Below are 144,179 nucleotides of genomic sequence, written 5' to 3'. Positions count from 1 at the left end.
CATGCGTCTCCACACCCACAGCAATGAATTAAAACAAAAATACGCAGCGGATGACAGTGATGCACAATACCCTTGAGGGTATGTATTGCAGATCTATCGAGATATCTAAACCTCATTTTCAAAAGTCCCATGGCCTGTTTGATGGTGGCTCATGTTAACCATATGGCAGCAGTTGTATGCGTGTGTGCTTGTATACAGGAGTCAGAAGCCATGACTTCAGTGGATACCCCTTGTCCCCCAAGATCCAGCCACAAAGGCGTTCAGGTGGTCTGAGGCAACTGGGACTGCCTAAGGATGTAGGAGTCATGGCAGCTTCCTGGAAATCTCACACACTTCTGCATGATCCACTTACGATGGTCACAGATGACTTGAACATTGAGGGAGTGGAACCCTGTCCTGTTCACAAAGGCTGCTCTGAGGGAGCATTGATGGCTGCATGAGTCCAGCCAATGACCCCCTACACCTGGGGAAATCTAGCCATGGCCCCAAAGCCAACTGCCCTCTTGGCCTGACTGGCCTAATCGGTTGTGAATTTGATATACTGGCCAGCCCAACGGTACATGGCATCCGTGGCCTCCTTTATGTAATCGATGCACCACTCATTGGGAAATGCCATGTAAATCTCCAGACAATCCCTGGATTGAAACACAGGCAAAAAAGTTGAATGCCAATGTCATCTTTAAAGCTACAGGCATTGAGTGTACACCATTTCCAATTGGCATCAACTCCTGCTCCGGGATACCGCACAGCTCTGTCACCATTGGTGCTCGATCATCTCAATGAAGCTGAGCCTCTGATGATGCACTCTTTGAGCTGGGTAACATATTCTCCAATAATGAGTCTGCCTTCTTGCCCCATACATCCTCCTTGTCCACATCCAATCACTTCCTCAAGCTGCTGGAGCTTCCTAGGGTGCTGCATAGCCGCTCCATGTGGCTGTATCCCTATCTCTTTGCCACACTCCTCCTCACTGGAGATAGTCAAAGTCTAAAAGCATTGACCCCAGAGCCAGATGAAGGCTCCACTGTGATGAGCCTCTGAAGAACATTGTCCTGCCTCCAGTGGCCGCTGTGAACCTGGAAGACACCTTTCTACTAATGGCACTTCGGTGCCTCCAAACTTGATAGTGTTGCTTCTTGAAGACACAGCCTGCGGACTGCTTCACAGTATGGCTGCCAGTTCCCTCCATAACTAAACTGCCGCTGAAATCTCGCCTTGTTTGAGTAGGCGAGACATTGAGCATCTGTGCATCCTTTGTGTAGTTGGTAAAATCAGAAAAAGGTAGAAAAATACCTGACAATTGGCTGTTTAATGACCTTAATTACCTGCCCACCGCTGATCTGTCAGCCGCTGATCCGTCCCACCGCCCGCATCTGGTAAAACTGGTTGGTGGCAGGAACATGTCAGAGAGCCGGCCCTATGCAGGCCAATGCCATTTTACCAGCCCCATGCCTCCACTCCCACCTCCACGGGGGCCAGTAAGATTCTGCTTTATGTAATTGTACCAAACTGCTCCCGTGCACTTTTACGGGGCCTACTTATTTCAACTAGCCACAGGCTTCAGTTCACCCTAACTGTTGACGGGAAATGTAAGAGAAAACTGTTAGACAGGTCAGGAAGATGAGGTGGAATAGCAAAATCATTGTTCGAGAATTTAATTACCTACTCATTGACTGGAACAGAGTAAAACAAAGGGAATTCCTAAAACGTCTGCTGTATAATGAGGGGCATAGTCATAAGGAAAGGGTAGTACATTGGATTAACAGTTGGTTCGAAGGGAGAAAACAGGCAGTAAGAGTTAAGGATGGTTTGTCAGAGAGGTGATGGTATCAAGGTACAGTGTGTAATGGTTTTTGTTCTGGGACTGTTTCTGCTCACTGTGTATGTCAATGATGAAAGAGTGGAGCTAGAGGGAGCCATGTCCAAATTTGCAGCTGATACTATATAGAGGGCATAGTAAATAATTGTGAGGACTAAAGAAAGTTGCAACTGGCTATAGAAAAGGTGGTGGAATGGTCAGAAAAGTTTCCAGACGGAATTCAATATTAATAAGTATGGGCTGCTGCAGTTTGATTTTTTTTTTAAAGTGTTACTTTGAAAGGGGTAAAGCTCGGTGATTTCTTAGAATATAAAGCACAGAAAGAGACCATTTGACCCAACTACTCTGTGCTGGTGCTTAAACTCCACAAGAGTCTCCTCCCATTTCATCCATCTCATCTCAGCCTTCCAGCAAATCTTTCTGTTACCTTCTCTCTCATGTGCTCATCTAATTTCCTTTTGAAAGCATCTAAGCTACTTGCCTCAACTATTCCCTGTGGTCACAATTTTCACATTCCAGCCATTCCCAGTAAAGAAATTTCTCCTCATTTCCCTATTAGATTTGTTAGTAACTATCTTGTATTTATGTCCCATAGTTTTGGATTTTCACATAAGTTGATACGTTCTCTCCACAACGATCATGTTCAAACTACTCATAATTTTAAAGACCACAATCAGTCTCCTCTTTTCTAATGTTACGACCAGGTGAGGAGGGGTCACAAGGCTCCCCTCTTGTCCTTCCTCTTATTTGACCACAACAGAGTTTATTCCTTTTTAAACAGTGGATGTGCTTACCATTTCAGTGAGTGTTTTACCTTTTACCCTTTGCTATGATCGTAAAAAGAATGAATTGGGCAGGTTTTCTTGAGTGTAAGAAATAAATAGGTGTGTTTATTATACTAAACAATCTAAACCTGATCTAAAGAAAATAATAAAATTACTCTACACATTCACGCACATACTCACACAAGAACCACACACACAAAAATAGATTATAAAGTGAAAAGGAGTAGATTTGTGGCTGGATTAGAGTCCAGAACAAATAAAAATTAATACACAGTCTGTGGGGTTGGGTGATTCCATTGTCTTCCGGCTGAAGTTGTGTTCTTGAAGTCTTTGGCTGATAATAAGTGCACTTTGTGGCTGACTTACCTGGTTCAGGGTTTTCTTGGAGGCAGAATTGTAGGTGGCTTTCTTCCCCTGGTGTCTTTGTCTTGGATCCAGCAACCAGCAGCTAGGCTTCACATGCCCCACCAGACCTTCTGGAGTAAGAGAGAGAGAGAGAGACTTTCTGGCTTCAGCCCAGTCTGAGTCACTGACTTGTCTGCTTTTTCCAAGGGAAATCCCTGGCTTTCACAGTGATTAACAGTCACATGACTGCCTCAGTGTATTTTCTGTAACCTTCTAATGAGATTCAAGTTTAGGAATTTCAATCTCTCAGGCCTCAGGATGCTAATGTTTACACCTTGAAGTGTTGTCCCTTTCAATGTTAATGGCTCAGGTTGGCTTTGAATGTCTTGCTAATGAAAGCAATCTTCAGTAATTCAATAAATAGAGCAAGCCATTGTTTTGGATACAGGCTTATCAGACATGTGTCTCCTCTTTGATGCCTTGGAATGCGCAAGGTGTTCAAATGCAAATTTCAGTGGCCATCCTGGCTGCCAGTTTTTTTTTTAAAGTTAACTGTAGAATTCCAGCTTTTTTTGTTTCATTAAAAGTTTCATGTAGGTTTCCAATTGATGAATTAAAAAAATCCTCCTTTGGCATAGCAGGTATTTTTGACACTAAAGAAAAAGCCCCAGCCTGTTCAATCATTGCCAATAGCTAGAATGTCTCAGTTCCAGTACCATGCTTGTAAATCCTTTTGTACTTTCTCCAGTGCCTCCATACCCTTTTTATGGTATGGAGACCAGCACTGTGCACGGTATTCTAAGTGCAGTCTGACTCGAGTCCTATACAAGTTTAACATAACTTCACTACTTTTGAGTTCTTTTACCACTAGAAATATATCCCAGTGATCACATTTTCATTGCTTTGCTGACTTGTGATGCTGCTTTTAATGACTTATTCAGGTGTACCCCTAGATCTATTTGCTCTTCTACCACATTCAGTTTCTTATTTTCTAAGGTGCAGGTTATATTTCTGTGGAAAAGCAGAAGGATTTTATGGTTCAGTTCTACAGCCATATAAAACTTTATGAAAATCATATCTGAAGTATCGTGTGCAGTTTTGGGTCCAACACTACAGCAAGAATGAGGCAATAAAGAAGGTTCAGTGCACCTTTACTAGGATGCGATGCTGACTGTTACAAAGAAATAAAAAACTGAGGGAGACTTGAAAAGTTGTGGCTGTGTTTGTTAGACAGAGAGGATTACAGGATGATTTTATAGAAGTGTTTGATATGAAGGTATGGAGCATGCACCACACCTGCCAAAAAATGAGGCATATTCATTTTGCCACATGGACATTAAATTTCAAATTGTTGCTGGGAAGAAGAGAAGGCCTGTGACAAGGGGTTGGCCAGGCCTGGGTGGAAAGATATTTTTGCATATTAACAGTGTTTTGAACAAAGGAGCTATCACCTGCTCCAATACAATCTATAAACAGACGTGGTCAAACCAGTTAGTCACATGACTAACCTGTTTGGCAGTCTGGGTTTGTTTCTGAATTGTACGGTTTGAACTGAGAGCCTGCAGAAAGCAGAATGCTCTGGACTGAAGAAGACCTCCTCTCCTGTTTGCCTGCTCCCATCTCTTTCTCATGGAACTCCAAAACCCACTAAAGCCACCTGAGCCCCATGAGAGAAAAGTCTCCGAAGGCAAACAAGGTTTAAGAAGAATATTGGACCCCAACGAAAAGCAAGATTTACCTGCAATCAGGGACTCTACAGTGAGCTCGAAGAAACATAACAGCAAGTCTTCAGATATTGCCTCAAACCTTTCCACTTTATTTTTCTTCTGCTCTTCTCTGTCCCTATCTGCATGTGTGTATTGCTTATGCATGCTAGCATTGGCACGTTAGGTATCTGTAAGCGTCAACCGAATTAGAGTTTAAGTTTAAGATAAATAAATTTCAACTTTTCTTCTTTAAAACTGAGAAAGCCTGTTTGTGCTGGTTTCTTTGTCTTATAATTGGAAAGCAGTGAACAAGGATTCACCAAGGGGGGAGCTAAAAACACAGTGTGTTTAAAATTAAACCCTGTTACAGTAAGACCAGGTGAAGGCTGAAAGGGAACACTGGACCTCTTTCTCACCTGGTCGTAACAGAAATTTAGGTGCAGGCATCCAGAATTGACCTACAGACAAACGAGAGTAATTGGAAGTGGGAAGCCAAATTGTTGCCAATCAAAAAAAAAGAGCTAGTTTTCAATACAGATTTTCTTGTGGTTGTGTGTGATTGAATACTAACATGTCTGCAACTGAAGCTAGTAGCTCTCCAAGCCAGGGTGAAGTAATTTGGGATAAGTTAAAAGCACTGTCTATGGAGGAGTTGAAGAAAATGGCTGAGCAGTGTGGGATCACTGTATGTGGCAAGGCTAGGAAGTCTGAACTCCTAAGACTAGTGGCCAACCATTTTTCCCTTGAATCTGAAGAAGCAGAAACAGGGTTAAAAGCAGACTCCAACAGGGTATTGTTCACAAAAATACAATTGGAACAGAGGAAACTTGAATTTGAGGAGAGAGAAAATAATCTGTAAGGAATGAGGAGAGAGTTGAAGGGGCTTGAGTTAACTAGGGGGCGACAGAGTAACCCCAGGGAAAGCATGGCCAATATGGAAGAGCGTCATTCAGAGCTGGGCACAAAATTGTTAAAACTAGCTCAATTAAATCCAAAATTCAATGAGGAGGATGTTGAAACATTTTTAGTGTCCTTTGAGAAACTGGCAAGACCGCTAAAATGGCCAGCTGAGACCTGCTCTCTTTTACTACAAAGCAAGCTAACTGGAAAAGCCCATGAGGTTTATTCCCTGTTGCCAGATGAGAGTTCATCAAATTATGAACTGACCAAAAATGCTATCCTTGGGGCATATGAATTAGTACCCGAAAGCTATCACCAAAAGTTTAGAAACCTCAAGAAACAAGCTAATCAAACCGGATTTTGAAAGACGTAAGCAGCTGGCTTTTGACCAATGGCCGATGGCTTTTAAAGTACAGCTCAGGTATGAGAATGTATGGGAAGTAATTCTGTTAGAGGAATTTAAACACTCTCTCCCACTTTCCATAAAGACACATGTAGAGGAGCAGCGGGTTCAGGGAGCCTGGCAAGCGGCGGTCCTTGCCGATGAGTTTGCTTTAATTTATAAGTTGGTTTATAAGGGGAGAACCTTTCCTAATCACACCCACAAATCCGAAAAGGACAAAGGGTGGGAAGGTGATAGGGGCCCAAGAAGTGCTGGGAAAGAAAGGAAAGCAGGAGACACAGGGGGCCCTCCTCTAGCCAAAAAGGAAGGTGCTGTGAACAAGAGTGAGACCCGGAGACCTGTGTGCTTCCATTGTAATAAAGCAGGGCATTTAAAAGCTGACTGCTGAAAACTACAGGGAAGACCAGTAGGGTTATTAGGGCACACCCGCTCAGTGAAGAAGTGAACCTGATGGAAAGCACAGCAGAACAAGCTGTGGCTTTAACTGCAGTAAGAGTGAGACCCAGGAAGCTTACGGCTGCAAGTACAGGAAAACTTAATAGGATTCCTGAAGGTTATCAATTTTTTGTGTCTGAAGGGAAAGTAACCCCATACCCGTCGAGTGGGGCAAGCAAGCCCATAGTAATTCTCAGGGACACAGGTGCCACTAGATCCCTTTTACAGGGAAAAGGCCTCACTTTTCCCCCAGAGAGTGCAGTGAACACCAGAATGGTGGTGAATGGTATTGGAGGGCAGTGCACGTCTGTACCTGTACACCGGGTGCACCTGGAGTGCGACCTAGTTTCGGGACTGGTGACCGTAGGGATTGTCTCTAGTTTGCCTGTGGACGGGGTTGACCTGCTCTTAGATAATGATCTGGCAGTGGTGAAGGTGTTAGCCCCCCCTAGTAGTGAAAGGATGACCGCAGGAGGTCAGAGAGACAGGGCAGTGGCAGGAGATGGACCTCTGAAGTTTCTCTGAATGTGTAGTGGATCAGGCCATGATCAAACCAGCTCCCCCAGTGGAGACTGCATTGGCAGGTCTGCTGTCCAAGAATTTCTTTGGAAAGTTAGGAGACCCAGGGAATGAATTCAATAGATTTTCCCTAGCTGGGGCTCAGCGAGCCAACCCAGTATTGCGAGAGGTAGGACAGGCTGCCCAGTCTGAAAGTGAAGCAGAGGGAGTCCCTGATTTAAAGAATGAGGTACCTATGAGAAAATGGAGTTCTCCTCACAGACCTGAGAACAAGGAGTGTGCAGTAGTTCACCAGTTAGTGGTGCTGCAGAGGTTCCGGATCGAAATATTAAGAAGGACCCACGAGACTACAGTGGCTGTACATGTCAGTATAAGAAAGACCAAAGCCTGCATAAGACAGCGGTTTGACTGGCCAAAACTCCGCAAAGATGTGGTGGAGTACTGCAGGAGTTGCCACATGTGCCAGGTTGAGGGGAAACCCCAACCTACAGTGAAACCTGCACCCATAAGTCCTGTACCAGTGTTAGGAGGACCTTCCAGCAGAGGGCTGGTGAACTGTAAGAGACCCCCACTGAGAACAAAATGAACAGGCAGGCACAAAGCTGGCAAAAGGTTAGACAGGGAAGGGGGAAAAGTGACCAAGAGGGCAGGTTATAGGAAGTCCAGGAGGAATTGTGGATGAAAACCCCTACTGTCCGGTCAGCCAATCCTGAAAAATTTGAAAAGTTAGACCCCACATTCTCCTACGTAAATACAGACTCAAGAAGCACCCCACCAGAGTTGCTGACAGCATTTACAGGAACCTGCAGAGACAAAGAGAGATCTCTCGGGGGCAGAGAAACTATGAGGGTGATGCCTCACCTAGTCGACATGCTGCAGGGGAGTGCAGTAGAGTCTGCACAAATATCTGCAGGCAGGAGTGTCCCAGAGAACAAAGGGGAGATTAACAAAGAATCTTTGCCCACAGTCAGAGAAATCCCTGACGTCAAAAGCCTTTGCATGACTCAGCAAAGCACTGAAAGAGAGTTCAGGATAGACCCACCCCCTACTGTCTCTCTTGCAAAGTGCTTGAAGAGGCTAGGAAGAAAGGATAGATTAAATGTAAGAACTTTAAGACTTGAGAGCAGAAGAAACCTTTTCACACAGAGAGTTGTGAGAACGAGGACTGTTAAGCAGGAGTTTGTGATTGAAGCAGAGACAATGACAACATGAAGCAGAGACCATGTCAACACTCCAGAACAGATTAGATAGGTGGTGGATGGAAAGAGGACAGCAGGATATCGCAATCATTAGTAAAGTGATGGAAGGTGTCAGTGACAGTGCTAACAAGTGGCATTTACTCACCAATAACCTGCTGAGTGATGTTCAGTTTGGCTTCTGCCAAGGCCACTCAGCTCCAGACGTCATTACAGACTTGGCCCAAATATAGACAAAAGAGCTGAATTCCAGAGGTGAGGTCAGAGTGACTGCCCTTGACATCAAGGCAGCATTTGACCAAGTGTGGCGACAAGGAGTACTACAACAACAACAACTTATATTTATATAGTGCCTTGGACATAATAAAAAGTCCCCAGGCGCTTCACAGGAGCATTATAAAACAAAATATGGCACTGAGCCACCGATGAGATATTGGGCGGGATTTTTGGGCCCCACCAAGGTCGAGAACGGAGGAATGAATGAGTGAATTAAAAAAGCTGGAATTGAAAGCTAGTCGCATGTAATAGTGCCATGAAACTATTGTAAAAACCCACCTGATTCACTAATGTCCTTTAGGGAAGGAAATCTGTCATCCTTACCTAGTCTGGCCTACATGTGACTCTAGATCCACAACAATATGGTTGACTCTTAACTGCCCTCTGAAATCGCCTAGCAAGCCAATCAGTTCAAGCGTAATTCAGGATGGACAACAAATGCTGGCCGTGCCAGTGACACCCGCATCCTATGAAAAAATGTAAAAAAATGAACAAGTCAGAGGCTGGGACTCCTCAAAGCCTGTCCACCATCTACAAGGCACAAGTCAGGAGTGTGATGGAATACTCTCCACTTGCCTGGATGAGTGAGGCTCCAACAACACTCAGGAAGCTCAACACCATCCAGGAAAAAGCATCCCACTTGATGGGCACCCCATCCATCCACCCTCTATTTGTCAGTGCGTACCATCTACAAAACGCACTGTAGCAACTCGCTAAGACTCCTTCAACAGCATGTTCCAAAGCTTCGACCTCTACCACCTATGGAGCAGATGTATGGGAGCACCACCAGCTGTAAGTTACCTGGTAAGTCACACTAAAGGCCTGTTCGGTCTGGAAAAAAAAACCTTACCCAAACCCGATAGAACCACCCAAGCCCGACCCGGCCCAAGTCCTTCCGATCTGACCCGACCTATGCTCGACCCAACCACCAGAATGTTCACTTTACCTACCTTCCGATTCCGAATCCGTTTTTCACTTTTTCAGTTTGTGCAGATAAGCAACAAAAACTGTAATTGGACTTGAAAGGTTGTTTAAAAAGATGAAGATTGGAGCCACAAAGTCCGTGATTGTTTGGTCACGAGTTAAACAGAAACCCATGGAATTGTGCCCAGACAGGTTGTGCCACACTGTACCAGTATCTGTATTGCTTAAAATAGACACAGCAATTGCCCGAAGGCTCAGAAAATGTCATTATACATTACCTAGACTCCTGCTTTACAGGTTGAAATACTTGCTGAAAGTTTATTCAGTGAGCAGCTGAGATGCAGAGACCAGGGAGGTCCTGAGTGATTAATTATTATAAAATATACAGTATTTATATAAAAAATATAAAATGATCACTGTCAGGACTCTAATCTGCACACATACGTACTTTACTGTGTAAAGCAGGAGTCTAGGTAATGTATAATGATATTTTCTGAGCCTTCGGGCAATTGCTGTGTTTATTTTAAGCAATTAGAGATGGGCAATAAATGCTGGCCTCGATAGTGATGGCCACATCCCACGAATGAGTTCATAAAAATCTACTGCCTGTGTGGAGGATAAACACCAATGTGGATTGGTTAGGCCGAACAGCCTAATTCTGTGCTGTAATTTTTATATTATCTCATTGCGCAGCTCTCTCCCCATTATTGAGGCCTTTATTCCTTTTTTGAAAAAATGGAGTAATAACATTTTCACATCCCCCGCTAACAAAAGTGGTTGTAGCATGGGATTTTTAAATTTTGAGCAATAGGGCTTTGTTAGGAAGAATACAGGAAAATCGTCCTGGAGTCATAGGCCCGATTCTCCTCATCAGGTGCTGTCTTGGAGCAATTAGTACACAGCATACTGAATTGCACCAGAACATGGAGCTCAACAACCAAACCTGGCCTTAGTACTCGGAAAAGAAAGCAGGGTGAAGTCTGGAATGAAAGAACAGATTAAATGTAAGAGATTTAGAAAGAAAGCAGGGAAACCTTTGCAAACAGAGAGTTGTGAGAATGAGGAAAGCTCTACAAAGTGAGAAGGAAGGCTGGGAGTTTCCTGAGACATGTTAGCCGTGGCTCCATGGATGTGGATCTGAAGTTGATGGGTTCACGCCCCATTCCACAGACATAAACCCAAAATCTAGGCTGCAGCACCCCCTCTAATCTGGCTTTGAGGATGTTGAGATGATGCCAAGTGGCAGGTGGAGGAACACAGTGGCGCAGCGGTTAGCACCGCAGCCTCACAGCTCCAGCGACACGGGTTCAATTCTGGGTACCGCCTGTGTGGAGTTTGCAAGTTGTCCCTGTGTCTCTGTGTGTGTCTGTGTGTTTCCGCCGGGTGCTCCGGTTTCCTCCCACAGCCAAAAACCTGCAGGTTGATAGGTAAATTGGCCATTATAAATTGCCCCTAGTATAGGTAGGTGGTAGGGAAATATAGGGGCAGATGGGGATGTGGTAGGAATATGGGATTAGTATAAATGGGTGGTTGATGGTTGGCACAGACTTGGTGGGCTGAAGGGCCTGTTTCAGTGCTGTATCTCTAAATAAGTAAATAAAAAGTGTGCATGTGAAGAATGGTGGTGTAGAAACAGGAGGAGGGAGCAGGTTTGACTATAAAGCTTCTTGTTTCATTCCAGTTGCCATGGGGCTGGTGTGCAGGTGGGTGGGGGTGCATACCTGCTCTGTGGTAAGGAATCAATTGTCACTGGCTTAGCAGAGGCAAAGGTGCATGATTTCAATAGCTGCTGATATACATTACAACAGTGACTCCACTTCAAAAGCACTTCATTGGCTGTCAAGAGGTTTGGGACATCCTGAGGTCATGAAAGGTGCTATATAAATGCAAAACTTTCTCTCTCTGTCTCTATCTCTCCTCTTCTCTCAGGGGGCTTGGTGGGGGCTCATCTGCCTCCACATAATCTTTCTCGCAAATCAGAGGTGGCATATCAACGTGGAAAGAGGATTTCTCTCCTCTTGCCAGATTTATGACTGCACCAAGACCAGCAAACTTGAGCCAAAAGCAAGAGTGCAAATCATAGTTGGTGGTAGGTTCCCTCAGTTGGGAGTTGGCTACAGTTTGTGGTCTACTGCAAACTCCATCTTCTTAGTCGCATTGCCTGAGCGGTAGGTAAGACGACAAATGTCCTCTCGCGCTATTTTTCAATCGACAGTCAAGTGTGACGAGACTGATACGAATCACCAAGGCAGATCATTCGGGCTTCCCTCCACTGTGAAATTGCATTGAAAATAAGAGGAAGCAACTGATTATTCACACTTGAGTAAGGAAGTACGTGGGGTTTATTAACATAATACGCTTCCAGTCATGCATACAGCTCCCGCCAAGCTCACTATCTGGCACATCTCTGACAGAAACTGCATGCTAATTAGACACGCATCTGAGTCGTGTCTTTCCTGTAAGCAGATGTTTCACAAGGGAAGGGAATGACGTTTTTTTGAGATTCTTCCAGGCGGCTGTAAAATGATCTCTAGCCTGTCTGCCAGAGATAGACAGCACATTTAAACCAGGTGCTGGGAACCTGCTATTCCATGTCACAAACCCGAATGGAAGTTCTGTTAAGACTAGCGCTGTTAAAATATTTTGACAGCCTTATCCATATTGATATTAATTTATGTGAAACCTAAAATCTTAACTATGAATTCCATCAAAATGGCATTGAGCATGTGGCACAGACACTTACCTTGACACTGAAATCACCATGTTCTGCTGTAAAGACTGCTAATCGTATTTCCACTAACTACTAAATTCCTCTCCATCAGCTCAGCAGCGACAATGGAGCAGAATGCCTTCAGTCCGCTGTTGCCGGTTCTGAACTAGCCAAGTTGCTTCAGTCGTTTGTCGTCCTTTTCGTAACAAGTCGCTCTTGACACTGACCCTTGCTTAATCTTCCTCAGCTTCATGTACCTCCTAGAAAGAGGATATAGAACCAGTGGTGAAGATGCAAAAAAAAAAGATTTACAAGCATGATACCAGAACTACCAGTATTATAATTGTCAGGAAAGACTGAAGAAGCTGGAGCTCTTTTCTGTGGAAAGGAGAAGATGGCCTGGTGACTAATTAGAGATCTTTAAAATTAGGAAGGGGTTTGATAGAGTAAATGTAGGGAAGTTTCTGCTGTGGGGCAATCCAATACTGGGAGTCATAAATAAGGTAGCTAGGAATAAATAATTTCAGGAATTCAGGAGAAATTTCTTTACCTAGAGTCTGGTTAGAATGTGGAACTTGCTGCTACATGGAGTGGTTGAGATGAATAGCATAGATTCACTTATAGAATCATAACAGTGCAGAAGGTGGCCATTCGGCCCTGCGTGCCCATGTTGGCTCTCTGCAAGAGCAACTCAGCTAGTTCCACTCCATCGCCTTTTCCCTGCAGCCCTGAAAATCTTTTCTCATCAGATAATTATCCAATTCCCTTTTGGAAGCCACGATTGAATCTGCCGCCACCGCACTCTCAGGCAGTGCATTCCAGATCCCAACCACCCGCTGCTTTAAAAATGTTCTTCCTCATGCTGCCGTCGGTTCTTCTGCCAATCGCCTTAAATCGGTGTCCTCTGGTTCTCCATCCTTTCGTCAATAGGAACAGTTTCTCCTTACATACTCATGATTTTGAAAACCTCTATCAAATCTCCTCTCAACCTTCTCTTCTCCAAGGTGAACAACCCCAGCTTCTCAGATCTATCCATGTAACTGAAGTCCCTCACCTTGGACCCATTTTCGTAAATCTTTTCTGTGCCTTCTCTAGTTCCTTTACATCTTCCTGAAGTGTGGGAAGCCAAGTCAGTGTATGAGGGAGGAAGGAACAGACTAATTGTTGATATGGTGAGGTGAAGTAAGATGGGCAGAGGCTCATGTGGAGCATAAACACAGGCATAGACCAGTTGGGCCAAATGCCCTGTTTCTGTACTGTAAATTTTACATTATTCTATGTACCTCTGTAATGCAGGGCCTTGAAGGATATTCAAACTGTTCCCATTCTTGAAACATGCCCGAACTATCATAGTCACCTTTCTTCCATCTTCTGTATATGTGCTGTTTCTTTTCAAGTCGTGTCATTCTTGATTCCTGGGATACTACCAATATTCCTCTCCACCAACTCATCCCTGCTGTTACTATCTGATGTACATCAACTTGTCTCATGCTCCAGATCCATAATAATATTTGGATTATATTCCTCGTCGTTGCTTCGCTGTAATAGATCAGTACAACAACAGGTAGGCAGTAGGAGCTTAAAATCGCAGGGATAGAGGGGGAGAATGGGCTTATTGGATTAACTGATATTTCCATTCAGAACCTCATTTGGAGCCATTTACAACTTGTGTGACGAAGGGGCCAAATCCAGTCTCAAAGGTCAACTGAAGCCAAGTGAATGAATAAGGTAATTAATAACGTCATCTACAACTGGAAGGGGTGAAGATAATTTTAAGAATCTTCTCAGATTGAAGTCGATTCAGTAATTTAAAGAAGAATCAAATAAATAACTGAAGAAAACATATTTGAAAAGGTACGAGGGAAAGAGCAGGGAAATGGGATAAGAATGGGTACTTCCAATATGGGATTCAAACAGGTACAATGAGTAAATGACCTTCCATGTTGATGTTTTTCAACACATCTAATATTTTCCTCTCCTCTCTTGAAGGTGTCTCTTCTCCCAGTACTTCTTCCAAATGAACACCCTTCATGTACGAGCTTGATTGGTGACTGATAAAATGGTTGTTGGCACAGAATGTCTGTTGATGAATACATTGGCATTTTGGACAGGAGCCCTTATGGCCTTGTGGACCATGTCAATCATTTCCAGTCTCGGAATGCCACATCTTTCAAGCAACCTTGTCAAATTCTCCTGCCATGGTTGCTGAATCCTGGTACTAAATGTAATATCATCATCTGTATGTTGGAAGCAGGCATCTGCTACCTGAGCAAAGCACTGGTGTGCAAACTGACTGACCCTTAACCACCATTGCCTGGCAAAAATAAAGTGACCATCATTTCCATTTCACCATTATTATAGTGGTTACAGGACATGAAAATAATTATGAAAGTGTGGTGTGTATTTACCATGATGAACAGATAAGGATATCATTCTGTGCCAACAACCATTTAGTGATAAGGGATTAAGGGTTTAAGTGATTAAGTGATGAGGATATCACTATATGATTCTGAACACCAAATTGTCTATAATTCTCTCCTTGTTCTATATACCATGGTCTCTCTATCCTATTATTCCAATTTCAACAGCCACAATAACTTGCATTTATAAAGTGGTTTTAAAGTGGAAAAACATCCAAAAGCACATCACGTGAACGGAACCAGACAAAATTTGACACTGAGGCACATAAGGAGATATTAGGACAGATATCCAAAAGCTTGGTCAAAGAGATAGGTTTTAGGGCATGTCTTGAAGGAGGAGAGGTTAGGGGATGGAATTCCAGAATTTAGATTTAGGGAGAAATTTCCAGAGCTTAGGGCCTAGGCAGCGGAAGACACAGCCACCAATGGTGGAATGATTAAAATCAGTGATGCGCAAAAGTGCAGAACTGGAGGAGCACAGAGATCTTGGAGGGTTGTAAGGCTGGAGGAGATTACAAAGACAGGGAGAGTTGTAGGCCTGGTGGAGGTTAGGGAGATCTCAGTAGAGACTGAGCTAGCACAGTACCATCAAGAGGGAAATCTTCATACAAAGTTATCCCATTCCATATTATTATGCTGACTCAATCTTGTTCATAGGGAACCCCCTACAACGTGCAGTGTGACATAACTGAGAATTGGTCCTTGTATTGCTCTCCTGATTACTGAGACACACTGAGTGGAGAACCCACAGGAGTGGGTGCAACACATGTTTTCCACCCCAGGAAGTGACGAAGATGATTGATGAAGGAAGGGCATTGGATGTTGTCTATATGGACTTCAATAAAGCCTTTGATAAGGTCCCTTATGGCAGACTGGTACAAAAGGTGAAGTCACACGGGATCAGAGGTGAGCTGGCAAGATGGATACAGAACTGGCTCGGTCATAGAAGACAGAGGATAGCAGTGGAAGGGTGCTTTCATGAATGGAGGGCTGTGACTAGTGGTGTTCCGCAGGGATCAGTACTGGGACCTTTGCTGTTTGTAGTATATATAAATGATTTGGAGAAAAATGTAGCTGGTCTGATTAGTTAGTTTGCGGATGACACAAAGGTTGGTGGAGTTGCGGATAGTGATGAGGATTGTCAGAGGATACAGCAGGATATAGATTGGTTGGAGACTTGGGCGGAGAAATGGCAGATGGAGTTTAATCCGGACAAATGTGAGGTTATGCATTTTGGAAGATCTAATACAGGTGGGAAGTATACGATAAATGGCAGAACCCTTAGGAGTATTGACAGGCAGAGAGATCTGGGCGTACAGGTCCACAGGTCACTGAAAGTGGCAACGCAGGTGGATAAGGTAATCAAGAAGGCATACGGCATGCTTGCCTTCATCGGTCAGGGCATAGAGTATAAAAATTGGCAAGTCATGCTGCAGCTGTACAGATCTTTAGTTAGGCCACACTTAGAATATTGCGTGCAATTCTGGTCGCCACACAACCAAAAGGACGTGAAGGCTTTGGAGAGGGTACAGAAGAGGTTTACCAGGATGTTGCCTGGTCTGGAGGGCATTGGCTATGAGGAGAGGTTGGATAAACTCAGATTCTTTGCACTGGAACGAGGGAGGTGGAGGGGCGACATGATAGGGGTTTACAAAGTTATGAGTGGCATGGACAGAGTGGATAGTCAGAAGCTTTTTTCCGGGTGGAAGAGTCAGTTACTAGGGGACATAGGTTTAAGGTGCAGGCCAAAGTTTAGAGGGTATGTGCGAGGCAAATTCTTTACACAGAGGGTGGTGAGTGCCTGGAACTTGTTGCCGGGGGAGGTGGTGGAAGCAGGTATAATAGCGACGTTTAAGAGGCATCTTGACAAATACATGAATCGGATGGGAATAGAGGGATACGGTCCCCGGAAGTGCAGAAGGTTTTAGTTTAGAAAGGCATCAAGTTCGGCGCAGGCTTGGAGGGCCAAATGGCCTGTTCCTGTGCTGTACTGTTCTTTGTTTACCCAGTATGACTTGCATGGGGAAATAAAATAGGATAGGGGTGTAACATCATTGTGTCACCCAATCCTGTCAGTGTCATGACAGGGGGATTAGATTAAAATTGCCCTCTTGTAGATTCACCTACATTCTGCGGAAATATTAGGAAATAAAGCTCAAAATAGATCCAAGAATTAGAGATGAAATTAGTGATGTTAATCCATTTGGAGCTACGTTAAATCAGATGTGGAAAATCCAGCGTGACTGCAATTGTCCCATTACCACCATGGTAAAGCATTCACTGTGTAGCAGTTGGCAGACTGCAAAACCACCACTCACAGTGACGTTCAAATTATTTCAGTAAGACTTTGTGACTGACATTGACAGTTGAAACAGCAATCCCCCAGTCATGAAGATTTTGGTGTTGAGTCATTGAGGCTTTAGGTTTTCCATTTTAGTAATGTACTGTTAATTTCTGTGCTGATTTTAATGCAGGGATAGCGGATCATACCACCAGCTGTCCTTACTAGACTCTTGGGGCTGGATTTTCACAGGAAACAGGAACTGGGTCTGAAACCTGCCTCTTCTGGGAAGCTGATTCAGATTGCAGTTTTCAAGTGGGAAAGCCCTGAGTTGGTATGAAGACAGGTTTCCCGTTCTCTTAGAGTCAGTGGGATTGAAAATGGCAGTGGATTAGATCAAATGTGGGGTTCATATAGACTTCTGTGACAGCCATCACTGAGGCTGCTGATAGTCCTGAGGGAGCAATCTACCTCCCACAGCACCAGCAGCAAGTAAGATGTCACAGGGGGATGGAGGGCTGGCATGAGGTGCAGGGCAGACCCTCACTTCCTTGATGCCCACCTGAATCTACTGCTGGAGGCTGTGCGGAAGAGGAGGGAGATCCTCTTCCCAGAGGGTGGCAGGAGAAGGCCACCTCATCATGCAACAGGGGCACCTCTTTGTTCAGTGTTATTCCCCCTCTGCCCCTTCCTTCCTCCTCATCTCTTACCTCCTGCTCCTCCCATAATCAGCTGTCTCTTTCTAGGGCCTCACTGTCCTCAAGGTCCACATCTCTCTGGAGGGTCATGTTATGGAGAGCACAGAAGACCATCGGAATAACTGAGACCCTTGCATGAGGGTATTGGAGGGTGCCATCTGACAGGCACCAGAATTGCATCTTCACAAACCCAATGGCCTGCTCAATGGTTGGCCTGCTGAGCACGTGGCATCGGTTGTGTTGCCTGTCTGCCTCTGTCTGGGGCTCCCATAGAGGAATCAATAGCCATCTCTTCAAAGGATTTTCCTTGTCTCTTAGAGCCAGCCATGCACTTTGGGGGGATGGAGTAAAGGACCAAGGTAGCTCGGACTGGCCGAATCATGGTAGCTGCCAGGAAAGTGAACGCACACATGGAGGAAGATCATGTTGTGGTCACGGACTAGTTGGATGTTGAGGGAGTGGAATCCCTTCCTGCTGATGGATCTCACTGGCTAGTCATTGGGTGCCTTGATGGCCACTTGGGAGCAAGTGATGATGCCCTGCACCTGGAGGAATTTAGCAATGGAGGCTGAACACAAAGCCCTCTGTGCCAGTGTAGGCTCATCTTGTCAAAGTGGGTGTAGTCCCTGCCCTCCTGAAAAGGATATCCGTGACCTGCCTGATGGTTGAATGAGATGCTGATTGCAAGATGCCACTTAGAGCCACATCAGATCCCTGGAACGACCTTGTTGCATAGAAATTCAGGGTGATGGAGACCTAGACAGCTGCAGGTAGGGGACTGTCATTGGGGCTGTGAGGCCTCAGGTCAGTGTGGATCCAAGCACACTGAACCGTGACCATCTGCCTGAATAGGTGCAGCCGCCGATGGCATTGGCGCTCTGTCACTTGCAGGTAGCTGACTCTTAGGCTGTGCACCTGATGTCATGGGAAGCCCCTTCTTCCTCTTGCAGCCCCCCAACTTTGCTCCTCTGACCTCCTGTCATCCGGGAAGTTGCATTACTGCAGCTGATCCTGGCTGCTCTGTCCAATGTCAGAGTTGCCCCTGTAATGCCAGCAGGCTCATGTCCCTTTGCGGTGTCCAGCCACTTACCAACCTGAGATTCAGCTCTTCCAGCTGCAGCAATAGCTATGCTGAGGCACATCTGAAACATTGAACTTCATTTGCTGCCTCTGCTTTATTTCAATCAGCCCTTCCCATAGCTCTCATGACCCGCCACACTATTCACGTCTTCACAACTCTGTCATATTCCCCATGGCGTATTCCCCATTCGCAGCCTTCAAAAATTGTGAACTGATACTGACAAACCCGTTAACAAGCTCTTCAATGAGTTCAACATGCACTTAATTGGAGGTATGCACCCGACCTGTTCCCTCGCTGCCGGCATCCCTTTAAAAATGGTGCTGCATTCTGGAGGCGGCAGGTCCCAGTGCCGAACTCCGTGAATGTGATCTTCAAATTGCGATAGCCTCTGTTCCCGCAATCAGTGAGCTTTGAAAATCCGGCCCTTGGCTTATAAGCTTCATTGAAAGGTGACGGGTGCAAATTTGGAGGCAACTTTTCAGCTGTGGATAAATGTATTTCTTTCATTGCAATTGAGACATCAACCTGTAACTTTTTAAAAAAAGAGAAACATATTTGCAGTAAATTCCGCAAGAATCTGCCCAAGTGTTGCTCAAAAGGTGTGTGGATCAGAAAATCAGGTGTCCCCCGATAATTTGGGTCATCCGAAAGTGTTGAGCATTACATGCTGACCCCCAGGAGTGGGGGTTGCATTGGGCAACATTTGTGCAGGTGTCTCTTCTTTTGAAATTTACCCCAGTATTCATTTCAGAGACAGGAATTGAGAGCTATCTCTCTGGATTCGGTGGGTTTAAGTTACATAGAATTACATAGTATTTGCAGCACAGAAACGTGCTATCCAGCCCAATAGCTTCATGCTCCACATGAGCCTCCTCCCATCCTGCTTCACCTCACTCTATCAGCATATCTTTCTGTCCCTTTCACCTTCATGTGGTTATCTTGCTCACTCTTAATAGCATCTATGCAATTCGACTCAATTACTCCACGGATTAGAGTTCCACATTCTCATTAGATGTTTACAGCCTCCATTTTGAAGATTCATGATAATTGGGGGCATTAGTGGTGATTGAGTTTATTAACCTTGTTATTAATTCTGCCAGTGGATAGGAAACCATCTTTTACTGTTTACCCTTTCAAAACCTTTCATAATTTTGACAATCTCTGTTAGATCTTCCCTTAACCTTCTCTGTTGCTGTGCAAAATGCCTCAAATGCTTGAGAATTTTTTTTATAACTATAGCTTTGCCTGTGTGTTATTATTCTAGTTAAACTCATTCTGGATATTTTTGTTGAGTGCTGTTTGGATAATTTTGTTAGCAGTGCAGACATATATCTCTGCAGCTGCTGATTTAGGTGAAAGAAGTTAACGGGAGTATAAGATGGCAAAAACTGTTTAAACTCATGCTGACTACCTGGCAGAAAGCTGGAATCATTGCCTGGGCCGTAAGCTCTGGAATTTCCTAACTACACCTCTCCGCCTCACTACCTTTCTCTCCTTTAAGACACTCCTTAAAATATCATTCTTTGAGCAAGCTTGTCAGATCTGGGTTTGCTTTAATTTAATTGGAAGATTCAAGTCAATTACAATTACAGTCTAGATTGGAAGAGCAGATCTAAAAGGAATTTACAGCTCAGACTAGCTACAAAACCACATGGGGTACGAGGATGCTTTCACAAGGTTCACAGACTTTATTAAGTTTTTCACAGTAAGTACAAAATTGTGATACTTAGCAAATGGCAGTGGTCAGCAGTTGAGTTCACGATGGAACACTGGTCCTCAACCTCTGGTTAACTGCGGCGTCTTGTCTCTTGATTGAAGTTTGTTTTCTGTCTTCTTCTGGATGATGATGATGTGTGCTTTTGGGGTCATACAAGTTCTTACTTTATCCATCTTTCCCAGTTTGGTTCTGTGCCATATCAGGTAAAACCCCATTTCTGTTCAACTGAATGGTTACTTATTACCGAACTGTCCTTCCATGATGGTACTTCGAGCCTGGTTTAGGTCATTGCCATTGTCATTTGGGGGGGGGGCTCCAGATTCCTTGCTGGTTTCCTTGCTGTGCATTCATCAACAATGACCACTTAACGGAATTGATATGTACTTGTCCCGTTTCACAGCAATTTGGCTAGACATGTTTACAGTCTTTACTGGTTAAAAAGCTAAGTCTCCCTGGGGTTATCCACATTCTAACAACTATTAAACAAAGGATCTTTATATGGTCTGTATTAGTCCTTTTTCTCGCTTCTCGACATGTCATGACTTGTACAGAACTCCAGCTAATTCAACTGAGCTTATCCATCATGCTTATGTGGTTATGATACAATTTTAACCAATTAAGGATATGACAACTAAGTTTGAACAGTACTATAATAAAATCCTACAAGCTTTTTGTCACGTCCTAATATCTATTTGGTGTCAAATTTTGTCCAGTAATACTCCTGTGATGCATGGAAGCTCTATAAATGCAAGTTGTTGTTGTGCTTTCTGGCTGCTTGAGCATCCTCGATTTCTTTCATCCCATCATTGGTAGCAGTGCCTTCAGTTGTCTAGGACCCAAGCTCTGTAATTCCACCCCCATCCACCAATAACTCAAAATTTTGATTCGCATCCTCATGGTCAAATCCCTCTATAACCTCACTATCTCTGTAATATCTTCCAGCCCGACAATCCTCTGAGATCTCTGCACTCCTCCAATCTGGCCTCTGGCATATCCCCAGTTTCCTTCTCCCCACCATTGGTGGCCATGCCTTCAGCTTTCTAGGCCCCAAGTTCTAGAATGCTCTCCCAAAACCTCCCCAACATGCTTTTCTCCTTTAACAGAAGAACATAAAAAGTGTGAGTACAACTGTTCCAGTGACGTAGGCCTTTCGGTGGTGGAAAACCATATAAGGAATCTTCAGCAAGGGTTACATCTCCAAAACCAGTGAGTGAAATGGCTTTACATTACTTAAGCAATCTGAGCATTTTACGAGTATTATTAATATTGATCTCATTGAAACATCCAAAATTTTTACAGGGCTCAACAGTGTAGATGCAGGAAGGATATTTCCCCTGGCTGGGGGGAACTAGAAACAGGGGACACCATCTCAGAATAAGGAGTCGGCCATTTAGGACTGAGATAAGGAGAAATTTCTTCATTCAGAAGGTGGTAAATCTTTGGAATTCTCTACCCCAGAGAGCTGTGGAGGCTTAGTCATTGAGTATGTTCAAGACAGAGATTGTTAGATTTCTAGATATAAAAGGCATTAAGGGATATGGGGATAGTGTGGGAAAATGGCATTGAGATAGAAGATCAGCCATGGTCTAGTTGAATGGCAGAGCAGGCTCAAGAGGCCAAATGGCCTAATCCTGCTCCTATTTCCTATGTCCCTAATTATATTTGTTTTTATGGTGCTAAGTAACTTAAAGCTATCCTAGGGCTGGGCACATGCCAGAGATTGCAGCATCCTACCAGGAAGCACTCTACTTCCTAGTGGATTTTGGGGGGACTTACCAGCACCTGGTAGAATTCAAATTTGAGGACATGTAAGTGGCAGCCCAGGTTGGTTCCCTGTATCACTCAGTGCTGCACTGGATGGTTTTTTTCCTGATTTGGCCAGAGGGGGCAGCTGCAGTCATTGGGCATTAATTTGCTGTGGTAGGGTATCTAACTGTTTGCTAGATCCACCTGTTTAGGTTTATGCACTATAGATTGCTGGAAGTTGAGGTGAGATCATCAAAGTGAGGAAAACTGGGCATCTGAGACCTGAGTGAACAGGGCAAGCAATGGCATATCTCCTTAACCAATAAGATTGAAGGATTGAGAAATAAACAGGGTAAGGACTGAGAAGGAAGTGTAAATTGGAGTGAGTGAATCTCAGGTACAGAAAGAGAAATAAAATGAGACAAAGGTAGGAGAGAGAAAAAAAAGGCAGGAAAAGTCAAAAAATGCATTTTTAAATCTCTGGCAACAATTAAAACCAGAAGGAATGAGATTCCACACTTGTAAAAGTTCATTTTCAGTGCCAGAGAGGTTGACTGATAGTGATTTGCACTTAATACTCTGTTAAAAGTATACTTAGACTTGAATGGATAAGACATCCTGAGCTGGTTTAATTCATATCATTTACACAAATACAGTCACTATGCCGCTCGATGCATTTGAAAGGTGAGGCAGCTAGCAAGTTGCTGTTTTTGTAAAGCTAATAACGACACAATTCAGCTACTTTTGGGTATTTGAGTTTAACCTTACATTTTCCCCTCGCCTGAAGTTGCTGTACCATTTACGCATAAATAATGGCAAGCACCATAAGCCTTATCACTATTTTGATAGCAAACCCTAACAGCACTGTGGGTGCACCTATACCAGATGAACTGCAACTGTTCAAGAAGGCAGCTCACTACCACCTTCTCAAGGGTAATTAGGGATGGGCAATAAATATTGGCCTGGCCATTGATGCTCACACCACAATGAAACAATAGAAAAACATTCTGGGTCATTAAAATGAAGGCCCAGAGTGCCTATTCCATGCTTCAGTTGTGGAGGGTGGGTGGGGGTGGTGGCGAGGGGAAGCAGCAAGTAACTGATTAGAATTTGTCTCCCTTTCCTAGCCTGGAATAGTGCCACCTCTGTCAGGAGAATCAGTAATGGCAGGAAACAGGAGCAGGAAAAGAACAAATGAAACACAATCGACAGAAAAGTACTATTAGAGTTATTATTCAGGCACTATTGATTCCACTATACACGGCTAACATTACAGAAGTATAAAGAATGGGACATCTTTTATAGTGTTTATTGAGGAAATGTACGGTGCAAAGTTACATGTAGAATATCATTGTGTAGAACAAATTGACTCCATTTAAAAGAGTTGTTAACACAAATTCCTGCCAGCAGCGCACAGCCTTAAACCAGAAGGGCAAGTTTATGCTAAGTGCGTCCCCAGTTGATCTTCAACCGTGTGATTAACTTCTTATCCAGGCAGCATAGCCCCAATAACGAGGGGCTGACAGAAGATTTCTCAGTCTCACTGGAGATGAAGATGCATTCCATTTCATTCCACCAATCAATGTGAAAAATTAAATTGACAAAGAACATTAATATTTAGTCTTGTGCTTGAGCTGTACCGTGGTTGTGTTGTGTCTAGAATTGCTGCCTGTTAAAAGAAGGAGGACAGATCTATGGGAGGTAATTTTTTTTTTAACTCATTCATTCTCGGAATGTCAGTGCCAGTAGCAAGGCTAGCAGGATCCAAAAGTCAAGCCAAAAAGTAAATCCTAAGGCTGCAAAATGCCGGCAACTCTGAAGCCTCAGCAGCGTCACCGGGAGAGGTGGACAGTGCTTAGGCAGGCAGGAGAGCTCGGGCGTACGGACAGGTAAGTACAAATTAAAATTCTGGGTGTCTGAGGGCAAAAGGCCCACCGATCACAGGGCAAATGCCTCCAGTGGGTTGTTTTTATTTCTTTAGAGATACAGCACTGAAACAGGCCCTTCGGCCCACCGAGTCTGTGCCGACCCATTTATACTAATCCTACACTAATTCCATATTCCTACCACATCCCCACCTGTCCCTCTATTCCCCTACCACGACTAGGGGCAATTTATAATGGCCAATTTACTTATCAACCTGCAAGTCTTTTGGTGGTGGGAAGAAACCGGAGCACCCGGCGGAAACCCACGCAGACACAGGGGGAACTTGCAAACTCCGCACAGGCAGTACCCAGAATTGAACCCGGGTCGCTGAAGCTGTGAGGCTGCGGTGCTAACCACTGCGCCACTGTACCGTTGGGTTGGCAGGGGCTGCCTTTTCTGCCCCCCGGCCCCCTCCGTGGGACATTGAACCTCAGGCTCCAATGGACCCCCTGGACAGCCATAAAATGTCAGCAGCCCAGTAAAATATGCTTGATAGGGCCTTGAGTTGCACAAGTCGCTGCCTGCCACCTTGGAGGAGGCATCCGATCCACCTCTCTGGTGGCGGGACTGCTTCGAGGATCCATTCCAATGTGGCTCCCTGCTATTTTACCAGCCACCCATGGGAGCAGGTAAAATTCATCCCGTAGAGTCACAGGGAAATGGCAAAAGAGTGGGACTAGCTAAATTGCTCTTGCAGAGAGCTGGTATGTGTTAGATGGGCCAAATGGCCTCCTGTTCTGTAACAGTTACGATCAGGTGAGGAGGGGTTGAAGGTCTCCCCTCTTTCCTTCTCCTTGTTTGACCACAACGGGTTTATTTCTTTTTTGAAGTGGATATACTTGCCACTTCAGTGAGTGTTTAACTGCTTATGCACCATGATCATAAAAAGAACCAATTGGACTGGTTTTCTTGAGTTTAACAAAGAAAGAGGTTAGCTTTATTGTACTTAAACTGATATAAGTAAAATAATAAAATACGCTCCAACTTTCACATGCACACACACACACACACACACACACATACTCTCGCAGTTCACACACACACGAATAGGCTATACAGTGGGGGAAGGATAGATCGGTTGAATTAGGGTCCAGAGAAACAAAAGGGGTATACAGTCTGTGGAGGTTGGTGACTTGACTGGCTTCAGGCTGAATTCAGTGGTCACATTACTTTCCTTTGGTGGTCTTGAGGCTTCTGGTTTGAAGATGTGGATAGCTGATTTGGTGGTTCTTCTCGAGACAGCAACACAACTGATTTTCTTCAAGAAGTCTCTGTCTGCAGCAGGAATATGCCTCTGTGGTCATGGTCAGCATGCAGGGTTGAAGCTTCCCAGGTGGATTAGCGAGAGAGAAAGGAAGGAGTGCCCTGACTTACATATTCTCTTGTTGGTGTCTAGCTGCTTGTCTGGCTGCTGCAGAGAAAACATCAGCTTAAGCACATAGATGGTGGGCTTGTCACATGACCGTCACCCAGTGATTTAAGCATGGTGATTACCAGTGTGTATTCCCTCTTGCAACTTAATCAGTCCATGCCTAGGAATTTCCCTCTCACGACCAGGGTCCCATTGTTTAAGTAATTAGGTTTGAGTGGTTCATCTCCACCAGTTGCATATACAGGCCTTGATGCCTTACCAATTGGAGCAGGATCGGTAGTTCATTCAGATTCCCCAGGTCATTGTTCTTGATGGGTCTGTGCCTTCACCTCAGTGCATTGGAATATGGAATACAGTGATGCAAACTGGAGTGGCCATCTTTAGCTGCTAATGTAGCATCACCTTTTAGCTGTTCCTTTTTTAAAAAAATTAATTCCGATTTCCAGCTGGTGGATTAAAAAATCATCATTCGACATAGCATGTTTTTGTGATAGTAACCATTCTGTGATTCTATGATTGCCTAAAGACCAATCTGAAAATAAATTGTGGCATCCAAATTGACACGATGCTTGTGACAGAAAAAGGTGGCAAAAGGTGATTCAGGATGGCACAGCAAAGCTTGAGACGAATCGTATCCAGCTTGGTGAAGAAAGGAAAGTCAAAATAACTCAAGGAACGATCAGCCCTCGGGTCAATTTGACATCCGATCTCCTATGTGGGAAAAAATGAATCGTAGGATATTGTCATCGACAATGATGGACATGGCTATCATCATCAAATGTGTTTTTGATCTGTTAATAGAAAGTGAGTCAGAGACATAGTTGTTGTGCATGTGATCTCAATAATCATATTCGCACCGTATGTGCTTGTGAATTGTTTCTAGCCAGCAGGTGAAACCAAGCTCCAATTTGCTTAGGAGTTGCCAGAGAGATGGACATGGAGCTGGGAGGTGATGTTGAGGAGAAGATGGTTGGGAATGTAGATAGTGGGTGTTCTGAGGTGGGTGGAGATGGTGACATAGGTAGGCAACAGCAACTGAAAATGGCAAACCATTTCTAATGCCAGCTAGCATGGGCACCTGGAAAGAAAGTCAGATGGACAGCAATTTATTGCAAATGGGTTCAAAGCAGCAGAAGGTTGCTCTCATTAGATGAGTTTGATTTGGAGAGGTCGGGGCGAAAGTAAAGACTCGTGAGTTCAGGGCCAGAGTGGTGGAAGTGTTGGGTTGGGGGTTAAATGAAAGCGACTCACATGGTGGAGGAGGTTGAATGCATTGTCTTCATGTTGGTTATGAAGAAATCCAGGAATTCCTTGCGTCTGTTGTAAGAATTGAGGGTGAAGGAGAGATGCCAGGTTCGAACCAGATCTGGCAATATGTGGCTAAGCAATTCGACAACTGCAGAGACATCAAGCCTTCCATAAGAACATAAGAAATAGGAGCAGGAATAGGCAACACAGCCACACAAGCATTTTGTTCTTTTCAAGAAGATTGTGGGCAATCTTCTACTTCAATTTCATTTTCCTTCGGAATTCTCACTTTTTTTGGCTTTTGAGTGGGATGGGGAGTTTATATTTTGTAATGCATGAGTGTGCATAGCTATGTGGGACAGGCTGGATGGATCAGAGTGTCTTTTGCTATTTATCATTGTTCGTATATTGTTGGGGCAAAACAGAGGGAGCTCCACTCTGCATTTAACTGTACAGTACTAAACCTGGGAGTGCTTAGGGCTGACATTGGTGCTTAAAATGGATAATGTTCCATTTCCCAGTACTAACATCCCTTGCTTTGATAAGTGCTATATTTTTCTGAAGAGCACGGGCAAAATATGAACTGGAGAGAAAGAAATCATTCAATGTACAGTGGATATTGCTTTATATTAGAGTTCCCGATCTATGAACATCGCTTTTTCATTGAATGCAAACACCAGCACTTTACAACAGTGAAGTAATCTTATCATAATATTAGAGCAAGCCATTTTTTTTGGATTCAATACATTGACCAGCACAGTGCTTCTTCATGAAGGCGTGAAAGAAAAGTAGCTGAAATATTGGGGTTATTCAAAAAAAGGTAACAGAATGGGAGATTTGAAAAAAGATTCTTGGGATCCGGATATTACAGGGAAGGCTGATTTTTTTTTTTGTCCATCCTCAGTTGTCCTTGAGAAGGTGAGGGCGACCTTGGTTTTGAACCACCGCAGTCTATGTGGTGAAGGAGGTCCCACAATGCCATTAAATAGGGAGATCCAGGGTTCTGATCCAGTGATGATGAATGAATGGCGATATTTGTCCAAGTCAGATTGGTGTGTGACTTGGAGGGGAATCTGGAGCTGGTAATGTTCCTATTCACCTGGTACCCTGGGAGGTGGAGGTCACAAGTTTGGGAGGTGCTGTTGAAACCTGGGTGAGTTACTGCAGTACTTTCTGTAGGCAGTACACGCTGCAGCCTTCTTGAACTACTGCAATCTGTGGTGAAGGTGCTCCCACAGTGCTGTTAGTTGCAGGATTTTGACCCAGTTCAGGCTGAATTTCCCTCTGTGACTGTTTGACTGCTGGAATTGGACTGGAGCTGTCCTTCCACCAATTGGTGTTCAGCCAATGTGAACCTTGGTTACCTATCCATGGCAAGCTCCTGGATCTATTCGTCCTCACTACAGGGAGTCTGACTCGGGTGGGGTGGGGGGGGGGTGCGTTGGTGGTGGGATGGGGTGTTGCAGGAGGAAAATCCAGTGTGGTTAAAGCAACTGAACAGACAAGGCCTCCATGTTGTTTTTCACTTCATTGTTGGAAATCTTCAGGGCATTGAAGTCACCAGGAGTCATCTGAAAGACAGGATCTCTGACTCCAGGGGCTGAATTTTCTCATCCTGCCAGGAGCAGGATCAGGCGGGACCCGAAAATACCGGCACCAGCTGGCATGCCAGTTTCCCGATACCGTTCCCGGCACCAGCCATGTTCACCAGGGCAGGGGGAGGATGGGATTGCATTCCTGCTCGATCCCTGATTAAAGCCAATTAATGTGGTTGGCGAGCTTATTAAAAGCTTGTTAACCGGGCTGGTTGAAATTTTCACAGGGGCAGACTTGGTGAAGGGAAGTGGGTACACAGTGGGGAGCCAGTTATGCACCCCCCCCCCCCCCACAACCCCAGGGAATTGCCACAGCCTCATAAAGGGTGGATGACGCAGATGCCATCAGTGGGGAGAGTGGGCAGTAAGAGCACAGGCAGTGTAGTGATTCATCACCCTCTGGCATCATGAGGTCACAAAAGCAGGGGGAAAGTCTGCCAAGGACAATTGGGCAGCCAGCTGAGCACAAGGAAAGCTGCAGCTCTCACTGGGGGCACGACTTTCAGATTTTGGGCCCTGTGGCGGAGGAACAACACCCTGCTCAGGAAGGGCAGAGCCCAGACATCAGAAGAGCAGGGGAGAGGAGCAAGGGGCAGCAAGGACACATAGGCCATACCCTGAACATAGAATCTACTGCTGAAGATCGAGATAACTTGACATGACTGAGAACCAGTTCCACAGGAGACTGTGACTCTCCAGGCAGATGGTCACAGGCATCTGTGTCCTCGTCACCGAGGACAACGCACTTCACAGCACTCCTCACCAGTCCCTGCCAGTTGCTGTCAAAGTTACTGTGGCCTTGAACTTCTTCACTTCTGGCTCTTTCTGAGGATCAGCTGAGGACCTTGGTGGCATCTCGTAAACAGCTGCACACCCACTCCATCACGCCGGTCGCTTATGCCTTATTTGTCAGAGCTGGACAATACATTTAATTCATGACAGATGAGGCCTCGCATGCACAGAAGGCATTGGGTTTCGACACCATCACTGGATTTCTCCAGGTGTAGGGCATCTTCGATTGCACCCATGTGCCCATCAAGGCACCGAGTGACCACCCAGTGAGATTCATCAACAGGAAGGGCTTCCATTTCCTCAATGTCCACCTGGTCTGTGACCGCAACAAGAGCTTCTTCCATGTGTGTGTCTGGCAGCTGCCAATGTTCCTCTATTCTCTGCCAGTCCAGGCTGCCACAGCTCTTCATTCCACCCCCTAAACTCCATGGATGGATCCTTGGGGACAAGGGATATTCCTTGAAGAGATGGCTTCTCACCCCTCTACGAGAGTCCCAGACAGAGGCACAGAGGAGCTGCAACCGAAGTCATCTGCTCACTCGGAGAACCACTGAGCAGGCCATCAGGCTTCTGAAGATGCGGTTCCACTGCCTGTAGCGGCTGGATGCTGCCCTGCAATACCTTCCTGCAAGGGTCCCGCACATTGTGGTGGTCTGCTGCGCTCTCCATTATATGATCCTCCAGGGAGGTGCGGACCTTGAGGGCGGTGAGGCTGACTGTCTTTGGCACCTCCTCCTGCACACTGGTGCCAAGCTCCTCATCCAGTGCCACCCTATCAAAACTCGCACGATGACCCACCAAGGGTAGAGTTGCTGCGCTGGTGGACGTTGCGCTTGTAAGGTGTGACGGTGCTTCTTCTGTTCCTTGCTGGTCATCTCAGGCCGCAAGGGGGAGAGGGATAAGGTCTCGTGGTGTAGACCATCTGCACCTATTGGCGACACAAGAAGAGGTCATGAAATCTAGCCTTGGAGAGCTATGGACAAAGTAAAAGAACAATTGAAGGAAATTAATAGGGAGGTACTACTGCAAGTTGAGAAGAAATGGAACAATTTTAAAACTACATGCAAAATCAATATGTGCCCATAAAAAAATAAATCAAAGCTGAAGACGCAAGGCTCTGAAATGGAGGAAAAGACCAATTAAAATGGACACTTAAAGCCCACAGGGAAAGGGGAGAGAGAACACATTTTGGCAATACAGTTACTAAAGTAGGTGAAGACAGATAGTAGAGTCATAGAGTGCCCCGATATGAGAATAACTGAAGATATTAATCATAATCCACTGTACCCTTGCTGCATAGAATTAATTGAGAGACATCAAATATGATTGCTCCAGTCAGGTGTGCCTTTTAAGTCTAGTAACTGCATGACAAATCAAGAATGTTAGGAATTGATTTTACATGTAAAGCAAATCAGGAGTATTTGTAGAGATTATCATTTAATCGTTCAAAAAAATGTAATCTTACATTGCTTCTTATCTGATGTTATTCTGGCAGGCTGTGAATGTTTAACATTGACAAAGCTTCAGAGATGTACTGGTGTTGATGGACTGTTCATCCAGACAGTTCAAGTCCAGAAACAGGCTCCGATGGTGAAGGACTGTATGGGGTGGTGATGGAGGGGGTCGGGATGGATGACTGAGGAGTTGATGGTATAGGGGCGTAGGATACATAGTGTCTGACTGGAAGACATGTTGTTGAATGGCTGAAGATCACCATCATCCTCAGTTCCTCAGCTGTCAGAACTTTATATGTCAGTGATAATATCGCTGTGCCATTGGGCCAACCTCTTCTGCCACTCTAACAATCTGTGATCTCTAGCCTTTCTTTGTCATGTTTTGCCTTATGTTTGAAGCCAGTCAGAGCAGCATCACCATGAGCAGGAGCTGAAAGTGGAGAAAATTATGCTGATTTCATTGTCCTTTTCAATTCCACTGATTGAATTTTGTGCTAACTGCTGCTCTGTTAGTGCACATTCAATCAGGGAAATTGAAGGGGATAGTGGAATTAAGCAATTGCAGTCATAGTTAGATGACTGCACCAAAGTCTTTTACAAAATGAAAAGTATTTATTAACCTTAGGAGACATGACCTGAGTGTATTACACTCGAGTCTACAATATATAGATTGCAGTGAGGCTGCGATGTCTATAATCGTTGTTTCTGGTATGAGCAGTTTGTGAGAAATTGAGAACTCTTTTAAAATAAAAAGTGATAGTGAAGTTGTAGAAGGTTAATAAAGTTGTTAATGTTTTAAGAACAATAGTTCCATTGTTATGTAAGCTTGTTACACTGCAATTACAGCCCGTTGCCAGTGATGGGGAGCAGGGAGTGAGGGAAATGGAGAATGGAGGAGGGAAGGAGGGGCATAGGAAGGAAGAAGGAAGAGTAGGAGAATATAGGAAAAGGAGGGAGAAAGGGAAGAGGAAGGGAGAAGACAAAGGGAAGAGATTGGAAGAGAGGGATTGGTGAAAAACAGAATAGAGGAGGGAGAGGGAGCGAAATAAAACAGAGGAGAAAGAGGAGGGAAGGAGAGGGGGAGTGGTGTTCAGTGGACTCCGTCTTTGCTGGGAAAATCTTCCGAATGTGAGGGGTTGGTGGGGAGATTGGTGTGGATGGTCAGAAAATTCAAAGGTTGACATGTTTTATTATGTAAGAGTATCAAGGAAATACGGAGTTGAGGTACAGATCAGCCATGACCTGATTGAACGGTGGAACGGGGGAAGATGCTGAATGGTTTGGGCACTCCTACAAAAATGTAAAATTGCACCTATCTTTTTTGCAAAATCTGGTAACACTGAACCTGAATGTGAACAGGGTCATGTTGGTCCTCACTGTGGGCAGGTGGGAAATTGGTCGTCAGTGGCGGGGGCCTGGAGTCGGTGGGGGGGGTGGGGGTGGGTGTGGGTGTGGGGGGGTGGTGATCAGTGGGGGATAGAAGGCTGCCCTGGGAGCTGGGGTGGGAGCAATAACAAATTTTGTCTTTGGGGTTGTGGGAGGGGTGAGGTGATGGGTGTGGCCTGCTTCCCCTCCATTCCACCCCAAAAATATAGCGTCAGCTGTGGCTCAGTTGGTAGCACTCTCGCCTCTGAGTCAAAAGATTGTGGGACTTGAACATAAAAGTCAAGGCTGACACTCTAGTACAAAATTTTGGGCGTGCTACACTTTTGGATGTTCCGTCATTCAGAAGAGAAGTTAAAATGAGGTCCCGTCTGCCCTCTTAGGTAAAAGATCCCATGGCACTATTGCGAAGAAAAGTAGCAGAGTTGCCCTCAGTGACCTGGCTAATATTTATCCCTCAGTCAACATCATAAAAATGGATCATCTGGTCATTATCATATTGCTGTTTGTGGGAGCTTGCTGTGCACAAATTGCTTACCATGCTTCCTACATTACAACAGTGACTACACTTCAAAAGTAGTTAATTGGCTGTAAAGCATCTTGAGACATCTGATAGTCATGAAAGGCGCTATATAAATGCTAATCTTTCTTTCTTTCCATTCAAGGCCTATGCCATTGGTCAGTTATCCTCTTTTATTTGTTCATGGGATATGGGCATCACTGGCAAGGCCAGCATTTATTTCCCATCCCTAATTCTCCTTGAGAAGGTGGTGGTTGCTAATTGTATATTGATTGTGTTTATTTGTAGACAGGTGGTGGGCATTAACTGGGGGTTCACTCGTGCTCCCATAAATAGACATTAACTTGAACTCTGATTATTGGTTTAGGAGGTGCTTGTTTGTAATCTGCGACTGAGCAAATAAATGCTTATAAAATGTGTAAAGATTGGTTCCACTTATATCCTTCACCAACTGTCTTTCTGGACGAAAACAGTGGTGAGCCACCTCTTGAACCGCTCCAGGCCATCTGGTATAGGTATTTCCACGGCACTGTTAGGGAGGAAGTTCCCTGATTTTAATACTGCAACACTGAAGGAACGGCGATATAGTTCCAAGTCAGGATGGTGTGTGACTTAGTGGGGAGCTTGCAGCCGGTGGTGTTCCCATGCGCCTGCTGCCACTGTTCTTCTAGGTGGTAGAATTTGTGGCTTTGGAAGGTGCTGTTGAAGGAGCCTTAGCGAGTTGCTGCAGTGCGTCTTGTAGATGGTACACATTGTGCGGCGATGGTGGAGGGAGTGGATGTTTAAGGTGGTGAAGAGGTGCCAATTACTGGGTTTGAGTATTGCTGAAAATAGAGATTTGTTGTCGAAGCTTTTCGTCTTGCACTCATCAGGACGATCTGCAAGAATATCAATGTAAGGAAAAACAACTTTATACAGTATGAGAAGAGAATGCTGATTGGTTGGCAAATGAACTCTGATTGGTAGAGGCGTTGCCATGGAGAATGCACCAGTTTATGGTTACTGACAGTTAACTGCCAGCTTTGTTTGAAATTTAAACCAGGCAGCTTGACTCTGATTACTGGGTTTTTTTCTGCCCCTGTAATACCACTCCTGGCATTGTAGAAGCAGTCCTGTTGCCCCATAACTGGGATTCTCCACTCACGCACTGACAATCACTCGTTCACTAGTGGGAATCCCCCCACTGGGATCGGTACTGCACCTATGTAATGTGCCCCAAACCAGAGAAATGGGAAATGGGCTGAGGCTGGTATGAATATGGAGGGGCTTTTGCTGGAATACTGTCATCAAATAGGACAATGCCTTCTTCCTGTCCCCTCCCTTCCCACTCAGGGTCAGCAAGGCTATTCAAATCAGGCCTGTTTAACAGGCTTCTTAACCGAAACTCAGTAAGATGAATCTTTTCTTTCAGGAAGAAGGTCAGCCTGGAAACTTTTTTTTTAAGGTTTTATTATTCATGTAACATATTTGGTCCCTAATGATCTCTGTAGCTCTTGAATCCATTTGCCACATGCCATTAGCTACTGGGTGAAGCTTCTCGGTAACCGCAAGTCACTGAATATTCTCCAGCTCGAGAGAATTTAGCACTGATTGATGGCAGGTCACTTGGAATTGGTTGGCAGATTTTCCAATTTTCCTCGGGAAATTGCTCATTTTTGTAAGTCTGTTCTTATTTTTTTTCAAACTGGACAGAACACTGGCTTTATAAGTTATATCCAGCTGAACAGCAAATGTTGATGGATATTACCCTCTATCTGATGAAGATTAAAAATCCCCTCGACATTTATTTTTTGGTCATAGGCTGCAGAATTATTCTGCTTCAGATTGCCTATCCCCCCCTCACTGTCCCTGCATGACCTCCGCCCCCAACACACACACATCAAATATTACGTTGTTATCTTGTGGCACGTCCACCTGTGGGGAGAGTCAGATTAAAATGGAATATTCTATATTGACTTTGATGTAGTCATTTTTCTCGATTTATTGGGTATTGTGGTCTGGTATTAATACAGATACAGCTATATCTTCTATCTGAAACATTAACTCGGGATTTACTGATCCATTTGCCATGACACAGTGAGATATTGTGCACATGCTTCCCATTTCGGTGTGAAATTGACCTGTTAATCTTGATGCACCATGTACGACTTTATTTTCTGATATGTGACTTGCTTCCCTTTTCTATTTTGTTCTCCTCCTGACCCGACTCCCCCCAGTATTGGGGAACATGGGGGGAGATGTGGTTCTGGTTCCATGGGTGCCAACTACATACCTTTACATCTCCCAAGAGGACATTCTTTAGGTGTGCGTCTTGGAGCAATGAGTTTTGCCTGGCTATTCGACTGCATAGGGCTTCGATGCCAAAAATGATCCTCTCCTCACCCAACAATTTTCTGTGCCCGATTTGGCTGCCATGCTCCTACGTTGTATCAGTGACTACACTTCAGAAATATTTCATTGGTTGCAAAGCGCTCTGGAGCATCCTGAGGTTGTGATAGGCACCGCATAAATGTAAGTTCTTTCTTAACATCCTCACGGGATTAGGAGAGGGAATTTGTATTTGTGAAGCATCAAAAATAAAGTGAAAAATGGGCTCTGCGAGTTTTTCCTGAAGAAGGCAATGCTGGTTATTATTTTGAAGGGATTGCTTATCATATGGTGCATGTGTGATAAATGACACTTCTAACAATGCCCTATTTCAAATTGGAACTTTTGAATTCTGTAATGTATTTTAGATCCTTGCATCATATCTTTATATTTAGTACTCAAAAATAATTATTGTACAGATAAGAAGAAAGAAAGTTCCAGAGCGAATGCACCATAAGTCACCTTTGGAGGGGCTTTGAAATAAAAACCCTGAATGTATAATGTTTTACAATTGCTTTTGCTTCAATATACTAAGTACTGTTGTGAAGATATCTGGTAAGTCTGATAAGAAAAGATTAAGCTAAAGTGTTAAATGTTTGTTAGCCTTTGCTGTAAAATGTCATTTTCTAGGTAAATTTACAGTTAAACAGCTGGTTTCCCCATAGTGCATACAGCGAGCTATTTATTTATGTAAGTGTGGCCTGTGTGGGAACATACTTATTTATCTACCAATTAGGGAGAAAGGAAAATACAATTTAATTATGTTTCCAGCAATCCAAATATATTGGCTGGATTCTATGATGCCACCGCTGAGTATGCCGGTGGCTGTAAAAGATGGCGGTCCACACGCGCGGGTTTTATTCTGCAGAGCCACTGCAATTTTATATGCGGCGGCTCATTAACATGGCTGGAGCAGACCGCACCCCCTCATCCCCCCACTGATGATGCGGAGGGGGAGGGCGAGCCGTCCCCGGCAACGGCGACTGGCGCCGCTACGCAGGCACAGTGCCATTTTTAAAGGGCTTCCAGCCCTTCCATTTACTTTAAATTTTGAAAGAGCCATTTCTTGAAAATTTATTACAAATTATGAAATAAATGTTTCCAGCCCCTCTCCAACCTCCCCAATAAATTTACATTTCATCCCTTGTCCTCTCCCCTCCCAAAATGCTCACCTTCTGTAACTGACCTCCCCCCTCCCCCCACCGCCCAAAGGTCAGAAACTTTAAACTTTACCCTCTCCCATCACCCCCTAGACCAATCAAGGTAGTTTGACTCCGCTCCCCCCTCCCGCACTGACAAACTAGCCTCCTTCTCCCCTCCCCACAGGTGTCGTGGCTCGTTTCCCCGGACAGGGATCGAAGATGCGTCAGTGTCGGCCACCAGGATGAAGATTGTGGCTGTACATCAAGAGGCGACTTGAACGTCGTTAATGCAGGTAAGCTAATTTATTTAAATTGAGGTCCCGTCGCCGAGTGGCGGGATGGGGGGGGTCCACCATGAGGCCTCACCGTCGCCAGCAAGATCAGGACGGACCCTGCCGGCGTTGAGGTCCATGGTGGGCCTCATCCCGGGCAATCTTCATGCCCCCACTGCCATGGATCCCGACGTCGAGGCCCCTATAAAATCCAGCCTATTGTCTTCACTGTCTCCAAATTCTGGCAGTTGAGATATTCTACACTCCATCAGCACTAACCCCTCCACTGACTTACCATGGGGTATGTTATGACAGATCCACTAGTAACAGTAATAGGATGTCTGTACATTAACCAATGGGAGAATGATTCCAATTCCAGGTTTTCATCACTCCACCTTTGGCAGTCATGCCTTCAGCTAACAGCACTGTGGGTGTACCTACTCCACATGGACTGCAGTGGTTCAAGAAGGCAGCTCACCACCACCTTCTCAAGGGCAATTAGGGATGGGCAATAAATGCTGGCCCAGCCAGCGATGTCCACATCCCATGAATGAATAAAAAAAGCTGCCCAACTTAAGCTCTGGAATTCCCTCTTTAACCCTCTCTGCCTCTCTTTCCTCCTTTATTAAGCTCCTTACTGACCTCGAACCAAGCTTTTGGCCGCCTGTCTTAATATTTCCTTAAGTGCCTTAGTGTCAAATATTTTTGGATATTGGGCCTGTGAAATGTTTGGGATGGTTTACTGTGTCAAAGGCATTATACAAATGTTTGCTGCAGTAAAAACAAGTGGAAAGAATTGAGCTATCCATTCTTTTGATGGACACAGATAAAAGTTTAGATTCTTTTACATTGGAAAAGCGTTAGTTTCCTCTTGTGTTTACAATGTGTAACACATATCGTGGAAGTCATGATGTAGAAACATTGTAATTCTCAGAAATAATGAAGCCATTGATGCAAAAAATTCACTTTTGATAAAGGTGGTCCTGGTAGAGTTTCCAGAAAGTTCAAAATACTTCAAGTATAACCAAGAAACTGATTACTTAAGGTACTGAGGTTCAATTACGGTATGTAAGTATTATTGTTCAACGTTGGGTTCATCCACATTAGTACCTTTAGTGAAAAAACAAGGAAAAGAGCCATGGCCCAGAGTGTATGACACCAACAAAGTGGAAAAGAGAAGAAAAGAGATACCACCATACTTTGTTTTTCAAAGCCTGTGCATTGTAGGGGAAAGGAAGATTGAGAGAAGAAGGAATTTGTGCATTAGGGGAGAATGAGTTACAGTAGAAAATTGTGATGCTCCAAATACAATAAGGAAGAAAAGTGTGCAGGGTGGTGTATTTAATGAGTATGATTATACCAAAAGATGTTTTGAGCAATGATGCAATCATTCCATTCGATGGAAGTTTGTATCTTATGGCATGAAATTATATAGAATTTCCAGCATAGAAACAGCTCAGTCACACCAACTAATCTATACCAGTATTTATGCTCCACATGAGTCTCCTCCCATTTATCTTTGCTATTATGCAAATAGCATAGATACATTTAAGGGGAAGCTAGATAAGAACATGAAGGAGAAAGGAATAGAGTTCCCTCAACTACTTGATGTGGTCGCGAGTTCTGCATTGTCACCACTCTGTGGATAAAACAGTTTCTCCTGAATTCCTTATTGGGTTAATTAGTGACTATCTTCTATTTATGGTCTCTACTTTTGTAGCCAAACTACCCCCCTCGCACCCTCGCCCTCCAGTATGCTCTGTAGCCGTTCAGTGATATCCATGACCCTTGCACCAGGTCGGCAACATACCATCCTGGAATCATGCGACCACAGAAACGCCTGTCTGTTCCCCTAACTATAAAATTCCCTACCACTGTTGCTGTCCTGTCTTTTCTCCTCCCTCCTTGCACAGCTGAGTCACCCATGATGCTCTAGTCATGACTGTCGCTACACTCTCCAGTGGAACCCTGTCTCCCACCGATACTGAGAACCGAATACCGGTTAAAAAGTGGGATGCTCTCCAGGGACTCCTGCACTACCTGCCTTGTCCTTCTTGTCTGACTGGCAGCCACCCAGTCCCTCTCCGCTTGCGCTCTCTTAAACTGCGGGGTGACCATCTCCTGAAATGTGTTATCTACGTATCTCTCATCATCTGAATGCACCTCAGTGACACCAGCTACTCCTCAAGTTCCAAGATTTGGTGCTCGAGTTTTGCAGTTGGTGGCACTTTCTGCATATGTAGTTGTCCAGAACATAGGTAGGGCCCTGGGGTCCCCGCATGACACAGGATGTGTATTCAATAGGTGTGAGCAGCCCTGCCATGCCTCTCTGCCTGCATTCTCTTAAACTGCGGGGTGACCACCTCCTGAAACATGTTATCCACGTCTCTCTCATCATCTGAGTGCACCTCAGTGACACCAGCTGCACTTCGAGTTCCAAGATTTGGTGCTCGAGTTTTGCATTTGGTGGCACTTTCTGCATATGTAGTTGTCCAGAACATAGGTAGGATCCTGGAGTCCCCACATGACACAAGATGTGCATTGAACAGATGTGAGCAGCACTGCCATGCCTCGAATTATTTATTTACTGCACTGAAATTGGAAGTTAAATAAACACAATAAAATGGTTATAAATAGAACGAACAAATGAGTAACCACCTACCGACTACTGGTATTTTAGCTTTTACTTAGTAGATAGACTTAAATGTTAGAGAAAAAATAAAACTCAGCAGAAAATTTAAATAAGGAAGTAAGAAATTATCCACCAGATACTCACCGACTAGCTCCCTGTGCCTTGCTGCTCTCTCCATCCCCTCTCGTGCTGTTTGTAGCTCTGAAATCTCACCCAGGCAATCACTTATCTCCTTCCCAGTGATGTCACAGCTTGATTTTTCTTTCTGAATGCCAGCAGACTGGTGGCAGCAACAGTTATTCCCGCTCATCTCTCGCTGATTCCCGGTGAACCCTCACTCTCTCTCTCAATTAAATTAAATTGACTTTTCTTAATTAATTTATACTTCACCTCCTTACCAAACTTATCAAAGTCCCTTCTTCACACTCTGTGCAGACAAGCAGCACTCAGAGACCCCCGAATTTATACTCTCTGAAAACAACAATGAACCAGCTCTGCTAGAGCTCAGAAACCAGTTTAAGCTAGCCATCTAATTAACTAGCGACAGTTACTCTGAGATCTTGTATATCCCTGCTTAAAACTGTAAGAAACTGATGAAAGTTGTTGTTGTTTAAAATATCATAAGATGTCTGCTCACACTTGGCATATTATGTGCCCACCCCGTACTTCAATCTGAAGTTTGGACCTATGGGTCATGTCTCTCCAGATAATGGCATTATTATGCTCTCAATACTTTGGAACTTAGTTGCTCTAGGGTCTTCTTGGCAGGACCTGCTGTGTGATATTGGTGTGGGCACATATCTAAACACTGGAAAATTTCTACTCTAGAAATCCAGTTTGTTCAGCTAAGCAGAGTAACACATATAATTGTTGGAAGTTTGATGGCTTACTATGTGTAATTTTATTTTTTATTCCCCTTTTCATATGGTGAATTTTTTTGGGTTCGTCAAGGACATAATTACATAGTATTACATCGAATTTACAGCATGAAAACAGGCCATTCGGCATAACTGGTCTATGTTGGGGTATATGCTCCATACAAGACTCCTCCCACTGGTCTCTATCTAACCCTATCAGCATATCCTTCTATTCCCTTCTGCCTGACGTGTTTATTTAGCTTCTCCCTTAAATGCATGTATGCTATTCATCTGAACCACTCCATTGATAGTGAGTTCCACATTCTAACCACTCTCGAAATGAAGAAATGTCTGTTTAATTCCCTATTGGATTTATTAGTGACTACCTACCACGCTCACATCAGATATAGCGCAGCTGTTACAGATTAAAGTGCTTTACCTCTTCTTTAAACCCCAAGATCGGAAACACTCCACCGTGATCTTTGTGTATGCCATTTGTGCGGAATTTGAGATGGCTTTGGGTGGCGTGTTCCATAGCCACCAGGGACTGGGAGAGATTGCAAAAGTCATTTCTGAGTATGTTAGTGCAGTCATTATGTTACTGGACTAGTAATCCAGAAACCTGGGGCTGGATTTTACCATCTGGACTGGAAGCGGGAGCCGTTGCCAAGTGGGCTAGGGGGAGCGGGCTAAATAACATCATGGCCGGCCAATTAACTGCCTGGAGGCAGAGGAACCATCCAAGCAGTTGGCACAGGCAGGGTGAAGTCACATCACTGTAAGTGCTGGTGCCTTGTTTAAAAAGCTGTCAACACACTGTCAAATGCTATCAAAAACACAGTCAGCACGGAGAGAAACCTAAAGAACAAGGCATTAATTGGAATGATTGAAGAATGATCCAGGGTGACCTCATGGTTTACTGATGCTTCCTTGCAGGTTCTCCTCCATGGTTGGTGGTGGTTAGGCAAGGAGGGAGATCCTCTTCTCCCGGGATGTGAGGAGGAGATCCGCCCGATTGCAGATCAAGTCAGCAGTCGAGGGGTTATCCCCCAAACCCGGCCTCAGTGCCGCAAGAGAGTCAATCGCTTCCTGAAATCTGCCAAGGTGAGTGCAGCACACATTGTTAACCCGACAGCCTTACATGTGCCTAGGCGTGAATGTGAGACTGGTAGAAAGGTCAGGCCCACTCAGTCACTGGAAATGGCCATGTAGCAGAATTGACTCTCAGAGGCATGTCAGCTTCTCTGTGAACGACCCAGACCAGTCAGAGTTCACCCTTGCACTGCTGTTACTGAGTGGCCTCATGCAGGAGGCATCCCTGTGGCAGTCAGGCTGCCATCCGCACAGGCAATTTTGCGTGTCTTTGGTGGGCCACTAACAATGGACATTTATGTGCTTGCAGGGGAGGAGAGAGCATAGAATAAATAGTCATTTAAGACACAGAAGGAAGCCATTTGTCCCATCAGGTTTATGCCGGCTCTCCATAAATCAATCTAATCAGTCCCATTCCCGTGCTATATCCACATGGCCCTGCAAGTTTATTTCTTTCAAGTGCCCATCCAATTTCCTTTTGAAATCATTGATCATCTCTGCTTCCACCATCCTCGTAGGCAGAGAATTCCTGGTCATTACAACTTGCATGATGCAAGGCAGAGGGCCAAGATGGGCAGTGGTATAGAGAGATACAGCACTGAAACAGGCCCTTCGGCCCACCGAGTCTGTGCCGACCATCAACCACCCATTTATACTAATCCTACATTAATCCCATATTCCCTACCATCTACCTACACTAGGGACAATTTACAATGGTCAATTTACCTATCAACCTGCAAGTTTTTGGTGGTGGGAAGAAACTGGAGCACCCGGCGGAAACCCACGCGGTCACAGGGAGAACTTGCAAACTCCGCACAGGCCGTACCCAGAACCAAACCCGGGTCGCTGGAGCTGTGAGACAGTGGTGCTAACCACTGCACCACTGTGCCACCCAGTGGTTCCCTTTTCCTAGCAATAACGACGCAGGTGGGGGAAGCGGTGCTGAAGCTGGGAGGCCTGGAGCTGAATCGGGTTTGGAGCCCTGAGAGAATGAGTGACCTAATGAATGAGCATAAAAGAGCCTCTGGTGAACATGAGGCATAGTGTTCATGTGTCCACCACTGGTCACATGGAGCTCCACAGTAGGAGTGCTGTGAAGGACTTGATGGAATGCACAGTACTCTCTGATCACACATCTCTCACATGCAGGTCAAAGACAAGTGCAGCCAGCTACATTGACCTGGGGACAGCCGTTCACCTCTGAGGAGGTAGAGGGGACCTCAGAAGGTGCACCGTCACATCATTCCGTCGCACCTTTTACCAGCGCAGCTACTCTCACGTCGGTGGGTATTCATGCAGCTATGTCTCTGGTATGTATGTGCATGGCCTCCTCCATTGTGAGATTGGCAACTCTCATGGAGAGCCACCTCCAGCATACCATCGAATGGATGCTGAAGATGCACATGGAGCTGCATAGCATTGCCACCTCCATGGACTCTGTGGAGCAATGGTTGGTTGAGATTGTTTTGAGGGGAGGGTGGTGGGTAGTGGGGCACCTGGAATCACCATCAGGTCCTTAGAAAACTCAGGTGAACAGGGAGGACAAGTGCACCCTGAAAGGGTAGAGGAGCATCTGCCTACAGCATCTGGGGGCTGCTCTCTGGTTGCCCCCTCTGTCAGCGACACCAGTGCCTCACATTGCTGCAATGACCCTCAATATGCCCGGTCCCTCCCGGCCTCAGGCAGCCTGAGGATGATTGCCAAGATCATTGAAAGCCATAAAGCACAAAGGTCAGCAGCCTGCTTCCACTTCAGCTGACAGCGCAGGGGTAGCACCATGTAGGAGTAGACGTAAATGATTTAAAAAGACCACCCAGCTGTACTTGGGATTCTTTTTTGTTCATGCATGCAGCCTTGCAATGTTTGTGTTTTCAAATAAATGCAGTAAGGTGCAAGGCAAGAGGAATCCTTTAGTGCTTTGCAGACTGCTGTGCCTTTAACAGTGCTCTGGCTCCCTCAATGGTCTGATGGGAAGGACCACAATGCATGAGGTCAGTGCATTCCCCACGCTGCTGTCTAATGTCTTAATGAGTGCAGGTAATAGCAATCAAGGAAATGGCAGCAGGGCTGCAAGAGGCTGTAGCTTTATTGGATTGCATGGATCTGTGAATAAGGACCATCTGAAACGTGCCTATATTAGTGCATAACAAGCCGCTCTTGTACATATCTCATTGCGACTTGCATGCAATTCCTGGTCAGCATCTTCCTCCATATCCTCGTCCTCAGTGGAGGCATCACACTCCAAGACACCCTTATAGTTCAAAGCTTCTCCCCTCTGCAGCATCAGGTTGTGCAGAGCACAGCGCGCCACCACGATATGTGACACCCTTGCTGGGGCATACTGAAGGGCTCTACCAGAACTGAACTGCATCTTCTGTAGCCCTCTGGTCTGCTCAATGGTCACTCGAGTTGTTCCAAAGCGGTGTTGTACCTCTCCTCTGCGTCTGTGTTTGGATGCTGTACAGGGGTCAGTAGCCAGTGGGTAGTCCTTATCACCCAGTATCCATCATTAAAGGTGCACAGGGGGCCTGAAAAGGTCTGGCACTTGGGACTGCCTTCATATGTAGGCATCGTGGTTGCTTCCCAGGAACCTTTCACAAACATGAAGTATTTGTTTGTGGTGGTCACAGGTCAGTTGTACATTTTTTTGGATTCTTTCTTGGGATGTGGTTGTCACTGACAAGGCAGCATTTGTTGCCCATCCCTAATTGCCCTTGACAACTGAATGGCTTGCTCAGCCATTTCAGAGGGCAGTTAAGAGTCAAGCACATTGCTGTGGGTTGAGACCACAGGTAGGCCAGACCAGGTAAGGATGGCAGATTTCCTTCCCAAAAGGACATTAGTGAACCAGATAGGCTTTTATGATAATCGATGATGGTTTCATGGCACCATTACTGAGACTCGCTTTCCGTTCCAAAATTTTACGAATTAGTTGAATTTAAATTCCACTAGCTGCCATAGTGAGATTCGAAACTGTACCCGCAGCACATTAGTCTAGGCCTCTGAATTGCTAGTTCAGTGACATTACTACTATGCCACTATCTCCCCTTTAGGGAGTGGAAATCTTTCCTGTTAATGAAGACTGCAGACTGATCTGTGGGAGCCTTGATGGCCACGTGTGCAGTTGATGATACCCTGCACTAGGGAGCATCCAGCAATGACTCTGAACCCTAAAGCCCTCTTAGCTTGACTGACTGGATCAGTGTGAAAGCACACGTTTTGGGCTGTCCTCTTGAAAATGGCATTGGTGACCATCTCTTGATGCAGTGATGAATTTCAGATTGAGAGGATCCACACATATATCCAGAAGATCCCTGAAATGATTACATGTGGCGTAGAGATTCAGCGCCATGGTGACCTTCATTTGCAGGAAGCTGAGCCTCTGACAGTAGATCCTCTCTGGTGGGTAACGTCTTCTGTGCACAAGAGGCTGGTTGTGTGCTTCCCTGTGCCCTCCTTCTCCCTGCCCCCTCCAAGGCTGATGCTACTGCCAGTTGCTGCTGGCCCGATGTGACTGCAGCACTCTCCCTCTCTGATGTTCATCCTCATTGGAGGCCCCGAAGCTTGAGTGAATGAGGTCCATAGCAATTAGCTGCACTCAGTTCTCAGGGCCTCCGACCCTCCTTGCTCTGTGCATGCAAGTGCCAAGTCCGAGAGGGCACTCAAGCAGCATGCCTGGCAAGTTGCTGGCAACTATACTGGCAAGCTTGTCCCTGTTCCCGACTGCTATTTCCACTACCCACACAGTTCTACCCTACCTGCCAAGCCATGCTACCATTCACAATGGATGCCATCTGGAGCTCACACTGACCTCCCACTAATCCACCACCTCCTTAAACCTAGCGAGGCTCTGATGCCTCGTTGTTCCCCTGCACCTGGTAAAATAGGAGTTAGTTGCCTGTTAAACAGGTTTAATTACCTTCCCGGCGCATTTCAGTGTGAAGTCCTCCCGTTTGCCTGGTCACCTTTTGTAATATCCACTTGCGACATTAAGACATCAGGCTTCCCTCACAGCGCCTCTCATTGTGATATTATGAATCCTCCTGTGTCCCAGGCCATCGCCAGACAGCTGATAAAAACCAGCCCCTGAACTCAAAACGCAGACAACATGAGTTCAAATCCCAGGCTGGTAATTTGAGAATTAGAATTCAGATCTTTTTTTTTAAATCTGGAAGTAAAAGGTTAGTGTCAGTAAATGTGACCATGAAGCTGTTGGATTGTTAGCTTATATGTCTAGTTTCACACTGACGTGTTTGATTCTTAACTGCCCTTAGCCGTATCAATCTTCTCTTGGCAACAAGGGATGGGCAATAAATAGCAGCCTCGCCAGTGATGCCCACATTCCAAGATTGAATAATTAAAAATGTCAGAAGTGCTGTGAATAACAACAACAACATACATTTATATGGCAGCCATAATGTAATAAAATGTTCCAAGGTACTTCACAACAGTGTTATCAAACACAATTGGACATCGAGCCACATAAGGAGATATTAGGACAGGTGACCAAAAGCTTGTTCACACAGGTAGGTTTTAAGGAACGTCATAAAGGAGGAGAGAGAGGTAGAGAGATGGCGAGGTTTAGGGAGGGAATTTCAGAGCTTAGGGCCCAGGCAGCTGATGGCATGGCTGCCAATGGTGGAGTGATGAAAATCAGGGATTTTTGGGGTAACAAAGGCATAGATGAGAATTTCAGTAACAAATGAGCTGAGGCAGGGGTGCAGCTGGGGCACTAATCAAACCAGGGCCTTTGAGGTGAAGTTGCAGTTGCCCAACACACCTTATCCCTCTGGCAGCAACAAAACCCTCTCTGGCCTTTTCCTCTGCTGAAGATGCACAGAGTTCAAATCAGCAACATTAAAATATGCATCTCACGCAGACTACAATTTTTTATTTAAATGGTGTGTGCATATGCGCTGACAGAAAGCAAGGATGAAGTGTACAAAAAAATCAATTTTAAAAATGACAACTTGAAGTGACTATTTAGGATGCTGAGTTCCACAGCTGACTTTCTGCGCATATAAATAATCAATCACCGTATTTAAAATGCTAGTCTGTACAGTGGATAAGAAGTATACTAACAGTGCACTGTCCTGTTGATGCAGAAATAAAATAAAACCGATGCCGGCAATGGGGAAATTTAACATTTGTATACTTCTCTTATGCCAAATATGAGCACCAAGCAACAATGTGCCATAATGCAAAGCTCAAAGCTCAGTGCCTACTGAGCCTGTGGGACAAGACCATTTCTCACTTCATCCAGTCCTGCAGCCTCTGTGGATGAGACAGACAATTTAATGCCGATTGGTTGCTAGATATATGCTTTTGGCTCGCACCTACACAGACATGTGCAAGCATTGGGAGAAAATGTGCAGAAGAGAAAGAACAAACTTGCATTTATATAGCACCTTCCACAACACACAAGATGTACCAAAGTGCTTTACAGCCAATTATGTACTTTTTCTTTAAATGTAGTCACTGTTGTGATGTAGGAAACGCGGCAGCCGATTTGCACACAGCAGGATCCCACAAACAGCAATGAGATAATGACCAGATAATCTGTTCTAGTGATGTTGATTGAGGGATGAATATTGACCAGGACACCAGGAATAATTCCCCTGCTCTTCTTTGAATAGTGCCATGGAATCTTTCTTGTCCACATGAGAGGGCAGCTGGGGCCTTGGTTTAATGTCTCATCTGAACGTCAAAAGGAGAATGATTTCAGGCGGAGGGACAACTTATCGGGAAAGGTTGAAAAGGATCAATTCTTACAGCCTGGGAAGGAACAAGTAATAAGGGACCTCACTGAAGCACATAAATATTAAGTGGCTTATAGACAAGGCAAATCATGGATATCTATTATGTATTAAATTGGATACACGAGAATTTATTAAGAAATTGTACCAGTTTCTCCGGTAGGTGGCACTGTAAAAGCATTTTCAGGAGTAAAGGCGTCACAAGGCATTACATTTTATAATTAGACTATATAACTCAGATTACAAAGGCTGGTCATTTGGTTTCCACAAATCTGTCAAATGGTTTCCTGAAAAAAAGTCCACCATTTTAATCTCAGTAAATCCAAAATGAGAGTTTAACCAATAAAAAAACCAAATACACATTTCACGAAGACATGAGTAAGTTTATCCATTCAGTTGTCCTCTGTAGTATTCCTATCATGTACCTCTCACTAGATCAAACTTCCCACCCAATATTTCTCCTTGCTCACTCAAGTACGCCCCTCAAACCTTTGGGATTTTTAAAACACAGTCAGATTCTAGTCTAATGGAATTTGAAATACCAAAGGGAAGAGTTTTGTTGAGCCAAATGGTCCTTTCATGTCCATTATATTCCTTATGGTTTTTTTTTAATGAAGAAATTGGGTTGGGGTTGCATAAATTGATATCAGTGTTTTACATGGAAGATGGCAGGATCCCCAAAGACACATTGTACAGCGAGCTCGCCACTGGTATCAGACCCACCGGCCGTCCATGTCTCCGTTATAAAGACGTCTGCAAACGCGACATGAAATCGTGTGACATTGATCACAAGTCGTGGGAGTCAGTTGCCAGCATTCGCCAGAGCTGGCGGGCAGCCATAAAGACAGGGCTAAATTGTGGCGAGTCGAAGAGACTTAGTAGTTGGCAGGAAAAAAGACAGAGGCGCAAGGGGAGAGCCAACTGTGCAACAGCCCCAACAAACAAATTTCTCTGCAGCACCTGTGGAAGAGCCTGTCACTCCAGAATTGGCCTTTATAGCCACTCCAGGCGCTGCTTCACAAACCACTGACCACCTCCAGGCGCGTATCCATTGTCTCTCGAGATAAGGAGGCCCAAAAGACATTGCAGAGAATGGTAAATGATTGTGTATTTGGAACATGATTGATATTAACTGTGGTTGATCTTTTGTTTAACTTGGAAAGTCTAGTTGAAGGATCATAAGTGTAGGACACCAATAAGGTTGAAAAGAGTTAGGCAGAAGATGAGGTAAACCAGTAAGTAATACTTCTGTGATAGCGAGCTTTGGTTTTAGAAGCTCAAAGGATATAGCAACAATGGAAGATAGAGGGAAGCTAGAAGTTGCACAGTTTGAAAGCACTGGAAAACAATTGAGATAGAGTAGATGGCAATACAATATGTCTCGACTTCAACACAGTAAGGATTCAAGGAGGAGAAACAATGAGCAAGATTCTATGCTTGGGGCTTAGGAAGAATAAAATTGAAAAGTTTATTGGAGAAATGAATTGTATAAATGAAGTAGAAGGACAAGAAAAGTTATGATAGAGAAAGTGTTGATATTAAGCAGGCTCAATTGTACAGATAATCATGATATTAGAGAAATGACATGGTGTTTTCAACAAATATGAAATGATGAAAATTAATTTCTCTTTAGAAAGTAAAATTTATGAAGGAAATAAAACTGCACTGTTCCAGCAACCAGAATGGTATGTTTTCAATTGGAAGCTTGAATCAGAATGGTTGCCTAAAGCTTTTCTGTAAACATGTTAAGAATGTTGAAGAGTGAAGGAGCAAACTCTCCCGGCGACTGCTAATGTTGGACATCCTAGAGAGTTTTTCTGTTGGACATCTTGAAGAGTTAAGGGCTAACAGGTGAACTTCTTTGTAACTCGGAGCTACAGACTTCCCAAGACAAACAGAATGGCTTTGAAATGTGAAGAGAAGAATGCGTGGCTTGTCTTCTCCTTTTGATGTCTGAGTGAGCTATAGGAAAATGCTTGTACAAAGAAATAAGGTACAGTAATGATGTCAGCTAAGTATGATTAAGATGTAACTTTAGTGGCTAATGTAATAAACATAGGTAGAAGGATCCATTAACTATGGTATAGAAAAATACTAGTTAATAAAGCCTATTCTTCAAAAGGTATAAGAAGTTGTTAGGAAGTCTTGTTCGAGAGAAGTCGTTTTGGAGAAAACAATTTTGTTTACATGAATGTACTGTCTTCAAAAGATTCAGGAATAGATACATCATGAAAGTAAAAAGATAAAATAAAGACTTGCATTTATATTGCACCTTTCATGACCTTATGACATCCCAGAGAGATATACAGCCAATGAAGTACTTTTGAAGTATAGTCACAGTTGTAATGTAATGAGGTCATATCTGTGACATGTACCTTTGATGTAGGCAAAATATGTGTATAAAGGACCGTGGTTTTCAGCAGGACTTCAGAGGGCTTGAAAGAAAGAAATTGAAAATTACTCTCTGTGTGTAGTTGGGACAATCTCAACCTAGATCTCAATGAAGTCTATTCTCTATACTCTACCATCAAGCATATAGTACTTGCTAGAACTGGTTTGTCGTAAACCAAAGAACAATGGAGGTTGACTAACTGTTGGATGTTAACCATTGCCTGCCAGTAGCCCCCATTTCTGTATCTTGTTTTGCATGTCCTTCACAGATTTTCCTATCCTCCCTCAAATTTCTTCCCACTTGATAGTGACAACTTGTGTCAGGACCTTTAGGAGTTCTCAAAAGGGACTTGCACCAGGTCTCAATTGCCTTGAGCTCCACTGAAGGGGGAAATTTCCGGGCAAAGCCTTGGAACTGTCTGATGAGGCATCCCCTCAATGCACAGAGGGCAGGAGTAAGATCCACAGATAGCCACTCTGACTGGGATTTACAGGACAGGTCCAAGTGAGGTAGAGGCTAGGAATCCTGCAGCGAGTAACTCACCTCCTGTGTCCCCAAAGCCTGTCCACCATCTACAAGGTACAAGTCAGGAGTGTGATGGAATACTCTCCACTTGCCTGGATGGGTGCAGCTCCAACAACACTCAAGAAGCTCGACACCATCCAGGACAAAGCAGCCCGCTTTATTGGCACCCCATCCACAAACATTCACTCCCTCCACCACCGACGCACAGTGGCAGCAGTGTGTACCATCTACAAGATGCACTGCAGAAATGCACCAAGGCTCCTTAGACAGCACCTTCCAAACCCGCGACCTTTACCAACTAGAAGGACAAGGGCAGCAAATGCATGGGAACACCACCACCTGCAAGTTCCCCTCCAAGTCACACACCAACCTGACTTGGAAGTAGATCGCCGTTCCTTCACTGTAGCTGGGTAAAAATCCTGGAACTCCCTTCCTAACAGCACTGTGGGTGTACCTTTTTTTTATTCATTCAGGGATGTGGGCGTCGCTGGCCAGGCCAGCATTTATTGCCCATCCCTAATTACCCTTGAGAAGGTGGTGGTGAGTTGCCTTCTTGAACCGCTGCAGTCCATGTGGGGTAGGTACACCCACAGTGCTGTTAGGAAGGGAGTTCCAGGATTTTGACCCAGCGACAGTGAAGGAACGGCGATATCATTCAAAGTCAGGGTGGTGTGTGACTTGGAGGGGAACTTGCAGGTGGTGGTGTTCCCATGTATTTGCTGCCCTTGTCCTTCTAGTTGGTAGAGGTCGTGGGTTTGGAAGGTGCTGTCGAAGGAGCCTTGGTGCATTGCTGCAGTGCATCTTGTAGATGGTACACACTGCTGCCACTGTGCGTCGGTGGTGGAGGGAGTGAATGTTTGTAGATGGGGTGCCAATCAAGCGGGCTGCTTTGTCCTGGATGGTGTCGAGCTTCTTGAGTGTTGTTGGAGCTGCACCCATCCAGGCAAGTGGAGAGTATTCCATCACACTCCTGACTTGTGCCTACCCCACATGGACTGCAGTGGTTCAAGAAGGCAACTCACCACCACCTTCTCAAGGGCAATTAGGGATGGGCAATAAATGCTGGCCTGGCCAGCAGCGTCCACATCCCATGAATGAATAAAAAAAAGAATACTGGAGGAGGCGTGATCTGGTACATATTCTGAATAATTACATCACTAGTCAAACCCCTCACCTCCCCGCCCCCCAATAAATTGCGAGTGTCAACAGGTTAGTCAACTGCAGAGAATATTGACTGAGGCCAATACTGTCCTGGCCCAATGTCCACGTGGGGAATGCTGGAGTCACAGGCTTAAGAATGGGAACATAAGCTAATTTCTCCTATCATGGCCAAGGGTTCTCTTACTGATTTAAATCAGGGAGGCAATAAGGGCATTACAATAGAATGGGGACCAAACCAATCCCTCCGATGAGTTTAGATGCCAGAGAGAAATTTGAATTGGTGAGTCATCTCAATTAACTCCTTCAAAAAGAGCTGGTTAGGAACAGGACTGAAAGTCGATGACTGTGATTTTCAAAATTCTCTTGTCATAGAGCCATAGAGTCATAGAGAGATACAGCACTGAAACAGGCCCTTCGGCACCACCAAATATTTGTGTTCATATATTGACAAACTCTTGGGGCCTCGTGATCCTAACATGAAAGCTACAGTCCAGCTAGTTAAAGGAAGAAGAATGCAGTCATTGCAGAAATGTGTTTTTATCAGTAGCCAGATAAGAAACAAGGAAGCCAACAGATAAAAAGAAATCACGGGGTAGGCTTTGACTTTGTGTGATAGCGTAAAGCAGGAGAAGTCAATGGAAAGAAAAGTCGGGAGAGATGTAAAATGATCTGTTGATTTGTTAGGAACCATTTAACACCATTATGCACATTCAAAAGTGCCCCCTATAAATCTGGTAATAGCTAGATATAAATCTGATGATCTCAGGGACCCCCCCAGTTTGAAATCCTGTGTGCTATTGAGATAAGTGCAGACGTGGACGATTGAATATGGAGCACTGTTAATGTGCCAGCTGTTTGTAAGCTAATAGCTAGTGATTTTTAGAATGTGCTGTAACACATTCCTGCTTTGTGTCAAAGTTGCCAGTGGGTAAAGAAAGCATTACTGACACACAAGTTCTCTATTTTTTCCTAAGCTTCAGGGGGCGGCACAGTGGCGCAGTGGTTAGCACCACAGCCTCACAGATCCAGCGACCCGGGTTCAATTCTGGGTACTGCCTGTGTGGAGTTTGCAAGTTCTCCCTGTGTCTGCGTGGGCTTCCTCCGGGTGCTCCGGTTTCCTCCCACAGCCAAAAGACTTGCAGGTTGATAGGTGAATTGGCCATTATAAATTGCCACTAGTATAGGTAGGTGGTAGGGAAATATAGGGACAGGTAGGGATATGGGATTAGTGTAGGATTAGTATAAATGGTTGGTTGATGGTCGGCACAGACTCGGTGGGCCGAAGGGCCTGTTTCAGTGCTGTATCTCTAAACTAAACTAAACTTATTCATGGCCGTTGCCTAACTAGCACAGTTGCTGTAGTGAGGCCTGCACATAGACTACTTTCAGTTTAAGCTGTCAGCTTCAGTGACTTGCAAAATATTGATCATGGAAATTGGCCCTTGGAATTTCCGCAGTAGTTCTCCTGATCTACTTTGGAGGAGGAAGCCCCATCGAAATGGCATAAATAAGGTCAGCAACCCTCCAGGAGTTCCTTAGCATCTCCAGGAAATAAAGATTTATCTCTAGGACAATGCTGCAAGCAACTCCAAGAAGGAAAATCATAGGGACAAGAAAAGATTTTGCTTCTTAAAAATTTTCATTGAACAATATTGTTTGCTCGTTATAAAATTAATGAACCTCTGGATAAAAGGGTGAATCAAGAATCATTCATTTGGGTAATGAAAAGTTTAGGTAATGTCCGTTTGGTGGAGGAAGGTGGTGCACCATGTGGATGTATCAGGTGACCAATGGCAAGAATGTGGAAGTGGGGCAGTTAGGGCAGGAGAACATGTGATCAACTGTCCAGGAATATGTGCAAGCAGATTTCGCAGCCCTAGGCATAAACGGCAGTCTAATTAATGTATCTAATCATGTCCTATCAAGGCAGAAAAATGGAGTTGAGAAAGGCATCAACCGTGATCTAATTGAATGGTGGAACAGGTTCGAGGGGCTGAATGGCCTCTTCCTGTTCCTATGTTCCTTGGTTTCCACCAATTCTCTGCCAACGTTGCAGAGAGCGATCAAGGAAACCCCCGCAAAAATGTTACACCTCAGTCCTTTTTTCTGCCTTTGGTAGAGGAGGATGAGGAACAGGGGAAGGAAACCGACAACATCAGGGGTTATTCACGGTGCAAATGCCCTCTTACTGGGTATTTAGTGAAGTGGGTACACCAGCTGAGACACAGCTACCTGGAAATATCCAAGCTGTGTCTTAGGAGACTGAAATGAACCCAGAAAGTAGTGTTGGAGCTCTACTGCTTGTTCAATGAGGCCATGCAAACTGTATCTACAGAGTGGCAATGGAAGTCTTTGAGTTGAGCAACCAATGGAAGTTATGAAAGTGTGGCAGACAGTCAGGGGAACTCCCCCCAGAAATTTTACTTGATGAGGTGCAGCGCAGATTCAACAGAAAGATCCCGGGCTGAAAGAGTTAACTTATGAGGACAGGTTGCAAAAACCAAGCTTTTATTCCCTTGAATATAGAAGAGCGAAGGGCGATTTAATTGAAGTGCTGAAGATGATTAAAGGAGTTGATAGGGTAGATAGAAACTATGTCCTCTGGTTGGAGAGTCCTGAACAAGAATCCATAAGCTTAATATTAGAGTGAGGCCATTTAAGGGTGATGTCGGGAACCATTTCATCAAGCAAAGGGTAATAATAATCTGGAGCTCACATCCCTAAAAAGCTGTTGATATTGGGGAACAACTGAAAATGTCAAAACTGAGATTGGTAGATTTTTATTGGGCAAGGGTATCAAACCAAGTGAATGGAGTTGAGATATAGATCAGCCATGATCTAACTGAAAGGCTGATGAGGTTTGAGGGGCTGAATGGCCTTCTCCTGCTCTGACGGTCCCTTAAAATTTATACTTCGGGGTCCTACCAGGACTAAGTGGAGACATCTTCTGAATCGGTTCAGCACCATTCGCGACTCCTCAGATACTGAAGCAGTCCGTGTAGAAATGCAGCAAGACCTGGACAATATCCAGGCTTGGGTTGAGAAGTGTCAAGTAACATTTGTGCCACACAAGTGCCTGGCAATGACCATCTCCAACAAGAGAGAATCTCACCATCTCCCCTTGAAATGGCATTACCATTGCTCAATACCCCACTATCAACATCCTGGGAGTTACCATTGACCAGAAACTGAACTGGAGTAGCCATATAAATACCATGGCTACAAGACCAGGCTAGAGGCTAGGAATCCTGTGGCGAGTAACTCACCTCCTGACTCCCCAAAGCCTGTCCACCATCCACAAGGTACAAGTCAGGAGTGTGATGGAATATACTCCACTGCCTAGATGGGTGCAGCTCCAACAACACTCACAAAGTTCGACACCATCCAGGACAAAGCAGCCCATATGATAGGCACCCCATTCACAAACATTTACTTCCTCCACCACCAACGCACAATGGCAGCAGTGGGTACCATCTACAATATGCGCTGAAGCAACGCACCAAGGCTCCTTATACAGTACCTTCTAAACCTGTGACCTCTACCAACTAGAAGGTCAAGGGTAGCAAACGCATGGGAACACCACCACTATCTGCAAGTTCACCTCCAAGTCACACACCATCCTGACTTGGAACTAGATCGCCGTTCCTTCACTACCGCAGGGTCAAAATCTTGGAACTCCCTTCCTAACAGCAATGTGGATGTACCTACCCCACATGGACTGCAGTGGTTCAAGAAGGCAGCTCACCACCACCCTCTCAAGGGCAATTAGGGATGGGCAATAAATGCTGGCCTAGCCAGTGACGCCCACACTTCCGTGAATGAATAATAAAAAAAAGTTCAGTGTGCTGTGCACCAATCTACGAAGGAGGAGGTAAAATCGTATTCTGCAGGATCTATGATTTTAACAACTTTCCTGTTGTCCAGCAGAGAACATAAGAATGTATAAGTTGGGAGCTGGAGTTGAGCATTTCGAGCCTCATCTGCCATTCAATAGGATCAAAGCTGATCTGGTACCTCAACCCCACCTTTCCGCATTATCCCCATATCCTTAATTCCTTTAGTACCCAAACATCGATTGATCTCTGTCTTGAATATCTTTAATAACTGAGCATCCACAGCTCTCTGGGGAGAAACTTCCAAAGATTCACAATCCTCTGAGTGAAGACATTTCTCCTCTTCTCAGTCCTAAATATTCTGAGACTGTGACCCTGTGTTTTAGATTCCCCAGCCAGGGGAAACATTTTCTCAGCAGTTACCCTGTCAAGCCCCTTAGGAATCTTACATGTTTCAAAGTCTCATTCTTCTAAACTCCAGGAATTTTGGAGAATTCAGAGTCATCAGGCCAGGACAAAACAATTCTATAGGTCCACTGCCTTCCCCAGAGATTAGGTCACAATTAATCAAAAGATCCTCCATTGATTAATGGATGGAAAATCATTGATGACACCTGATATCCACTGCCAATGGGTGAGACTGCATGTCAGGTTAGACAAGCTGTAAGTTTACTCTCATTAGACCAGTGACCCAACTTTCAATGATTAAAATTTTAGAATGAAACCACCTAAAAATTGGACTGGAGGGTGATCTCTGAATTCCATGTAAGAAAAATGGGATTTGGTTAATTCAATCACAATAAACCTGATGCTCCTAATTATTTTAAGGTTCCAGCTTGGCTCAGTTGGTAATGCTTTTGTCTTTAAGCTAGAAGTTTGTGAACTCAAACTCCACTCCTGGGCTTGCCACTCCCAACCTTGGTCAATAGTGCAGTGCAATGCTGCGGGAGCCCTGCATTGTCAACGGTGCCGCCATTCAAATGAGGCTTTAAACCAAGGTCCTGTCTGCCAGTTAGTTCCTGTGGTACAGATGAATGTTAGCAATGCCTTCCTTCTTCCTCTCCCAACCCATTTTTTATTTCATATTTATGCTGTTTCTAGCTGCGCTACTCCACAGATTTCTGTATTCCATAACCGTTTACAGACTTACAGTACCAGTCCTTATCAAGATGTCCCTATGCCCTGCTAAATGTGTTTAGGTTACAAAGGCACACAAAAGAAACTTGAGAGCTAAAAATTCGACAAGGCCCATTATAGCGTGTGGGGATCACAATGCGCGATTATCCTGCATCCTGTCAAGGTGATGCAAAAGTATGCAAGCTTCATGCTGCCTGCTAATCACCATGATTATGGTGTGCACCCCAGCATGAAAGACGCTGCTGACTGGCAGCACGCTCAGCAGGAGATCCAGGTGTGCGAGGCTAGCCCGAATTACAGCTAGCCTGCACTTCTTAAATGGGAGGTGCATTCAGACGGCAGCAGCTGGTGGAACTATTTGGACACTGATGTAAAAGATGCAATGGTGACATGAGGAAAAACATTTTTATGCAGCGAGTGGTTCGGATCTGGAAAGCACTGCCTGAGAGCGTGGTGGAGGCAGATTCAATCGTGGCTTTCAAAAGAGAATTGGATAAACACCCGAAGAAAAAAAATGCTGGTTTACAATGAATGGGCAGGGAGTGGGACTAGCAGAGTTGCTCTCGCAGAGAGTCAACACAGAAACGATGGACTAAATGGGTTTTTTCTGTGCTGCAACCATTCTATGATTCTATTACGAGACCAATGAAACAGCAGGTCAGAGAGAGGGCTCCCAGGTTCTCTGGTGTCGTCTGGAGGCCTTAGTGCCGGAGGTTGAATAAAGGAGAAGGGCCATGTTCCCACAGGAGGTCAGGATGCCCTCCAGACATACACAGCGAAGGAAGTAGGAGCAAGTTCCCTTGGAGGTCAATCTGAGGAATCTGGGGTTGAGGATCTGGCTGCAGTGCAATAAAAAGTTCAATGACCTCACATGGGTGATCAAGACTAGCGAGTGCTACTGCACTGTCAACCTCACACACTGCTTAATGCACCACACCCCCATCACTCACCCATCAGCAATCAGGACTCACAGCTAGCACTCAGATGCTTTATCTCACCCTCACACAATTACCAATCCTGCAAGCCTGACATCCACATCTCACAGCTTCCACATACTTCCAGCTGTTCAGCTATGACATCACCCAAAATAATTGCAGCACACTCACTGAGACTCTTCCCTGGCTGTTGCAGGTCGCATGTAACAGGAGGAAGCAGCAGAGAACCTGCAGGAGACTGGGAGGCACACATCTCCAGAGCTTTTTGGAGGAGACATTGCTTCGAATTTGATAGTGACTGAGTCCATTGGAATTGGCATCACCGTGAATGTCCAGAATGTTATGTCCCAGCCTTAGGTACCTTCTCAATTCCTACTTCACGCACATCCTGCTATCTAGCACAAAGTATAAGCTGCAGATGTTGTGACCACAAACCTCTTGATTTCCACCGCTACAGCACTTCACTCATCCCAACCCTCCCCATCTCCATTTTTGCTTTCAGATACCCAAGAATGACTTCCTGACCAGACAGTGCAGCATCACCCTGAAGAACGTGAGCAAGAGCAGATGTCTGATGAAGAAGCACTGGTACTTGATCTGACACCCACAACCACCAGCTCAGATACTGGCATCGCACAGACTTTAGAGGGAAGATTAGAGCTGGGATTATCACTGGGAATGAGTGGGGAGCAGCCAGACCAAAGAGAAAGGCTAGCGAAGGTTTCAGCCCCCTGGAGGAAGAGGTTTCAGCTGAGTTCTCCTGCAGAGGACTCAAATGAGGAGCTTGCTGGGGTGCCGCACAGGGGAACTCTGATGTGTATGCACACCGAAATGCTGGGTGCTTTGGCACTGTCAAGGAGCATAGAGGAGTCCGGCTCCAACTTGTCACAGGGCTTTGCACAGAGCTTGGAGCCCATCCTTTCCAACATGGAAAGGATGGCCAACTCCTTGTCAGTACTTGCGGACCCGACCATGCTGCTGCAGAGTCTGAATGGTCTATGTTTCAGCTTCCATTGCAGCATAAGCAGAATCCACCCAATGTCTCAGTGCTGCTGTAGAAGCTCAGACTGAGGTCATTAAATCTCAGCATTCTGCCATGCAAACCCAGCATGTTGCCATGCAGGCTCAGACAGCTGCCATCATGGCTCCAGCTACCAGTTCTCAAAGAGCTTGCAGGATCTCACACAGTCCAATAATCAGTACTCCAGCAGATTACTAGGATTGCTAAGATGTCATCCCGGGAGTGGCAGAGGCTCTGTGATTCACAAACCTGCTCTCACAGGAAGAATCACAGAATCACAGAGTCACAGAATTGTTACAGTGCAGAAGGAGGCCATTCGGCCCATCGTGTCTGCACTGGCTCTCTGAAAGAGCAACTCCCTCAGTTCCATTCCCCTGCCTTCTCCCCGTAACTCTGCACATTTTTCCTTTTCAGATAACTGTCTCATTCCCTTTTGAATGCTTCAGTTGAACCTGCCTCCACCACATTCTCAGACAGAGCATTCCAGGCCTTAACCACTCTCTGCGTGAAAAGGTTTTTCCTCATGTCACTTTTGCTTCTCTTACCAAATACTTTAAATTTGTGCCCTCTCGTTCTTGATCCTTTCACGAGTGGGAATGGTTTCTCTCTATCTACTCTGTCCAGACCCCTCATGATCTCTGCTTTCAGGTTCTGCTGTCCTGCTCTCATTCCGCCAGTGCCCTTGCTGTTGCCTCTCAGCCAGCCCGCCCAGACTGCTGCTGCCCATGCTGAGGTGGTGCAGTCCAGAGACAGGCCCTCAAGGCTCAGAGGAGCTCAAGGTCATTCTGCAGAGCCATCTGCAGTCTCTCTCCAGTGAAAGTCAGCAGCCTTCCACCAGCCATGCTGCAGCCACTGAGATGGCGCTGCATAACAGCAATAGGCCAGGCAAAGGCACCCACAAGACAGGCACTAAGGGAATACACAAGAGTGGATAATTCAGTTTCCTATGAATTATTGAAAGGATATTCCTGATGGCTGCATGGCTCTCTTATGTCACTGTCCACATGTTGTCAGATGGCGGAGGGGAATCATGAGCCACGAGTGGAGTTGGTAGGCCTTTTCACCAAGCAGCTGCCCTCTGGTTCATTGTGATGGCTTGAATGTGATGGGAAGGGCTGAATGACGCACAATGAAAGCATCGTGGCTGTTGTCAGGATAGGGAGCATTCACCGTCATGATGTTCTGTGCATGTTAAGTGAGTGGAACCCATTGCTGTTCCGGTACACCTCTCCGTTAATATGCAGTGACCGGCAAGCATTGTGCGCTGCCTGGGCTGTGTAAAAATTAGCCAGAAGTGGCCAGAAGCGAAGTGTCCACCATTTTTGGATTTTCAGGCTTCCAAGGTGACAACACCAACAGCACTACAAAGACAAATTTCACACTGAAATTGCGAATTCACAGTTTGGGGTAATAAAGTAAACCTGAACGTTTTGTGCAGGTACACTATCAGCCATTTTGCAATCTTTCAATTATCGCTTTCCTAACTTTTGAAATAATCTAAAATGGAATTTAGGGTACGAATATAAGTAATTACTTCCTGCTAATGGCTTCCTTTACTATTTCTCAATCTTAAATTTTTAACGTCTGGAACAGTAAGCTTTACCATAGCATACTAGGGGTTAAGCAAATAATAGTACTAGAGAGAGAAAACAATGAGTATTCATATAACATCTTATCACATTTTGGAGAAGCTTCTCAAAGTAATTTCCAAGCAGTAAATTATTCTGAAATACAGGGACTATCATGGAGTACACAATTTACACACAGCAAGATGTAAGAAACAGCAATCAGATGAAAAAGTACAAGTAAATCTGTGATTGGTGCTGGTGTTTGAGGGGGCAATGTTGATGCGAGAGCTCCCTGCTCTTCTTAAAAGTATAAGCTGGTTCAAAATCGTAGTCAGGATTGGGAGATGAAAAAGGAAGATATCTGATGGATGAGCTCATCCGATTGTAACACACAGTGAAGTATCCTTTATAACCTTGGTGTTGCTCATCACTATATATGTGACATTTAACCTTTAATAAATGGCAAGTGTTTGACTTCACGTCGAAGAATTCATCCTTGACCTATAGGTACAGGACTACAGTGTATTTTCTATATTTTACAAATTCCCCATTCCTAACACGGGCGCTGGGCTGGGGTCAGTTTTCAATCTTTCCCACTTGGGTGGAATCCAGTGGTGCAATTGGCTGCCTGTTATTCAGACCCCACTGAATGAGGAGCTGAATATTAAATCTTTGGTGAAATCATTAACCCTTTCAGGGTTAGCTGAAGAGGGCGTGTGAGGAGGCTCGTGTGCAGCATAAACACCAGCGTGGACTAGATAGACCAAATGGCCTATTTTTGAGCTGTACATTCTATGTTTAAAAAGTTAAAGAAACCATCCAATATGCATTATGAAAATCATTGTATTTTATAGTGGACGTGCAGCTAAGTTAGCCACCGCAATTTGCATTGAAATACCTCACATTCCAAGGTATCAAGGTGGAGATGCATGTCTGAATGGCACTCATCCAGAACAATGGCTTGAGCAGTTTAAATGAACTACCTGGTATGGCTTTCATTAGCAATGTTCCAAAGCCTTGGAACATTAACACTGGTGGAGACGAACCTCAAGGGGTAAACATTGAAACAATAAGACATGACAGAGAATGGAATTCTTAGACTTGGATCTCATTAAAGTGCAAGAGAGAATACACTGGGACAATCATGTGACAGTCTCTCAACCTGTGTGAAATTTTGAAGTTTATTTTGGTCACATCAGTCAAGCTTCTGAGTTTTAACCAGTGCAGGACACAAGTGACTTCTCTCTCTCTCTTTCTCTGTCCAGGCACCGCTGTAAGATCAAACCCTATCTGCGGGCTGCAAAACATCCAAGTCTATCATTGCTGTAGACAGAGATTCCGGGGAGAAAACCATCAACATCACTGTCTCCAAGAAAACCCTACCTCTACCAGGTAGAAACTTCAGGACCACGAGTTCAACTAGAAGACGACTAAATTACCAGACTCCACAGACTGTATATTCTTTTATCTGTTCTGGACTCTAATCCAACCATTCTATTCTTCATCACTCTGCAGCCTATGTGTATGTGCGTGATTCTCGTGTATGTGTGTGAAAGTTGGAGCGTAGTCTATTATTTTTACTTAGATTACATTTTGATTTTAAGTACAATAACCTAACCTCTTTCTTGTTTAAATAAAAGAAAACCTGCCCAGTTGGTTCTTTTAGCACCTAAAAGGGTTAAACACTCACTGAAGTGGTAAGCACGCTCACTGTTTAAAAGAAATAAACCCTGTTGCGGTCAAGAGGGGAGCCTTTCGACCCCTCCTCACCTGATCGTCACAATGTATATATAAAATGTGCACTGATCTCTAAAATAGAGGGAGGTGTGAGAAAGGAGAATCAGGGGCCAGTTTGTCTTTGATTGGGTAGGAAAAGAAAAATGGTAAAACCTTTAGGTCATCCATAGATCTAAGGAAACTGCATCCACCAGGTTTCAACCCACGGACTGTGAAGTTTAAAGAAACTCTATTACAACAGTAACAATAGTACAAAGACATCTGAAAATAATAAATATTATTTCTGCTCAACTGGTCATTCCTCTTTCTTCACCATTCTCTTGTTTCTCAGTTAGTCCAATGCTTTTCAAAGGGAATCTCCAACCCCTGATCATCTGGCCTAGGACTGACTGTAGTTCACTCCTTTTGCTTGACTCTTAATGCCCTTTGAGGTAGCAGCTGGACAGGGTGATTAGTGATAGCAATAAGTGTAGCCTTGCCAGCATCAACAACACACAGTTATATAACACCTTTCACAGGAGCACTATCAGACACAAATTGACACCAAGCTACATAAAGAGGCGTAAGGACATATGACCAAAAGCTTAAACAAAGAGGAGGAGATAGAGAGAGAGACAGACAGAAAGGTTTAGGAGGAAATTCCAGAACTTAAGGCCCAGGCAGCTGAAAGAACGGCCACTAAAGGTAGAGCGGGGGAAATCGCGGATGAGGCCAGAATTGGAGTAGCGCAGAGATCTTGGAGGGTTGTCGGGCTAGAGGAGGTCACAGGGTTAGGTAGGGGTGAGGCCAGAAAGGGATTTGAAAACAAGGAGGAAATTGAAAATACAGCTAAAAAAAGTCTGTTACACCATTTCACCAGGGCTTCTGCTGAAGTTACAGAAGGAGATCAGAGGAATGCGCAGATATTCTCTCAAGTTTTCCTTCCTTCTCCCAGTGCAGCAATTTTTCCCTTTCCACTCCTCTATTCCCGCAAGGATTGATTGACTCCCTGCTGTAAGACAGTTTCACAGGTATTAGTCACCTTCTGCTTCTTCCCTTCACGCTTCTTGTATGAACCCAGTCAATGAGTGTCAACAGGCAAATGGTCCGTTGTGATGGTCAGGTGGTGGAGTGGAGGTGGTGTAGTGTCTCGACAGCTGACCATGATCTTGCCCTCAAATAGCTTCCGTGCTTGCACATCTGGCAGGAGATCATTCCTCCAATTCCGGCCTCTTGCACAATTCTCAATTTTCATTGCTTCACCATTGGCAGCCGTGCTTTCAGTTGCCTAGTCCCTATGCTCTGGAATTCCCTCCCTAAACCCCTCCACCTCTCTACCTTTCTCCTCCATTAAGATGTTCCTTGAAACCTACATCTTTGATCAAGGTTTTGTCCTAATATTTCGTTATATTGCTGAAAATAGAGATAATTTGTTGAAGCTTTTTGTCTTGCACTCACCAGGAGATTCGCAAGAATACCAATGTAAGGGAAAGCAACAGATTTATACTGTATGAGAAGAGAGTGCTGATTGGTTGGCACGTGGACTCTGATTGATAGAGGCATTGCCATGGAGAATGCACCAGTTTACAGCGACTGACAGTTAACTGCCAGGCTTGTTTGAAATTTAAACCAGGTAGCTTGACTCTAATTGGTCAAGGCATTGCCCTGAGGAATGAACCAGTGAATGGCTGTCACTTATTTTGTTTAGCTGAAACTGGTGCAATGTACATATTCTTTCTGCCTGCAAAGAACAGAGTCCTGTATATTAATATATATAGCTTCCAGTACGCGCAAATGCGCCACACTGCGAGCCCGACTGACAATCTTAAATTGGTTGTCAGTGTAATTCTTAGCATGCTGACGATTATTTAGCAAATGTTGTTCAATCACGGCATCACATCAAATGTTGGACACTGTATAGGTTTAAATTTCAAGCAAGCCTGGCAGTTAACTGTCAGTCACCATAAACTGGTGCATTCTCCATGTCAATGCCTCTACCAATCAGAGTTCACTTGCCAACTAATCAGCATCTCTTCTCATACAGTATAAATTTGTTGCTTTCCCTTACATTGGTATTCTTGCCAATTGTCCTGATGAGTGCAAGACAAAAATCTTCAACAAAATATCTCTATTTTCAGCAATACTCAAGTGCTGTACTACCAAACGACTATCTCCTTACATGCTTGGTATCAATTTGTTTAATAACGCTCCTGTGAAGAGCCTTGGAACTTTTTTACTTTGTTCTAGGCGTTAATCAAATGTAAGTTGTTGTGGACTGCAAACAAAAGTGGGAATCCTGAGCATGTCCTCAACCTAGCCAGGGGATTCTCAGAACAGTTTCTTCCCTGTTGGGTGATGAATCTGTGAAGTAAGATTCCAGAGGAAAATTGATTCCTTACAGGCCATGAAGAAGACAATAGTTGGATTTGTGGAAAACAAAGTGATCACGCCATTTGGAAATTGGGAGTAAATTATTCTGGAAAAGTAATTAATGGGTCCAGAACTTCTGGGGTTTTCTTGATTGCCCTTGATGAGCTGGTGAGGAATTTCTCGCAGAGGAATTCTGAAATAGTCTCCCCACAGAAGTGAGGGAATGATGGTTGGTGCATTAGGATATCAGCCAAAAGAAGCACTTTATGTTGTTGTCCTGGATACTTAAACATTAACACAATTTCAGCACCATAACCATTGCCCCAGCAGAGTTTGAGAATTGAAACTGGGCCCTTCTTTATCTGTATGGAAAAACCTGCTGAGCCATTGGCGGGGAGGATGCAAACTAGACAAAAAACTTTGACCGACAAATACACCATCTAGAATTTTCTCCCTCGTTAAATATAACAGCGAAAGAGAATTTGAAATCTCCATTCCAATGGGAACTCCTAGCACAAAAAATTGGTTTGCTTCATGATTCATGACCTGCCCATATTGGTTCCAGTGGAGGGAGGCATGTTGTAAATTTGGTGCTGCAACCTCATTTACCTGGTAGTTGCGATGGGCCCAGCAGCTCCCACACATCTGGCTGCCTCTGTGTTCAGCAGGGAACCTAGCAGTGTTATGCACATGATAAAGCCAGCCATCTGTTCTTAAAGGCATTCTGCGCTTCTTAAAGGGAAGCTGTATTGAATGTTATTCCTGCAATTGTAAAGAGGAAAATGGAAGATCAACAACAACTTATATATTTATACGGGGTCTTTAATGGAATAAAACATCCCAAGTCGCTTCACAGGAGCATTATAAAACAAAATGTGACATCGAGCCACATAAGGAGATATTAGGTCAGACGACCACAAGTTTGATTAAAGAGGTAGCTTTAAAGAGTGTCTTTAAAGGAGGGAGTGGTAATGACATGGAACTCGCTGCCCATGAGGGTGGTGGAAGTGGAGACAATCAATTACTTCAAAAGGAAATTGGATGGGCACTTGAAGGAAATAAACTTGCAGGGCTATGTGCAGCGGGGAAGTGGGACTGACTGGATAGCTCCATGGAGAGTGGGTATGGACTCGATGGGCTGAATGGCTTCCTTCTGTGCTGTAAATGACTTTACTACTCTGCGGAACAAGAACAACGCCAGCAAGGACACCTGAATTTCCACTTCCCTATGGAGGAGATGGTTTTCCGCATCATGGGGCCAGCTGTAACAGAGCCTGTTGCATCTGGCAATGCTGACAGCACTCGGGATGATGCTATATTCTTGCTTTATGCCCCCTTCTCAACTCCCAGCTTACTCCCATCCTGATATCCAACATGATGAGCAAGCTGCAGATGGTGTTACCAGAACCCTCTTGCTTCCCAGCCTAATCCCTCTTCCCCTCATTTCACACCCCATTTCCTTCTGATTTTCTGCTTTCAGATACCCAAGAAATGCCACCTGCCAGTCACAGCAGGCTGAAGAGGAGGGAAGAGAGCAACAGCACATCACGAATGAAGAGGCCCCATCTCTTGATCTGACACTTGTAGCCACCAGCTCAGATACTGGCAATGCAGATAAAGTTGGGATCAGCATGTGGTGAGTCACTGGGCATGAGTGGGCTGCAGCCAGGCCGGGGGTGGGGGAAGGATAATTCATTTCTCAGCTCTCCAGAGGGAGAGGTTGCAGACAAATTCTGCTGCAGTGGAAGACCTCGATTGAGTGGCATACAGAAAAATGCTGATGGGCATGCACATTGAGATGCTGGGTGAATTAGCTGGCCTACCTGACAGCCTCCTGTCACTGACAAGGAGCATGGAAGAGTCTGGTTCCAAATTGGCAGTGGGCATCGGACAGAGTTTGCCCTTTCTGTAGGTGGTGTTCCATCTCCCTGTCATCCTACAGATCAAAAGGCATTGCAGCTCCCGCACCAGTTGCAGCCTTTGGACGGACTGGCCACCGGTTCCTCTGCAATTCCTGTGAGAATTTAACAACACTCCCTGCCAAATCAAGGAACTCACCACAATACCTCCAAATACACTCCTACATACGAACATACGAATTAGGAGTAGGAGTAGACTACTCGGCCCCTCAAGCCTGCTCTGCTATTCAATAAGTTCATGGCTGAAATTATTACTCCACATTCCCGCTACGACTGATAAACTTTCACCCCCTTGCTTAGCAGGAAGCTATCTATCTCTGCCTTAAAAATATTCAAAGACTCTGCTTCCACCACCTCTTGAGGAAGAGAATTCCAAAGACTCATGACCCTCTGAGAGAAAAAAATTCTACTAATTTCTGTCTTAAATGGGCAACCCCTAGTTCTATATTCTCCCACACGAGGAAACATCCTTTTCATATCCACCCTATCAAGACCCCTCAGGATCTTAGATGTTTCAATCAAGTCACCTCTTACTCTTCTCAATTCCAGCGGATACAAGCCTAGCCCGTCCAATCTTTCCTCATATAACAGCCCGCCCATTATAGGTATTAGTCTAGTAAACCTTCTCTGAACTGCTTCCAACACATTTACATCCTTCCTTAAATAAGGAGACCAGTACTGTACACAGTACTCCAGATGTGGTCTTACCGATGCCCTGTATAGCTAAAGCATAACCACCCTGCTTTTTTATTCAATTCCCCTTGCAGTAAACAATAACATTCTATTAGCTTTCCTAGTTACATGATGTACCTGCATACTAACCTTTTGCGATTCATGCACTGGGACACCCATATCCCTCTGCATCTCAGAGCTCTGCAATCTCTCACCATTTAGATAATATGCTTCTTTTTTATTCTTCCTGCCAAAATAGATAATTTCATTTTCCCCCATATACTCCATTTGCCAGATCTTTGCCCACTCACTTAACCTATCTATATCCCTTTGTAGCCTCATTATGTCCTCTTCACAATTTATTTTCCTACCTATCTTTGTGTTATTAGCAAATTTAGCAACCATCCCTTCGGTCCCTTCATCCAAGTCATTTATGTAAATTGTAAACAGTTGAGGCCCCAGCACACATCCCTGTGGCACATCAATTACATCTTGCCAACCAGAATATGACCCATTTATGCCTACTCTCTGTATTCTGTTAACAAGCCAATCTTCTATCCATGCCAATATGTTACCCCTTACACCATGAGCTTTTATTTTTTGCAATAACCTTTGATATTGCACCTTATCAAATGACTTCTGGAAATCTAAGTAGAATACATCTATCAGTTCCCCTTCATCCACAGCACATGTAACTCCCTCAAAGAACTCCAGTAAATTGGTTAAACATGATTTCCCTTTCACAAAGCCATGTTGACTCAGCCTGATTACCTTGAATTTTTCTAAGTGCTTTGCTATAACATCTTTAATAATATTTATTTAGAGATACAGCACTGAAACAGGCCCTTCGGCTCACCGACTCTGTGCCGATCATCAACCACCCATTTATACTAATCCTACATTAATCCCATTACCCTCTCACATCCCCACCTTCCATCAATTCCCCTACCACCTACCTATACTAGGGTCAATTTATAATGGCCAATTTACCTATCAACCTGCAAGTCTTTGGCCGTGGGAGGAAACCAGAGCACCCGGCGAAAACCCACGCGGTCACAGGGAGAACTTACAAACTCCGCACAGGCAGTATCCAGAATCAAACCTGGGTTGCTGGAGTTGTGAGGCTGCAGTGCTAACCACTGCGCCACTGTGCCGCCCAAAAAGCTTCTAACATTTTCCCTAAGACAGATGTTAAGCTAACTGGCCTGTAGTTTCCTGCTTTCTGTCTCTCTCCCTTTTTGAATAAAGGAGTTACATTTGCTATTTTCCAATCTAATGGAACCTTCATCGAATCGAGGGAATTTTGGAAAATTAAAACCAACGCATCAACTATCTCACTAGCCACTTCTTTTAAGACCCTAGGTTGAAGTCCATCAGGACCCGGGGACTTGTCAGCCTGCAGGTCCAACAATTTGTTCGGTACCACTCCCTGGTAATTGTAATTTTCTTGAGTTCCTCCTTCCCTTCCATTTCCTGACTTACAGCTAACTCTGGGATGTTACTTGTATCCTCTATAGTGAAGACCGATGCAAAATACCTGTTCATTTCATCTGCCATCTCCTTATTATCCATTATTAATTCCCCAGACTCACTTTCTATAGGACTAATGCTCACTTTGTTAACTCTTTTCTAAATATCTGTAGAAACTCTTACTATCTGTTATTATATTTCTAGCTAGTACTCCCAGAGACTTTGCAACAGCAGAAATTCTTCAAATTTACCTTAATTGCAAGTTGAGTGCCTGGCCCTTTAAATAACATCAGTGCAGGGCCCCATTTGCAGCTGCACACTTGATCTTTGGTGAGTGATGCAAAATTGATTTAATGGACCTGTGTGGTCCAGATTAGGGTAATGGGTGCCATATCAGCCAGTTGGGCAATGTGACATTAGGATAGCACCGGTTCAGCTGCTTCCAGCGTTCACAGGGGCCACCCATGCAAGCACCCTTCTCCCGGGGGTGCTCCAAATTGGGCAGTGCCAGAAGCAACTAGCAGCACAGTGGACACCCTCAGGAGGCAATCGGCTTCCATTTGACTGCCTCCAGCAGTGCTACGGGCATGAATTTTGCTCCCTTAGTACAGACGGTTAGATCCTTCATCAGTGAGGATTTTTTTTGTTATTTGTTTGTGGGATGAGGGCATTGCTGACTTGACCAGCATTTATTGCCCATCCCTAATTGCCCTAGAACTGAGTTGCTTGCTAGGCCATTTCAGAAGGCATTTAAAAGTCAACCACATTGCTGTGCACCTGAAGTCACATGTAGGTCAGACCAGGTAAGGATGGCAGATTTCCTTCCCTGAAGAACATTAGTGAATCAGATGGGTTTTTACAACAATTGTCACTTAGACTAGCTTTTAATTCCAGATTTAGTAATTGAATTCAAATTTCACCATCTGCCATGATTCAAACCTGTGTCTCTGGATTCCTAGTCCAGTGACATTACCACAATGCCACTCCCTCCCCGTTAACTGATTAACCAGTTAACTGGAAAAGCTCCAGTTGAAGGGATGGTAAAAGTTCAGTGGGCCAAATGGCCTCATTCCTTGCTGTAATTCCCACTGTTTCACAGCTGACCCATAGAAAGACATTGGAGTTTCCAAATACAACTCTACCTCTGTCACCTTAAATATTTCTAGTATTTTTAAGAGAGACTTCTGCGGCCGAGTTGAATGAAACGTGATGAGGCAGTGAAGTTTAAAGCTTTGAAGCTCAGACTGGCAGTTTAGACAGTGTCTAATGTATTGAAAGTTGCTCTGACAACCCATGATCTCTCCCTGAAGCTTTCTCATATTATCATCACACTCAAAAGGCAGTCTGGGAAAGTCTCCAGGTGCTTGATATTACAGAGCACCAAGAGCTCAGATCCATCAAAGGGAAATAAATTCACTTGAGTTGTTCTGAGGATGGGAACTGAGTGGAAAATTAGACAAAGTGATTCATCAACACTGAGGGAGAGAAAGCTTGGAAGTAGCCACTTGGACATACTGAGTCAGTCTAAATTGAAAGTGTTGGGCACGTTTGCCAGTGATTGATGCGAATACAGTTGAATTGTGTCATCAGCATGCATAAAATCTTCTGATTCACAGTGCACCTCAGGGAGGTCATTGATGTAAACCAAAAAAATAATAAAGGGCTAAATATGGAGCCCTGGGAACTTTTAGAACAAAGTGAACACTGCCTGATCCACCATCCTGATGAGAACTTTGTGTTTACAGTCATCACAGAAAAAATCTAGTCACACCCAAGAGAGAGAGGATGTGAATCTTATCTAATATCTGTGGTAAACTGTAGCAAAGGCTTTTCTGGGATGCGGTAATGTGGCCCCAATTCTCTGTCTTCATTATTGCAGATCAATACAATCATTATTGACTTGTAAAAGAATAGATTGGGGACCAAACCTGGCTTCGTTCTAATCTAGAGAGCTCAGTACTGCATCACTTAGACACTGAACTATTTTAGAACTGTGCAAAATATTGCTCAATTTTTAAAAAGCCTTTGTCACTCATTGTTATGAACAGGTGAGAAAGGTGTCTAGGGTAAACGCCTGCTCGGGGCTGCAAATGAAACCCGATCCGAGTCCGACAGATTCACATCTGACCCAAGCCCGACCCGGCCTGAGTCCTTTCATTTTTTCCCATGCCTGACCCGATCCCACCCGACGCGACCACCAGTAGGTTGTACTCTACCTTGGATGGAATTGCTCACTGCAGACTAGTGCGGAGTGTTTCCCACCTTGATGTCCTGGCTGTCACTGAGTCCGACCCGGCCCGAGCCCAAATGCCGGACCCGGAAGAGCAATCCAACCTGACCCGAACCCGACACATGTCGTTGGGTCCCGTCGGGTTTGGGTCGGGTAGCCATGCTCTAGTCTGGGGGTTCCCTTTCAGCCTTCACCTGGTCTTACGGTAACAGTGTTTTATATTTAAACACACTGTGTTTTGAGCTCCCCCTTGGTGAATCCTTGTTCACAGCTTTCCAATTGTAAGGTAAAGAAATGAGCACAAACAGACTTTATTAGGTTTAAAGAAGAACGGTGAAATTTATTAATTCTCTAATTCAGTTAATGCCTATGGAGACACGCCATGCCCCACGCTAGCATGCATATGCGATACGCACATGAAAATAGAGACAGAAAAGAGCAGAAGAAAAATAAAGTGGAAAGGTTTGAGGCAATATCTGAAGAGTTATTACAGTTCTTCAAGCTCACTGTAGAGTCCTTGCTTGTAGGTAATTCTTGCTTTTCATTGGGGCCCAGTATTCATCTTAAACCTTGTTTACTGTCGGAGACTTTTCTCTCTTGGGGTTCATGTGTCTTCAATGGATTCTGAAGCTGGTGAGAAAGAGATGGGAGCAGACAGGTCTGCTTCAGTCCAGGAGCCAAGAGCTTTCTGTCTTCAAACACTGTTTCTCCAATTTAAAACTCTCAGTTCAAACTCTGCAACAGCCAGTTAGCCATGTGACAAAACTGCTCTGGCCACGTCTGTTCTGTGTACTGGGAGCAGGGACTGGTTCCTTTGTTCCAACACTGTCTGCTAGTATGCAAAAATGTCTTTCCGGCTAGGGGCCTAGCAATTCCTTGTAACAGGCCCTCTTTTCTTCCCAGCAACAATTTGAAATTTAATGCCCATGTGGCAAAATTAATGTGCCTCATTCTTGGCAGGTGGGGGCCTGCATGACACTCATGATTAGAATTACTTGTCCCATCACCACCCACTTTTGCATTGCTCCATCATTCCTTTTGTCATTTAATCTCTCCTGCCTTCCACTCTATTATAGACCTTTCCTTTTGTTCTTTCCTCCCAACACCGCCTCCCACCCCCCCCCCCCCCACCTATTTCTCTACCTAGGTACTTGCTTAAAACCTGTTACATCTCTAACTTTTTCTAGTTCTGATGAAAACTCATCAATGTGAAATGTTAGCCGGAAATTTACACCAGGTGGATGGGAGCCGGACTCCGAAGTAAATGTCGGTGCCGATTCTGCTCCCACTCAGCCTGGGGATCCGTCCCGTATTTTACGGATCCCCAGGCTTTAATTGGCCTGAGGCAGGATTTCCACCCGCTTGAGGGAGGAGGTCCCGCCTCAGTGAGCTGCCGGCCAATCAGCGGGCCGGCAGCTCTTAGTCTCAGCAGCGCCACCGGGAGCGGTGGCCACTGCTGAGACTGCAGCCCAGCCAACCGAGGAGGATGCAATGGAACCGGGACAGAAGGTAAGTTCGGGCAGCCTCACCAGGGGAATCGGTCATGCCCTGGTGAGGCGTGGGTGGTTGTTTGGCGGGAGGGGGGCGTCTTGGATCCCGGGGTTGGGTTGGGAGGCTGGGCAGCCCACAATCGGACACCCGATTGATAGGCACCTCCCCCACCCCGGGGTGCGGAAAAGCCAGCAGCTATAGCTGGGCGGCCTTTCACGTCCCCGGCACACCCGCTTGCCATGGGTAAAATACCCGTGGAGGCGGGCGAGGGCCCTTAAGTGGCCGTTAAGTGGCCACTTAAGGGTGGTGATTGACCTCAGGTGGCCGGGCCGCTTCTCACCACCCTGCCACCCCCCTGCCGCCAGACCTCCGTAAACTTGGTCGGAGGCGGAATCGGGGCAGTTAGGCCTCCCAGAGCCTGCCGCTCAATTTTACGCCACCCCTACGCCACAATCCAACCCGCTGGGGCGGCGTAAAATTCTGGCCGTTATTCATTGTTTTTCTCTTTCCACAAATGCTGCCTGACCTGCTGAATGTTTCCACCATTTCCTGTTTTGCTTACAATTACTGACAGCTATTGAAAAAGCCTGGTGTGGGTTCCTCTTCTTCAGGATCATTACTTTAGGTTTGAATGATTACTTATTATCTTCCATAATCTGCATGAATTTTTCAATACTGTCTGTTTACATGGCTGTAAAAAGATAAATTGGAGCTTAATTTGCTTTGCTCAAGGTGGATGTGCTTTCTAACAATTTTACACTCTTTTCTCTCACATCTGTTTTTTTCAATAAAATTATCAGAGGAATGGAAATAAGGACCAATCATCCTTGACCACCCTCCTCTACCATTTCAGAAGAGTGACTCCCTGTTGTGACAATGTTTTCTTTCAGTTTCTCATGCCAAGTATTCTTGTGGTCTTTCTGTCAATTAATGCCAGGTTGAATCAATTTTGTGACAGAACATAAGAACAAGGAGCAGAAGTCGGCAATTCAGCCCCTTGAGCCTGCCCCGTCATTCACTACGATCATGGCTGACCTCATCTCGGCCTCAACTCCACTTCCTGCCCATTCTCCATAACCCTTCAACCCATTACTAATTAAAAATCTGTCTATCTCCTCCTTAAATTTACTCAATGTTGCGGCATCCACCGCACTCTGGGGTAGTGAATTCCACAGACTCATGACCCTTTGAGAGAAGTAATTTCTCCTCATCTCTGTTTTAAATCTGCTACCCCTTATCCTAAGACTATGACCTCTCATTCTAGATTTCCCCACAAGAGGAAACATCCTCTCTACGTCTACTTTGTCCGTCCCCTTAATCATCTTATATACCTCAATTAGATCACCTCTCATTCTTCTAAACTCCAGACAGTAAAGGCCTAAACTGCTCAATCTCTCTTCATAAGACAAACCCCTCATCCCTGGAATCAATCTAGTGAACCTCCTTTGGACTGCCTCCAATGCAACTACATCTCTCCTCAAGTAAGAGGACCAAAACTGTTCGGAATACTCCAGCTGCGGTCTCACTAATGCCTTGTACAGTTGCAGCAACACTTCCCTACTTGTATATTCTATTCCTTTAACAATAAATGTCAACATTCCATTTGCCTTCCTTATTACCTGTTGCACCTGCATGTTAGTCTTCTGTGATTCATGCATGAGGACACCCAGATCCCTCTGCACCAAAGCACTCTGAAGTTTCTCTCCATTTGGATAATAATTTGCCTTTCTATTCTTCTGACCTAAATGAATAACCTCACACTTATCCACGTTAAACTCTTTGAGACAAATTGTCGTCATTTTGAACAATTGGTAGCAAGCTCCTCCCATTGATCAATGTCAATGCTTTGAAGGAGTAACATGCGCTGTGGGTAAAGAGGAGCCTGTTGACATACTGTACTTGGATTTCCAGAAGGTATTTGACAAGGTGCCCATAAAAGGCTATTGCGCAAAGTAGGAGCTCATGATGTAGGAGGTAACATATTAGCATGGATAGAAGAATTGGCTGGCTGGCAGAAAACAGAAAGTATGCATAAATGGGTCCTTGTCTGATTGCAGGATGTGACGAGTGGAGTCCCACAGGGGTCTGTGCTGGGGCCACAACTTTTCACAATTTGTATCAATGACTTAGATGAGGGGAGCGATGGCATGGTAACTAAATTTGCAGATGACACAAAGATAGTTGGGAAAGTATGTTGTGAAGTCGACATAAGGAAGTTGCAGACCAATATAGATAGGTTGAGTGAGTGGGCAAAAATCTGGCAGATGGAGTATAATGTGGGGAAAATGTGAAGTTGTTCACTTTGGCAGGAAGAATAAAAAAGCAGAGTTATTACTTGAACAGAGAATGACGGCAGACTTCAGAAGTGCAGAGGGATCTAGGTGTTCTAGTGCATCAGTCACAAAAAGCTAGCATGCAGTACAGCAAGTCATAAAGAACGCGAATGGAATGCTATTCTTTATTATGAGAGGAATTGAAAATAAAAGGATTTTATGTTTCAGTTATACAGGGCATTGGTGAGACCACATCTCGAATACTGTATGCAGTTTTGGTCACCTTATGTTGGAGGCGGTTCAGAGGAGATTTACTAGATTGATACCTGGAATGAGCGGGTTGTCTTATGAGGAAAGGTTGGACAGACTGGGCTTGTTTTCACTGGAGTTTAGAAGAGTGAGAGGAGATTGATTGAAGTATACAAGATCCTGAACAGTCTTGACAAGGTGGATGTGGAAAGGATGTTTCCTCTTGTGGGTGAGTCCAGAATTAGGGGCACTATTTTAAAATTAGCAGTCGCCCTTTTAGGACGGAGACGAGGAGAAATTTTTTTCTCTCAGACGGTTGTGCGACTTTGGAACTCTGTGCCTCAGAAGGTGGTGGAGGTGGTGTCATTGAATATTTTTAAGGCGGGGGTAGATAGATTCTTGTTAGCAAAGGAATCAAAGGTTATCGGGGGTAGATGGGAGTGTGGAATTCGAGACACAAGTAGATCAGCCATGATCTTATTGAACGGCAGAGTAGGCTAGAGGCCGAATGGCTATTTCTGCTCTTAATTCATATGTTCGTGTGTTCATAATGCTGACAAGTTTCAAAGAGAGCTTCAGAGTGTCTTTGAAGCATTTTCTTTGTCCTCCCCTGGAATGCTGGTCATTTGAGAGTTTGAGAAAACAGGACCTGGCAGGGAAGATGGTTTTCGGCCATTGAGACACACAATGTCCAGTTCATCAAAGTTGGTTTTGCAGGAGTTTTACCTGAATGCTTGTGGAGCTGCTTCAAGAAGGACACTAGTGATTTTTCAACAGTCCTCCCATCGAATGTAGAGGTTGCGGCAGAGGTATTGCTAATGGAATTTCTCTAGAGCTCTTATGTGTCGCTGATACACAGTCCAGGTCTCACTGCAGGACAGGAGTGTGGTGACACCAACTGCTCTGTACACTAGGACTTTTGTTGACTTGCGGAGATCTTTGTTGTCAAACACTCGCTGCCGTAGTTTGTAGAAGGCCGAGCTGGCGCAGCTGATCCAGTGTTGGATCTCCTCATCAATGGTAACTCGCTTAAGTGGTGGTCAAATAGTCAATTAGTCAAAGAGCAAAAATTTGGCAGCATCAGTGCAAGTTCAACAACAACAAAAACACCAACAACTTGCATTTATATGGCGCCTTTAACTTAATAAAATATCCCAAAGCACCTCGCAGGAGCATTATCAAACAAAATTTGACACCAAACTACATAAGGAGACGTCGAGAGACCAAATTCTTGGTCAAGGAGGTAGGTTTTAAGAAGTATCTTAAAAGGGGAGAGGGAGGTATAGAGGCGGAGAGCTTTAGAGAGGTAATTCTAGAGCTTAGGGCCTTGAAAGTAAAGGCAGTCAACTATGGCTAACAAAGGAAGTTAAGGATTATATAAGATTAAAAGAAAAGGCCTATAAAGTTGCCAGAAATAGTAATAAAGCTGAAGATTGGGAGGATTTTAGAATACAGGAAAGGAGGACAAAGAAATGAATAAAGAAAAGGAGAATTGAATATGAATGTTATCTAGCAAAAAATATAAAAATGGACTATAAAAGCTTCTATAGGTATGTAAAAAGGAAACGTCTGGCTAAGACAAATGTGGGTCCATTACAGGCAGAGTCAGGAGAATTTACAATGGAGAATAGAGAAATGGCAGAGAAGCGAAATGATTACTTTGTGTCCATCTTCACTAAGGAAGATACAAGAAATCTCCCAGAATTAGAGATCCAAGGAATGAGGGAGAATGAGGAATTGAAGGAAATTAGTATGAATAAGAAGGTTGTATTGGAGAAATTAATGGGGCTGAAAGTTGATAAGTCCCCAGGACCTGATATTCTACATCCCAGAGTGTTGAAAGAGGTAGCTATGGAGATAGTGGATGCATTGGTGATCCATCTTCCAAAACTCTCGATTCTGGAGCAGTTCCTGCAGATTGGAAGGTCGCAAATGTCACCCCATTGTTTAAGAAGGGAGGGAGCGAGAGAACAGGGAATTACAGACCTGTTAGCCTTACAACAGTCATTGGGAAAATGCTAGAATCTATTGTAAAGGATTTGATAAATGGACAGTTGGATAATAATGAACTTATTGGGCATAGTCAACATAGATTTATGAATGGGAAATCATGTTTGACGAACCTGTTGGAGTTTTTTGAGGATGTTATTAACGGAAATGATAAAGGGGAGTCGGTGGACATGGTATACTTGGATTTTCAGAAGGCTTTTGATAAAGTCCACCACAGAAGGTTAACGCAAAATTAACGCTCATGGGATAGGAGGAAATATACTGGCATGTATTAAGGATTGGTTAACAGGCAGCAAGCAGAGAGTAGGAATAAATGGGTCATTCTCGTGTTGACAGGCTGTGACTAGTGGAGTACCTCAAGGATCAGTGCTTGGGCCCCCAGCTGTTCAAAAATATATATCAATGAATTGGATGTGGGGACCAAATGTAATATTTCCAAGTTCACGGATGACACAAAACTAAGTAGGAATGTGTGTTGTGAGGAAGATGCAAAGCAGTTTCAAATGGATTTGGCCAGACTTAGTGAGTTGGCAAGAAGGTGGCAGATGGAATATAATGTGGAAAAATGTGAGGTTATTCACATTTGGGAGGAATAGATGTGCAGAGTATTTCTTAAATGGTAAGAGATTAGAAAGTGTTGATGTGCAAAGGGACCTGGGTGTTGTTGTCAATAAGTCACTGAAAGCTAACATGCAGGTGCAGCAAGCAATTAAGAAGGCTAATGGCATGTTAACCTTCATCGCAAGAGGATTTGAGTACAGGAGTAGTGAAATCTTGCTTCAATTGTGTGGAACCTTGTTTAGACCGCACCTGGAGTACTGTGTGCAGTTTTGGTCCCCTTACCTTAGCAAGGATATTATTGCTATAGAGGGAATGGAACGAAGGTTTACCAGACTTGTTACCGGGATGGTGGGACTGTCCTATAAAGAGAGATTGGGGAAACTGGGTCTGTATTCTCTAGAGTTTCGAAGAATGTGAGGTGATTTCATTGAAACTTACAAAATACTTAAAGGGGTAGACAGGGTAGATGCAGGTATGATGGTTCCCCTGGTTGGGGAGTCTAGAACCAGGGGACACAATTTCAAAATAAGGGGGATGCCACTTCGGACAGAGATGAGGAGAAATGTATTTACTCAGAGAGTTGTGAATCTTTGGAATTCTCTACCCCAGAAGGCTGTGGAAGCTCAGTCGTTGAGTATATTTAAAACAGAGATTGACAGATTTCTAAATACAAATGACATAAAGGGATATGGGGATAATGTGTGAAAAAGGCATTGAAGTGGAAGATCTGCCATAATCATGCTGAGTGGCGGGGCCGGCTTAATGGGCTGAATGGCCTACTCCTGCTCCTATGCTCCGATGTTCCTATGTTAACAACTGAAGGTCTGGCTGCCATTGATGGAGTGAAGGAAATTGGGTGTGCACAGGAGGCTAGAATTGGTGGAATGCTGATACCTCGGAGAATTATCACGCTGGAGGTGGCTTCAGAGATAGGAAGGGACAAATCAACGGAGGCCAAATAGTCTTAAGATACAAGACTATTTACCAGTCTAATTAGTATGGCACCAATTTCAAAGCAGAAGGGATATAAATAAATATTTGATATTTGCTGATCATTATGCTAACTCATTTTAATTTTATGGGATAATAGTTTCAGTAAATTATACCCAGTGCATATGGAGCGAAAGCTGTTGTACTTTGGAAAAGAAGCAATGATGGGTGTGTGTTATATCAATCCTGCACAAGATGGCTCTGTATGGGAAGAGTTAAAACATGTCTTTTCATTATGAAGCTGGAATCAATCCAAGCATTGCAACCCAGCCATCTGGCTGAAGTTCAATTTATACACAAACAATAATCAAACACACTTAGGATTCTTTACTGTATACTGAGTGACCTTGGGATCGAAAACTTCCCCATGTGTTCTGAGGAGGAATGTTTGGAACATCTGGAAAAGTTAAAGTTAAGACAGCTGGTATTTACACATAAATTAGACTTCATTCATTGCACCGGAAACCTGGGAGTAAACATGGAGTTAATTACAGATTATCCACCCCTGAGTGCCGACTTCTGAGATTTGTCCTTTTCCATTCTCTTCGGCCAGAACACAAGATTGCAAAGTGAGGGAACATTGAGAGAGGCATTTGGAACATCTAGATGTGCCTCCCATAGTAATCTATCGGCCCAGCTTCAGTGCATCTATCAGCCTCTTGAATGATGCCAGAGTTTTTGCATCTATTATGCTACCTGAGTGATCATTTCTGTTTGAACCACTCTCGTGGGAAGAAGACTTCCCTTACATTTTCTTGCATTGCAGTCATGGTTTAACTTTGACTGCTATTTTGGATTGGACTAATTAGTATTTTATGTATCTCTATAAATTCCCTTTCATTCAGGTCCTTTCAAGACTGAAGTGTCTGAGCTTTCCTAACTTTTCTTGATAAATCTGTTGTCATGCAGCCCCCCACCTGCCAAGAATGAGGCACATTAATTTCGCCACATGGACATTAAATGTCAAATTGTTGCTGGGAAGAAGAGAAGGCCTGTTACAAGGAATTGCTAGGCCCCTGGCCAGAAAGACATTTTTGCATTTAGCAGACAGTGTAGGAATAAAGGAGCTAGCCCCTGCTCCCCTATAATACACAGAACAGACCTGGTCAAACCAGTCGGTCACGTAACCACCCTGCTGTCCAACCTGGGGAGTTTTAATTTGTGGAGACAGTGTTTGAACTGGTAGAAGGCAGTTTTGCTCCTGGACTGAGAACATCTCTCTCCTGTCTGCTCCCATCACTTTTTCACCATCTTCGGAATCCCAAGAGAGAAAAGTCTCCTACAGTGAACAAGGTTTAAGAAGAATACTGGGCTCCAACAAAAAGCAAGATCCACCTACGATCAAGGACTATACAGTGAGCTCAAAGACCTATAACCAAAAATTCTTCAAAGATTTCCTCAAACCTTTCCACTTTATTTTTCTTCTGCCCTTTTAACTCTCTATTTGCATGTGAGTATCGCGTATGCATGCTAGCATGGGCATTTCGTGTATCCATAGGCGTCAACCGAATTAGAGTTGAAGTATAAGTTTGAATAAAATTTCACCTTTCTTCTTTAAACCTAAGAAAGCTTGTTTGTGCTCATTTGTTTGCCTTATAGTTGGAAAGCAGTGAACAAGGATTCACCAAGGAGGAGCTAAAACACAGTGTGTTTAAAAAATGAAACCCTGTTACAGAAAGACCAGGTGAAGGCTGAAAGGAACCCCTAGACCTCTTTCTCACCTAGTTGTAACAGAAATTTGGGTGCTAGCATCTGGAATTGACCCACAGACAAACTAGAGAAATTGGAAGTGGGAAGTCAAATTGTTCTCACTCAAAAGACAGCAAGATTAATATAGGTTTTCATGTGGTTGTGTGTGATTGAATGCTAACATGTCTGCAACTGAAAATAGTATCTCTCCAAACCAGGGTGAAGTAACTTGGGATAAGTTAAAAGCACTGTCCATGGAGGAGTTGAGGAAAATGTCTGAGCAGTGTGGGATCACTGTACGTGGCAAGGCTAGGAAGTCTGAACTCTCGTAGTCCACCATTTTTCCCTTGAATCTGAAAAAAAACAGAAGCAGTGTTAGAAACTGAATCTCAAAAGGTATTGTTAGCAAAGATACAATTGGAACAAAGGGAATTTGAATTTGAGGAGAGGGAGAGAGAAAGAATATTCCGGAAGGAATGTGAAGAGAGTTGAAGCGGCTTGAGTTAACTAGAGGTCGACATAGTAACCCCAGTGAAAGCATGGACAATATGGAGGAGTGTAATTCAGGGCTGGGTACAAAGTTGTTAAAACTAGCTGAACTAATTCAAAAATTCAATGAGGAGGATGTAGAAGGATGTTTTGTGTCCTTTGAGAAACGGGCAAGACAACTAAAATGGCCAGATCTGAGACCTGGTCTCTTTTACTACAAAGCAAGCTAACTGGAAAAGCCCATGAGGTTTATTCCCTGTTGCCAGATGAGAGTTCATCGAATTATGGACTGACCAAAAATGCTGTCCTCGGGGCATATGAATTCATACCCGAAGCCTATCGGCAAAAGTTTAGAACCCTCAAGAAGCAAGCTAATCAAACTTATCAGGAGTTTGAAAGAAGCAAGTAGCTGACTTTTGACCAGTGGCTGTGGGCTCTTAAAGTACAGCTCAGCTATGAGAATCTCAGAGAAGTAATTCTGTTAGAGGAATTTAAACACTCCCACTTTCCAAAAAGACACATGTAGAGGAGCAGTGGGTCCAGAGAGCCTGGCAAGTGGCCGTTCTGGCTGATGTGTTTGCTTTGATTTATAAGTTGGATTCCCAGGGGAGAACCTTTCCTAGTCACCCCCACAAATCCGGAAGTAGACAAAGTGTGGGAAGGTGATATCCACCCAGGCAGTCCTGGGAGAGAAAGGAAAGCAGGAGACACAGGGGGCCCTCCTCCAGCCAAAAAGGAAGGTGCTGTGAGCAAGATTGAGACCCAGAGATCTGTGTGCTGCCATTGTAATAAAGCAGGGCATTTAAAAGCTGACTGCTGGAAACTAAAGGGAAAACTGATAGGGTTAATCAGGGCACACCCACTCAATGACGGAAAGCACAGCAGAACAATCTGTGGCTTTAACTGCAATAAGAGTGAGACCCAGGAAATTTACAGCTGCAAGTACAGGAAAATTTTATAGGATTCCTGAGGGTTATCGAAGTTTGTGTCTGAAGGTAAAGTAACCCCATACCCCTCGAGTAGAGCAAACAAGCCCATAGCAATTCTCAGGGACACAAGGGCCACCAGATCCTTTTTACTGGGAAAAGGCCTGACCTTTCCCCCAGAGAGTGCAGTGAACACCAAAATGGTGGTGAATGGTATTGGAGGGCAGTGTATGTCTGTACCTGTACACCGGGTGCACTTGGAGTGTGACCTTGTTTCAGGACCGGTGACCATAAGGATTGTCTCTAGTTTGCCTGTGAATGAGGTTGACCTGCTCCTAGGTAATGATCTGGCAGGGGTGAAGGTGGTAGCACCCCCAGTAGTGAAAGAAAGACTGCAGGAGGTCAGAGAGACAGGGCCGCGGCAGGAGACAGACCCCTGCAGTTTCCCTGAATGTGTAGTGGATCAGGCCATGATCAAACCAGCTCCCCCAGAGGAGACTGAATTGGCACTGCAGGCAGATGACCAGGTCTGTCTGTCTGAGACTTTCTTTGGAAAGTTAGGAGTCCCAGGGAATGAATTAAATGGATTTTCCCTAGCTGAGGCTCAGCGAGCTGACCCAGTATTGCGAGAGTTAGCACAGGCTGCCCAGTCTGGAAGTGAAGCAGAGGGAGTCTCTGATTGCTACTATTTAAAGAATGAGGTATTGATGAGGAAATGGAGTTCTCCCCTCAGACCTGAGAGCACAGAGTTGACAGCAGTTCACCAGTTAGTGGTGCCGCAAAGGTACTGGAGAGAAATATTAAGAGGGGCCCACGAGACTACAGTGTCTGTACATGCCGGTATACGAAACACCAAAGCCTGCATCAGACAGCAGTTTGACTGGACAGAACTCCACAAAGATGTGGTGGAGTATTGCAGGAGCTGCCACATGTGCCAGGTTGAGGGGGAATCCCAACCTACAGTGAAACCTGCACCCCTAAGTCATGTACCAGTGTTAGGAGAACCCTCCAGCAGAGGGCTGGTGAACTCTAGGGACCCCCACCGAGAACAAAAGGGGACAGGTAGGCACAAGACTGGCAAAAGTTTAGAAAGGGAAGCGTAAAAGTGACCAAGAGGTCAGGTTATAGGAAGTTCGGGAGGAATCCTGGATGAAAACCCCCACTGTCCAGTTAGCCAGCCTCGAAAAATTTGAAATGTTAGAACCAACATCCTTCTACGTAAATGCAGACTCTAGAACCACCCCACCAGAGTTGCTAACAGCATTTACAGGAACCTGCAGAGACAAAAAATGCTTCTAGTCAGGGTGATGCTGCACCTAGTCAACATGCCCCAGGGGAGTGCAGCAGTCTGCACAAATACTGGCAGGCAGGAGTGTCCCAGAGAATAAAGGGGAGATTAACAAAGAATCCACCCCCACAGTCATAGAAAAAGGTAACCACCCATCCCCTGAAGTCAAAAGCCTTTGCATGACTCAACAAAGCACTAAAAGAGAGTTCAGGATAGACTCGCCCACTACTGACTCTCCTGAAAAAAAAATTACCTCAGCAGGAACAAAGACACTGATAGTCATGACAATGGGCAAACTGAAGAAAAACTTCCCCAAAACAGAATCACATAGTTACTGGGATGCTAAAAAGGGTAAATGAAAGCAGGAGAACGCAGAAAAGACAATTTTTCATAAGTTTCAGGATTCATGAATAAATGGGAATGAATGAGAGAAATGTATGGTTTTCTGTATCTTGTATATATTCTCTCAACCCTTTTAATGAAATGCGATTTTTTTTTTAAATTGCATTTCGTTCCCCTGGATATGGAGGTGTCATGCAGGCCCCCACCTGCCAAGAATGAGGGACATTAATTTTGCCACATGGACATTAAAATTCAAATTGTTGCTGGGAAGAAGAGAACAACTGGCCCCTGGCCAGAAAGACAGTTTGCATTTAGCAGACAGTGTTTGGCCAAAGGAGCTATCCCTGCTCCCTTACAATACACAGAATAGACTTGGTCAAACCAGTCAGTCATGTGACCACCCTGCTGGCCAACCTGGGGAGTTTTAAGTTGTAGAGACAGTGTTTGCAGTTTTGCTCCTGGACTGAGAACATCTCTCTCCTGTCTGCTCCCATCACTTTCTCACCAGCTTCGGAATCCATTGAAGACACATGAACCCCAAGAGAGAAAAGTCTCCGAAAGTGAACAAGGTTTAAGAAGAATATTGGGCTCCACCAAAAAGCAAGATCTACCTGCAAGCAAGGACTATACAGTGAGCTCGAAGACCCGGAACCAAAAATTCTTCAGATATCACCTCAAACCTTTCCACTTTACTTTTCTTCTGCTCTTTTCTGTCTCTATTTGCATGTGTGTTTCTTGTATGCATGCTAGGGTGGGTGCGTCGTGTATCCATAGGCATCAGCCGAATTAGAGTTTAAGTATAAGTTTTAATAAAATTTCACCTTTCTTCTTTAAACTAACAAAGCCTGTTTGTGCTCGTTTGTTTGCCTTTTAATTGGAAAGTGGTGATCAAGGATTCACCAAGGGGGAGCTAAAAACACAGTGTGTTTAAAAAATAAAACCCTGTTACAGTAAGACCAGGTGAAGGCTGAAAGGGACCCCTAGATCTCTTTCTCACCTGGTCATAACACTGTCCTTCTGATACTAGGGAGCAACACCTGTGGTCCTTCTCCTCATCATTTCTGGGGCTTGAATATTTCCCTTGTGGTTTGATGACCAGAGCTGAATGTATGGCTTGACCTTATGGGTAATTCAAGCTTCATCATATCTTTCTAAGCCATAAGATTCTGGTTTCAAACCTCCCTCCAGGGCTTGAGCATAAAAATCAGTGCTGTTACTTCAGTGTAGTAGTGCAGAGGTGTTGTCTTTCAGATGAGATGTGAAACTGAGGTCCTATCTTTTCTTTCAAGTGGACGTAAAACGTCCCCTGGCATGTTCCTAAGAAGAATGGAGAGTTATCCCCTGTTTCCTCATCAATATTTATCCCTCATTCAGCATTGCATAAAAAGTTATCAGGTCATTAGCACATTGTTGTTTGTGGGATCTTACTGTGCACACATTGGCTGCTGTGTTTCCTGTATCATAACAGTGAATACATTTCAAAAGTACTTCATTGTAAAATGATTTGAGACGCCCAGTGATTGTGAGAAGTGCTGTACAATTGCAATTTTCTTTTGCATTTTAATCTGAAAATATAGCTCAGCGTTCTGAAGTCACTGGAAATGCACCGCATGTCATAAGGATTTGTAAAGTCAAATGACAGATCTAAGTTTCAGGTGTAGAGCCTTCAATAAACCAGGAAATTGGGAGTTAGGTTGATCACCTTGCTAAAAGAGAGGAGAAGTAAAGGGCAGGTAGAAAAAAAGAGAAGACAAATATTCTGATCATCCAAACAAAGTTAATGGGCTTAGGCCTTTCATTCTGCTATCGTAACCAGAACATCTTCAGCAATTGCTTGTCTTCAGTGCAGTACTGAGGGAGTGCTGCATTGTTGGAGGTGCCATCTTTTACATGAGGCCTCAAACCAAGATCCTGTCTGCCTTTTGTTGGTTTCTGTTTAAAAGGTGCAAAAGTTTATTTTCTGCTTCAATGTGAATGTTAATTACAGCAATGGATTGTGGGAAGTGCTCCTCATTCTCCATGTCACAACAGGAGTGCCAAAGAAAGGATGCATCTCTGTGAGACAGTTCAACAATATAAAATAGAGGTAACTGAGGGATCCTCGTGAGTATCCCTATTGATATAATTTGGGGGAAATTCAGTCATTCCACTTCCCCTTTAAGCTGCATGTCCTCATTGAGCATCTTCCAGCTGTTACCCTAATTATACCCAATTATTTAGCTTTGTCATTTCCCTTTAAGTGGGATGCCTTTAATAATAAAGATTAAAACGACTGATAAACAATCTCAGTGCGTCAGGGATGTGCTTAAGGATCTAAGTCAGCAGATCCATTTAGTGCTTTTCTCTAAAACTCATTGATTTGTGTGTAATAGATTCAGTGACAGGTGTGTCAAAGCTGTATTGTACAGGGTTGAACAAAAAGCTGCTTTGATGTTCCCAAGCGATCTCCATTTATCCATTACAGCGTTAATAGTGTCTCTTTTTGATGTTCTCACCTTGAAGTGTCTGTAGAAATCACACAGAACCTGGAGCAGTGACTGTCACTAACATACACAGTCTTTAGCCTGTTATGAGTGGTGCATTGATTCACTTTACTAAGTTCAATAACATGAACTCCCAATTTTACTGTAACATGTAACGACCAGGTGAGAAAGGTATCTAGAAGTCCCTCTCAGCCTTCACCTGGTCTTACTGAACAGGGTTTAATTTTAAACACACCGTGTTTTTAGCTCCCCTTTGGTGATTCCTTGTTCACTGCTTTCCAATTATAAGGCAAAGAAACCAGCAGAAACAGGCTTTCTTAGGTTTAAAGAAGAAAAGTTGAAATTTAATAGACTTAAACTTAAACTCTAATTCTGTTAACGCCTACGGATACACGGCATGCCTGACGCTAGCAGAAGAAAAAATAAAGTGTAAAAGTTTGAGGCAATATCTGAAGAGTTTTTGTTACGGTTCTTCAAGCTCAGGTAGATCATGCTTTTCGTTGGGGCCCAATATTTTTCTTAAACCTTGTTCGCTGTAGGAGACTTCTCTGTCTTGGGGTTCATGTGCCTTCAGTAGATTCAGAGGCTTGTGAGAAAGAGATGGGAGCAGGCAGACAGGAGAGGCTGTGACGAGCCAGCCAGGAGAGATCTTCTCAGTCTAGGAGCATTCTGCTTTCTGCCCAAATTGTTTGTAAAAATTAAAAAAACTCAGGTTGCCCAGCAGGTTAGTCATGTGACTAACTGGTTTGACCATGTCCTTTTGTGTATTCGGCCATCTTAGCAGTCAATCTGGAATGCGAGCACCCCCACCTTCAACGTCTGGTGATCAAAAGTCCATTGTGGATTGAACCTGTCAGGGAATGATCCTTTGTCCTTTCCAGCCAAGGGTCCATTGTGGGTTGAATGTGTCAGGGAATGGCTGCTTTGTCCTTCCAAACACTGTCTGTTAATATGCAGATGTCTGTCCAGCCAAGATCTAGCAATTTTTTAAAGCAAGTCCTTTCTTCACTTCAACAACAGTTTGAAATTTAATGTCCATGTGGTGAAATTAATATGCCTCATGCTTGGCAGGTGGGGTCTGCATGACAAATATAAATTGCATTCAACGACATATAAATTGCACTCTGTCATACAGATGAGGCTTCTTTAAATTTGTGAATTATATAGAATTAAAATCACAGAAACAGGCCATTTGGCCCCACTAGTCTGTGCTGCTGTTTATGCTCCAGTTTTCCCACTCTACTTCATTTAATCCTATCTGCATATCCTTCTATTCCTCCCCCCACTATCATCCCATGCTCTCCCCGCCTCCAAACCTCCCATGGGGAAGAGCATAAAATTCCAATCGGTGTGTTCAAGTGAAATCCAGGACAGCCCGCATTGGGTGCTTTTAGCAGCTTCCGATCCCAGTCCGGTGATGCTGTGCACTGAAAACTGCCTCCGAAGTCATCTGGCTTGAGGAAACAACTATTGCTGCATGAGATCTCTGCACTCCTCCAATTCTGGCCTCTTGCGCATCCCAGATTTCCTTCGCTCCACCATTGGTGGCTGTACTTTCAGGTGTTGAGGCCCTATGCACTGGAATTCACTTCCTCGCGCTCTCTGTCTCTCCACCTCTCTCTCTCTCCTCTTTTAAGCTGCTCCTTAAAAGCAACCTCTTGTCTACTTTGGCTGAGCTTTTGGTTCCCTGTTCTAATATCTCTTTATATGTCTTGGTGTCAAGTTTTGTCTGATAACACTCCTGTGAAGTGCCTTCTGATATTTTACTACTTTAAAGATGCCATGTAAATGCAAGTTGTTGTTGTTGAAGTTTTCACTCTGCTTCCCTGAATAAAACAGGAAACATGCCAAGTGAAAGCAGGAATATTGTCTTAAAAGGAGAATTATTGTTGCAAAATAAGTCAGAAAATGTGGATATCCCAGATAAATGTACAAGACCCTCTCTGTTTTTGTGTAGTCACCTTGTATCCATGTCCTTGGCTCATTCAGTTTTGCAGAGATCACTGAATGCTTTTGTGTTGTATAGCTTTGTGCTTGCTAAAATTCTCTATACTGTAGTTCATTCGTAACAATGTCAGAGCAATGGAGGATTCAAAAGGATTGTTCTTTACAGTTGAAAGATTTACCAATTCTTGGATAGTTCTGATGAAAGGTCACAGACCTGAAATGTTAATTCTGTTTCTCTCTCCACTGATGCTGCCAGACCTGCTGAGTATTTCCAGCATTTTCTGTTTTTATTGCAGATTTCCAGCAGCCACAGTATTTTGCTTATGTCCTTGTTGCCTGATTGGATGATTCTTGACTATCAGTCAAACAGCCTTTTTTCTCCATCTTCAAAATGTTTTATGTCTGGGGCCTATTCGATTGCAGGAGATTCCAGCCTACGAGGTCGAGAGGGGGGTGCAGATGCTAGGGAAGTCTGCACCTCCTAAACCCATGCCTAGGCTATGCAGCAAACAAAGAAAGGTAACCTTTCAGTTTGAAAGCTGGAATGTGAGGACTATGTGTCCTGGAATGAACAGCGACCCACAATCCACAGCTAATATATGCAAGACAGCCTTGATTGACCGTGAGCTACACAAACATGGTATCGACATTGCCACTCTAAAAGACATTAGATTAGCCAACACAGGCTCTATTCAATAGGCTAATTACATCTTCTACTGGCATGAAAAGAGTGCTGAAGATCGCCATGAGCATGGTAGTAATCTCTGGATTACCCCAAAGGCCATGTGCTAGTGATTATAGAAATAGAAGAAAAATAGATGAATGCGTGGCTGGAGAGATGGTTCAGGAGGGAGGACTTCAGATTTCTGGGGCATTGGGACCTGGTCTGAGGGAGGTGGAACCTGTACAAGCCGGATGGTCTATACCTGAACAGGACCAGGAGGAATATTCCTGCAGGAAGGTTTGCTTGTGCTGTTAGAACCACAGAAAATTCATGGCACAGAAAGAGGCCATTCAGCCCATTGTGTCTGCACTGGCTGAAGAAACTAGCCACCTAATCAAATCCCACCTTCCAGCACCTGGTCCGTAGCCTTGCAGATTACAGCACTTCAGGTGCAGGCCCAGGTACCTTTTAAATGAGTTGAGGGTTTCTGCCCCCACCAGTGATCCAGGCAGTGAATTCCAGACACCCATCATCCTCTGGGTGAAAAAGTTTTTCTTCATGTCCCCTCTAATCCTTCTACCAATCATCTTAAATCTGTGTCCCTGGTAATTGACCTCTTCACCAGGGGAAACAGGTCCTTCCTGTCTATCTAGGCCCCTCATAATTTGTACACCTCAATTAAGTCACCTCTCAGCCTCCTCTGTTCTAAGGAAAACAACCCTAGCCTATCCGATCTTTCTTCATAGCTGCAATTTTCAAGCCCTGGCAATATTCTTGTAAATCTCTGTACTCTCTCCAGAGCACTTATGTCCTTCCTGTAATGTGGTGACCAGAACTGTATGCAATACTCCAGCTGTGGCCTAACCAGCGTTCTATATAGCACCAGCATTACATCCCTGCTTTTATATTATTTTCCTCAGCCAATAAAGGAAGGCATTCCATATGCCTTTTTCACCACTTTATCTACCTGTCCTGCCACCTTCAGGGACATGTGGACACGCACTCCAAAGTCTCTCACTTCTTCTACCCCTCTCAATATCCTTCCATTTATTGTGAATCCCCTTGCTTTGTTTTCCCTCCCCAAATGTATTACCTCACACTTCTCCAGACTGAATTCCATTTGCCACTTTTCGGCCCACTCAACCAAACCATTGATTACATTCTGGAGTCTACGGCTATCCTCTTCACTATCAACTACGCGGCCAAATTTTGTGGCACCAACTAGATCTAGTCATCACGAGGGGATGCAGTCTGCCCGGTGTTCTTCACACCCACACCTACTGTAGTGCAGATTGCAATACTGACCACTCTCTTATCAGCAGCAGAGTGAATGCGCGCCCTCGAATGTTCCACAGCTCCAAACACGATGGTCCGCCATGCATCAACATCCCTTGCACAAGCAATGATGCCAAATACCAGCACTTTGCACTCTTGTGAGAACACTTACTATCCACCAGAGCTGTAACTGCAAACACCGATGCTGGCATCGATGAACGTAGGAACATAGGAGCAGGAGTAAGCCATTCTGCCCATCGAGCCTGCCCCGCCATTCAATATTATCATGGCTGATCTTCCACCACAATGCCTTTTCCCCCACACTATTCTCATATCCCTTTATGTCATTTGTATTTAGAAATCTGTCAATCTCTGCTTTAAATATACTCAATGACTAAGCGTCCACAGCCTTCTGGGACAGAGAATTCCAAAGATTCACAACCCTCTGAGTAAAGAAATTTCTCCTAATCTCTGTCCTAAGTGGCTTCCCCCTTATTTTGAAATTATGTCCCCTGGTTTTAGACTCCCCAACCAGGGCAAACATCTTACCTGCATCTACCCTGTCTATCACTTAAAGTAGTTTGTAGGTTTCAATGAGATCACCTCTCATTCTTCGAAACTCTGGAGAATACGGGCCCAGTTTCCCAACTCTTTCTTCTTCTTGCCATCCCGGGAACAAGTCTGGTGAACCTTACTTGCACTCCCTCTATGGCAATAATATCCTTGCTAAGGTAAGGGGACCAAAACTGCACACAGTACTCCAGGTGCGGTCTAAACAAGGTTCTATATAATTGAAGCAAGACTTCGCTATTCCTGTACTCACATCCTCTTGTGATAAAGGCTAACATACTATTAACCTTCTTAATTGCTTGCTGCACCTGCATGTTAGCTTTCAGTGACTTATTGACAAGGACACCCAGGTCCCTTTGTATAGCTACACTTTCTAATCTCTGACCATTGAATATATACTCTGCACATCTATTCCTCCTACCAAAGTGGATAACCTCACATTTTTCCACATAATATTCCATCTGCCACATTCTTCCCCACTCACTAAGTCTGTCCAAATCCCCTTGAAGCCGCTTTGCATCTTCATCACAACATACATTCCCACCTAGTTTTGTGTCATTCGCGAACTTGGAAATACTACATTTGGTCCCCACCTCCAAATCATTGATATATATTGTGAAAAGCTGGGGCCCAAGCACACTTCCCTGCAGTATCCCACTAGTCACAGCCTGCTAATGCGAGAATGACCCACTTATTCCGAATCTCTGCTTTCTGACTCTTAACCAATCCTTATTCCATGCCGGTACATTACCTCCTATCCCATGTGCTTTAATTTTGCAAGCCAACGTCCTGTGGAGGATTTCATCAAAATCCTTCTGAAAATTCCGAGTATACCACATCCACCAACTCTCCTTTATCAATTCTGTTCGTAACATCCTCTAAAAACAAAGTTCGTCAAACATGATTTCCCATTCATAAATCCATGTTGACTATGCCTAATCAGATCATTACTATCCAAGTATCCATTTATCACATCCTTTAGAATAGACTCTAGCATTTTCCCAATGACTGATGTAAGGCTAACAGGTCTGTAATTCCCTGTTTTGTCTCTTCCTCCCTTCTTAAACAATGGGGTGACATTTGCGACCTTCCAATCTGCAGGAACTGCTCCAAAATCTGTAGAATTTTGGAAGATGATCACCAATACATCCACTATCTCCATAGCTACCTCTTTCAACACTCTGGGATGTAGAATATCAGGTCCCGGGTACTTATCAACCTTCAGCCCCATTAATTTCGCCAATACAAAATTCTTATCAATACTAATTTCCTTCAATTCCTCAATCCACCTAATCCCTTGGATCTCTAATTCTGGGAGATTTCTTGTTTCTTAATCAGTGAAGAAAGAAACAAAGTAATTTAGCTTCTCTGCCATTTCTCTATTCCCATTATAAAATCTCCTGACTCTGCCTGTAATGGACCCAAGCGTTTCCTTTTTACGTACCAGGAGAAGCTTTTACAGTCCGTTTTTATATTTTTTACAAGCTTGCATTCATATTCTATTCTCCCTTTCTTTATCAGTTTCTTTGTCTTCCTTTGCTGTATTCTAAAATCCTCCCAATCCTCAGGTTTACTACTATGTCTGGCAACTTTTTAGGCCTTTTATTTTAATCTTATACAATCCTTAACTTCCTTTGTTATCCACGGTTGACTGTCTTTACTTTTGGGGTTTTTGTGCCTTGAAGGAATGTATTGTTGCTGTAAACTATGTAATATTTCTTTAAAGACTATCCATTGTCTATGTGCTGTCATACTTTTCAATGTATTTTCCCAATCCACCTCAGCCAATTTGCCCCTCATGCCTTCATAATTTCCTTTGTTCAAATTTAACACCCTGGCTTCAGATTGAACTACCTCACTTTCAAACATAATGTAAAATTCTATCATATAATGGTCACTCATCCCTAAAGATTCTTTTACAACAAGCTTATTAATTAGCCCTTTCTCATAACATAATACTAGATCTAAAATATTCTGTTCTCTGGTCGGTTCCCCAACATACTGCTCTAGAAAACCATCCCTAACACACTCCAGAAACTCACATTAGTGTTCATTAGGTTTATCCAGTCCATGTGCAGATTGAAGTCACCCATGATTACTGTATTACCCATGCCGCATGCTTCTCTAATCTATTGATTAATGCCATGCCCCACACTACCACTATTGTTTGATGGTCTCTAAACAACTCTTACCAATGTTTGCTGCCCCTTGCTGCTTCTTAGTTCCACCCAAACAGATTCCACATTTTGTTCTTCCGATCTGAGATCCTCGCTTACTAATGTACTGATCCCATCCCTTATTATCATCACAACACCACCTCCTTTTCCTTTTTGCCTGTCCTTCCTAAATGTTTAATATTCTTGAATATTCAGTTCCTAGTCTTGGTCACCTTGTAGCCATGTTTCCGTTATGGCAATTAGATCATACCCATTTACCTCTATTTGGACCTTTAAATCATCTACTTTGTTGTGAATGCTACATGCATTCAGTTGAGTGCCCTTAACTTTGTCTTCTTGACATTCTGCATTCTAAGCCTAGTTGATGTTCCTTTGCCTGCCTTCTAATACCTGATGAAGCTTGGAAGTCACTAAGTTCATTCATCTATGAAAAAGCAGAAGTATCATTTGGTAAAGACGAAACCCACAACAAGGGCTGGTTTGAGACCTACTTAGCTGAGATGATATTTGTCATTGATGCACAAAACAAAGCCTAAATGATGCATAACACAAACCCAACAGCTAAGACACTGCATGACCTGAAAGTAGCCAAGACAGCCACGCCAAGGAGAGGGAGATACTGCGCAAATACACACTGGATTAACTTATGTCAGGTAATCCAAACTGCATGTGACAAAGGGAATCTATGAGCTATGTATGAAGCGATCAAGAGGGCACTTAGCCCTGCCATCACCATAGTTGCTCCCCTAAGTACTCACCAACAGAAGTAAACAGATGTCCCACTGGCCTGAACACTACTATAAGCTGTATTCCTGTGAGTCGGACATCTCCCAGTCTGCACTCGATGCTGTCTTGCGACTTCCTGCCATGGACGAGTTAGATGAAGAACCCTCATCACTGGAGCTCAGGAAGGCCAGAGACTGCCTAGAGAACAGAAGCGCAACTGGGCATGGACGGTATCCCAGCTGAAATGCTCAAGCATGGAAAGTTTCATCTATTGCCACATCTTCTAGACCTTCTTCTTCTCTGCTGGAAAGTTGGCTTTGTTCCACAGGAGATGCGTGATGCCAAGATCATCACACGATACAAAAACAAAGGCGACAGAGGAGACTGCAACAACTATAAGAGAAGGCTTTTGCTAGAGTCATGCTTAAAAGACTATTTATTTGCAGACCGAGTGTACCCGGAAGCACAGTGTGGTTTCTGTGCCAGCAGATCTACTATGGATATGATCTTCTCCATACTACAAGAGAAGCGTAGGGAAGAGAGATACCCCTTTACCTTACTTTTATAGATCTCACTAAGGCATTCAACACCATCAGCAGAGCAGGGCTCTCCGGGATTTTGGGGAAAATTGGCTGTCCGCCGAAGCTCCTTAGTCTCATCCACGCCTTCCATGACAACATGCACTGCACTGTACAGTTTGATGGCTCCACTACCAATATTTTCAGAGTGAAGAATGGAGTGAAACAGGGTTGTGTCCTAGCCCCCATTTTGTTTGGCATCTTCTTCTCCATGCTCCTGACCTTCGTTTTCCCTGTAGATATGGAAGGAGTCTACTTGCACACTAGGTCAGATGGCAAGCTCTACAATCTATCAAGGCTGAAAGCAAAGACAGAAGCACAACACATCTGATCAGAGAACTCCTCCACACTGATGATGCTGCGCCAGTTGCTCACATGGAAACTCAGCTACAAAGACTGTGTCTCCCGTGCCTGTAAATTGTTCTCCTTGACGATAAGCATCGAGATAACCTTGGTCATGGGACAAGGTGTTGCATCTCTGCCCCTGATCACACTAAATAACACTCCACTGGAAGTGATTAGCAATTTCTGCTACCTTGGGTCTATGGTGACAGAAAATCTGTCCCTTGGCGCAGAGCTCGGTACATGCATTTGAAAAGCTAACACCTTTGGCCAACCTGCGAAACGTGGATGGAATAGCACCAAGCTGACCCTTAGGGCCAAACTGATGGTTTATAAGGCCTATGTTCTCAGCATCTTGCAATGTGGCTGTGAAACATGAGCAACTCAATAATTTCCATCTTCTCTGTCTGCGGCGCATTATGGGTATATCCTGGCAGAACAAAATCACAACTGGGGCAGTCCTCTCAAAGGCAGAGCTCCCATGTGTGTTGGAACTAATCAAACAGAGGCAGCTTCTGTGGATTTGACACTTCCGCAGGATGAAAGACAGTCGCATACCTAAGGATCTTCTGTATGGTGAGGTAGCCGGGGCCAGATGACCAATGGGGCACCCTATGCTCTGCTTTAATGATGCTTGCAAGCCTGACATGACAGCCCTAAATGTTGATTATTGCATTTGGGAGTCACTAGCTGGTGAAAGAGAGAAGTGGCGACACATCCTGTGGACTGGAATGCACTACCACAACAACCAGTTGCTACAGCAGCTTGGCAACGGGTGCCAACATCAAAATCAACAACTCACAGTGTCATTTGGCAGCTTCACATATGGCACTTGTGGCAGAACCTGCCTCTCAAGGATTGGTCTTCACGGTCATCAACAAAGGTGCACCAAGAGAAGACACCCCACTTAAATGGATTGTTTGCTGCGTGTCCATCATCTTTCATGGATGGTAGGATGTTAGCCAATATGTTTTATAACCAATTACTATAAGGGATCAAAGAAAATGAAAGAAAAACATTTTTTTTTAACACCTGAATGATTTTATTCCTGGGTTGCTTGTATCAGTGTCCTGGAGATTAGCCTTTAATTCCTTGTATGGACAGGTGGGAAATGATAGGGGTGGTTTCCCTTTTCCACCTCTCAACTGACCAAAGACTGCATTTTTATTAGAATTGTGTTTGAACCCCTGAACGTTTTAATAAGAACATAAGAATGGAGCAGGAGTAGGCAATTCAGCCCCTCGAGCTTGCTCCACCATTCAATGCGATCATGGCTGATCTCATCTCGGCCTCAACTCCAATTTCAATAAAATTATCAAAGGAATGGAAATAAAGACCAATCATCCTTGACCACCCTCCTCTACCATTTCAGAAGAGTGACTCCCTGTTGTGACAATGTTTTCTTTCAGTTTCTTATGCCAAGTATTCTTGTGGTCTTTCTGTCAATTAATGCCAGGTTGAATCAATTTTGTGACAGAACATAAGAACAAGGAGCAGGAGTAGGCAATTCAGCCCCTCGAGCCTGCCCCGTCATTCACTACAATCATGGCTGATCTCATCTCGGCCTCAACTCCACTTTCCTGCCCGTTCTCCATAACCCTTCAACCCATTACTAATTAAAAATCTGTCTATCTCCTCCTTAAATTTACTCAATGTCCCAACATCCACCGTGCTGTGGGGTAGTGAATTCCACAGACTCACGACCCTTTGAGAGAAATAATTTCTCCTTATCTCTGTTTTAAATCTGCTACCCCTTATCCTAAAACTATGACCTCTTGTTCTAGATTGCCCCACAAGAGGAAGCATCCTCTCTACATGTACTTTGTCAATCCACTTAATCATCTGATATACCTCAATTAGATCTCCTCTCATTCTTCTAAACTCTAGGGAGTAAAGGCCTAAACTGCTCAATCTTTCATTATGAGACAAACCTCTCATCTCTGGAATCAATCTAGTGAACCTCCTCTGAACTGCCTCCAATGCAACGACCTCCCTCATTTTCCACTGACCTCATAAATGGTGTCCGATGGTGGGGCCATTGTTAGATAATTGGGTCTGGGTGCTACCCATTTTCATTCCAATTTGATAAGGTGGAGTTTTTCACACCCATTCATTTAGTTTGAATTTGGAGACACCATGTCTGTCATGCCATTGTTAACCCAATTTGTTGAAGCGAGGTGACCATTCATGCAGAATGGGCCATTTACATTTTAATGCTTTCTCCAAGGCTGGTCTAGACATAAAGATTGACTCAATGTTCTTGTAGTTACCATGTGTATTGGCAGTACAGGATGAGGTCACCTGACCTCTTGCCCCCATCTTGTTTTTTCAGGAAAAGTGTCCCCTTTTATGTTTGTTTTATAAGTTCATTAAGTTTGTAATTTCTCCATGCATTAGCATGACATCCTGGAGACTCCAGGTCAGTCCTTGAGGGTTGGAAAACTTAGTCAGAGAGCTTCACTGCCAGTGACACAGGTTGGATTTTAGGATGTATGGCCACCCATGTCTTTCTGACCATTCAAGTCAAGAGGAATAAAGAGAATTATAAGACAAGTTAATTATTTGCAAATTTTGTCTTAGAGTCATAGAGTTATACAGCACAGAAACAGGCCCTTCGGTCCATCGTGTCTGTGCTGGCCATCAAGCACCTAACTATTCTAATCCCATTTTTCAGCACTTGGCTCATAGCCTTGTATGCTATGGCATTTCAAGTGCTCATCTAAATACTTCTTAAATGTTGTGAGGGTTCCTGCCTCTACCATCTCTTCAGCATTGTGTTCCAGATTCCAACCACCCTCTGGGTGAATTTTCTTTCCCCTCAAATCCCCTCTAAACCTCCTGCCCCTTACCTTAAATCTATGCCCCATGGTTATTGACTCCTCCACTAAGGGAAAAAGTTTCTTCCTATCTAACCTATCAATGCCCCTCATAATTTTGTATACCTCAATCTTGTCCCCCCTCAGCCTTCTCTGCTCTAAGGAAAACAACCCGAGCCTTTTCAGTCTCTCTTCATAACTGAAATGCTCCAGCCCAGGCAACATCCTGGTGAATCTCCTCTGCACCCTTTCCAGTGCAATCACATCCTTCCTATAGTGTGGTGCCCAGAACTGTATACAGTACTCCAGTTGTGGCCTAACTAGCGTTTTATACAGCTCCATCATAACCTCCCTGCTCTTATATTCCACGCCTCGGCTAATAAAGGCAAGTATCCCATATGCCTTCCTAACCAACTTATCTACCTGTGCTCCAGCCTTCAGTGATCTATGGACAAGTACACCAAGGTCCCTCTGACTCTTTGTACTTCCTAGGTCCCACAATCCATTGTATATTCTCCTAGGGTCCCACAATCCATTGTATATTCTTGCTGAGAATACACCTGTTCAGTAATTGTGGTGTGGTCTGGCATTGAAGAAAATGTTTCTCCAGCAAGTAGAAGTTACTTTTAACCACATCTGGCTGACCTTCATGTCCAATTGAGAGAGAGTGTGATGTTTGTGTATTCAAAGCACCTGAAAGGAAGATAATTGCATAGCTTCATGGAAAGGACATGAGAGTAGGACTAGCTAAATTGCTCTTGCAGAGAGCCATCATGGGCTTGACAGGCTTCCTTCTGTGGTGGAACCTTTCTATGAATCTATAACAATGAAGTATCCACGTGGAACCAGCAAGCTTTGTAGTGGAAAGTCAAAGAGTTCTGTGTTATGGGTATGCATGAGATGCAATGAGAGAACTGTGAGGCTTTCACACAGGATAGCGGTAACTTTGGGGTGGGTTGGCAGCCAACACTTTGTATATTGGATTCTGAACCCTATCGTCCTGGCCAATGACACTATTGTTTCGTTTTACCTTGCCAGATTACTTAAGGTGTGCCAAGCTCCCTGTTCGCAGGTCCTGCAGGTACATGTAGATGCGGTCTTGCCTGGTTGTCACCTCTTTCTGGAAATTCTGTACCAGCATCGTCTGGGAGTGGCAAATCGGGTAAACCCAGAGAGTGCCACAACAACTTTACCAAAAATCAAAGCTGTTTGGGTGCAGGACCCCTCTGTTACTTGCCCACATGGTCCACTTTGTTCCACAAAATTGGCTTTTCTTTTAGTCTTGTCCATCACTTCTTCCTCCTGCACCCTGGCAACCCCACTCCTACCACATATGCCCTTTGCAAAGACTGTCAGCTTTTCCCAATAATTCTTACTTCGTCATCAGATGCAACCATTTTAATGGCTATATTTTCTTTAAATTGCAGCTCGCAGCCTCACTCGAGTACTTACACGACCAGCCTTCAGTATAAGTGGTCGGGGAGTATGTTTCAATTGTACAATGAGCTGGGTTTGTCGTACCAATCCCCCATCTGTATCGGAACTTGCAGCAGTCCACACAGCCTGGGCTTTGCAGTACTAAGTCCGCATTGCATTTAGGACACTTGCCATTGCCTTCTTTTGTTCAAGAGGAGTCAAAATCAAAAGCTCTTTTTGGAAAGAGCAATGGCTTGGAATATTTAAGAATTCGCAGACTTGTGGGCAAAAGTCCAGGTACCAGCTGTGGCAAACTCCTGGACCTGCCAAACAAAAATGTGTTCAAGTTCAGTCATTATTCAGCTGAGCCACCTATCGGGACATCCTGCTCTGGGGAAAGATACAAAAGCCATCTGTCTTCCTTTCTCTCTGATGCACAGTGTGCAGCAAGGCAGTCCTTTGAAATAAAAGTCAGAGAATGTTGATTCTATAGAATCATGGAATTATAAAGCACAGAAAGAGGTCATTCAGTCCATTGTGTCTCTGCTAACTCTTTGAACAATCTATCCACTTCCCTGTTCTTTCCCCATGGTCTTGCAATTTTATCCAATTCCTTTCTGAAATTTACAATGAATCTGATTCCATTCCCCTTTCAGGCAACACATGCCAAAACACAATAATTGGCTATGTAAAAATATTTCTTTTGATCTCGTTTCTGGTATTTGCCAATTAACTTAAATTTGTGTCCTTCATTTTTCACATCTTTTGGAAACTGTTACGCTCGTATTCACTCAATCACAACCCTTCATGATTTTCAACGCCTCTATCAAATCTTCCCTTAATCTTCTCTACTCTAAGGAGAACATTAAACAGGAAATTAGAGATGCATGCGATAAAGGAACATCTGTAATTATGGGTGACTTTAATCTGCATATAGATTGGGCAAATCAAATTAGTCACAATACCGTAGAGGAGGAATTCTTGGAGTGTATACGGGATGGTTTTCTGGACAAGTACATTGAGGAACCAACTAGAGAACAGGCCATTCGAGACTGGGTATTGTGTACTGAGAGAGGAATAATTGACAACCTAGTGGTGCAAGACCCCTTGGGGACGAGCAACCATAATATGAAAGAATTCTTCAGCAAGATGGAGAGTGACGTAGTTGATTCTGAGACAAGGGTTCTGAATCTTAGTAAAGGAAACTACGAAGGTATGAGACGCGAGTTGGCCATGACAGATTGGGAAACATTACTTAAAGGGATGATGCTGGATAGGCAGTGGCAAACATTTAAAGAGCGCATGGATGAACTGCAACAATTGTTTATCCCTGTCTGGAGCAAAAGTAAAACAGGAAAGGTCGCCAAACTATGGCTTTCAAGGGAAATTAGGGATAGCATTAGATCCAAGGAAGAGGCATATAAATTTGCCAGGAAAAACAACAGACCTGAGGAATGGGATCAGTTTAGAATTCAGCAAAGGAGGACCAAGGGATTGATTAAGAAGGGGAAAATAGAGTATGAGAGCAAGCTTGCGAGGAGCATAAAAACTGACTGTAAAAGTTTCTATAGGTATGTGAAGAGAAGAAGATTGGTGAAGACAAATATAGGTCCCTTACAGTCAGAAACAGGGGAATTTATTATGAGGAATAAAGAAGTGGCTGACCAATTAAATGCATACTTTGGTTCTGTCTTCACAAAGGAGGACATAAATATCATACCAGAACTGTTGGGGAACACAGGGCTTAGTGAGAGAGAGGAACTGAAAGAAATCAGTATTAGTAGAGAAATGGTGTTGGGGAAATTGATGGGGCTGAAGGCCGATAAATCCCCAGGACCTGATGGTATGCATCCCAGAGTACTTAAGGAAGTGGCCCTAGAACATTGGTGGTTAGCTTCCAAGATTCTATAGACTCTGGAACAGTTCCTACAGATTGGAGGGTAGCTAATGTAACCCCACTATTTAAAAAGGGAGGTAGAGAGAAAGCAGGGAATTATAGACCAGTCAGCCTGACATTGGTAGTGGGGAAAATTCTAGAGTCCATTATCAAAGAATTTATAGCAGAGCACTTAGAGAACAGTGATAGAATCGGACAGAGTCAGCATGGATTTACAAAAGAGAAATCATCCTTAACAAATCTACTAGAATTCTTTGAGGATGTAACTAGTAGAGTTGATGAGGGACAGCCAGTGGATGTGGTTTATTTGGACTTTCGGAAGGCTTTCGACAAAGTCCCACATAAGAGATTAGCATGTAAAATTAAAGTGCATGGGATTGGGGGCAGTGCATTGCGATGGATAGAAAATTGGTTGGCAGACAGGAAACAAAGAGTAGGGATAAATGGGTCTTTTTCCGAATGGCAGGCAGTGACTAGTGGGGTACTGCAGGGATTGGTGCTAGGACCCCAGCTATTCACAATATACATTAATGATTTAGATGAGGGAACTAAATGTAATATCTCCAAATTTGCAGATGACACAAAACTGGGTGGGAGGGTGAGTTGTGAGGAGGATGCAGAGAGGCTTCAGGGTGATTTGGACAAATTGAGTGAGTGGGCTAATGCATGGCAGCATAATGTGGATAAATGTGAGGTTATCCACTTTGGTAGCAAAAACAGGAAGGCAGATTATTATCTGAATGGCTATAAACTGAGAGAGGGGAATATGTTCTCGTACACCAGTCGCTGAAGGTAAGCATGCAGGTGCAACAGGCAGTAAAAAAGGCTAATGGTATGTTGGCCTTCATAGTGAGAGGATTCGAGTACAGGAGCAGGGATGTCTTGCTGCAATTATACAGGGCCTTGGTGAGGCCACACCTGGAATATTATGTGCAGTTTTGGTCTCCTTATCTGAGGAAGGATGTTCTTGCTATAGAGGGAGTGCAGCGAAGGTTTACCAGACTGATTCCTGGGATGTTGGGACTGACATATGAGGAGAGATTGAGTGGGTTAGGATTATATTCGCTGGAGTTCAGAAGAAGGAGGGGGGATCTCATAGAAAACTATAAAATTCGAACAGGACTTGACAGGGTAGATGCAGGGAGGATGTCCCCGATGGTGGGGGAGTCCAGAACCAGGGGTCATAGTCTAAGGATACGGGGTAAACCTTTCAGGACTGAGATGAGGAGAAATTTCTTCACCCAGAGAGTGGTGAGCCTGTGAAATTCGCTACCACAGAAAGCAGTTGAGGCCAAAGCATTGTATGTTTTCAAGAAGAAGTTAGATATAGCTCTTGGGTCTAATGGGATTAAAGCGTATGGGGCGAAAGCGGGAACAGGTTACTCAGTTGGATGATCAGCCATGATCATAATGAATGGCGGAGCAGGCTCAAAGGGTCGAATGGCCTACTCCTGCTCCTATTTTCTATGTTTCTATGTTTCTATCCCGGTTTCTCTAGTCTCTCCACATAAATCATCCTTTGTACCATTCTTGTAAATCTCACAGAATTACAGAATTGTTACAGTGCAGAAGGAGGCCATTCAGCCCATCGTGTCTGCACCAGCTTTCCGTATGAGAAATTCACTTTGTGCCATTCCCCCACCTTCTCCCTGTAACCCTGCACATTCTTCCTTTTCATATTACAGTCTAATTCCTTTTTGAATGCCTCAATTGAACCTGCCTCCACCACACTCTCAGGCAGCGCATTCTAGACCTTAACCACTCGCTGTGTGAAAAAGCTTTACCTCATGTTGCTTTTGCTTCTTTTACCAATTAGTTTAAATCTTTTTCATCTTGTTCTCGATCCTTTCATGAGTGGGAACAGTTTCTCTTTATCTACTCTGTCCAGACCCCTCATGATTTTGAATACCTTGATCAAGTCTCCTCTCCAAGGTGTTGACATCCTTCCTAAAGTGTAGTTCCAAAATATAAATAAAGATGTGAGCAATTTGATTTAGCTCTGGTGATAATACAATGCCCAATATGGAGCTGAGTTTATATCAACCAGGAAAATTCCAGCTCAACCAGATACCTATGCTCAATTAACTGATCTCAGCTGGACACATTGAAGAGGTTTCCTTCACCCAACTCTTGCTGGCTGTGCCTTCACCTCTTTACCCTCCTCCCCTCTTTCAAGACCCTTCTGAGGACTCAACTCTTAGACAAATGCTTTTCGTCACGCATTCTGATATCTCATTTTATGGCTTGGCACCTTTTTTTGTGCTTACGCTATTGTGAAGCACTTGAAGCTAGATAATTATAAATAGTTATTACTATTATTATTGCTTAGGGCTACCAAGTATCCTAACCTTCGAATGAGGCAGAAAAGGCACCAATGTCACAGCTGGGTCAGGTTTCCCTGCTTGTTAGTGTAGCTGCAAGCGTGATGCATTTCATTTGGAGGAATCCTTTCCCTTTCTCACCACTCATTTCAGATCGTCCTTCTCTATTGCCAATTTTCTCACCACATTGTCTTCTCTGTTTGCTCCGCTCAGCTTCCATACTGACTGATTTCTCATCCTAGGTGCTTTCAACCTCCATCCTTATTCATCCTGTTCTCCTCTGAGTTCTCTGCCCGCCTATCCTCCCATAATCTCTCCCTCAATGTAAACTCCTCAACCCATATTCACAGTCACCCCCTTGACCTTGCCATCAAACGTGGCCTCACTGCTCCAATAGTACCAATCATAGATAAGGCCATCTATGATCACTTGCTTGTTGCCCTCCACCCACATCTCGCTTCCTCTTCCAAACCCAACTGCCTCTGTGTTCACCCCTCATCTCTGCTCCCTTAAGTCCAAGGGACACAGACTTGAATGTATATGTCAGACACAGGTTTAGCCATTCACCACCAGATCTGGCTGGACCACATAAAGCACTATGGGTCTTGCTCTAGTCTGCCAAAACTGTTTACTACTCCAAGATTATCCTGGAAGGCAAAGATAACCCCTGGCTTCTTTTCTCTACTGCAAGTTGTATTCTTAAACCCATCTCCCCTGTCTCTTCCACCCTCACCTTTAATAACAAGTGCGAGAACATCTTTGTCACCAATCAGCTGCCTCTGCCACCTATCTCCCTTCCACTGGCCAACCTTCTTCTAAAGCTCTCCCCATGTCCTAGCCCTGAACTTGCATCTTTCTCTAGTTTCTCTCCTATCTCCCCTCATGCCCTCTCCAAGCTCATCTTTTCCATGAGGCCCACCTCCTGCTCTCTCGAGCCTATTCCCACTAAATTACTGACCGCCCAACTGCCCAACCTGGTCCCCATGCTAACCAGTATTGTTAATGGTTCTCTCTTTGGGTTCTGACCCCATCTCCTACAAATCTGCTATCATCACCCATCTCCTGAAAAAAAACAACCCTTGAGCCCGCCATCCTTGCAAACTACTGTTTCCACCTTCAATCTCCCTTTCCAATCCAAGGTCCTTGAATGAGTTGTCACTTCCCAAATCTGTTCCCATCTTTCCCAGAACTCCATGTTTGAATCCCTGCAATCAGATTTCTGTCCCTACCACAGTACCGAAATGGCTGTTATCAAAGTCACAAATGACATCCTGTGTGACTATGACAAAGGTAAACTTTCCCTCCTTGTCCTTCATGACCTGTGCATGGTCATTTGACATGGTCACACCATCCTCCTCAAACACCTCTCTACCAATGTCTGGCTGGGTGAGACAGCACTCGGCTGGTTCCATTCTTATCTGTCTAATTGTAGCCAGAGAATCACTTGCAATGGCTTCTCTTCCCACTCCCACACCATTACATCTGGCGTCCCCCAAGGATCTATTCTTGGCCCCTTCCTATTTCTGATTTATATGCCACCCCTTGGCGACTTCAACTGAAAATACATAGATTTCCATAGATAGGCTAATGACAGCCAGGTCTACCTCATTACCGCCTCTCAGGACCCCTCCACTGTCTCTAATGTTTGCCTGATATCCCGTCCTGGAAGAGTAGAAATTTCCTCCAACTAAATATTGCGCAGACCAAAACCATTGATTTCAGGCCCCATTGCAAACTCTGTTATCTAGTTAAGGACTCCATTTCTCTCCCTGGCAAATGCCTGAGGCTGAACTAGACTGTTCTCAAACTTGGTGCCATATTTGACCCCAAGATGACCTTCCAACCGCATATCCATGCCATCACTAAGACCACCTATTTCCACTTCCATTACAGAACCTGACTCTTCCCCTGGCTCAGCTCATCTGCTGCTGAAGCCAACATCCATGCTTTTGTTACCTCCAGACTTGACTCCCACATTCTACCCTTCATAAACTTAAAGCTATACAAATATCTGCAGCCCAATTCCTAACCCAGATCCTGAGGGGTCTTGACAGGGTGGATGTGGAAAGGATGTTTCCTTTTGTGGGAGAATCTGGAACTAGGGGTCACTGTTTAAAAGTAAGGGGTCACCCATTTAAAACAGAGATGAGGAGAATTTGTTTCTCTCAGAGGGTCATGAGCCTTTGGATTTCTCTTCCTCAAAAGGCAGTGGAAGCAGAGTCTTTGAATATTTGTAAGACAGAGATAGATAGATTATTGATAAGCAAGGGGTGGAAGGTTATCGGGGGTAGATGGAAATGTGGAGTAATCAGTTCAGCCATGAACTTATTGAATGGCGGAGCACACTCGAAGGGCCAAGTGGCCTACTCCTGCTCCTAATTCGTATGTCTGTTCCTACATATGTTCGTATGTAACTCACATCAAATACTGTTCACCCATCACCCTGTGCTCGCCAACCTGTACTAACTCTCAGTTAAGCAACGTCTTGATTTTAACATGACCTCACCCCTCCCTATCTCTGTAATTTCCTCCAGCTCCACAATCCTCCAAGGTACCTGTGCTGTTCTAATTCTTGCCTCCTGAGCATCCTCAATTTAATCGTTACACTACTGGTGGCCATGCCTTCAGCTACCTGGACCCTAAGCTCTACAATTTCCTCCCTACAACTCTCCACCTCTTTAAATCACTTTCCTCCTTTAAGGCACTCCTTAAAACCTACCTCTTTGACCAAGCTTTTGGCCATTTGCCTTAATACCTCTTTATGAGGCTCAGTGTCATACTTTATTTTATTATGCCCCTACGAAGTGCCTTGGGTCATTTTCTTACATTAACAATGCAATATAAATACAAGTTGTTGGAACATTCAGATCTGATGTCCATAAAATCAATCAGATTACAGTGTTTGAGAAAATGGGATTGTTCTCCTCAGAGCAGAGAAGGTTAAGGGAAGATTTAATAGAGGTGTTGAGAACCACAAAGGGTTTTCATAGAGTAAATATGGAGAAACTGCATCCATTGTCAGAGGGGTCAGTAACCAGAGGACACAAATTTAAGGTAATAGGCAAAAGAACCGGGGAGGGTGGCAGTGATGGTGGTGAAGATGAGGAGTTATTTTTAAGCAGCAAGTTGTTATGATCTAGAATGCACTGCCTGAAAGGGTATTGGAAGCAAATTCAATAGTAATTTTCTAAAGGAAATTGGATAGAGACTTAATAAGAAAAAAAAATTACAGGGGAAAGAGCAGAGGGGTGAGACTAATTGGATAGCTCTTTCAAAGAGCCAACACAAGCATAATGGGCCGAATGGCCTCGATCTATGTTGCACGCTTCTATGAATTACCTTTCTAAAAATTGCTCTTCCTCCATTCCAAATAGAGAGCTCAGTAGTAATGCAAACCCTGTGGATTGCAAAGTTCAATTTCATATAGTAGTGATGCAAATTCTTATTGGAACTGATGGGATATCTGGCTGACAACAATACAGAGGATTGTAAATATAAAAAGCGTAAGGATAAGTGAATGATTTGTGTGATATAAAGGTTCCTGAAATTTTGTTTTATGGGAGTGTCCAAACAAGGAAGGCAGCTGATCCAAAGCGTCTTGTGTAAGTTATAAGCCAAGGCAGGCTTTTTAAATATTGTTTGTTTGATCTTGAGATTCAGAAATTTCCTTCAGGGGGTTGAATGGATTGGCTATATCTGACTGAGTGCCTAAGAAGCTTTAAGAACAGAGAGGATATTAGGCCCAACAAGTCCATCCTTTTAACAGGCAAGTTGTAGATGGCCTGTTTAAGGAACAGGCTGGACAGGTAAAATGGCCTTTTATCTCAATCGATGCTTACGATGTTTTTAAAGCCTTTTCCCACTGTACACCAAGAAGGACCAAAACTCTAACCGCAAGTTAAAAGACACAGGTTTGTGTCTGTGATGGCAAGTTTAGACAGGTACTGGCAATTATTTCTTTAGCCTAAAGGGGAAGCAGGGATTAACCACTATAAGAGTGGTTTGGGTTAGCGCACTGGACATATTTGAGAAATGGCTAGATGCTATAATGGCAAGATGATTGGGTTTGTATTTTGGAATCAAATTGGCTGAAGCGCCTTCTTCATTCCAAGTTACCACATTATATTGTATCAGTTCTTTTCAGATTGTTTTGACATGAAATATTGATGAATAGCCACATATATTTCAAATATCTCTATTACAAAGAACACTGCTTCAGGGAGAGTGTCTGAAGATACTATTATCCAACAGATATCAAAACTTCAACAAGTTTATTTCTACATCACTGTAGAGTTTTCCCTGGCAACAGCAGAGCTGGATGCTGTTCGGTTCACTTGCTTTCTTTGTAGTTGTGATTTTAAAACAATAAATCCGAGTTTAATTCCCTTCATCTCCTGAAGTTTGTGACTTCTTATGGGGTATGATTATGTGGGTGTAATGTACTGTCACTCTGATGCAGATCACTTTGTGTATTGCTGGCCATTTTCCATGTTGGTTGACTCAAGGGGTGTTTTAAGGTTGCTTTTAAATTCCAGCTAGCCCATAATAAGTCCCATGGCCATGTTGATGATGAAATACCAGGCTGTGCTTACTTATTATACAATACTTTAACTAGAGTATCTATTCACACCATTATGTCAGCCAATGACTCTTACCGTAACAGCCAATGAGTTGGTGATTGGGTCGGACTTCTGGCAGGACTCACAGCAAACAAAGTCTATTTGCTCAACATACAGAGTCTGTTTATACCGCACATTACTACAGTTTACAGAGTCTATTTAAAAAGGAACCAGAACTCATGACTGAAACTGTAGCAACGTCTCCTGATAAAAGTGGAACGATTTCACCTGCAAAATGCAGTGAGTGTGAAGGATAGTTACATAATACAAATTAGTAGCATAAAATTAATCACTTTCTCTTAACGGCACTGATTGACATGGAATTACCCAATAATCTCTATTCTGGCCAGGAATCGTGCTGTCACTTTACACAGTCTACTTTAACCTCCCATTTCCTCCAGCTAAGCTATTTGAAATTCGATGAGTCGTTCCCTCATAATGGGCACAGCCCATTTTCTACTAGGCAGCTGACAGGAATCCTGTAAATTATTTGAATTTGAAAGCTTTACTGAGAAGTTTGTGCTAGGCTGTTATTTATTGCCATTGATTAAGTTTCCAATGATCTATTGAAGCAGTTAGGAGGCCTAATTATAGACACGCAGACAAGACAAATGAACACGCAGTTAGAATGGTGAGGCCTTGCTAAAAGGAAAAAATTAGCCCACACTGCAAAATATCCCCAAGGCCTTTCCTACATCTGAAGGCACAAGTCTAGATGGATACTCTCCACTTACCTGGATGAGTGCAGCTGCACCAACATTCAAGAAGCTCAGAACCATCCAGGACAAAGCAGTTTGCTTGATCGACACTCCATGCATCGCCTTAAACATTCAGTCCCTCCACCACCCAAGCACAGTGACTGTAGTATGCACTATCTACAGGATGCACTGCAGCAACTCCCTAAGGATTCATCAGCAGCACCTCCCAAATCCATGACCTCTACTACCTAGGAGGACAAGGGTAGCAGGCGCATGTGAAAATCACCACTTACTATTTAGCTCCAAGTCACTCAGCAACCTAATTTGGAAACATATCATCATTCCTTCATTCTCACTGGGTCAAAGTCCTGGAACCCCCATCTCTAACAGCACTGTGGATATACCTTCACCACATGAACTGCAGCAGTTCAAGAAGAAGGCTCACCACCACCTTCTCAAGGGCAACTAGAGATGGGCAATAAATACGAGCATTGGCATTGACGTTGATATCCCAAGAATGAATAATAAATAAAATAGATGAGATTAGCAAACTCAGCAGCTGTCTGTACTTGTGCCAATTTTAATCTCTCTTGAAGAAGTTTAGACAATTTTATTTTTTTCAATATCATAGCTTAGCATCGAAGACATTAGCAAATTGTATTTTCTAGCTTTGCTGTGCTTCCTGCTGATTTTTTGAGCTTTCTTGTATTTATTATTAATAGACCATCTTCCCTGAATAATTTATGCTTCGGTGCACAGTCTCTAACTGCTTGAATTGTTGTGAAGTAAAAAGAACAAAATGGTTTACTAGTTGTTAAATTTGTGCCCTGGCCTTCCGGGTGAGTTTAATATATTTTTAAAGGCATTGTTCATTTTGTATTCAAAAGAAAATAATATTCTGTCATATTTCTCCCAGTGGCAAGAGGAACTGTTTAGACGCAGGATTTGTCATTGTTAAAATAACGGATTGCTTTGTGTTTGTATTAGCCTTCACTCGTCAGATACAAAAATGCCCGCATCTATGCCTCATCTATTTTCTTTTGACAGCTTTATAAGAGAAGGTTTTATATAGATCAAAGATTCAAAGGAAGATAGAGGGGCAGCATAAGTGCTTTGGGAAGATGGAGCAAAAAGTGGGCTCATCACACAGTTAAACAAGTATCGTGTAAAATTCTGCTTCCTGCCCTAAAATGTACATAAGACATGGTACAAGTCAATGTAGACATAGAATTAACAGCACAAAAATAGGCCATTTGGCCCAACTGATCTATGTTGGCGTTTATGCTCCACATTAGCCTCTTCATCCCATTCTATTCCTTTCTCCCTCACGTTCTTATCTAGTTTCCCCGTAAATGCATCGCTGCTATTGTCTGTAAGGCCTTACTGTGACAGTAGTATAGTGGTTATGTTACTGGACTAGTGATCCAGAGAATGAGCTTGAATCCCACTATGGCAGTTTGGAAAAAAAGCTGCTCTCAGTCAAAGTGACCAATCAGCTCTCAGATTGTCGTACAAACCGAACTGGAACTGTAGTCCAGGATGGCTTTGAGAAAGAATGAAAAACCTCAACTGATATGTTTACCCTCAACTGAGGATTCCTCTCCACCATGGCTGACAGAGCCCTCAACTGTGTCCATTCCATTTCCTACACTTTGGCTCATCTCTTCCCCCACTCCACAGCAACACGATAGGGTTCCTCTTTGTCCTTGTCTTCACCCCAAAAGCCTCCATATTCAAAAGACCATCCTTTGCTATGTCTGTCACCTCCAGTGTGATGCCATCACTAAACACATCTTTCCCTTCCCTCCTCTTTCAGCATTTCAAAGGGACTATTCCATCTGCAACATCCTGGTCCACTCCTTAATCTCACCCAACACCCTCTCTCCTTTTGCATCAGTCTTCACTTTAGAGGATACAAGTAACATCCCAGAATTAGTTGTTAGTCAGGAAATGGAAGGGAGGAACTCATGAAAATTACAATTACCAGAGAAGTGGTACTGCGGGCTAACAAGTCGTCGGGTTCTGATGGACTTCATCCTACTGTCTTAAAAGAAGTGGCTAGTAAGATAGTTGATGCATTGGTTTTAATTTTCCAGAATTCCATAGTTTTGGGGAAGGTTCCATTAGATTGGAAAAGAGCGAAAGCAACTCCTTTATTGAAAAAGGGAGCAAGACAGAAGACAGGAAACTATAGATCAGTTAGCTTAACATCTATCATAGGGAAGATGTTACAATCTATTATTAAAGACATTATAGCAGGGCACTTAGAAAAGTTCAAGGTAATCAGGCCGAATCAACATGGTCTTGTGAAAGGGCAATCATGTTTTACCAATCTGTTGGAGTTCTTTGAGGGAGTAACATGTACTGTGGTTAAAGGTGGATGCATTGTACTTAGATTTCCAGAAGACATTTGATAAGGTGCCACATCAAAGGTTACTACGCAAAATAAAAATTCATGGTGTAGGGGGTAACATTTGGCACGGATAGAAGATTGAATAGCCGACAGGAAACAGAGAGTAGGCATAAATGGATCATTTTCTGGTTGGAAAAATGTAATGAATGGTGTGCCACAGGGATCAGTGTTGGGGCATCAACTTTTTACAATTTATATAAATGACTTAGATGAAGGGACTGAAGGTATGATTGCTAAATTTGTAATGATACAAAGATAAGTAAAAAAATAAGTTGTGAAGAGGACATAAGGAGGCTACAAAGGGATATAGATAGGTTAAGTGAGTGGGAAAAGCTCTCACAAATTGAGTATAATGTGGCAAAATATGAAATTGTGCATTTTGGCATGAAGGATAAAAAAGAAGCATAGTATCTAAATGGTGAGAGATGGTAGAGATCTAAGATGCAGAGGGATCTGGGTGTCCTGGTGCATGAATTGCTAAAGGTTAGTATGCAGGTACATCACGTAATTAGGAAAGCTAATAGAATGTTATCGTTTATTGCTAGGGAAATTGAATACAAAAGTAGGGAGGTTATGCTTCAGTTATAGAGGTCATTGGTGAGACCTCATCTGGAGTACTGTGTACAGTATTGGTCTCCTTATTTAAGGAACGATGTAAATGCATTGGAAGTAGTTCAGAGAAGGTTTACTAGACTAATACCTGGAATGCACGAGTTGTCTTATGAGCAAAGATTGGACAGGCTAGGCTTGTATCTGCTGGAGTTTTGAAGAGTAAGAGGCGACTTGATTGAAACATATAAGATCTTGAGGGATCTTGACAGGGTGAATGTGGAAAGGATGTTTCCTCTTGTGGGAGAATCTAGAACTAGGGGTCACTGTTTAAAAATAAGGGGTCACCTTTTAAAACAGAGATGAGCAGAATCTTTTTCTCACAAAGGGTCATGAGTCTTTGGAACTCTCTTCCTCAAAAGGTAGTGGAAGCAGAGTCTTTGAATATTTTTAAGGCAAAGGTAGAAAGATTCTTGATAAGAAAGGGGATGAAAGGTTATCGGGGATAGGCAAGAATGTGGAGTAATCAGTTCAGCCATGATCTTATTGATTGGTGGAGCAGGCTCGAGGGGCAGAGTGGCCTACTCCTGCTCCTGATTCATATGTTTGGATGTTCATATTTCCTTCCTATGTTAGCACACACCTAACCTTTTACCTCCTCCCTTCTCACCGTCCAGGGTCCCAAACTCTCCATCCAGGTGAAACAGCGATTTGCTTGTACTTACTCAATTTAGTATACTGTATTAGCTGCTTATGATACAGTCTGCTCCACTCTGGGGAGACCAAACACAGTTTGGTTGACCACTTTGTAGAACACCTCTGCTCAGTCTGCAAGCGTGACCCTAAGCTTCCGGTCGTCAGTACCAGTGGTTGCAGTGCCAACGTAAATGGGGTGGTAAGCGACCCAACACCTTTTTCAGGTTGCTAGCACCACATTCAGATCAAGTGCAGTGAGTTAAAATTTGTTCAATATTCTTTTATTATTTTATCTAAATAGAATTTTGCTGCAAATGTATATTTTTATATATCATTTTAGATTAAGCCCTTGTTTATTATTCGTGGAATATGTTAGCTTCATATTTCGACATTTAAGTGAAGTCTGCTGTGATACTTTACTCCTTTCAAAATACCCAAGTGAAATCTTTTTGAGATATTAAGTAATCCTGTAAGTAAAACCAGGCACATTATTGAATGCCAAGCTGTTCTTAAGGGCAGGGATAGAGTCCCTTGCAAATCTGAATGGCTGAAACTCATCCATGATCTAAGGTATGAAAGTTTAAGGTAAGAAGGACTTTAAAACATTTGCACTCAATATGGTGAGTGTCAAGTAAGGCACAGCAGCTTTGAAACAAATGTGCACACAAAGAATAAGTGTCCATTAGCAAATGTAGGAAAGTGAATCGATTTGAGTGTGATTATTGGCAACTCGCTGAAAGCATCCATTCAATGTGAGTCTGCTGCAAACAAGACTAATCAAGTACTTGGATGCATCTTGAGGATAGTTGATTCAAAGATCAAAAAGGTCACTTTGGCTCTGTATGACCTGCTTGTATGAGTACGTTGGTACGGTTTTGGACAAGTTGGCTCCGATACTGCTATCCACAACTCCTTGCAAATGCTCACTTCCTAAATGCTATGGAGAGGAAAAGGTGTTGGGGAGCAGTTATGTTGGGGCAGTGCCAATACAGCTACAACACTGGCATCTACCCGGCAATGTGGAAAATTTCCCAGATATGTCCTATACACAAAAAGCAGGACAAAACTAACCCGGTCAATTACCACCCCATCGACTACTCTCGATCATCATTAAAGTGATGGAAGGTGTCGTTGACAGTGCTATCAAGCAGCACTTACTTAGCAATAACCTGCTCAGTGACGCTCAGTTTGGGTTCCACCAGGGCCGATTAGCTCCTGACCTCATTGCAGCCTTTGTCCAAACATAGACAAAAGATTTGAACTCCAGAGGTGAGGTGAGAACGACTATCCTTGACATCAAGGCAGCATTTGACTGGGTATGGCAGCAAGCAGCCCTAGCAAAACTATTCAGTGCTGTATCTCTAAATAAAAATAATCCCAGCCCATCCTCGCCTCATTTTCTGCTCAGTCCTGTGGAAGATCATCCATTTTCAGAGGCCCCTGAAGAAACTAATGTTAGGCCTATTGCTGAGGACCGCCTGAGATCAGATGGTCAGAGGTGCCAGGTAGCAGGCTAAGGGAAGCCAGTGAAGGTATGGCCTATCTCTTCCCACCTCTCCATCAGTCCTCACTGCTGGATGTCTTATGAGCGCTGATCTCCAAAAGCAGGCAGAAAGCCCTGAGATTGGTGGCCAATCCCAAAGATGCAGGATTATCAGAGCTGCAGCTGCCCCCATGTCCCGGACACGCTTTCCCAGCAACAGATTGGGATTGTGGGGTAAACCTGCACGGGCCTTGCAACTGGGTTTTGCCGATAACCCTGACAATCAATTTTCGGTTTATAGAACACAAAATATTCGAGTGGTTAGTTTTGTTCCAAGACTCATTTCATGTTCTACGTATTTTTATTGAAACATTGAGACTCATTCTGTCATTGAGAAGCCGACAAGCTCATTAATGGACAGCCATCAGGACAAGGGGGTCAAATCTAAAGGCAGATAAAATGATAATAAATAAATAAAAGAGGCAAAATAATAATAGAGGGTGTCATCTTCAGCTTAGGAGATAGCACTTTTTTTTTTGGTTTTTCAGTAGATTTGTTGGCAATTTAGAACAGTGGGAATAGAGGTTAAATCAGTTGTATGTTCCTCCTGCAGAATGTGGGAGGTAAGGGTCGCCAAGAGTGTCCCTGCTGACTGCATCTGCGGGAAGTGCACCTAACTCCAGCTCCTTGAGAACCGCGTTAGGGAACTGGAGCTGGAGCTGGATGAACTTCGGATCATTCGGGAGGCGGAGGGGGTTATTGAGAGGAGTTATGGGGAGGTAGTCACACCTCAGGTAAAAGAAGTAGGTAGATGGGTTACCGTCAGGGGAAGGAGAGGGAACCAGCAGGCAGTGCAGGGATCCCCTGTGGCCGTTTCCCTCAACAACAGGTATACCGTTTTGGATACTGTTGCGGGGGACGACTTACCAGGGGTAAGCAATGGGGTACAGGTCTCTGGCACAGAGTCTGTCCCTATTGCTCAGAAGGGAAGGGGGAAGAGGAGCAGAGCATTAGTCATTGGGGACTCCATAGTTAGGGGAACAGATAGGAGGTTCTGTGGGAACGAGAGAGACTCACGGTTGGTGTGTTGCCTCCCAGGTGCCAGGGTTCGTGATGTCTCGGATCGTGTTTCTGGGATCCTTAAGGGGGAGGGGGAGCAGCCCCAAGTCGTGGTCCACATAGGCACCAACGACATAGGAAGGAAGAGAGATGGGGATTTAAGGCAGAAATTCAGGGAGCGAGGGTGGAAGCTTAGAGCGAGAACAAACAGAGTTGTTATCTCTGGGTTGTTGCCCGTGCCACGTGATAGCGAAGCGAGGAATAGGGAGAGAGAGGAGTTGAACACGTGGCTGCAGGGATGGTGCAGGAGGGAGGGTTTTGGTTTCCTGGACAATTGGGGCTCTTTCTGGGGTAGGTGGGACCTCTACAAACAGGATGGTCTTCACCTGAACCAGAGGGGTACCACTATCCTGGGGGGCAGATTTGCTAGTGCTCTTCGGGGAGGTTTAAACTAATTCAGCAGGGGAATGGGAACCTAAATTGTAGTTCCAGTGTACAGGATGTTGAGAGTAGTGAGGTCAGGGATAAGGTTACAAGGACGCAAGAGGGCACTGGCAAGCAAGAACTTGGTTTAAAGTGTGTCTACTTCAACGCCAGGAGCATCCGGAATAAGGTGGGTGAGCTTGCAGCATGGGTTGGTACCTGGGATCTCGATGTAGTGGCCATTTCAGAGACATGGGTAGAGCAGGGGCAGGAATGGATGTTGCAGGTTCCGGGATTTAGATGTTTCAGTAAGAACAGAGAAGATGGGAAAAGAGGGGGGGGGTGTGGCATTGTTAATCAAGGAGAGTATTACAGCGGCAGAAAGGACGTTTGAGGACTCGTCTACTGAGGTAGTATGGGCCGAGGTTAGAAACAAGAGAGGAGAGGTCACCCTGTTGGGAGTCTTCTATAGACCTCCGAATAGTTCCAGAGATGTAGAGGAAAGGATAGCGAAGAAGATTCTCGACAGGGGCGAGAGTAACAGGGTAGTTGTTATGGGGGACTTTAACTTTCCAAATATTGACTGGAAATACTATAGTTCGAGTACTTTAGATGGGTCAGTTTTTGTCCAGTGTGTGCAGGAGGGTTTTCTGACACAGTATGTTGACAGGCCAACCAGGGGCGATGCCACGTTGGATTTTGTACTGGGTAATGAACCCGGCCAGGTGTTAGATTTAGATGTAGGTGAGCACTTTGGTGATAGTAATCACAATTCGGTTAGGTTTACCTTAGCAATGGGCAGGGACAGGTATATACCGCAGGGCAAGAATTATAGATGGGGGAAAGGAAATTATGATGCGATTAGGCAAGATTTAGGATGCGTAGGATGGGGAAGGAAACTGCAGGGGATGGGCACAATCGAAATGTGGAGCTTATTCAAGGAGCAGCTACTGCGTGTCCTTGATAAGTATGTACCTGTCAGGCAGGGAGGAAGTTGTCGAGCGAGGGAGCCGTGGTTTACTAAAGAAGTTGAAGCGCTTGTCAAGAGGAAGAAGAAGGCTTATGTTAGGATGAGACGTGAAGGCTCAGTTAGGGCGCTTGAGAGTTACAAGCTAGCCAGGAAGGATCTAAAGGCAGAGCTAAGAAGAGCAAGGAGAGGACACGAGAAGTCATTGGCGGATAGGATCAAGGAAAACCCTAAGGCTTTCTATAGGTATATCAGGAATAAAAGAATGACTAGAGTTAGATTAGGGCCAATCAAGGATAGTCGTGGGAAGTTGTGTGTGGAATCAGAGGAGATAGGGGAAGCGTTAAATGAATATCTTTCGTCAGTATTTACAGTAGAGAAAGAAAATGTTGTCGAGGAGAATACTGAGATTCAGACTACTAGGCTAGATGGGATTGAGGTTCACAAGGAGGAGGTGTTAGCAATTTTGGAAAGTGTGAAAATAGATAAATCCCCTGGGCCAGATGGGATTTATCCTAGGATTCTCTGGGAAGCCAGGGAGGAGATTGCAGAGCCTTTGTCCTTGATCTTTATGTCGTCATTGTCGACAGGAATAGTGCCGGAAGACTGGAGGAAAGCAAATGTTGTCCCCTTGTTCAAGAAGGGGAGTAGAGACAGCCCTGGTAATTATAGACCTGTGAGCCTTACTTCGGTTGTGGGTAAAATGTTGGAAAAGGTTATAAGAGACAGGATTTATAATCATCTTGAAAAGAATAAGTTCATTAGCGATAGTCAGCATGGTTTTGTGAAGGGTAGGTTGTGCCTCACAAACCTTATTGAGTTTTTCGAGAAGGTGACCAAACAGGTGGATGAGGGTAAAGCAGTGGATGTGGTGAGATGGATTTCAGTAAGGCGTTTGATAAGCTTCCCCACGGTAGGCTATTGCAGAAAATACGGAAGTATGGGGTTGAAGGTGATTTAGAGCTTTGGATCAGAAATTGGCTAGCTGAAAGAAGACAGAGGGTGGTGGTTGATGGCAAATGTTCATCCTGGAGTTTAGTTACTAGTGGTGGACCGCAAGGATCTGCTTTGGGGCCACTGCTGTTTGTCATTTTTATAAATGACCTGGGAGAGAGTGTCGAAGGGAGGGTTAGTAAATTTGCGGATGACACGAAGGTCGGTGGAGTTGTGGATAGTGCCGAAGGATGTTGTAGGGTACAGAGGGACATAGATAGGCTGCAGAGCTGGGCTGAGAGATGGAAAATGGAGTTTACTGCGGAAAAGTGTGAGGTGATTCACTTTGGAAGGAGTAACAGGAATGCAGAGTACTAGGCTAATGGGAAGATTCTTGGTAGTGTAGATGAACAGAGTACCTTGGTGTCCAGGTACATAAATCCCTGAAAGTTGCTACCCAGGTTAATAGGGCTGTTAAGAAGGCATATGGTGTGTTAGCTTTTATTAGTAGGGGGATCGAGTTTCGGAGCCACGAGGTCATGCTGCAGCTGTACAAAACTCTGGTGAGACCGCACCTGGAGTATTGCGTGCAGTTCTGGTCACCGCATTATAGGAAGGATGTGGAAGCTTTGGAAAGGGTGCAGAGGAGATTTACTAGGATGTTGCCTGGTATGGAGGGAAGGTCTTACGAGGAAAGGCTGAGGGACTTGAGGTTGTTTTCCTTGGAGAGAAGGAGGAGGAGAGCTGACTTAATAGAGACATATAAGATAATCAGAGGTTTAGATAGGGTGGATAGTGAGAGTCTTTTTCCTCGGATGGTGATGGCAAACACGAGGGGACATAGCTTTAAGTTGTGGGGTGATAGATATAGGACAGATGTTCGAGGTAGTTTCTTTACTCAGAGAGTAGTAGGGGCGTGGAACGCCCTGCCTGCAACAGTAGTAGATTCGCCAACTTTAAGGGCATTTAAGTGGTCATTGGATAGACATATGGATGAAAATGGAATAGTGTAGGTCAGATGGTTTCACAGGTCGGCGCAACATCAAGGGCCGAAGGACCTGTCCTGCGCTGTAATGTTCTAATTCTAATTCTAATTCTAATTCACTCTTGTTTCTGAGGTAGAAGATCATGGGTTCAAAGTCCCATTCCAAGGACTGCAGTACTAAAAGAGTGCTGTTGGAGGTGCCATCTTTGGAATGGGACATTAAACCGAACCCCTGTCAGGTGGATCCAATGGCAGTATTTTGAAGAACACAGGGGAGTTCACCCAGGTGTTCGAACCAACAATTATCCCTCAACCAACATTACAAAAACAGACAATCTGCTCATTTATCTCTTTGCTCTTTCTGGCAGTTATGTGTCGGATGCGGTTCAGTGGGTAGTAATCTCAGATTTGAGTCAGAGATTGGGAGCTGAAATTTAAACCCTCCCCCCCCCACCCCCCACCACCATTGTCGGGGGTCGTGGTGGGGAGGGGGCAGAAAATGCCTCCGGGAGAGGACCTTGACGCCGTGAGGGCCCAGCCTGATATTGCCAGTGGCGGTGAGGCCTCGTGAAGGCACACCCCCACCGCCGCTCAGCGACGGGACCTCTATTAACATGATTAATTCATTTACATAAATGTATTAATTACCTTTGTGCTCCTGCCGTCTGTCCCGGTGCGATATTCGTGCCGCTGGCTCATACTCCCGCGCCTTCGGATCGCCATCCGGGGAACCGATGCGGAACACTGGTGGGGATGGGGGAGCAGTTAAGTTTCTCTGTGCAGGAGGGCGGGGAGCGGGGTCAAACTAATATCATTGGTGTCGGGGATGATGGGAAGGGTTATAGTGTAAACTTTATGTACTGGGGGGAAGTCAGGTGGACAAACTAAGTGTTTTTCAGGTGGGAGAGGGCAAGTAATTAGTTCTATGATTATCGGGGGGTGGGAGAGGGGAAAATTAGATGCATTTAGATTTTTTTATTATCCGTTTCTTTAAAAATTTTAATTGATTTGTCGGGCTCGCAGTCCTGTAAAAATGGCATCAGGCAGCTGACGCCATTGCCAGGGATGGACAGCCCTCTTCCTCCACGTCATCACAGGGATGGTGGTCTGCCCTAGCTATTTAAATGAGCCGATGAGCCCGCACAGGTGGACCACTATTGTTTTCGTCTGCGGAAGTATAAATTTCAGCCCTGTGGATTCAAGTTCCACTCCATACTTGAGCACAAAATTCTAGACTGACACTCCACTGCAATGCTGTGCTGTCTGAGGTGCTGCCTTTCAGAGAAGATGTTAAACTGAGGCTCTATCTGCTCTCTCAGGTAGATGTAAAAGATCCCATAGCAGTATTTTGAAGAAGAGCAGGGATGTTATCTCCGCTGTCTTGGTCAATATTTATCCCTAAATTAAAATTACAAATACAGATTATCTGCTCATTATCACATTGAAACATACAAGATTGTGAAGGGGCTGGCGAGGGTAGACACTAAGAGATTGTTTCCGCTGGCCGAGGAATCTAAAACACGGAGGCACATATGGGGCCGATCATTTTGGACTGAGATGAGGAGAAATTACTTTATTCAACGGGTTATGAATCTTTGGAAATCTCTAACCCAGAAGGTTGTGGGTTCTGCATTGTTGAATACATTTAAGGCTGGGATAGACCGATTTTTGGTCTCTCAGGGAATCAAGGGATATATGGTGAGCAGGCAGGAAAGTGGAGTTGAAGCCCAAGATCAGCCACGATCGTATTGAGTGGCAGAGCAGGCTCGAAGGGCCATATGGTCCACTCCTGCTCCTATTTCTTGTATTCTTGTGATCATATCGCTGTTTGTGGAGGCTTGTTGTGTGCAAATTGGCTGCTGCATTTCCTACATTACATCAGTTACGACTCTTCAAAAGTATTTCAAAGACAATGAAGTACTTTGGAATGTCCTGAAGCCGTGGAAGGTGTTTTATGAATGTGAGTTTTTCTTTCTTTTCTGATTGCTTAGCTACGAAGTGTGAATGACAGAGTCAAATTGAGCTGCACAGCTGGAAGTGCAAATTGTCAAGCACTGCAAGTTTTTATTTTTGTCTTTTCACAGAGAATAGTAAACCTGACTGTTTTGAATGGCATGGAGGCAGTTTCAGAAACTTATCAAAAACATTCTTATCAGATTGCGATGTATAAAAAAAGAAACAGTTCGTGTTCATACTGTGCTTTTACAGCTTGACTACATCACAACAGTGGCCACACTTCAAAAAGTACTTTGTTGGCTGTAAAACACTTTAGGGATGTCCTGAGGACATGAAAGGTGCTTTATAAATGAAAATCCTTCTTTTCTTTATTTTAGGATGCCCTAATGTGCTTCATAGTCAATAAATTACTTTGGAACTGTTGTTGTATAGGCTAATCATGCAGCCAATCTGTGCATAACAAAGTCCATAAGCAGCACATATGAAAAATAACCAGTTAATTGTGACAATTCCATCAGTTATATTAGGATTACACCCGCTGGTGCCCTTCAGGGAATGTACTGAGTCTGTCCAATGGGAATATGTCTCACTTCCATGGTAGCGACTGATGCTCATATCACCATAGAATCATAGATTAGAATTATAGAATAGTACAACACAGAAGGAGGCTCCTTGGTCCAGCGAGTCTGTGCTGGGTCTGTCAAAAAGCATTTCATTTAGTCCCACTCATCTGCTCATTCACCATAATCCTGCATTTTTTTCTACTTCAAGTATTTATCCAATCCCGTGCAGTGCATTCCAGATCCTAACTATTTGTTGTGTAAAAAGGTTTTCCTAATATCGCCTCTGGATCTTTTGCCAATCACCTTCATTCTGTCCTCTGGTTATTGGCCCTTCAGCTATTGCAAACAGTTTCTCTTCATTTACTCTATCAAAATCCTTCATGATTTTAAACAAATCTCCTCTTAGCCTTAAATGAAAGCAAAATACTGTGGATGCTGGAAATCTGAAATAAAAACATAAAGTGCTGGAAATACTCAGCAGGTCTGACAGCATCTGTAGGGAGAGAAACAGAGTTAACGTTTCAGGTCGATAACCTTTCATCAGTTCTGCCAAAGTGTTTTAATATTTAGTTAATTAAAGAAAGCCTGCAGAGATTTGTTCAAGGCAAATCGTGTTTCACCAACCTGGCTGAATGATTTAATGAGATAAAAGAGAGGGTTGAGGAGGGTAATGAGGTTGATGTGGTAAATATGGGCTGCTGAAAGGGATTTGTCAAAATGCCACAAAATAGGCTTGCCAGCAAAGTTGAATCCCATGGAATAACAGGGACAATGGTGGCAGGTATATGAAGTTAGCTGAAGATAGGAAACAAAATGTAGTGGGTGAATGGCTGTTTTTTAGACTACATGAAGATATAATGTGAGATTCCCCATGGGTCAGTGCTAGGACCACTGCTTTTCTTGATGTATATTGCCATGCTAGGCCCCCACCTGCCAAGAATGAGGCACATAAATTTTGTCATGAACATTGATTTTAAACTGTTACTGGAGTGAAGAAAGGACTTGTAAAACAGATCAGCCGTGGCTGGAAAACACATTTGCATATTAACAGACAGTGTTTGGAATGATAAAGCAGCCACTCCCTGACACATTCAACCCACAATGGACTTTTAATCACCAAATGCTGAAGATGAGGGAGCTCCACATTCCAGGTTGACTGCTAAGATGGCCGAATACACAAATGGACATGGTCAAATCAGTTAGTCACATGACTAACCTGCTGGGCAACCTGGGTTTTTTGAATTTGTACAAACAGTTTGGGTAGAAAGCTGTTTGCTCCTGGACTGAGAAGATCTCTCCTGTCTGCTCCCATCTCTTTCTCACAAGCCTCTGAATCCATTGAAGACACTTGAAGACACAAGAGAGAAAAGTCTCCTACAGCGAACAAGGTTTAAGAAGAATACTGGGCCCCAACGAAAAGCAAGATCTATGTACAATCAAGGACTCTAAAGTGAGCTCGAAGAACTGTAACAAAAACTCTTCAGATATTGCCTCAAACATTTACACTTTATTTTTCTTCTGCTCTTTTCTGTCTCTATTTGCATGTGTGTATTGCGTATGCATGCTAGAGTCGGGCACGGCATGTATCCATTGGCGTTAAGCGAATTCTAGTTTAAGTGCAATAACTTTCAACTTTTCTTTAAACCTAAGAAAGCCTGTTTGTGCTGGTTTCTTTGCATTATAATTGGAAAGGGGTGAACAAGGATTTACTAAGGGGGAACGAAAAACACAGAGTGTTTAAAATAAATCCCTGTCACAGTAAGACCAGGTGAAGGCTGAAAGGGACCCTAGACACCTTTCTCACCTGGTCGTAACAGAAATTTGGGTGCTAGCATCCAGAATTGACCCACAGACAAACTAGAGAAATTGGAAGTTGGAAGCCAAATTGTTTCCAATCAAAAAAGAGCAAGATTTCAATACGGGTTTTCAATTGGTTGTGTGAGTTTGAATACTAACAGGTCTGCGACTGAAGCTAGTAGCTCCCCAAGCCAGGGTGAAGTAACTTAGGATAAATTAAAAGCACTGTCTATGGAGGAGTTGAGAAAAATGGCTGAGCAACATGGGATCACTGTACGTGGCAAGGCTACGAAGTCTGAACTCCTAAGGTTAGTGGCCAACCATTTTTCCCTTGAATGTGAAGAAGCAAAAACAGGGTTAGAAGTAAACACAGTGGCGCAGTGATTAGCATTGCAGCCTCTCAGCTTCAGTGACCTGGGTTCAGTTCTGGGTACTGCCTGTATGGAGTTTGCAAGTTCTCCCTGTGACCACGTGAGTTTCTGCCGGGTGCTCTGGTTTCCTCCCAAAGCCAAAGACTTGCAAGTTGATAGATAAATTGGCCATTGTAAATTGCTCCTAGCGTAGGTAGGTGGTGGGGATGTGGTAGGGAATATGGGATTAATGTAGGATTAACATAAATGGGTGGCTGTTGGTCAGCACAGACTTGGTGGGCTGAAGGGCCTGTTTCAGTGCTGTATCTATCTATGACTAGACCCCAACAGGGCATTGTTAGCAAAGATACAATTGGAACAAAGGAATCATGAATTAGAAGACAGGGAAAGAAAGAGAGAACCTTCCAGAGAGAGAGTTGAATTGGCTTGAGTTAACTAGGGGGTGACAGAGTAACCCCAGTGAAAGCATGGCCAATATGAAGGAGCATAATTCAGGGTTGGTACAGAATTGTTAAAACTAGCTCAACTAATTCAAAAATTCAATGAGGAGGATGTAGAAACATTTTTAGTGTCCTTTGAGAAACTGGCAAGGCAGCTAAAATGGCCAGCAGAGACCTGGTCTGTTTTGCTACAAAGCAAGCTAACTGGAAAAGCCCATGAGGTTTATCTCCTGTTGCCAGATGAGAGTTCATCAAATTACGAACTGACAAAAAATGCTATCCTCGGGACATATGTATTCGTACCCGAAACCTATTGGCAAAAGTTTAGAACCCTCAAGAAACAAGCAAATCAAACTTATCTGGAGTTTGAAAGAAGTAAGCAGCCGGCTTTTGAGCAGTGGCTGAGGGCTGTTAAAATACAGCTCAGCTATGAGAATGAGAAGTATTTCTGTTAGAGGAATTTAAACACTCTCTCCCACACTCCATCAAGACCCATGTTGAGGAGCAGCAGGTCCAGAGAGCCTGGAAAGTGGCCATTCTGGCCGATGAATTGGCTTTAATTTATAAGTCAGTTTTCCAGGGGAGAACCTTTCCTCATCACCCCCACAAATCTGAAAAGGACAAAGGGTGGGAAGGTGATAGGAGCCCAAGCAGTCCTGGGAGATAAAGGAAAGCAGGAGACACAGGGGGCCCTCCTCCAGCCAAAAAGGAAGGTGCTGTGAACAAGAGTGAGACCTGGAGACCTGTGTGCTTCCATTGTAATAAAGCAAGGCATTTAAAAGCTAACTGCTGAAAACTACAGGGAAAACCGGTAGGGTTATTAGGGCACACCCGCTCAGTGAAGATGTGAACCTGATGGAAAGCACAACAGAACAAGCTGTGGCTTTAACTGCAATAAGAGTGAGACCCAGGAAGCTTACAGCTGCAAGTACAGGAAAATTCAATAGGATTCCCTAAGGTTATCAGGGTTTTGTGTTTGAAGGGAAAGTAACCCCATACCTCTCGAGTGGGGCAAGCAAGCCCATAGTGATTCTCAAGGAAAAAGGGGCTACAAGATCCCTTTTACTGGGAAAAGCCCTGATCATCCCCCAGAGAGTGCAGTGAACATAAGAATGGCGGTGAATGTTATTGCAGGGCAGCGTATGCCTCTATCTGTACCTGGAGTGTGACCTAGTTTCAGGACCGGTGACCGTAAGGATTGTCCCTAGTTTGCCTGTGGACGAGGTTGACCTGCTCCTAGGTAATGATCTGGCAGGGGTGAAGGTGGCAGCCCCCCCAGTAGTGAAAGAAAGACTGCAGGAGGTCAGTGAGACAGGGCCGCGGCAGGAGACAGACCCCTGCAGTTTCCCTGAATGTGTGGTGGATCAGGCCATGATCAAACCAGCTCCCCCAGAGGAGACTGAATTGGCACTGCAGGCAGATGACCAGGTCTGTCGTCTGAGACTTTCTTTGGAACGTTAGGAGACCCAGGGAATGAATTAAATGAATTTTCTCTAGCTGAGGCTCAGAGAGCTGCCCCAGTATTGCAAGAGTTCGCACAGGCTGCCCAGTCTGAAAGTGAAGCGGAGGGAGTCCCTGATTGCTATTATTTAAAGAATGAGGTACTGATGAAATGGAGTTCTCCAATAAGACATGAGAACAAGGAGTGGACTGTAGTTCACCAGTTAGTGGTGCTGCAGAGGTACCGGAGAGAAATATTAAGAAGGGCCCACGAGATTACAGTGGCTGTACATGCCAGTGCACAAAAGATCAAAGCCCGTTGACTGGCCAACACGCCACAAAGATGAGGTGGAGTACTGCAGGAGTTGCCACATGTGCCAGGTTGAGGGGAAACCCCAACCTACAGTGAAACCTGCACCCCTAAGTCCCGTACCCGTGCTAGGAGGACCCTCCAGCAGAGCGCTCGTGAACTGTAAGTGACCCCTGCCAAGAACAAAAGGGGACAGGCAGGCACAAGGCTGGCAAAAGTTTAGAATGGGAAGGGGAACAAGTGACCAAAAGGGCAGGTTAAAGTAAGTCCAGGAGGAATCCTGGATGAAAACCCTTACTGTCCGGTAAGCCAATCCCAAAAATTGAAAAGTTAGACCCCACATCGTCCTACGTAAATGCCGACACTATTAGAACCGCACCAGAGTTGCTAATAGCCTTTACTGCAACCTGCAGAGACAAAGAAAGACCTCTCGGGGGCAGAGAAACAGAGAGGGTGATGCCTCACCTAGTCAAATTGCCATAGGGGAGTGCAGTAAGGTCTGCACAAGCACCTGCAGGCAGGAGTGTCTTCTGGGACAAAGAGGAGATTAACAAAGATTCCTTCCCTGCAGTCAGAAAAAAAAGCGAACCACCCATCCCCCAAAGTCAAAAGCCTTTGCATGACTCAGCAAAGCACTGAAAGAGAGTTCAGGATAGACTCGCCCACTACTGACTGTCCTGAAAAAAAATTACCTCAGCAGGAACAAAGACGTTAGGTAGCCACAGAAATGGGAAAATGGAAGAGAAACTGCCCCAAAAACGAACCACATGTTTATTGGGATGCCAAAAAAGGGACGATTTTAATAAATTTTAGGATCTGTGAATGAATGAGAGAAATGCATGTGTCTTTTCCGTATCTTATGTTTTCTCTTGACTCTTTTATTGCAATGCACTTTTCTCAAATTGCATTTCATGCCGTTGGGTGTGGAGGTGTTATGTTAGGCCCCCACCTGCCAAGAATGAGGCACATTAATTTTGTCCTGAACAGCTACTCATAATCAATTGCAATGGGTGAATAAGCATGCATTATCAGTGCTAATCAATGCAATGATTGATCAATTCCAATGAATGAGTTATTATGCACTGTCTCTGTTCTTCAGTATAATGATGAGTAAACTACGGTGAATCAATAGCAAACTTTCTCTACAAAATAAGATGCGAAGTTTTGAAATGAGTTGTCAGCTCTGCAAATGGGTCTATACCTGAAATGGTAACCTACCTTTTTCTCTTCACAGATATGGATAGACTTGCAGTATATTAGCAACGCGCCATTTGAAGTGTAAATACTTCCTGTTAAAAGCTGAAAATGTTTGGCCCATTGGCTCCTGATTTTAACTGCCCCCATCTGACAGAAACCAGGGTGAGGGGGTGGGCATTTCAAACAATAGGGGCCGGGGGACAATTACCCCTATTGAGATTGTCCCATCCCTGTAAATGTCCTGCTTGACTGCTTCAAAGAGCAGGTTACAATAACAACAGCAGCTTGTATTTATATAGCAGATTTAATGTAGTAAAATGCCCCAAGCTGCTTCATAAGTGTGTTTTCAAACATAATTTGACACCAAATCACATTAGGAAATATTAGGACAGATAACCAAAAGCTTGGTGAAAGAGGTCGGTTGTAAGGAACTTCTTAAAAGAGTACTGAGAGGTACAGAAGTGGAAAGATTCAGGGAGGGAATTCCAGAGCTTAGGGCCTAGGCATCTGAAGGCATGGATGCGAATGGAGGAGCAATTAAAATAGAGGATGCATTGGAGGCCAGAATTGGAGGAGCGCAGAGATCTTAAATGTTTGTAGGACTGTAGGAGGTTGCAGAGTTAAGGAGCAGCAAGGTCATGAAGAGATATGTAAACAAGGATGAGAATTTTAAAATTGAGGCATTGCTGAACCGGGAGCCAATGTGGGTTGTCATGGAACTGTACTTATTTTCTCCTCGGATTAAAACAGTGTGCCTTTAAAAACTAAGAGGCGCAGTGTGCCAGCTACATTTGTTACCTAGGCAACTGCAGGAGAGTGAGGAGCTCACATGGTATAATGATATAATGTTTCAATTTAACTGTGTGTAAAATCTGGCTGAAATCAGTTTTGAGAGACGCCAGTGAAGCATGCTTACTGAAGAAAGGAGCTGTCTATTTCTCTCAGCAGAAATTCTACAATGAGCCACAGGCCATGTTAATTGCCTAAGGAGGAAAAAACCCTTTGAAGAGGTCATTTGTACTGCTGTAAGTAGCAAAATTCTTTTTCTTTACTTCCAGTCTAAGAGTCTTTGCTTCAAGCTTGACTCTCTCTTGAATGATTGTGTTTTCTGGAATTCACAGTATTGTTTCTACTGAGAGACTGCCAATTTTTAAAAATTCAAGTAGACCGAATGCTGTGCTCATCTACTAAGAGAGTGTTTCATCAAATCTGCGTGGCGACTTCGACTGGCATTTGATTATTTTTACACTAGGATACCTCACCCAACAGGAACGTAACCCACAAAGACTAACAACCCAGTTATTTATTTATTCTTAAGGAACAGCTGATTTTTAAAACTTTTTTAAACCGGTTAACCATTAGTTTTTGAATGTATATGTGTGAATGGGGGAGTTAGGTTAAAATAAGAAGTTATAAGATTTTTAGACAGAGGTTTATCTTAATAGTGTTTAAGATTTAGCTTTAATAAATAGTTAATTTGTTGTTGTTGTCAGGCAAATCCCCCCACCTGCCAAGGCTGAGGCACACATTATTTCACCAGATGAACATTAAAACTTAAAATTGCAAGCCCCTGACTGAAAAGACATTTGCATAGTAACAGACAGTGTTGGAACAATGGGGACCCAGTCATTGCTTCCCCAATACACAGAAGAAGTGGTCAGACCAGTTTTAGTCACATGACTAACTGGCAGTTGCAGAGGTTTGAACTGAGAGTTTTAAATAGGAGAAAACAGTGTTTAAAATCAGAAAGCTGCTGGCTCTTGGTTTGAGAACATCTCTCTCCTGTCTACTCTCATCTCGCTCACACCAGCTTCGGAAACCATTGAAGACACAAGAACCTCAAAGGGAGAAAAGTCTCCTGCATTGAACAAGGTCCACAAGGGAATTAGACTGTTATATGAAAAGGAAGAATGTGCAGGGTTACAGGGAGAAGGCGGAGGAATGGCACTACGTGAATTGTTCTATCGGAGAGCTGGTGCAGACCCGATGGACCGAATGTCCTCCTTCTGCGCTGTAACAATTCTGTGATTCTGTGATTTCTCAGCTAATGAAGGAGTCCGTGCCCGCATGCAGCAAGACCTGGACAACATTCAGGCTTGGGCTGATAAGTGGCAAGTAACATTCCCGCCACACAAGTGCTAGGCAATAATCATCTGCAAAAATAGACAGTCTATGACCTCGCCTTGACATTCAGTGACATTACCATCATTTAATCCCCTGCAGCAACCTCCTGGGAGTCACCATTAACCAGAAACTGGCTACAAGAGCAGGTCAGAGGCTGGGAATTCTGCAGTGAGTAACTCACCTCCTGAGTCCCCAAAAGCTGTACATCCTCCAGAAAGCACAAGTCAGGGGTATGATGGAATACCCTTCACTTATCTGGAGGAGTGCTGCTCCAAAAACACTCAAAACAATCAACACCATCCAGTTAAAGCAGTCTGTTTGATTGGCACGCTGTCCACTACTTTAAACATCCACTTCCTCAGTACTAGTGCACAGTGACATCTGCAAGATGGACGGCTGCAACTTCCAAAACCGCCACCTCTATGGGGTCTGCAAGCTACAGTTCTGGAGGTGTATGCAGTTCATTAAGGACTTGGCTCCTGGCCTTGATTGAGCATTTTTACCATTTTGATGGTAGTTAAATCGCTTGTTTCATTTTTAAAAACATTGTACTTGTGAGAAAGTATCATTCACATTCAATTAACAGCTTTTTACATAAACGTTTCGTCATAGTCGTTTTCGGTTGTCCGTCGGTTCGAGGATGACGTCTACTCAAGGTTGTGAATTTCTGCCGTGGGTCTTCAGGTGACTGAACAAGCCAATTCTTGATCCGCAGATCTTTGTCACATGGGGCAGGATGTCCCACGAGGTAGTGGGATCCAGAGTTCAGGATTTGTTTCCTTTTCTTTCCTTCTCTGCTGCTGCTCTACCTCATCATTAAGGTGTTTGGACTCAAAGCATGATGCAGCTTGATGGACAAGTTGTTGCCATTTTGAAAGGTTGGTAGAAAGTTCTTCTCAGTCCTCAATGTCAATGCTGCCACAGTTCAAAGAGCGTTTTTGAAGCATTTTCTTTGTTCTCCCCTGGAATGTTGTCCATTTGAGAGTTGCGAAATCAGGACCTGGCGGGGGAGATGGTTTTCGACCATCCGGACACAGTGTCCAGTCCATCAATGTTGGTTTTGCAGGAGTTTTGCCTGAATGCTTGTGGAGCTGGCCTCAAGAAGGACTCTAATGTTTGTTCAATGGTCCTCCCATTGAATTCAGAGGATGCAACGGAGGCATTGCTGATGGAATTTCTATCGAGCCCTTATCTGTCTCTGATACACAGTCCAGGTCTCACTGCTGTACAGCAGTGTGGTGACAACAACTGCTCTGTACATTAGGACTTCTGTTGACTTTCGGAGATATTTGTTGTCAAACACACGCTGCCGTAGTTTGTAGAAGGCTGAGCTGGCGCAGCTGATCCGGTGTGGGATCTCCTCGTCAATGGTGGCCTTTCAAGAGAAGTGGCTGCCAAGTTATGGGAAGTGCTCAACATATTCCAGAGTCTCTCCTTCAACATATATGGGAGTTGGAATATTTGGCTGACCAGGTGTGGGTTGATATGTGAGTTTTGTTTTGGCAACTTTCAAGGACAGGCCGAGTCTCTTGTCTGCAGAATTGAAGATATTGAGAGTGGCTTGCAAGACTGTTGCAGAGTGGGCAATGACACTGCAATCATCTGCAAACTGAATCACCATTGATGGGAGAACTGCAACAAGCAGTCAAATGGATGAGAAACAATGAAGCCTACAGCCCCGATGGTATTCCGGCTGAGGTCTTCAAAGCTGGTGGTCTTTTGCTCACATCAAGACTCCATGCACTCATCTTACAGATTTGGGAGGAAAAAGAACTCCACCCTGACTTCAGGAATGTGACAATTGTAACTATCTTCAAGTAGGGATACAAATCATGCTGTGGAAACTATCGAGGTATTTCCCTGTTGTCCATAGAAGGGAATATGCTGACACACATCCTCCTGAATCGTCCACTTCTTGTGGCTGAGGAAATCCTCCCCGAGACACAATGTGGCTTTCGACCTTCCAGAGGAACCTCTGATATGGACTTGTTGCAAGACAAATCCAAGAAAAATGTTGAGAACAACAGCAGGAATTCTTCATTGCATTCATTGATCTGACTAAAGCATTTGACTCAGTAAATTGCGAGGCTTTGTGGATTGTGCTCCAAAGATTTAGATGTCCAAGAAACTTCATTACAATCCTGCAATTGCTCCACGATGATATGATTGCAACTGTCTTGAGTGAGAGATCTGAAACAGATGCCTTCAAAATCCAGACCGGAGTCAAGCAAGGCTGTGTGATAACCCCCATTCTATTTACAATCTACCCAACAGTGGCTATTCACCTTGTGAAAGATCAACTGCCCTCTGCTGTGAGTATTAAATACCACCTAGATGGAAAACTCTTCAACCTCAGTCGCCTCCGTGCTAAAACTAAACTGACCGCCATAGATATTCAAAACCCTTTAAAATGTTGTTGAAATGTAACTCTGTCTTGTTTTTCATTATTATTGGCATTGTGGCGCTAAAGATAATGCATTTTGGACTCACTTTAAAAAATGGCTCTTCTTATTAGAAGAACAAGGGCTGCAAAGGCATGGGAACATCACCACCTGCACAGTGCCCTCCAAGTCACACACAATCATGCTTTGGCACTATACTGCCATTCCTTCACTGTCGCTGGGTCAAAATCCTGGAACTGTCTCCCCAACAGCTCTGTGTATGCCCCTACACCATATAGATTGCAGCAGTTCAAGAAGGCAGCTCACCACCACCTTCTCAAGAGGAATTAGGGATGGGCAATAAATACTGGCCTTGTCAGCAATGCTCACAGCCCATGAATGAATAAAAAAAGTTGAAGAGCAGCTAAATGGCTGGAAGTTGATCCTTTATTGTTGCTTTCATGTCTCCCATGGAAAATCATGAGCAGGCATTTTACTGTGAGCTGTTTGAAGAAAACAATAAAAGTTACTTTGGAACTGTTGATGGGGTGTTCTGATCATCAAAGGTTAATTGTTTAGAGAATGCAGAACTGTACTCAAACAAAATCATTGGACACAAAGGTCTGAATTTTGTCAAGGTGGCAGAGGCGGGTTTGAAGGCTGGCGAGCCGGCAAGTTCACACTGCAGCACAGTATGCCAGTTGCCTGATGTGAAGTCACCTCCATTTTGAGGCATCCTCGCAGCGGAGTTAGAATTTATTTTTCTCTGATGGAGCCAGGCAGACAGGCCATAGCGGTCAGAGGGTTGACCACTCCAGCAGCAGTGTCGGGGCTGGGGGGGAGCAGTCTTTGCTGCTGGGGGCCCTCACCTTGGGCTGTGGAGCCTCCGAATATAATAACCCCTCACCCCCGAGAAGCCGCTGCCAAGTCACCTCCATGCAGCTGGCGGCCTCCCCTAGAGGCGAGGGGGCAGCTCCTCCACTGGCAAAATGCCAGCAGTGCAGGAAAATGGCCCTTTAATTGTCTAAACAGGCCTCATACCTCCGGTCGGCAGGACTGTGTTGGGGAGCCCTCCTGACCGTGGGTCCCTGGCACTTTATCACCTGCGTCCCCCCCAAAGCGCCGAGCCAGTCACCCAGGGGATGGGAAAATCTTGCCCTTTAACCCTGTTTCTCTCTCCACAGATGCTGCCAGACCTGCTGAATATTTCCAGCATTTTCTGATTGTATTTCAGATTTCCAGCATCCGCTGTGTTGTGTAGCTTATTCCTCTTTGCCTTTTTGTCCCTGATGTGCTAATCCAGTTTCCCCTGAAATATTATTCACCTCAGCTACTCCACATACTTATGAGTTTCACATTCTACAAATGTCTTTTAACCTACTGCAGTTTACCTGCAGGGTCAGTGAGGCTGGGTGAGTGGCAAGTCTGAAAACGTTGGCAACAGTCTTTCAAATTCCACTCCTCCACTATTTCGCCTCGCGGTATTCAAAACAACAGCAGTTTTTTCATTAAAGTCCTTTGGGTAATGTGTATTCACACAATCACAATGTGTTATTCTGATGATCAAAATGTGTCAGGATTCTAATAAACTTTGGTTTGGTCCCTAAATTGTGGTGAACCTGAATTTCATTTAAAACATCGGAAATGGAAACAAGCTAAGGGATAAGTTTCTGCTGAATTTTAATTAAAAGCTGCTGATGTGATACCTGAGAGATTATTCCAGATACTGCCATGTGTTTGTTCCTTGCAAAATTGACTTGATAATTTGCACCTTAATGCAGTTTTTTTCTTTGTAGCTCATCAACAGGGAGAATGATGATCTTGATGTGTCAGCTGGTAGCACTCTAGACTCTCAGCCAAAAGCTTGTAGATTAAGGTCCACTTCAAGACTTGAGCACATACTCTGGGCTGACTCTTCAGTGCAGTACTGAGGGAGTGCTGCGTTGTCAGAGGTACAAGGTTAAACTGAAGCCTACCTGTTTAGGTGGATGTAAATGATCCCATGGCACATCTAGAAGAAGAGCATTGGGAGTTCTTGCAATGACCTGACCAACATGCAACTTTCAATCCACAAGTGATTAACTGGTCACTTATCTCACTGGTGTTTGTGAGAGTTTCCTGTATGCTTTGGGCCAGGGCTGTTCATTTTCTGTTCACACCCTCTCTGCACTAACACTTAGTCTTTCAACACACCATTAACATACCGTTTGCCTTTGCTCCATGAGTTATGCTCCAGTTATTCTCTGTGACCCTGTTCAATCAACACCTTTGCTTTTGTTATTTCTTGCCCCACCCCTGCTTTATTTGCTTAAAACCTATTACATTTTGAACCTTTGCCAGTTCTGATGAAAGGTCACTGACCTGAAATGTTAACTCTGCTTCTCTCTCCACAGATGCTGCCAGACCTGCTGAGTATGTCCAGCATCTCTGTTTTCTGTTGGTTAGCCAATCCTCTATCAAGTTAATAAATTTCCCCTAACCCCATGTCATCTTACATTGTCTATTAACCTTTTGCGTGGCACCTTATCAAATGCCTTCTGGAAGTCCAGATATACTGCATCTACAGGATCCCCATTATCCGCTTTACTTGTTACATCTTCAAAGAACTCTAGCAAATTAGTCAAACACAATTTACCCTTCATAAAACCATGCAGACTCTGATGGATTGTGTTTTGACTTTCTAAATGTCCTGTTATTACTTACTTCAAAATGGATGCTTACAATTTCCCAACAACAGTTGTTAAACTAACTGGTCTATTGTTTCCTACTTTCTGCCTCCCACCCTTTTTGAATAGGGCATTATATTAGCATTTTTCCAATCCACTGGAACCTTTCCCACATATTATAACCAATGGATCCATTATCTCCGCTGCCACTTCCTTTAAGACCCTAGGATGCAGGCCATCAGGCTCTAGGGACTTGTCTGCCTTCAATCCCAATAGTTTGTTTAGTACTTTTTCCTCGTGATGATGATTGTTCTAAGTTCCTCCCTTTCTATAACCTCTGCATTACCTGTTACTATTGGGATGGTACTAGTGTCCTCCACCGTGAAAACTGAGCCAAAATACTGATTTAGTGTCTCGGCCATTTCTGTATTCCCCACTATTAACTCCCCAGTCACATCCTCCAAGGGGCCAACATTCACTTTAGCTACTCTCTTCCCTTTTATATACTTATAGAAGCTTTTGCTATCCGTTTTTATATTTTGTGCCAGTTTTCTTTCATAATTTACCTTTGCACTTTTTATTACTTTTTTAGTAACCCTTTGCTGATCTTTAAAAGTTTCCCAATCTTCCAGCCTGCCACTGGCCTTTGCAATATGGTATGCCTTGGTTTTTGTCTTTATGTTATCCTTAACCTCCTTGCTTAGCCATGGATGTTTTTCCCCCCTCTAACAATCTTTCTTCCTCTCTGGAATATATTTTAGTTGGGAGGAATTGAATATCTCCTTAAACATCTGCCGCTGCTTATCAACTGTCCTACCTTTTAGTCTTCCTGCCCAGTTCACTAGGGCCAAATCTGTCCTCATACCTATGTAATTACCATTGTTTAACTCCAGAACAGTAGTGTGGGACTCCAGTTTCTCGCCCTCAAACTGAATTTGAAATTCTAGCATGCTATGATCACTCTTCCCTAAAGGATCTTTAACTATGAGATCATTAATTAATCCCACCGCATTACATTATACCAAATCTAGAATAGCCTGCTCCCTGGTTGGTTCCACAACATATTGCTCCAAGAAACAATCTCTAATACATTCAATGAACTCTCCCTCGAGGCTACCCTTGCCAATTTGTTTAATCCAGTCTCTATGTATATTAAAATCACCCATGATTATTGCTGTACCTTTCTTACAAGCCCCCAGTATTTCTTGGTTTATACTGTGCCCTGCTGCGGAACTACTGTTTGGGGACCTACAGAGTACTCCCACCAAGGACTTCTCTACCTTGCTATTTCTTATTTCTACCCAGACCGATTCTATGTCTTGATCACCAGTGCCTATATCATTTCTCATTACAGCACTGATCTCTTCCTTTACTAACAAAGCTACACCACCTCCTTTTCCTTCCTGCCTATCCTTCCGAAAAACTGAGTACCCTTGGATATTCAATTCCCAAACCTGGTTTCCCTGCAACCACATCTCAGTAATCGCCACTAAGTCATACCCATTTGTCTCTATTTGCACTGTTAACTCATTAATTTTATTCCGAATGCTTCGTGCATTCAGATACAAAGCCTTTAAGTTTGTTCTATTATCAAATATCCCTACTCTTGTACGATTCCTTGGTGCAATATGATGTTCACACGTTCTGTCCCTACCTTTTATTTTCTGGTAACAGTCAGCCTCACCACAAACCTGCACTCCTACCTTGTCCTTTAACTTTGACTTCCTAATTTTCCATGCAACTGAACCCTCCCCCCCCCCACTATTTATTTTAAAGTCCTATCTACAGCCCTAGTTATACGATTCGCCAGGACTCTGGCCCCAGCATGATTCAGGTGGAGCCCATCCCAGCGGAACAGTTCCCTCCTTCCCCAGTACTGGTGCCAGTGTCCCATGAATTCAAACCCATTCCTCCCACACCAATTTTTGAACCATGCATTTACCTCTTTAACCTTATTGACCCTGTGCCAATTAGCTCGTGGCTCAGGTAGTAATCCAGATATTATTACCTTTTTAGTTTTGGTTTTTAATTTAGCCCCGACCTGCTCATATTCCTTCAGCAGAACCTTTATCCCCGTTCTACCTATATCGTTGGTACCTACGTGGACCACGACAATTGGATCTTTCCCCTCCCACTCCAAGTTCCTCCGAAGCCCTGATGTGATATCCTGAACCCTGGCACCAGGTAGGCAATACAGCCTTCGGGACTCTCAATCCTGGCCACAGAGAACAGTGTCTATGCCCCTAACTATACTATTCCGGATTACGACTACATTTCTCTTTCTCTCCCCACTTGAATGGCTCCCTGTACCACAGTGTTATGGTCAGTTTGCTCAGCCTCCCTACAGTCCCTGCTCTCCTCCACACAGGGAGCAAGAATCTCGAACCTGTTGGACAAGGACAAGGGCTGAGGCTCCTGCAACACTACTTCCTGGATCCCTCTACCTGCCTCACTCATTGTCACACCTTCCAGTCCCTGACCACTGGCCAAATATAAGGTAGTTTATCTAAGGGGTGTGACTGTCTCCTGAAATACAGCATCCAGGTAACTCTCCCCCTCCCTGATGTGTCGCAGTGTCCGAAGCTCAGACTCCAGCTCATCAACTCTGAGCCGGAGTTCCTCGAGCAGCCAACACGTGCTACAGATGTAGTCATCCGTGCCTTGATGTCCCTGTTTTGTCTTTATGTTGTTTCTGATTCCCAGATGTTGGAAAGAATCACCCTTTAATCTTGGAAAAGGCTAGAGTCAGTCTGGTTTATTGCTTCGTACTGTCGAACCTGATTCTTTTGTAACGTATAACGACTCCCAGTGCAGCTGTGAATGTGGCCCCCTACTGGAACACTTCCACATAACAACTAGTTCCTAGCTAATTAGTTCCTAACACTTTACAGATAGTATAACAATATATATATATATATATATATATATATATAACATCTGTCTTTCTTGAAAACATAATGTCCCTATATCAGTATAACTGTTAATATAAATAAAAAGATTATTATCTGACTTGTGGAAATAATCTGAACCCCTATTTAGAGTCTTTTATAGCGTGTATTCTTTTTAAAAATATTATTCATGGTATCGCTTGGGTGGTAAGATATTGTGCCCCCATCTTGTAGATTTGGCATTTATTGCTCTCAGTGTTGAGTTGGCACGCTGTACTGACGATGTTGTGTCACTTGCTGGTGATGTTGTTAATGTAGTCTTGCTGGATAGTGATGTTTCCGGTGTTGTTGATGGTCTTTTCTGTTGTTCCAGCTCAAGTGTAGGTTGAATATGGATTCTGTTCCTTCTCATTTGGTTATCGGTTTCATTCTCAATGATATATGACCTTGGAGTCTCAGCTTCACTAACAACTTTTGCTGGGCTCCAGGTTTTCATGATTGATCCTGTACATGTACAGTTTGTCCTTTCAACAGCTCGGGTAGAGATTTAGCATATTTGTTGAAGTGTTGTTCTCCTCTTACCTGTGCTTCAGTGAGTTGTTGTCTCACTTCCTCCTGGTCACTTGAAGGATGTATTTTGCTTGGCAGTGCTATCTTATATTTTTTTCCATTTAACAGCTCTACAGGTGATTTCATGCCAGCCATGAGAGGTGTGGTTCGGAGTGACAATAAGGCCAGGTTTGGGTCTTCCTTCGTCTCTTGGCATTTCACAAGCGTTCTTTCGACCGACTGGACGTGTCTTTCTATAAACCCGTGTCCCCGTGGGTCGTGTGGTGATGAGGTGATGGTGTTGAACCCATACTGATCAGCGAATTCCTTAAATTCTCTGGATGTAAATTGGGTGCCATTGTCACATATTAACCTTTTAGGAATCCCTTGCTCAGCGAACGGCACTCGTACTGCTGAGATTATTGTTGTGGCTCTCAAGTCTTTCATCTTCCAGATAAAAGGGCATTTTGAGTAGTAGCCTGCGACTATGAGATACCACTCTTGATTATGTGTGAATAAATCGACTCCGACAGTATGCCATGGTCTGGGTGATACTTCCGTAGCTTCCATCTCCTCTTTCTGTTGTGTGTTTCTGTTCTTCTGGCATTCATTGCATGTAGACACCATATTTTCAATATCTCTGCATATGCCTATCCAGTACACAGCTGACTTGGCTCTGAGCTTACACTTCTCCATTCCCATATGGCCTTCATGTATCTTTTGGAGAAGTTCTTCCTGCATTGTTTGGGGGATGATTATTCTGAATCCGGTCAGCAGAACACCATTTTCGAGTAAGATGTCATCTCTGATAGACCAGGACTGCTGTATTGCTGGCTGTGTGTGCTGTATCCTATCAGGCCATCCCTGGATCACTTGCTGAGATAGCATCTGTAACTCCTTGTCTTTGCTGGTCTCATATGTAATTTGACTCAGTTTCGGTGTTACTAGGTGATGAATCTTTATGCTTAGATCTTCTTTGCTTCTTATTGGAGGGTACGTTTCAACGGGTGTACTATCTTCAACCCTCAGTTTCCCCTCCTTCACCTCATGGTTTACTGAGATAATCTGCAGCTCTTCACAACTGCCCAACCCCAGGATAGCTGGACCATCTGTTTCTGTGACATAGAACATACAGTTAATGTCTTTTCTTTTGTGTGTACCTCTGATTTGGGTTGTTCCTTGCTGTCAAATCTCAGTTCCCCTGTATGCTGTTAGCATGATATTGTTTGGTTTCAGAGCACCTTCTCTTGGATAACCATTTTTCTCCAAATTTTCAGGAAAGATCTGTTGGTGTCGTCTGAGCGGGATGATGTTACGCTGCGCTCCAGTGTCAATCTTCAGATTTATCGTTATGGGCTTATTTCTCAGCCTCTTCCTGATCTGAATGGTTGTGGGAATTTATTTTCTCTGGGAACTGTCACATCCAGACATTTCGTGCAATTCTATGGTTCCTATGTCTATCATGTTCTCAAACCCATCACCATCTTCCAGGGTATGGATGTTTTGGTTTCTTTCACTATTCCTTCGCCCTGTTACTCTGGCTCTTCTGACTCGTCTACCACCTTCTTGCCTTGTTCTGCATATCTTTGCCCAGTGATTGGTCTTTCCACAAGCTCTGCAGATTGATCCATATGCGGGACATTTCCTTTTATCTGCCAATTCATGTGGTCATCCATAGCTCCTGCATGTCTTTCTCTCTGTTTGGTGTACATTCTTTAGTTGTTGTTTCACTGCTTCAACCCTGCTGCCTGTCTCTTGTCTTAACTGAAAGCTAGCCATTTGGGAGGTCAGAGTCTTCATCTGTCTGCTCGTGGCTTCAAGTGCTCTGGCAGTGTCTACAGCCTGCAATATTGCAAGCTTGTCCTGTCCGATTAGAGCTCTCTGTACTTCAGGATGTGCAGAACCCCAAATGAGCTGATCTGTCAGCCGTTCATCTGTGTCCTTAAATTTACATTTTCTGGCTGCATTTTTCAATCTTGTTACAAAATTGTCAACAGGCTCATCTGATGATTTGATTTTGGCTGGAGATGGGTGCTGAATCTTTCAAAAATTTTGTCTGGGTTTCTGCTGTCCTCTTTGCTTAGGTCCCAGCTGTTAAATAAATTTAATCCTTTATCTCTAGCCCACAGCAGGATATAGCTGACCCTATCCTCTTCACTAGTGCCTTTTAGGAAACTACTGAATGCCAAATTGCACTTTTGTTTGAACTTCTCAAATGCCTCTACATCATCAGTTCCCCAATTCATGATGAGCTGTAGCAATGCATTCATTCCTGTCTCGGCTGACATTTCAATCTTTTTTTTAGAGTTTTCACACGAGTCACTCAGTTTTTCTGTCTCACTCTTTGGCATTAATTTAGGTCACTTTTCTCAATCTGATGCTTTTAAAAATGTTGTAGGTTTACTCACAGACACTCACTGCCACCATGTTTCCGCTTTATGTTGTTTCTGGTTCCAATATGTTGGAAAGAATCACACTTTAATCTTGGAAAAGGCTAGAGTCAGTCTGGTTTATTACAGTATCATGCTTTGTACTGTAGAACTTGATTCTTGTGTTACATATAACATGACCCCCCAGTGCAGCCATGAATGTGGCCCCTTACTGGAACACTTACAAATAACAACTAGTTCCTAGCTAATTAGCTCCTAACACTTTACAGATAGTGTAACAATATGTACATATATAACAGTCCCATTCAAGCTGCCTGGTTTAAATTTCAAACAAAGCTTGGTAGTTAACTGTCAGTCATCATAAACTGGTGCATTCTCCATAGCAATGCCTCTACCAATCAGAGTTCACTTGCCAACCATTCAGCACTCTCTTCTCATACAGTATAAAGTTGTTTTCCCTTACATTGGTATTCTTGTGCATTGTCCCGATGAGTGCAAGATGAAAAGCTTTGACAACAGGTCTCTATTTTCAGCAATATACTGGCACTTGTTTTATGTGTATTATTAAGCTTTCAATACTTACAGATCAACAATACTTTTGAATGGGGAAATGAAACCTGTGTTAGTGCTCCACCACTTTATAGTGTTCTCTCCATAGATGATCTGGATCTCTGTAGGGTAGACCACATGGCCACATATCATGCTGGAATCCACACACACTCATCGCCACTCTGCAATGGTGCCTGTTCCTCTGGAAGTTAATGAGTTGCCCCCACATGACCAGAGATTTTGTAGTACTTCCATTGGTTAACAGTGCCAGTGACCGGTGACTTAGACTTGAAAATACAGCAGATTTGTGAGGTGGCTACAAAATGAGAGCGTTAAAGCACAAGAATGTTATTCACAGTGTTATGGCCACCAGGTACCCTAGGGGGAGCTATATGAATAGCTCAGTTGTTCTGTCCAGCATAGCATCTACAATCCAGTCAGGTTCAGAAAGAATGACTGGCCTATATATAGCCTCGGGATGTCCCAGAGTGCTTACAGCCAGTGAAGCATTTCTGAAGGGTTGTCACCATTGTAATGTCGGAAGCTTGACACAGAATTTGCACACAGCAAGGTCCCACACTTGGCAATGAGGTAATGACCATGTAATCTGTTTTAGTGATGTGGTTGAGGGATAAATATCGACCATGTGACCGGGGAGAACTCCCTTGCTCTTCTTTAAAGTAGTATTGATAGATATTTGCGTCCACCTGAGAAGACAGACAGACCTTGGTTTAACATCTCAGCTAAAAGACAATATCTCCAAAGGCGCAGTGCAGCTCTGGTTTTCCACTGGAGTGTCAACCTCAAAATTCTGCTCAAATCCATGGTGTGGGATTCGAACCCGCAACTTTCAGAGACAAGAGTGTTACCCATTGACAAGGAATACTGCTGATACTTCCCTTCTGTAACACCCATTTGGATAAACCACCTCTACCAATATACTGCAAACCTAATGTGTGTACAGAGCACGTGTTATCTGGTTACACAGCCATAGGATGAGAAGTAAAGTACAGTTTTCTTGGTTAAAAGCCCATTAAATAGATCAGGGAGGACCAGGGCTCAGAATTTTAAGTTGCCTAAGGCCAGGTCAAGGTTAGGTGTAAGGAGGTGGTTCTTTTCCAATACAATACTGGACCTATGGAACAGGCTGTCATCTCGAGCAGTGGATGTGAATTTGCAGAATTACTTCAAGTGAGAGCTGGACCTGTTTCTGGCTGGGGCGGAGATCATCTCGTGCAAAATTTAGGTATTTCAGGCCTAGAGTAATTCCCTGGCCTAATTTTGATCAACTAGATAATGCCAGATTTCCAGCCTTCCCCCACGGCCACTAAATTGGCCTGGGTCTCTAATCTGAATTTTCGCCTCTTCCAGGAGAGTACATAGTTTCCAATCGGATGGAAAGTGTATATACTGTAACACACAAGGCATCACAATTGTGATGGACAGGCTGAATGGATTAAAAGGTCTTTATCTGTCCCATCATTGCCTGTATGAAGTCGGCACAACAAGTAGGTTCAGGACTTATAAAGCACAACATATTACATTAAATCAATCATTTGCCTTTGTACGATCTGTCACATGTACTTTTAAAATTATCTGAAGAAACAACAGTAGATGCAGGTCAAGAGAATGGATGCCAAGGAGGTGATAACAGAAAACCAACCTGGTAATTTAATATTTCCAAGTTTTATATACATTTATATATTTAAATATGTACTCTTCCAAGGTTATGTTAAGTTCTCTAGGTTTACTTTCAAGCACTTTGTTACCCTTCTCACAAGGAGTTGAGTTGGTAATACCCAAGTTCACTTCCAACGTGTAATGAGTTACTTATGTTTTTTGATGCAACATAACTGAATGACTGCATTGTAAGAGCCCGCTGCCGATTTCGGTGGCGAGCTCGGAAAAATGGCGGTCAGCCGAAATGGGCCACACGCCAAAGAGCGGCCGCAAACTCAAGCGCGGCAGCTCATTTAAATAGCCGGGGCGACCTACCGCCCCAATCACATGGAGGGGGCTGGCTGTCCATCGCCGGAAAATAGCATTAGCTCCCTGTGCGCGGGCACTGGCACCATTTTTAAAGGGCAGCCAGCCCTGCCGCCCAATTTAAATTTTTACAGTCCTACCCCCAAAATTAAATAAATAAATTTCCAATGCCCCCTTTCCACCCTGCCCCATAACAATTACAATAACTATTTGCCGTTCCATCCCAAAACACTTACCTTTTTCATCTGATCTCCCCCCACACCCCACTGCAAACTGAACAAAGTTTAAGGTTCAACCCTTCCCACCATTCCCTACACCCGCGTGCATCTGTCCACCTACCCCACCCGATGCCCTGCACTGACACATTTACCTCCTCCCCACTCCCCACCAATGTGGCGCCGTGTTTCCCCAGACGGGGATCTAAAGATGCGGGAGTGCCGGCCACTGCGCCGAAGATTGTGGCGGGCCCTCAAGCTCGCAGGTAATTCTATTTAAATGTAATAATTTTATTCATTTGAATATTTAAATTGTGGTCCCATCGCCCAGCGGCAGGGGGGCTGCCACGGAGCCTTACCATCGCCAGGAGGATCCCAGCGTTGAGGTCTGTGGTGGGCCTCATCCGCAGCCATTATCAGACCCCCCGCCACGGGACCTGAGTCTGCTATGCACAATTGGAGTAATACACACTTCTCTTCATTGGCTTCGGTTCCTTCTCAACACTGCTCCATTAGATGTTGTAATTTCGTAGGACCTAGGCTCACTGCATAATTTGGATAACTCTGCGGGTAACCATGTTCTCATTGTGGGATGTACAACCCTGACATTTTGTCCTACGTGTAGCTGAGGTAATTCCGCTCCTGCATGTCAGTGGCAGTGTCTCCTGCATCTCGGAGAATTTTGACAGATGATGGCTTGGTACTTGTCTGCCAAACATGATCTCTGCTGGTGACTGTAAGTCCATATCCATAGGTGCAGCTCTGAGGTGGAGCATGGCAACACAAAAATCTTGTTTCGTTGCCCTACATTTTAGGAGAAGTGCTTTGATTGTGCAGCCTATTCACTCGCCGAGACAATTAGACCTAGGATAATGTGGTGAGGACATCACATACACCCCATGTGGCGCACATATCCCTGAAAAGTTTGCAAGTGTACTGTGGCCCATTGTCAGAAATGATTTCTTCAGGTGCACTGAATAGACTGAATATGGCACTCAATGTGTCCGCGATGATCGTGCCTGACGTGTCTTTTACCTGTCTGACAATTAGAAATTTGGAGAAATAATCAGTGACTAAGATAACGTTGCATCCATGAACGGAAAATAGGTCAGTGGCAATTTTGGACCAAGGGATTGACGGAATCCCGTGAGGGTGTAGAGGTTCTTTACATTGTTGTGGCTGGTGACTCTGGCATGCCTCACACATCCTCACTAACCTTTCGAAGTCATTGTTGATCCCTGGCCAATAAACAGTGTCTCATGCCAGTCGTCTTGTTCGCTCTATACAAATATGGCTTTGATGAAGTTGTGACAAGATGTCCTGTTGGAGAGCTTTGGGCACAATCGCTTGAAGGTGATGCCTCTCGAGATATCAAGTTCATCTCTGTAAGGCCAGAAGCATCTGAAGGTATTTGGCACTTCTTTCACTGTGTCAGGCCAAGCTCCACGAGGAAAGGCATCATCACCCTCATCTACAGAAATTGGCAGCCATCTCACTGCTTAATGTTGACTACAAGATTCTGTCCAAAGTCATTGCAGTCGGGTAAAGTCTGCTCTGGAGTTGGTGAGTCAGCCTGACCAGACCTGTATTGTACCTGGCAGGAACATCTCTGATAGTCTCGTGCTACTCAGGGATACAATTGCCTATGTACGGGACAGGAGGGTGGACACCTGTCTCATCAGCCTGGACCAAGAGAAGGCTTTTGACAGGATATCACACACCTACATGATGGACGTGCTTTCCAAAATGGGGTTTGGGCAGGAAATCTGCAATTGGATCAAACTGCTCTACACAAACATCAGTAGTGCAGTCTCAATCAATGGGTGGGAATCAGAAAGTTTCCCGATCCAATCTGGAGTCAGACAGGGCTGTCCTCTGGCCCCTGGCTTGTTTGTTTGCTGTATTAAACCCTTTGCTGAGTCTATTAGGAAGGATGCAAGCATAAGAGGGGTGACAATCCCAGGCAGTGGAGGCACTCAAGTCCATCCAGTTGGACCATGCCGTACCACCTATCCTTCGTGGGAAGGTTTCTGCAGAAAAACACCTTTGACACCAATCCATCAGGCAGCGGTCTGCACGGAATGTCCTCAAGGCCCTACGGGAAAAGGAGATAGTGGATCCGGTCGGATGGTTCCCCGAGCAGACTGCCAAAGTCATTTGGCGGAATGCCTCATCACCAGAACTTTCAAACAAGTACCAAGATGTAGCTTGGCTGGTGGTGAGAAGAGCCCTCCCCATCAGTTCCTTCCTGCACCCCCGGAATCTCACACACTCGGCACAATGTCCTCGAGGTGGCTGTGGTGGGGAAGAGACGGTTGCCCACCTCCTTCTGGAATGTGTCTTTGCAAAGCAGGTGTGGAAAGAGATGCAGTGGTTTTTGTCGAGGTTCATCCCAAGCAGCTCTGTAACACAGGAGTCTGTGCTCTACGGGCTGTTCCCAGGGACGCACACCAAGATAAACATCAACTGCTGCTGCAGGACCATCAATTCGGTGAAAGATGCTCTTTGGTCTGCCTGAAACTTGTTGGTTTTCCAGCGCAAACAGTTGTCCACGACCGAATGTTGCGGACTGGCACATTCCAAGGCCCAGGACTATGTGCTGAGGGACACACTAAAGCTTGGGGCAGCCGCGGCAAAGACTCAATGGGGAAAGACCACTGTGTAAGGTCCTCCCAACAAGGTGAACTGAGGAGCTGGATCCATGGAAAACCCCTCGGGCTGTATCCAGAAAATATGGGTTTGCTGAAAAATGTACATGGCATGTAAAATGAAAGGGTTGTGAGGCAACTCACTCCTGTACTGAAGGAAACTGATCTCCTTTGCACTCTTTGTATTGTTGACTTGGTGCTATTTTGAACTGTTTTGTAATGTATTTTTTACAGATTTTTATGAATAAAGTATATTTTGGGAAAAAAAAAGTCAGGCCAACCTCCTATGATGACTCGCCACTGAGCCTTCAGTTGTGGGTCATTGGCTGTTTCTGATTGTAGTTGGTCACATTTGTGCTGATCAAAATGCAATAAATCAGTCTTGAGCACATCTTCCACCTTGATACCCATGTTGTCTACTTGTAGATCCAGTGGAATTTCTTCATTGTTGCTTGGGTTTGGCAATCTGCTCAGTATGTCCGAAGTGACCATTTTGGTACCAGGTTTGTAGCAGACGTTGAAGTCGTACCCCTGTACTTTCACTCGGAGCTGCTATAGTCAAGGTGTTGCGCTTGTCAATGGTTTGCGCCAGATCATCTTCAGTGGTTTGTGATCAGTTTCCACAGTGATGTAATGGTATTTTTATTGCTGTGTCTGTGTGAATGAAAGCTCTTCTTCATGCTCGAGTAATTTAATTAGATTTTTTAATCTTTGGCTGTGTGGATGACAGCTCTCCAGTGATCGGAGGATTCCCATGCTTTTTGCTATTGGGCGCCTCCTGTAATGGTGCTGACCTCGATCAGCCTGGGGAAGGAGTCAGATCTTCCCCTTTCTTTCTCACACGGAGCTTTTGAAAAAGATCAATTTTAAGCACTTCAAAGCTTTTCTTTTGCTATTTTACCTGTGGTCTTCAATCTTAGGCTTTGTCTTCTCACCACAGCTGTCACCAAATAATGAGTTCTTAATGTTGTCTGATGCAACATAAATGAGATGCATGGAGTTCAGTTGGTTGAAGATCTCAAACAGGTTTATTGCAGCTAAACTATTATACAGTACAGAGCTAACTATTTACAGAATCATACTCTGGGTGTAACTAGTCCTCTAATATTCATTATAAGCTCACCGACTCCCACGTCTACCTGAACTACACTTCGTCACACCCTGCCTCTTGTAAGGACTCCATTCCGTTCTCCCAGTTTCTCCATCTCCGACACATCTGCTCTGATGATGCAACCTTCCACAACAGCGCCTCTGATATGTTTTCCTTTTTCCTCAACCGAGGATTCCCCCCCAGTATGGTTGACAGGGCCTTCAATCATGTCCAGCCCATCTCCCACACTTCTGCCCTCACGTCTTTCCCTCCCTCCCAGAACCACGACAGGGTTCCCCTTGTCCTCACTTTCCACCCCACCACCTCCACATCCAGAGGATCATCTTCCGCCATTTCCACCACCTCCAGCGTGGTGCCACGACCAAATGCATCTTCCCCTCCCCTCCCCTGTCACATTCCGAACGAATCGTTCCCTCTGCGACACCCTGGTCCACTTCTCCATTACCCCCGACACCTCGTCCCCGTGCCACAGCACCTCCCCATGCAATCGCAGGAGGTGTCTATCCAAGGCCCCAAACACTCCTTTCAGGTGAAGCAGTGATTTACGTGTACTTCTTTCAATTTAGTATACTGTATTCGCAGCTCACAATGCGGTCTCCTCTACACTGGGAAGACCAAACGCAGATTGGGCGACCGCTTTGCTGAATACCTTCGCTCATTCCGAAAACATGACCCCGAGCTTCCGGTCGCTTGCCATTTCAACACTCCCATGCCAACATTTCTGTCTTTGGCCTGCTCCAGTGATCCAGTGTACATCAATGCAAGCTCAAGGAGCAGCACCTGATCTTTCAATTAGGCACTCTCCAACCTTGCGGACTGAACACTGAAATAAAAGCAAAATACTGCAGATGCTGGAAATCTGAAATAAAAATAAGAAATGCTGGAAATACGAAGCAGGTCTAACAGCATCTGTGCAGAGAGAAGCAGAGTTAATG

The sequence above is a fragment of the Heterodontus francisci genome, chromosome 17 (assembly GCF_036365525.1).
Source record: "Heterodontus francisci isolate sHetFra1 chromosome 17, sHetFra1.hap1, whole genome shotgun sequence".
In the NCBI taxonomy this organism is placed as follows: Eukaryota; Metazoa; Chordata; class Chondrichthyes; order Heterodontiformes; family Heterodontidae; genus Heterodontus; species Heterodontus francisci.
This window is presented reverse-complemented; position numbering follows the sequence as displayed.